This window comes from Pituophis catenifer, unplaced genomic scaffold (assembly GCF_029215685.1).
Source record: "Pituophis catenifer annectens isolate HBS135680 unplaced genomic scaffold, rPitCat1.0.hap2 SCAF_1, whole genome shotgun sequence".
Lineage (NCBI taxonomy): Eukaryota > Metazoa > Chordata > Lepidosauria > Squamata > Colubridae > Pituophis > Pituophis catenifer.
The window spans coordinates 353,502,403-353,613,641 of NW_027256881.1; the positions used below are offsets into that span (position 1 = coordinate 353,502,403).

At 49.2% G+C, this 111,239-nt stretch overlaps 5 protein-coding genes across 8 annotated transcripts; 4 read left to right on the forward strand and 1 right to left on the reverse strand.

The window, feature by feature from the left end:
• Positions 1–8,375: 8,375 nt before the first annotated feature.
• Positions 8,376–8,918, reverse strand: LOC139313553 (uncharacterized). The gene has a single exon (XM_070939089.1). It carries the CDS (start codon positions 8,916–8,918, stop codon positions 8,376–8,378), a length of 543 nt encoding a protein of 180 aa, XP_070795190.1.
• On the forward strand, positions 8,464–27,353 carry MARCHF2 (membrane associated ring-CH-type finger 2). Of its 2 annotated transcripts, none has more exons than XM_070931931.1 (5): positions 8,464–8,553; positions 18,091–18,318; positions 21,001–21,196; positions 23,058–23,267; positions 26,847–27,353. In XM_070931931.1, the coding sequence occupies exons 2-5, from the start codon at positions 18,143–18,145 to the stop codon at positions 27,003–27,005; spliced, it is 741 nt and encodes a 246-aa protein (XP_070788032.1). In that variant the 5' UTR covers positions 8,464–8,553; positions 18,091–18,142; the 3' UTR covers positions 27,006–27,353. The 2 variants fall into 2 exon arrangements, with proteins under 2 accessions (XP_070788032.1, XP_070788031.1); XM_070931930.1 differs by lacking the exon at positions 8,464–8,553 and adding an exon at positions 8,642–8,761.
• A 4,515-nt stretch (positions 27,354–31,868) lies between these two features.
• On the forward strand, positions 31,869–37,872 carry LOC139317670 (heterogeneous nuclear ribonucleoprotein M-like). Its single transcript, XM_070944751.1, has 3 exons — positions 31,869–32,045; positions 33,750–33,925; positions 37,737–37,872. The coding sequence occupies exons 1-3, from the start codon at positions 31,894–31,896 to the stop codon at positions 37,832–37,834; spliced, it is 426 nt and encodes a 141-aa protein (XP_070800852.1). The 5' UTR covers positions 31,869–31,893; the 3' UTR covers positions 37,835–37,872.
• An 806-nt stretch (positions 37,873–38,678) lies between these two features.
• Positions 38,679–57,701, forward strand: LOC139317667 (heterogeneous nuclear ribonucleoprotein M-like). Its single transcript, XM_070944747.1, has 13 exons — positions 38,679–38,746; positions 38,865–38,958; positions 40,390–40,590; positions 42,510–42,663; positions 46,442–46,491; positions 46,583–46,643; positions 47,982–48,083; positions 49,691–49,735; positions 50,430–50,504; positions 51,900–51,997; positions 53,219–53,962; positions 54,985–55,036; positions 56,846–57,701. The coding sequence occupies exons 2-13, from the start codon at positions 38,881–38,883 to the stop codon at positions 57,007–57,009; spliced, it is 1,824 nt and encodes a 607-aa protein (XP_070800848.1). The 5' UTR covers positions 38,679–38,746; positions 38,865–38,880; the 3' UTR covers positions 57,010–57,701.
• A 2,183-nt stretch (positions 57,702–59,884) lies between these two features.
• TIMM44 (translocase of inner mitochondrial membrane 44) lies at positions 59,885–86,859 on the forward strand. 3 transcript variants are annotated; one of them, XM_070931932.1, is made up of 13 exons: positions 59,885–59,935; positions 61,866–61,970; positions 65,893–66,063; positions 69,128–69,208; positions 69,933–70,082; positions 71,515–71,654; positions 73,013–73,098; positions 75,538–75,630; positions 76,482–76,606; positions 79,150–79,200; positions 80,570–80,659; positions 81,850–81,960; positions 86,342–86,859. In XM_070931932.1, the coding sequence occupies exons 1-13, from the start codon at positions 59,906–59,908 to the stop codon at positions 86,459–86,461; spliced, it is 1,353 nt and encodes a 450-aa protein (XP_070788033.1). In that variant the 5' UTR covers positions 59,885–59,905; the 3' UTR covers positions 86,462–86,859. The 3 variants fall into 3 exon arrangements, with proteins under 3 accessions (XP_070788033.1, XP_070788034.1, XP_070788035.1); XM_070931933.1 differs by lacking the exon at positions 59,885–59,935 and having other exon boundaries at positions 61,881–61,970; positions 65,898–66,063; XM_070931934.1 differs by lacking the exons at positions 59,885–59,935; positions 61,866–61,970 and adding an exon at positions 62,943–62,962 and having other exon boundaries at positions 65,898–66,063.
• The last annotated feature ends 24,380 nt before the right edge of the window (positions 86,860–111,239 follow it).

Sequence of the window (111,239 nt, forward strand, 5' to 3'; positions counted from 1 at the left end):
TGTACTCTATTCTATTGTATTCGGACTTCAACTCCCAGAATGAATCATCTTAAAGTCACCAAGGCTGAGAAACACCGGTCTAAAAACAATACGAGGCATTTCTTCAGTGGCAGGACGCTCGGGAGTTTCACTCGCTCAGTAAGACAATTAACCCAATTCAGTGAAGAAGAAGAAGAAGAATAGGGAAAGTGGTCTGGACCACTTTATACATGATGGATAAATGATGGGATGACGTATCTGGGGAAGAGGAACTGCTAGTTTTGGAAGGGAAGACTCCCCCCAGGTCTTTTGAGTAGGACTTTGGCTTTGAGGGTTCCAGCTGACTTGAGTTTTGCTGCTTGACAAGCTTAGCTCCGTGAAAATGTGTAACCATCGTTCCTCACCTTTCTTGTAAATGAATAAACCTCCTTCATTCTATTTTGTCTCTCTGCCGTTGGATATACACTCCGTGTGTCCAAAGTCTGAGCAGTGCGGTGGTTGTGGTTAGTGTGATAGTATTGTGGGAGGCTGCCCCAGGCAAGTGAAACAAGGCTTCCCTTCCCACCCCCACCCACCAACCAACATTCCCCTCCTACACAGAGCAAATCTCCAATTGGGGGTGGGGGGGGGGGAAGAGACACACACCCCAGAAGGATGTGTTGAGAAGATGCCCAGTAAACTTGCAGAAAGCTGGACAGGATCATTAGCAATCCATAGGGCAGATTCACAAGGATCTTGTTAAATGAGATTCTGGATTGTTCTGAAATGAAGGCGAAATTCTACGCTGATACATATATATCTGTGATGGCGATGCCTATGGTGGCACGCGTGCCACAGGTGCCACGCGGAGTCATATTTGTGGGCACACGAGCATTGCCCTAGCTGAATTCCAGCATGCATGCGCGCGCTGGCCAGCTGATTTTCGGGCCTTCTGAGACCACCGGAAGTTGGCAAATGGACTGTTTCCGGCCTCCGGAGGGCCTCTGGGGAGGGGAAGACTGCTTTTGCCCTCCCTAGGCTCCTAGAAAGCCTCTGGAGCCTGGGGAGGGTGAAAAACAGGCCTACCGGGCCCACCATGCCATCACATGACAAAAGCGGGGGGAGCACAGGGGGAGGGGCGCATGCACATGCACCAGGGGGGGGCAGGGTTTGTAGAATTATGGGTGTGGACATGCATGTGCACAACCACCCCGCACTCCCCCCGTTTTGGCACGCGATGGCAAAAAGGTTAGCCATCCACTGGTATATATGCTCAGTTGCCCAAAACAGCACAGTGCAGGAAATGCTTTAAAAATTCCCTTTTTCTCATTGGGCAACTCTTAATCGTGTTACAGGTAGTCCTTGACTCACAGCCGTTCTCTTAATGGCCGTTCGAAGATACAACGGCGCTGAAAAAAGGGACTGATGACCATTTATCACACTTACGACCGTTTTGCAGCTTCCCCATGGTCACACGATTTACACTCGGGTGCTTGACAGCCGATTCCTATTGAATCGGTGGTCCCTTTTTTGAGACCTGACTGGCAAAGTCCATTGGGCAAGCCAGTTTCCCTGAACAACCCCAGCGACTCGCTTAACAAATGTGGCAAGAAAAGTCATAAAATGGGGCAAAACGTCACTTAACAAATGAGCATCTCCCACCAATTTTAAACCGAGTTTTCTGCCCGGTACGACGTTTGTACAGACGAGAACTTTGAATAGGGGGAAATCTTAAAATAGGCTGAAATATGCCAGAACTGAGCTAATACGTTATGGCATTTTCGAAGCCCTGGGTTCCGTGTCCCCCGGCCCAAATTCCTTCTTATTTTTAGGCATTGCTGATGTAGTGAAAGATATTTGATGGTTTTCCCCCATTTTGCCACGACAAACTTGGCAGCTCGCAAGAAGAACTGAGGGAATTTCTTACATGGCTTCAATGTTTATGCCTCAGGTAACGCAGTCTATAACAAACACAGTACGAGTCAGTATAAATGCTTTTGGGGTGATTTTTTTTTTTTTAAAAAAAAGCAAGTAACAGATTTATTGGGATTTGCCATCCAAAGAGGATGAGATGTACCCACTTGGGTGCAATTCTGCCAACACAGTCTGCAAAAAAGTAATAATCTAGGTATAATACTCTACAGCTTACAACTGAGTGACCGTTCAAAATTTCACTGTGTTAGCCATAAGTTTTGGCAAGGTTCTTAGCCCGATGTGTCTCTGCCAAAATAGGATCTGAGCTGGAAAGGTAGAGTAATATCTTTTTATTTATGCATGAGTGATAAGGTTGGTCTCCCAGAAGTATAAGGTGAGAAGACCCTTAAAAAGGTGAAAAAACTTTTGGAAGATGTTCTCTCAATGGCTGGCATGATTTGAAGCATCATCTAGTGAACGTGCCCAGACAGATGATAGATATAGACGAATAGATAGATAAGATAGATAGATAGATAATATAAATAGAAGATAGAGGTAGGTAGATAGATGATAGATGAATGATAGGTAGATTAATAGATGATGGATAGAAGATAGGTAGATAGATAGTAGATAGATGGAAAGATAGATTAGATAGAAAGAGAGAAAAGAGGTAGATGATGGATGGATGGACGGACGGACAGACATTGAAATAACTAATATGGAGATGGATGGAAATGGACAGAAGCTATAGACCAGGAGTGTCAAAACTTGTGGCCCCTGGGCCGAATGTGTCACATGCTGGCCAAACCCACCCCCATTTTAGCAAAGGGGGGAAAGTTGCGATACGTCACGTGACATGTCATCACGAGTTTCACACCTGATATAGACAGATAGATGGATGGATAGATGGTAGGGAGGTAGATAGAAAGGTAGATAGATAACCTTCATTGTCATTTTTTTACTGTGGGCACAGTGGCGCACATTATACATGAAATTCTGTTGCCTGTTGTCAAAAGTGTATACATACATAACTAACAAACATACAGATACTATATACATATACACACACATCACCCCATAATCCCTTGCGGGGTGGAGTCTGGGCAACTGAATGAAGCTGGGTGATTACCGGCCGGATGCCCTTCCTGACGCCAATGCAATGTTACGTTCAGCAAATATATTCTCATTATGCCCAGAGAGAGAAATATCTGCCTCTACCTGGGATCGAACTCACAGCCTCCCGATTGTGAGGTGAGAGTTTCACCTCTAAGCCACCAACAACCCCCCCCCCCCACACACACACAGACCCATACCAATAATACATAATATATATTAATCACTGTCCATCTCGACATCACAGGTACTCCTTGTTACTGAGAACAGTGATTCAAAGAGGCCTCTGGTTTTGATCCTATCAGATGGACCAACGCAGGGGGCTATTTCAACCCAGATTTGACAGTCAGTCGGTCGGGACCCCCCCTGCCCTCCCCGGTCACTTTGGCAAGATGGTACCTAGGCCGCCTTTATGTGCCCTTTGCAACATCCCGTGGTCGTATGTTTCTATTTTATGATTGTTCTGTTGAAAACGGGACAAAACCAGAACACCCAACTATCGTCTTGCTGAACAATGGTGGGGGCTCACTTCACGACCGCAGCAAGAGGTAAAATCGGGTCAGTCGTGTGACCAGCCCACTTTGCCACCGTCACAACAAAGGGGCAGGCTCCATTGTGGTCATAACTCGAGGACTAACTAGACCGCTGCCCGGCGCGAGTGACATTCGCAGTGAGCTGCAGGAATAAGAGATTTACAGGTAAGCAATGGTGTGTAGGAGGGACTCCTGCTTGGGCGGTGGGTTGGACTAGATCAGGGCTCCTCAACCTTTTGGACCTCAGGGACCACCAAGTTCATAATTTTAAATCCCGCAGACAACTAATACAATTTTTTAAAAAAAGTAAAATAATGATCAGAGAACTTCCATTTTATTAATATGAAATGCACCTATTTAATATAACAAAATCGTAAATGCTTATTTAATCATAACAAAATCTTTAAAAGGTTGTTTAATTGTAACAAAATTATTAGTGTAATTATTACAAAATGATTGAAGCTTATTGAAGTATTACACATTTTTAGTGTGATATTTGTTCCTGCTTGTTTGAAATAAGTTTATGGGTTTTTGGCTCCAATGATGTTACTGCAAGACGGAGTCTCGTTTTTATTTCAAGCCGAGACCGGTACCAGTTTTAATTGCTGTGACAGATGAAAATGTCTTTTCGCACAAATATGTTGTTGAAAATTGAATCTAAATTTTCATTGCTTTTTCATTCAGCAATGGGTATTCACTTCTTACGGAGAGCCAGAAATGAGTTCTTGATATGGATAAGTGGAATTTAGCTTTCAGACTGTGGTCGGATGATAGATTGATGAGGCTTTCTTTTTCACGCATACTTAAATTGCCATCTTCAGTGCTTGCTGCAAATGGATCTATTATCCACATATTGCCATGTGTGGGATCTTCCTCCTTTGGGTAATAACGACCAAAAGATTCTGTGAGTGAGTGTAAGTGCTGTTGAAGAATGGTTACCACCTGCCGGTTGACATCCTTCTCTCTCAAATGTTCATCAACATTTGAAAACATCTACAGATCTTCTCCAGCCAATCGCGTTTGCCACAGTAATATTTTCTTTTGAAAAGCATCCGTTTTACCTCGTAGTGTGAATACGTCCTTAAGTTGTCCTTGCAAAGATATGTTTAGTTCATTTAACAGCGAAAAAATATCTGCCAGGTATGCAAGCTTGGCTACCTACTCATCGTTGGACAAGAGTTCTTGAAATTTTGGATTATTTTGCTGGTAGAAAAATAATCTGACTTCTTTGCGCAGGGCGAACAGTCGGATTAGTATTGTGCCCCTTGACAAGCCATCTCACCTCAGCGTGCAGAAGGTGAGTATACTCGGAGCCCATTTCTTCCCAAAGTGCCTCAAACATTCGAGAACTGAGCGCTTTGTGTCGAATTTCATTTACAATTTTAACAACATCTGATAATACTTCGTGTAGTTCTGGGGACATTTTTTTCATCACAAGTTGCTCACGATGTATGACGCAGTGTGTAGACAAAATGTCTGGGTGGCCATCATTTTTCACCTTTGCAACAATTCCTGAAAGATGTCCAGTCGTGTTTGCAGCAACGTCTGTACATATCCCAATGCATTTTTTTCCCATTCAATTCCATGTTCCAGGAAATAAACTATTCAGTGCTTCAAAAATCTCAGAGCTAGTTGTTCTACACGGCAAGTCTTGTTTTGTATGTCTTGTTTTTTACTTTGGCTGTTCACCGCCCTGAGTCCTATTTGGAGAAGGGCGGTATAGAAATTGAAACAAACAAACAAATAAATAAATAAATAAGTCGAGCGAACAAAGTAGCTCTTCCTGCAACTCTCCTTCACACTCAATCCTCACAAAAAAAAGGGGAAGGGCCTTGTTACTTAGGTCTGTTGCTTCATCCAGTTGGGATTGCATAAAATGTTTTTTTTTTTCATCATTTTTATAACTTGATTTTCAGTATCTTCAGCCTTGTGTTCAACTCTGCGCTTGACAGCAGTAGCGGACATAGGAATGGCTTCCAGTTTCTGGACAGTCTGCTTTCCCAAAACCTCTTCGCAGGCTTGTAACAGGCAAGGCTTAATTAATTCTTCTCCAATCGTATATGGCTTTTCGTTTTTTTGCAATCTGAAGCGCTACCAGAGAAGAAGCCTTTAATAAGGACTTCTCTTCCAGTGTCATTTTTGTTAAAGCGCTTCCTTGCTTTTGCATATTTTCACGCATTCTTTGAAAATATTCCAGTGACTTGTTAGCCAAATCCGGGTGTTTTTGAGTGCAAGCGTCTTTTGAGTTTTGAAGGTTTCAGAGCATCATTGGATAAACTCTCGGAATATACAACGACAAACGTGGATCCAGCTCACTACCAGGTTCTTGAATAAATCCAAATCTCAAGTAGTTCAAATCGTATCTTCTTGATACTTTTGAGTTTTTTCTTCTTTCCACCTCCAGTTTGTATGTTCCTCCTAATGGTGCCCGGTGAGGACTGTGGAGGCTCAGATCCATTGATCAGCTCACAATCGAGTGAAGTACACACATGGTTACTGCTACTATTATCGTTAGTAACATTATCTTTTATATTGTTAAAGAAATGCAAAATATTCCTTTTCTTTCTTCACTCATCATGGAAACCATCCAAATCTGAAACCAAACAAGAAAATCAAGGTAGCTTGACACTGGGGCGCTGTGTGTCCGGACCAGGCGCTTTCTCTCGGCCCAAGAGGAAGCGCCTGGTCCAGGCACACAGCCTGGAAACTTCTTTTGTGTTCCTTCTCTCAAGAAGCTTGGTCAAGCTGAGTTTGATGGGCAGACTGACGGTGGCTTATTTATTTATTTATTGGTTCGATTTATATGCCGCCCTTCTCCGGAGACTCAGAGCGGCTTACAATGCGTTAAGCAATAGCCTTCATCCTTTTGTATATACCTGCTTAGTAGGGCTTTCGCCCCCCCCCCCCAAAGCGGTGTTCTTTTTTATACAAAGTCAGCTTATTGCCCCCACAATCCGGGTCCTCATTTTACCTACCTCGGAAGGATGGAAGGCTGAGTCAACCTTGAGCCTGGGGAGATTGGAACTCACAGTAATTGCAGGCAGCTGGTGTTACTTAACAGTGCTTTAGTCTGCTGCGCCACCAAGGCTCTTCTGATGTTGGTGGAAAAGTCAGTCCCATATTCCAGAGCTGTAGTAGTCACACTCACAGGAGTGGCCCGTTGGTCATCCCGGAGCGGCTCCTCCACCAGGGTGCAACAACCGACCTGCAGGGGAGCTCCTCCCGGGTGGAGGAGCCGCTCCGGGGTGACCAACGGGCCACTCCTGTGAGTGTGACTACTACAGCTCTGGAATACGAGACTGGCCGTGGTGGGGCTGGAAATCTCTGGCGGCAAGCGCAACGGGCCACTTTGCAGGTGGTGCAATGTGCAAAAAGGAGCGCAGCCCTCGCAAGTGGGCCAAAGCTGCGGTGGCGATGGTTGGAAGGCGCGGCGAATTTGCGCCAGCCGTTGGCAGCTAGGCAGCCCTCCTCATATCCTGCTGCTTGGGCTTCGGAGCAGTAAACGGCGTCTGGGAAGCATTACAGCAGAGAAGCAGCCGGAGTTTGCCATCCATTGCAGGCACTACCTTGGCCCCCTGCAAACTCTCGTCTCGAGCTCCTCGAGGAGCTCGAGAGACGAGAGTTTGCAGGGGGCCGAGGTAGTGTCCGCAATGGACAGCCAACTCTGGCTGCTCCCTGGACCGGGCACCTTTGACCCCTCCGAGTCCCAAGCGGGCAGGAGACGAAGGCTGCCTTGGTGCCACCAGCTGGCGCAAATATACCGAGGAGGAATGCTGATTCCGCGCAAATGCAAGTAGCTCCTTTTGGCACATTGCACCACTTGCAAAGTTGCCCATTGCACGTGCCACCCCAGGTGCATAAGCGCAGCAGCCTGCCTACCGTCCCTGTCCCCATTGATCTGTAACGACTTCCTTTTTTTTTTCCACGCTTACGTTCCTACTCCTAGTTGCTACCTTGTGCACGCTTGACAAAACACAATACAATAAAATAGATGGACCAAGCTACTGGAGAGAAGGAGCACACAAGAGGATTCCGGGCTGTGTGCCTGGAGCAGCCTAATTCCCCCTCCTCCAGCCACCCACCGACCCCCGGCAGACTCCTGGCTCGACCTGAAGAGGGTGGGGGGAGGAGGAGGGGCTGGCGGGGCAATGTGGGCGGTGCAGCCCCATTCATTGCTCTCGGCCATTTCCGGAGTTTGAGGCTGAGCGCAATCTAAAAAAGTGCAAAGATTTCTCCGCAGACCACCAACATTTCCTGGCGGGCGACTAGATGACCTCCAAGGTCCCTTCCAACTCTTAATCTAGAGGTTTGAGGTCCAGGGCTGCATTTAGGAATAATGGAAATAGAAATAGAAGAGCAGAGTCGGAAGGGACCTTGGAGGTCATCTAGTCCAACCCCCTGCCTAGGCGGGAAACCCTGCACCACTTCTCCAGCTCTGCAGCTTTAAGAGGTCTGGACTTCAACTCCCAGAGTTCCCCCAGCAAGTCCCTGGAGGAACCAACGTCAAAGAAAGGGGGCGTGGCTTCCCCCTCCCTCCCTCCCTCTCCCGCCAGTCGCGGAAAAGCAGAGGGGGGGGGGAAAGGGAAAAAAAAAACCGGCCGTTTACAGCTCGCGCAGCCGAGGACGGGGAGAAGCGCGCATGCGCGAGCTTCCTCTCCTTTTTTTTTTTTTCTCCCCCCTCCATCCCTCTCGTCTCCAGGGGCGGGCGCTTCTTCGCCCCTTGACGCCGCGGATTGGCTCTTCTCTACGCCTCCCTCCGCTCGAGGAGGCGATTGGCTGCGCGGGGGGAGGAGGAGGAGGAGGCGTGGAGAAAAGGGGCGGGACCCGTTTGTTTCCCCCCCCCTCCCCCTCCCCGTCTCAGGTGCGCAAAGGAGACGCGGCTGACAGAAACGGCGGCGGCGGCGGTGGCCGGCGAGAGGCCTCCCACCCGCCTCCGCCGCGCCCTTCTCCAGCGCCGGCCGGAGAAAAGATGGGCCGGGCAAGGCCGCGGCGCTGAGGAGAAGGCCTGGGCGGCGGCGGAAGGGGCGGGGCGCAGGTGAGAAGGGGCGGGGCGAGAGGCGCTTGAGTGACAGGAGCAGCAGGAAGCGACGAGGAGGCTTCGGAGGGGCTGGAGGAAGGGGGAGCCCATGGAGGCCTGGCGGGGTTGCGGGGCGGCCCGCCCGGGGACGAGACGGCGGCTCCGCGGAAGGCCCGGCTCCTGCCACGGAGGAGCCCGGAGGGAAGGTCTCTGCCGCCGGCCTGGGGTGAGCAGGCTGCCCGGCCCCTGTGGGGGGAGGGGGGGGGTCTGAGATGGGGAGGGGGCGCCTCGGTCCTTCCGCCTCCGATGGGCTCGCGCAGGTAGAGGGGAGGAGCCCAGCAGCCCAGGAGTTTCCTGGTGGTCTCCTTTCCCTGGGCTCCCATTTCCCTGGGCGACCTTCCTGGGACCCTCCCCCCCTTTTTTTGGGGGGGGGCTGATTCCAGGCATAGGAAGGCCAGTTTGTGGGGGGGGAGGGGAAACCCCCGTGCCTTGGTCCTCCCCCCCAATTGTCCCTCCTCGATTTACGACCGCAAGGGAGCCTGGAATGTAGGTTGCTTAAAAGAGACTTTGGTTAAGGGGGTTTTGCTCCGTTCTACGACCTGTCTTGCCTACGGTCGTTAAGTGAATCGCTGCAGTTAAGGGGCTCGGCGGTGAAAGGGCCGTGAAAGGCCTGGCTCCTGAGGGCAGAGGAGCCCCGGAAACAAGGTCTCTGCCTCCGCTTTGGGGTGAGCTGGCAGCCCGGCGCTCGGGGTGGGTGGGTGGGTCTCGGTCTTTCTGCCTCCGATCGGCTTTCGGAGGGGAGGGGCTGGGGGGTAGGGGGGGAACCCTCTTCCCGATCTATTTGCAGTCTAGGAGTTGCCTGGTGGTCTTCTTTCCCTGGACTCAATTTCCCCGAGGGAGGTTCCTGGGACCCTCCTCCTCCTCCTGGGCTGATTTCAGGCATGGGAAGGCCAATTTTGGGGTGGAGGCGGGGGCCTACACTTTGTAGGTTGTGGGGGTGGGGTGGGGAAACCTCCGTGCCTCGGTCCCGTGGCAATTGCCCCTACAGGCAGACTTCAATTTACGACCGCAACGGAGCCGGAAATGGAGCTTGCTGAAAGAGATGTTAGTTGACGGAGTTTGGGTCCATTTTATGACCTTTTTGCCTATGGTTGTTAAGTGAATCGCTGCCGTTAAGTTAGTTGACTCAGTGGTTAAGTGACTGCAGAAGGCCTGCTGCCTCTGCCTCTGGGCCTGGGGTGAGCTGGCAGCCCGGCGTTCGGGGTGTGTGTGTGTGTGTGTGTCTCGGTCTTTCCGCCTCTGATGGGCTTTGAGGAAGCCTTCTCAGCATTAGAGTGGAGGGGCTGGGGAAGGGAGGAGCCCTCTCCCCGATCTACTTCCAACCCAGGAATTTCCTGGTGGTCTCCTTTCCCTGGACTCCATTTCCGCAGGCAAGCTTGCTGGGACCCTCCCCTTTTCTGGGCTGATTTCAGGCATGGGAAGGCCAATATGGGGGAGGGGGAGGGGGCTACACTTCCTGCACCCTTTCTAGGTTGTGGTGGGGGGAAGCCTCCGTGCCTCAGTCCCCTCTCAATTGCCCCTACAGGTAGTCCTCAGCTTAAGTCTGCAACGGAGCCAGCAATTTATCTTGCTAAAGGATTGGTTAAGGGAGTTTTGCCCCCATCTTGAGACCTTTCTTGCCACCGTCGTTAAGTGAATCACTCCAGTTCTTAGACGAGTGACAGGGTGGTTAAGTGAATCTGGCTTCCCCCGTTGAATTGGCTCGCAAAAGGAGAATCATGTGATACACACACACCCCGCCTCGGGACACTGCAACCGTCATAAATATGGACCAATTGCCGAGCATCTGAATTTTCATCATGTGGACCGTGAAGGATGCTGCAATGGTCATAAGCGTGAAAAATGGTTGTAAGTCTCTTTTTTTTTAGGGACGTTGTAATTTTGGGCGGTCACTAAATGAAGTGTTGTAAATCGAGAACTACCTGTATTGGCAGTGCGCTCTCTTGGGGTGGCCTTGAGTTTGTCCTGGTGCTGCCTCCTCTCCCCGCTGGTTTCTGCCCACCTGCTTTGTCTGGTCAGGTGGGGGGGGGGGTCATGGCTGGGGAGGCAGACCTGACTGGGTCCCCGAGGATGGACACCCCTGGCAAAGGTGCTTTCTCTGCTGTGGCTTATGGAACAGGCATCCTTTGAGAGGTGGTGGCTTAGCCTTGCTGGCTTTCAGGAAGGCAGTGAAGATCTGGTCCTGGGTTCAGGTGATTGATGGAATGGCTTGGGGTGCTTGGCAGATGGTGGTAGCAATGTACATGGCTGTAAAATTCCCAGAATTCCCTGGCTGGCATTTGTGGACTTCAACTCCCAGAATTCCCCGGCCGGCATTGATGTCCACAAATGCCGGTTGGGGAATTCTGGGAGTTGAAGTCCACAAATTCCCAGAATTCCCCAGCCGACATTTGTGGACTTCAACTCCCAGAATTGCCGAGCCAGCCATGCTTGAAATCCACAAATCTTAACAGTTGGCAAGGTTGGAAAGCCTTTTAAATTGTCTTTTAAAAGACTTTAATCCCGTTCATCTGTTCCTTCTGGTAGATGGGTAACTATATGCATTTGTTGAATTAAAAAAAGAGAAATAGAAGACGGGATCGGCTCCAAGGCCTGGCAGCCCAAGTTGTCAACAGTTACGACAACTGCTCTGTTTGCTCTTCAGGAAGTTACGCAGGACTCCTTTCCTGCCACACACACATGCACGCACACACCCTGCAACCCCCCCCCCACATCTGTTGTGCGCAGGAGAACAACTTTGGAGGCGCATAAGGAAAGTTTTGCCAGGCCAGCCTGATGATTCATTTGGCCGGGTGTTTCTCAGCAGCGGCAACCCTTAAAACGGCATGGACTTCGGCTCCCAGAATTCCTTCTGGGAATTACTCCACTCACTTGCAAAACATGGATGTGGCCCGTGCTCCGAGAGCGGGGAGGGCTCAGGGGCTTCCAGAAAACCCACAAAAACCAGCTACAGGTAGTCCTCAGATAGCAACCGTTCATTTGAAGTTACGCCGGATTTGCTTAACCACCGTGTTGCTCACTTAACGACTGCTGTGATCCACTTAACGGTGGCAAGAAAAGTTGTGAAACGGGGGCAAAACTCACTTAACAGCCTTCTTGTTAGCAGCAGAAAGGGTAGAAGGACGGGGAGGAGATTCAAAGGGAGGGGGCAATTAAAGATTCAAAAGGGGGGGGCGCCAGTTTTGGTCACCACACTACAAAAAAGATGTTGAGACTCTAAGGTCTCTAGCTTGTGGGGGGGTTGGACTATATGACCTACGAGGTCCCTTCCGACTCTGTTATTCTGTTAAACGACAGCTTGCTTCGCGTGGTGGCTAATTCTTCTTTTGTTGGTATTTGCGCTGGTTTCTTTGATCCTTAAACAGGGAGACGATGTTTCCTTCCGGCATACCTGGATCCCACAGGCCGGATGTCCCTGAGGATGCCCTGTTTTGCTAACCGCGTTTGCCTTCTGAACACAATCAAAGGCGATCTGACTTCATCGCTTTGCTCTCTTTTGACTGTCAGCCAGGAGCAAATGCGTGCCATCTGGTGCTGGGAAGCATATCGCACGGCGGCTGGTTTATTTTGTCACTCTTGATCGTTCTGCCTTGGGGCTGTGGTGGAAGTCACTGCGGGTTGCTCTTACCAGTCCCATGCCAGGAGCTGATGCCCATCTGTTAAACCAGGAGGTCAATCATTCAGCTCCCCAAACACAAATTAAATCAATGATTCCTTCATTAGGAGCCCCAGCAGCCCCAGTAAAAAGTCTCGGCAGGGAGATGAATAATTGTCTGCCACACCTATTCATCTCTTCCCCCTGCCTTTTCTCCCCAGAGCTAAGGTGGGGCTTCACTAGCAGTGGCTCTTCTGTCCCGAGGACCGGCCCATAGATTTCCACTGCTCTTCTCTCCTCCTCCTCCTGTGCATCCGCGCGTCAGGCACGGGACCCAGCTGTTCCTCCTCTTCCTCATCCGCCACCTCCAACTTCTGGGGGCAACTCAATTGTTCACCGTCCACAAATTCTCCATATTTCCAGGCTGGCTCTCCCTCTGACTTCAACACCCAGAATTCCCGAGCCAGTATCCTTTAAGATCATAGACTTGGAAGGGACCTCGGAGGTCTTATAGACCAACCCTCTGCCCAAGCAGGAGACCCTATACCAGTTCAGACAAATGGCTGCCCAATCTCTTCTTAAAAATCTCCAGTGTTGGATCACCCATAATTTCTGGGGGCAGGCCATTCTACGGATTGTCCGTTCTCACTGTTAGGACGTTTCTCCTTAGTTCCAAGTCGCTTCTCTCCTTGGTTAGTTTCCATCCATTGTTTCTTGTCTTTTCTTCCGGTGCTTTGGAGAATAGCTTGACTCCCTCTTTATTGCAACCCCACAGATATTGGAAGATTGCATGTCTCCCCTGGTCCTTCTTTTCATCAAACTAGACATACCCAGTTCCTGCAACCGTTCTTCCTATGTTTTAGCCTCCAGTCCCCTCATCCTCTTTGTTGCTCTTCTCTGCACTTTTTCTAGGGTCTCCACATCTTTTTTTTTTTTCATCATGGCGACCAAAACTGGATGCTGTATTCCAGGTGTGAAAAACAGAGTTGGAGGGGACCTTGGAGGTCTTCTAGTCCAACCCCCTGCTGAGGCAGGAAACCCTATACCATTTCAGACAAAGGGTTGTCCAGTCTCTTCTTAAAATCCTCCAGTGTTGGAGCATTCACAACTTCTGGAGGCAAGCTGTTCCACTGATTAATTGTTCTAACTGTCAGGAAATTTCTCCTTAGTTCTAGGTTGCTTCTCTCCTTTGTTAGTTTCCACCCATCGCTTCTTGTCCTGCCCTCTGGTGCTTTGCAGAATAGCTTGACTCCCTCTTCTTTGGGGCAGCCCCTGAGATATCGGAAGACTGCTATCATGTCTCCCCTAGTGCTTCTCTTCATTAAACTAGACATGCCCAGTTCCTGCAACGGTTCCCCAGACGTGTCACGTGGAAACTGGGTTCACAAGATACCAAAAATCAGAATCAGAATCAGAATAGAGTTAGAAGGGACCTCGGAGGTCATCTAATCCAGCCCTCCCTGCTCGAGCAGAAGTCCCTAAACCATTTCAGACAAAGTTTCTTTAAAACTTCCAGTGTTGGAGCATTCACCACTTCTTGGGGGCAAGTTGTTCCACTGATTAATTGTTCTGACTGTCAGGAAATTTCTCCTTAGTTCTAAGTTGCTTCTCCCCTTGACCGGTTTCCATCCGTTGCTTCTTGTCCTTCCCTCAGGTGCTTTGGAGAATAGCTTCGCTCCCTCTTCTTTGGGGCAGCCCCTGAGATATCGGAAGACTGCTATCAGGTCTCCCCTGGTCCTTCTCTTCATTAAACTAGACATGCCCAGTTCCTGCAACGGTTCCCCAGACGTGTCACGTGGAAACTGGGTTCACAAGATACCAAAAATCAGAATCAGAATCAGAATAGAGTTAGAAGGGACCTCGGAGGTCATCTAATCCAGCCCTCCCTGCTCGAGCAGAAGTCCCTAAACCATTTCAGACAAAGTTTCTTTAAAACTTCCAGTGTTGGAGCATTCACCACTTCTTGGGGGCAAGTTGTTCCACTGATTAATTGTTCTGACTGTCAGGAAATTTCTCCTTAGTTCTAAGTTGCTTCTCCCCTTGACCGGTTTCCATCCGTTGCTTCTTGTCCTTCCCTCAGGTGCTTTGGAGAATAGCTTCGCTCCCTCTTCTTTGGGGCAGCCCCTGAGATATCGGAAGACTGCTATCAGGTCTCCCCTGGTCCTTCTCTTCATTAAACTAGACATGCCCAGTTCCTGCAACGGTTCCCCAGACGTGTCACGTGGAAACTGGGTTCACAAGATACCAAAAATCAGAATCAGAATCAGAATAGAGTTAGAAGGGACCTCGGAGGTCATCTAATCCAGCCCTCCCTGCTCGAGCAGAAGTCCCTAAACCATTTCAGACAAAGTTTCTTTAAAACTTCCAGTGTTGGAGCATTCACCACTTCTTGGGGGCAAGTTGTTCCACTGATTAATTGTTCTGACTGTCAGGAAATTTCTCCTTAGTTCTAAGTTGCTTCTCCCCTTGACCGGTTTCCATCCGTTGCTTCTTGTCCTGCCTTCAGGTGCTTTGGAGAATAGCTTGACTCCCTCTTCTTTGTGGCAGCCCCTGAGATATTGGAAGACTGCTATCATGTCTCCCCAAGTCCTTCTTTTCATCAAACTAGACATGCCCAGTTCCTGCAACCGTTCCCCAGACGTGTCACGTGGAAACTGGGTTCACAAGACACCGAAAATCAGAATCAGAATCAGAATCGAGTTAGAAGGGACCTCGGAGGTCATCTAATCCAGCCCTCCCTCCTCGAGCAGAAGTCCCTAAACCATTTCAGACAAAGTTTCTTTAAAACTTCCAGTGTTGGAGCATTCACCACTTCTTGGGGGCAAGTTGTTCCACTGATTAATTGTTCTGACTGTCAGGAAATTTCTCCTTAGTTCTAAGTTGCTTCTCTCCTTGATTGGTTTCCATCCGTTGCTTCTTGTCCTGCTTTCGGGTGCTTTGGAGAATAGCTTGTCCCCCTCTTCTTTGGGGCAGCCCCTGAGATATTGGAAGGCTGCTATCATGTCTCCCCTAGTCCTTCTCTTCATTAACCTAGACATACCCAGTTCCTGCAACCGTTCTTCATACGCTCTATGAAGCCATGTCCCTCGTAGGGGGAAAGGCCTTCCTGACAGTCGCAGGCTGCGACAGGACCTTTGGTCTCCATCCTTTGCTGCAGCCAGCAGGGCCAAAGGTTAGCGGCGATGGGGGTCTCCTCATCAGGGCAGAAAGAGAGACAGGTCCAGAGACCCCTTTTCCCGCTGCACTGCAAGGTGTGGTTCAGAAAGTCCCTCCCCTCCACCCCCACCCCCCCGGGTCCAGAGCAGGCGAACCAATAGTTCCGACCAGCAACTGGGCCCACCCGCCCTGGCGCTACCACTTCCTATATAATTGCCAGTTTTTCAATGGTACGCGCACACATTTTCGGTTCTGGCCAAACCAGTATATGACGCCCACCTCTGTCCCCGTGGCAAAGAAAATCTCCCTTCTTTCAAGCGGTCAGGTTGTATATTCATTTTGAAAAATATAAGCCCTTCACTCGCTATTACTTTGACTCAGGGGTGAAATCCAGCAGGTTCTGACGGGTTCTGGAGAACCGGTAGCGGAAATGTTGAGCAGTTCGGAGAACCGGCAAATGCCACCTCTTGGCTGGCCCCAGGAGTGGGGAGGGAATGGGGATTTTGCAATATCCTTCCCGCAAGAGTGGGGAGGGAATGGGGATTTTGCAGTGTCCTTCCCCCAAGAGTGGGGAGGGAATGGGGATTTTGCAGTGTCCTTCCCCCAAGAGTGGGGAGGGGATTTTGCAGTATCCTTCCCCCAAGAGTGGGGAGGGAATGGGGATTTTGCAGTGTCCTTCCCCCAAGAGTGGGGAGGGAATGGGAATTTTGCAGTGTCCTTCCCCCAAGAGTGGGGAGGGAATGGGGATTTTGCAGTATCCTTCCCCCAAGAGTGGGGAGGGAATGGGAATTTTGCAGTATCCTTCCCGCAAGAGTGGGGAGGGAATGGGGATTTTGCAGTATCCTTCCCCCAAGAGTGGGGAGGGAATGGGGATTTTGCAGTGTCCTTCCCCCAAGAGTGGGGAGGGAATGGGGATTTTGCAGTGTCCTTCCCCCAAGAGTGGGGTGGGAATGGGAATTTTGCAATATCCTTCTCCCAAGAGTGGGGAGGGAATGGGGATTTTGCAGTATCCTTCCCCTGCCATGCCCACCGAGCCACGCCCACAGAACCAGTAGTAAAAAAATGTGGATTTCACCACTGCTTTGACTGGAGCGTCTTCTTTTGGAAAACCAGAGGGAAATTTCCCCCACCTTCCTCTCCGAGAGACTCCCTTCTAAAGTTACGAAACTTTTTGTTCGTTTCCAGGAAGACCAAAGATTGACACCTGCCTTACTGAGTCGTCGTTGCAGGCAGGTAGCCTCTCTTTTCCAGAAGGCTTGGAAGCTCCAGGGGATTTCTCCCGGGGGGCTTTATTAAACCCACCACTTTTAACGTGTCGTGTCGAAGGCGATTTTCCACCCCAGCTTGTCTCGTTTGTATTTTACGAGTCTCCTCGGCAGGAGTCTCTGCTGGCTGCCAGAATTGCAGGATAGATGTTGGGTGTCTTTGCAAAACACACACACACACACACACACACACACCCTTGGCCAATTCAGGGGAAGCGTCCAGTCAGAACAAAATGAATTCGCCAACTTTGGATTGCCTGCTAAAGAAAAGACTCCGGAGTCGCCTTGGAGTGGAGACGGGTGGCATCAAAATGACAGCCAGTTCTCGACTTACAACGCTTCATTTAGTGACCGTTCAAAGTTACAATGGCGCTGAAAAAAAAATGTGACTGACCACCCCTTTTTCAGCCTTAGGACCCCCTCAGGCTCACGTGATTGACATTCGGGTGCTTGGCAGGCAACCGACTCACATTTATGACGGTGGCGGCGTCCCGGGTTGCTCACGCGATCTCTCCCTTTTGCGGCCTTTCCGACAAGCCCCGACAATGGGGAAAGCCAAGGTTCACTTAACGACCGTGTTACTCATTTAAGAGCTGCAGCGATTCACTTAACAAATGTGGCGAGGAAGGTCGTGGGGCAAAACTCGCTGAACCGATTTCTCACTTTGTTGCATAAATTTTGGGCTCATCTGCAGTCGTAAATCGAGGACTACCTGTGATTAATTAATTAAAATTTAATAAATAAAGGAATGGTGTGCACAGGCCTTGTTTCATATCCTCCCTCCCCCCCTCTCTCTTTATTTTTTTCTCTTTCTCTCTCTTTCTCTTTATTTTTTTTCTCTTTCTCTCTCTTTCTCTCCTTTTCTTTATTCTTTCTCTTTCTCTTTATTTTTTTCTCTTTCTTTTTCTCTATTTTTTCTCTCTTTCTCTTTTTATTTTACTTTTTTCTCTCTCATTTTCTCTCTCATTTTCTCTCTCTCTTTGTCTTTGTCTTTCTCCTTCTCTTTATTTTTTTTCTCTATATCTCTTTCTCTTTCTCTCTCTCTCTCTCTCTTTTTTTTTTTAATTTGATTTATATGCCACCCTTCTCCGGAGACTCAGGGCGGCTTACAATGCGTTAAGCAATAGCCTTCATCCTTTTGTATATTTATACAAAGTCAGCTTATTGCCCCCACAAACTGGGTCCTCATGTCACCTACCTTAGAAAGGATGGAAGGCTGAGTCAACCTTGAGCCTTGGCGAGATTCGAACCAGCAGAAATTGCAGGCAGCTGTTCTTAATAACAGGGTGCTTTAGACCATTGTACTACCAAGGCTCTATCTTTTTATTTCTATCTTTCTCTTTCTCATTCTCTCTCTCTTTATTTCTATCTGTTTCTCATTCTTTCTCTTACTCTCTTTCTTTCTCTCATTCACTTTCATTCTTTCTCATTTTCTCTCTTTCTACTCACTTTCTCTCTCTCTCTCTCCCTCGTTTCCAGCTTATCATGAACCTGCTGTCTGGCTGCTGAACCCAGCGTTCCCCCCGTTGCCATGACAACAGGTGATTGCTGCCACCTCCCCGGCTCGCTGTGTGACTGCCCGGGCAGTGCCACATTGTCCAAGTCCGTAGAAGATTCGGATCTCGGGCGCCCCCAGTACGTTACCCAAGTCACGGCCAAGGACGGCCGACTGCTCTCGACGGTCATCAAAGCCCTGGGCACCCAGAGGTGAGGCCGGTTCAATCCTCGGTTAGAGCTGGGGCAGCCGAGGGGGCGGCTGGGGGGGAGCCAAGCAATGAGCAGGAGTTGGATGGGCACCTCCAATGGTACAACAGTTGGAAGGAAAATCCCTCTGGTTCAGTTCCAAGCCGAGAGAAAAAAACTGGAGATAACATGGAGGCTAATTGGAAAGAAGGACCAGGGGAGACACGATAGCAGTCTTCCAACATTTGAGGGGCTGCCCCAAAGAAGAGGGAGTCAAGCTATTCTCCAAAGCACCAGAGGGCAAGATAAGAAGCAACAGGTGGAAACTAATCAAGGAGAGAAGCAACTTAGAACTAAGGAGAAATTTCCTGGCAGGGAGAACAATTAATCAGTGGAACCACTTCCCTCCAGAAGTTGTGAATGCTCCATCACTGGAGGCTTTTAAGAAGATGTTGGGCAACCATTTGTCTGAAGTGGTGTGGGGTTTCCTGCCTAAGCAGGGGGTTGGACTAGAAGACCTCCAAGGTCCCTTCCAACTCTTGTATGTGGCCTCCGAGTCAAAGAGAACAACTTTCCATCAGCCCTATGGGGTTCGGTCACGTGGCTGACTGACTGGCCACATCGGGACGATCAAGGCTTACCGTAACCCCGAAAGAAAAAGGCGTAGGGTGCCAATTACTTGAGTGCCTTGACTTTACCCCTTTGCGTGCAACAAGGACGGTTAAATACCCTGAGCAGATCAGTCCATTGTTAGTTTAACACTAAACAACCTATGACTTGTTGGGTCCTTGTTCCACAGGCATTTCCTTACTTGGACAAAGAAACGGAGTGAGCCTAGATGGGCAAAAAAAAGGGGCAGGGAGAGCAGGATTGACTTCCTGCAGGCTTCCCCATTGACTCTCCCTGTGGGAAAGCCTTCAGGCAGCCGCCTGAAACAGACACAAGCTTGCCGAATTTCAGTCGCACAAGGAGGGATGGGTCCCAAATTTTGGATGCTCTCTTTAAGTTAGCCCAAGTTTGAAGTACAGGTAGTCCTCGACTTGATGACAGTTCGTTTAGTGACCGTTCGAAATTACAATGTCACTGAAAAAAAGTGACCACTTACGACCCTTTTTCACACTGTAGCATCTCCATGGTGATGTGTTCAGAATTAGGATGCTTGACCACTAGTTCATATTTATGACGATCGCAACATCCTGTGTGTGTGTGTGTGTGTGTGTGTCACATGATCCTCTTTTGTGACCTTCTGACGAGCAAAGTCCATGGGGAAGAAGCCAGATTGACCGAACAACGTAACACACCCATATGAATCAAAACTCCGAGGCAGTTGGATTCCTCAAGGAATAGATTTATTGGATATGTCATATTGGCACAAGCTGGTGAAAACCAACTGTAAATGATCCCGTGGTTTTCGCCTACCGTATTTTTCGGAGTACAAGACGCACCTTAGTTTTTGGAGAGGAAAATAAGAAACAAGCTGATTGGTGGTTGGATCGGCCTCCCGGAATATCCCCAATCAGCTGTTTCCAGAGGTGAATTTTAGCAACAGGTTCCTTGGTAGTGAGCTCTGTGCCTTGCTTTTTTTTTCTGCCTCTGAAAGCCTCCGAAACAGAGCTTCAGAAAAAAAAGGATTTTTTTTCTGAAGCTCTGTTTGGAGGCTTTTTTTCTGAAGCTTCTTTCAGAGGCTTTTTTTCTGAAGGACTATCTGTACGCTGTTCAATCTCCTTTCTTTTGTATTGGTATGTAGATTAACCTCTTCCGATTTGTTGGTTATTCTCCAGATTTGTTAGCATAGTTTGGTTAGGACCTTTACTGATTCTTCTTTTGTTGCTTGCCATATTATTTTAGATAAAAGCCTTTCAGAGGCTTTTTTTTTCTGAAGCTTCGTTTCTGAGGCTTTTTTTCTGAAATTTATTTCAGAGGCTTCTTTCAGCCTCTGAAATCTCCATTTGCAAGGCTGGGTGGGGCTACATTCGGGGTATAAGATGCACTCAGATTTTCACCCTCTTTCTGGGGGGGAAACAGGTGTGTCTTATACTATGAAAAACACGGTAATTAAAAGTAAAAGTTCTTTCACTTCCTCCCAACAATCAGTCCCATGGACCAATCAGGATACAGTCCAGTTGCTAGGAGACGCCAGCCCCCTCTTTTGGGGCGCCTGGTGGGAATGTCCTTGGTTCCCAAGAGAAAGTATTTTGTTTTGGCTGTCTCTACTCCCCCCTCCCTTTCCCACAGCTCCAGTTGTGGCAGCACTGAAGGGTCACAATGGCCACCGCCAAGCCAGCTTCAAGGTCAACACCAGGTTACCAATTTAACTGCAGGGAAGAAAAGCCGTAAAACGGCACAAAACTCACTTAAGAAATTTCTCCCTTAGCAACGTCAATTCTGGGCTCCGTCGTGGGTCGTAATCCAAGGACGGCCTGCACATTGATTCCAAAAATAACTGGCTTAGGATGGGCTCTTTCAGCCAGTGAAAGGTTTACAAAACAGAAGAATTTGAGCAGCTGAACAAATCAATGCACCCAACTGGAATTTGGTGCTGGCTTCCGTCAGTGTCGGCCAGACTAGGGTGGGCTTTCTCAGCCCAGGGGTGAAAGGTTTTTTTCAAGCAAGGTTGCCACACTCTTCCCACGAGGGACGGGAAAACTCGCCTCCGTTTCTCCTGGAGAATCCGGTTGTGATTTTCTTACTTTGATCCCTTTCCAGCGATGGTCCGATCTGTCGAATCTGCCACGAAGGTGGGAACGGGGAAGGCCTGCTTTCACCCTGCGACTGCACGGGCACCTTGGGCACCGTCCACAAGAGCTGCCTGGAGAAGTGGCTGTCTTCCTCCAACACCAGTTACTGCGAGCTTTGCCACACGGAGTTTGTGGTGGAAAGGCGGCCCCAGCCTCTGACGGAGGTGGGTATGTCTCTCCTTGGCTGCTACCGAGAGGGGAAAATCTTGGGGGGGGGGGGGGATGGTGTGTGTGTGTGTATTTGTCACGTGCGAGGAGAGAGTTCTCTTGACCCATCTGGGATCGACTTCGATGGGTCGGAGGAATCGGAAGAGCCTCTTGATGCCACCCATCGCAGTATTCTTCCGGGTGGCCTGCGATTCTTGTGGTCTGCCAGTAGCCTGCAGAGCTGGCAGCGGAGTCGGACAGTGAGGAGGCTGGGTAGGAACATGGGCCAGTCCTGGAGTCTGGGGAAGGCCCGGATGAGGGCTCTGCGTCAGAGGCAGAGATGGGGCCAGGGCCATATGACAGGTATCAGCTGCCTTCGGAGTCAGACATCAGTGAGGCAGACAAACAGCTGGAGTCTGTTCCCAGTGTGCGCATGCGCAGTGTTGCCAGACAAAGAGAACAGCTAAAGAACAAGGGTCGACTTGGGAGTAAGGCCTGGAGATGATTGGCCCCTCCCATAAGGCTTAAAAGAGGAGCAAAGGCACTTGGGCCTTTTTGGCAGGAAAGCAAAGTTGCTAACTCTGTTTCCAGTCGGCGTCTCTTGTTTGTTTCTGAACTTTGTGGGGCTTTGCCAGGTAAGGCCTTTGGCAGGGTTTCAAAGAAGATAAAGGTTGGTGATTATCCCAAAGGACTTCTTCCGAAGGACTTGCTTTGCAACTAATTGGGACTCAGCTGGGAATGAACGTAATTCTCAGCTGTTACAAAAAAATAGGTTTATTTGGGACTAACAACAACAGCGATGACCTCTCAGGTGCCACCTCTCAGACCGATGTCGGGCAATCCTGGGCAGGACACATTGGCAGGAGGAGGCATCTGTGTGAAGATTTGGCCGCTTGAATCCTTCCTCCTGCCCCCCCTCCATTTCAACTCCCCCCCCCCCCACCACCTGATATTCTCCTTCCTCTCAACGTCTGAAGAAGATACTGAGACTTTAGAAAGAGTGGAGAGAAAAGCAAGAAAGAGGACTGGGGGGGGCTGGAGGCTAAAACACGTGAAGAACAGTTGCAGGAATTGGGAATCTAGTGAGAAGAAGGACCAGGGGGGACATGATAGCAGTCTTCCAATATTTGAGGGGCTGCCACAAAGGAAGTGGGGGGGGGGTTTCCACCTCTTCTCCAAAGCCCCTGAAGGCAGGACAAGAAGCAACGGATGGAAACTAATCCAGGAGAGAAGCAAATCCTCAAAATAATGAGGATTTTTCTGAGCAGAACAATTCTTCAGACTTGCTTCCAGAATTTGTGGGTGCTCCATCACTGGAGGCTTTTAAGAAGAGACTGGACGGCCATTTTGTCTGAAATGGTCTAGGGCAGGGGTCCTCAAACTTGGCAGCTTTAAGACTTGTGGGCTTCAAGTCCACAAGTCTTAAAGCTGCCAGGTGTCAACTTGCAAAGCTTTCAAGTTGCCATGAGCAGGAGGGAGGGAGAACTCAAGTGCATTCCATACATTCTTCCTGACCGCAATCAGAAGGAGGGTGTTAGGTTTCACAGCCAGCCAAAGTGGTTAATTGGAGAATGTGATTTATGACGTGGCCAGAGAGGAGGGGAGAGACAGTGTCATAGGGGAACGTAAATCTACATAGGATCAGTCCTAACTGCATCCCAGTATTGCTGGAATGTTGCTCCTAATAAATGACTATATTTCCTTTGAAGTTTGGATCATGGCTCATAAATTAATTAGGGCATCTTTCGGAAACTTGACACCAGGTTTGAAAGCCTCTGGTCTCGGGTCTCCTGCTTGTGCAGGGAAGGCTGGACTAGAAGACCTCCAAGGTCCCTTTGAAATGTGTTATTCGATGTTCTCTTTGTCCTCCCACTGCAGTGGCTCAGGCACCCCGGACCCCGCAACGAGAAGCGGACGCTGTTCTGTGACATGGCCTGCTTCCTCTTCATCACCCCGCTGGCGGCCATCTCGGGCTGGCTCTGCCTACGGGGCGCCCAGGACCACATGCAGTTCAACAGCCACCTGGAGGCCATCGGCCTCATCGCCCTGACCATCGCCCTTTTCACCATCTACGTCCTCTGGACCCTGGTCAGTGCTCACAGGATCGGCCGGCCTGCCTCACGCTTCCGATACTGTCAGTTGCGCCCCTCCGGGAAGGGCCTCGGCTTTCCGTCTGCAGTTCCTAAGAGTTCCCGGGAAGGAAGCCTTAAAGAGCCGGTCTTGCCTACACTGGGGGGGGGGACCCCTCTTTGCCCTGGCTGGGTGTTCTTTCTTTGCTTGCCGTGGTGGAGCTGCAAGGGACAGAGCTGCGGATGTTCCCGTGGGGCAGGAGAGCGATTTCTACATTCACGGGGAGCTTAAGAGGTCCAATTTCCTTGGTTTTTGTCCACTGGAAGGACGGTCAGCAATTAAGACGCTGGCTGCCAGGGTTCCAAGGAATACACCCGTAGCAAACAGAACTCCGAGGCAGTCTAGTTCAGATGTATGCGTGTACATGGCGAGAAAAATCAATCTGGCGAGTTGGCCAGATGGATGGCATAGGGCAGGGATGGCTAACCTTTTTGCCGTCGCGTGCCAAAAGCGTGGGGAGCGTGGAGGGGGGGGGGTTGCGTGTACACGTGCCCACACCCATAATTCAGTGCTCCCCCACGCCACGCCCCCCCCCACGCATGCACATGGGACCCCCCAGTTCTCCCCCCTCCCGCTTTTGGCACGCAACAGCAAAGTGGGCCCGGAAGGCCCGTTTTATACCCTCCCCAGGCTCTAGAGGCTTTCTTGGAGCCTGGGGAGGGCGAAAACTGCCTTCCCCCCGAGGTCCTCCAGAGGCCAGAAACCGTTTCCTGACTTCCGGTGGGCCCGGAAGGCCCCAAAATCAGCTGGCCGACGCGTGCATGTGTGCTGGAGCTGAGCTAGGACAACGCTTACATGCCCACAGATATGGCACGCGTTCCATAGGTTCGCCATCACGGGCCTAGGGGAACAAAGCTCTTACAGAACCTGGTAGTCCTGCTAGAAATAGTCCAAAACCCCCTCCCAGAGGGGAGCGACCGAAACAGACCCTAGAGTGGGTGTGTGGGGGGGGTCTCTGTTGCAGGACACCTGCTGATTTCTCCACTGCCCAGAGCATCCAAAGGCCAGCCTCCACAGCCTGCGGCCGTAACATCGTCCACTTCATGGCCTTCTTCCTTCTCCTCACTCCCCTTCCTTAGCAGGGGTTAGCACCTGGCGGGCCTCTGCTTTCTCAGGTGGTTGACTCCATTCCTGATCTCCAGGGCTTGCGACAGGATACCCCTTGCTGTGTCCCCAGGAGAAAAGGCAGGGCTTCGGGCGTTTGGCTCAGGGCTCAGAAGGTTTGAACCTGCAATGCCGGGCGTACCCTCTGTGGCTTCCGATCCAGGCTCACTTCAGCTCTGGGATTCTCGGTGCTCTCTGGGCTTGGTGCTTTCCTTACAGACCAGGGGTGAAATGCTCCCGGTTCAGACCGGATCACCTGATCCGGTAGCGATGGAGGCGGGTGGTTTGGAGAACCGGTAGCAAAAATCCCTGCCCCCCCCCCATGCCCAGTTGAGCCGCACAATCATCACAGGCTTTTTTTAAAAAAAAATTAAAAGCATTTTTCCTACAACCACTTCGGCCGAAAAAATGCTTTTAAAAGTAAAAAAAAAAAAAGCCTCTGATGATCGCGCGGCTCAGCTGGGATCGTCAGAGCCTTTTGAAAGCGTTTTTTTTTTCTACAACCTCTTCAGAGGTTTTTTTTTTCTTTTCTTTTAAAAGCCTCTGAGGATCCCAGCTGAGTTGCCTGATCGTCAGAGGCATTTAAAAGAAAAAAAAAACCTCTGCCGATCAGGCAACTCAGCTGGGATCATCCGAGCCTTTTGAAAGCATTTTTTCTACAACCTCTTCACCAAAGAGGTTGTAGAAAAAAATGGTTTTAAAAGTAAAAAAAAAAAAAAAAATTGGCCACGCCCGCCCAGTCACATTAACCCCCCCCAAGCCACGCCCACAGAACCGGTAGTAACAAATTTTAGATTTCACCACCGTTTACAGACGTTTCATGACCCAACAAGGTAACAACATCCGTGCTTCAGCTCCCTTCCTTTCTGCCTCCGCACCCGTTTTCCAAAAGCAGCATACGTCACTATACGAGGTTTTTCAGTGGACCGGAGAAGGGGTGGTTTTGTGCGTGCTGCCTGCATCCTGTGGATGGGGCTTCGTGCGGCCCGGTTTCTGGCAGGCTGCGGCCCAGTGCCTATTCACAGACGGGGGGGGGGGGGGGGGGTCAAGGACCCCCTGTGTACATGACTTAGGTGTATCCTCTCCTTTGGGTCATTTTTCAGACCGTGTCACCTTCGGTGGGGCTGCGGGGAAGTCCAGTCCTGTTCCTTGACCTCGACTGGACCTCCCTGCTTTCGAAGGTCAGGACAAGCTGAGCTGACGCTTGCTTTCTCCCGCTGTTGAATTCCCCCCCCCCAAAAGACCCCACACATCTGACTGGCTTTACGGCTGTGCTTTACGGGAACGCCTCCTACTCTGAGATGCTTAAGGGGGTCCCTGAATCGCTCTAAACCTGGGATAGAAAAGGCTCCACAGCGGCGTCAAAGCTGGGAGCTCTCGGGCAGCAGCATCCTTACCCCGGAGAGGCCTTTGCAAGCGTGGGGCTGCAGCAGGGGTTTTCTCCAGCTTGGGGAAAGCAAATATCTCCCAATATTTATTTTTGTTTTTAATTCAATATCTGACCCCACCCTCCCAATCCTTTCTGCTTTAGGGAAGGGAAGTCCAGTTCTTTCTATTCATTCCAGCCTTTGAGAGATACTATATTGTATTTAAACCTTTTTTTGGGGGGAGGCGGAGAGACGCTGCAGTTAACACCATGGCATGGTAAATACTAATTATCTACGTTGGAAAACGGGTAAGGTAGTCGTTGACATACAGCCGTTCGTTGAGTTGCCATTCAGAATTACAACGGCGTTGGGGGAAAAAATGGGACTGATCGTTTTACGATCAAAATTTGGATTATTATTATTATTATTATTTATTAAATTTATATCCCGCCCTTCTCCCCGAAGGGACTCAGGGCGGTGAACAGCCGAGAATTAAAATAACATGCAATATAAAAGTTAAAATAATTAAGAATAAATTAAATTAAACGGCCGCCCCAATTTAAAACCCCTAGCAATACAATTAAAACCCCCTAAAACCTATTCAGGCCAGGCAAGTGCCACATGCTTGGCAAGTGGTTCGTGTTTATGACGGTCGCAGCGTCCCCCGTGTGTGTGTGTGTGTGTGTGTGTGTGAGTGTCTGTGTGTGATGCGATCTCCTTTTGCAGCCTTCTGACAAGCCAAGTCAATTGGGGGAGGTGGGGAAACTCAGATTCCCTTCACGGCCAGGTTACCCGTTTAACCACTTGCAGAGATTCGCTGAATGACGGTGGGCCGGAAAAGTTGCAACAGGGGGCCAAAACTCACTTCGCAAGGGTCTCGCTCAGCAGCCGTAAATTTCGGGGCTGAGTTTGCGGGTTGTAAGATGAGGACCACCTGGGGCTGAAATCGGAGCTCGGGGATGGGGCGGGTGGGGGTGCCAAAGCAGCTGCAAGCCCCTGCCCTCCCTCACCTTGTGCTTCCTTTCCTGTGTCTTCCCCACCCCCCCCATCGCCCCTTTTCATCCAGGTCTCTTTCCGCTACCACTGCCAGCTCTATTCCGAATGGCGAAGGACCAACCAGAAAGTCCGGCTGATGCTTCCCGACGCCAGAAACCCGTCTCCCGTCCCGCACTCCCTGCTCTCCGCCAAGCTGCTGAAGAAGAAGGCTGACGAGACCACCGTATGAGCCAGGCTGGCGCTGGTTCCCCCTTCCCCCCCCCCCAAAGCAGCGGAAGGGAGGAAGAGGAAGAGAAGGAGCACTTGTCAGAATGTTTCGCCAGCCCAACTGGAAGGGAGCTTGCCATCCGTCCGTTCATCGGTCAAGCCGCCCCTTCCCCCCTCCCCGAAAGACAACCAATTCCCGGGTGTGTGCAATGGGGCAGGGGACGCGGCGTGCCATGGGCGCCCGTCGGCCCCGCTCCGTCCTCAAGGACCAGTATGGGGAGAGGAGACGACCTCTCCCTCGATCTGTGTAACTATCTTATATTATAGTACCTTAATTATTGTTGTAATTATAATTTTATGACTGTTCTCAGTTTCGGCTGTTGTGTTCAGGGCCCTTTTCCTGGACATCACTGTGAAAAGGTGCGGGGTTTCCTTCCCCGGAGGGGCAGGGGTCCCGTCCCTCCCCCATCCCGAGGGTCCAGCCCTTGTTCAGAGGCACAGACGGGCGTGTAAAAAGCAAAGCCGCTCGTCCTACTCCGAGAGGGAATTGAGGCTCTTTGGACCAAGAGCGAGGCAGGGTCCCCTGTCAGCTCTCCTCCTCCTGGGCTGACTCTCTCTCTCTCTCTCTCAGCTCTTTTCATATTTTTGCACTATATAGATGGGGGTGGGGGCAGCGTTGTCTTTTCCCCTCCTTAGTTTCCCAGTGACATTGCTTTCCCTCCCTCCCTAGAGGACGGATTCGAATCTAAACATCCCAGGAGGAGTTTAAAAAAACAAAACAAAAAATAACAACCCCAACAGAAAACGAACTGCCGGCGAACCGGAGGGTATCTTATTACTATTATTATTTTTTAAAATAAACGCCGTAACCATCCGGCTTACAGAAATAAGAGCCACAGAGGGTCTTAATATTGCGTGAATGTACGATGTGCTGACCTGTCAACCGGAGTTTCTGTTGTCATTGGCTTTTCACTCGATCGGGCTAGCCCGGTACACCGAACCCGTAGCTGAACCACTTAGGCGGCCGGGCTTAAAAGACAGGGTTCGTTTCTGCTGGGATTTTCGTGGATCGGAATTTCCATCCGATTTGGGTTGGATCCAGCCTTGTTGTTGAGCTTCATGGAAAAGAGGCAGTTTTGGTTCGGAGGCTGCCCCACAAGACCGGGCCCCCAACACACAGAACATAGAATCCGAGGGCTGGAAAAGGGCCTCGGAGGTCCTTTTCCTCTTCTCAAGTCCTTGTACCATTTCAGTCAAATGGTTCTCCAGTCTATTTTTGAAAACCTCCAGTGATGGTGTAGCCACCGCTCCAAAATAATAATCCATTGGTTAATTGTTCTCACTGTCAGAAATCTATCCCCTAGATTGGATCTCTCTTTAGTAATAGCACTTACGTACCGCTTCACCGTGCTTTTACAGCCCCCTCTAAGCGGTTTACAGGGTCAGCCTCTTGCCCCCAACAATCTTTGGGTCCTCATTTTACCCACCTCGGAAGGACGGAAGGCTGAGTCAACCGTGAGCCGGTCAGGATCAAACTGCTGGCAGTTGCCAGAGTTAGCCTGCAATGCTTCATTCTAACTACGGCGCCACGAGGGCTCCTACAAGAGAAAGGAAAGAAGGAACAGAAAGAAAGAAAGAAAAGGAGAAAGAAAAAGGGAGGAAGGAAGGAGAGGAAAGAAGAGGGAGAGAAAAAGAAGGGAATGAGAGGGAGCAGGGGAGAAAGGAAAAAATGGAGAAAAAGGAGAGGAGAGAAAACAAGGGTGTGAAGGAAGGAGAGAAGGAGGGCAATTATAGCACTAGCACTTAGACTTATATACTGCTTCACAGCGCTCTCTAAGCAGTTTACAGAGTCAGCCTATTGCCCCTTCCTTCCTTCCTTCCTTCCTTCCTTCCTTCCTTCCTTCCTTCCTTCCTTCCTTCCTTCCTTCCTAGCTCTTAGACTTAAATACCACTTTCCAATGCTTTACAGCCCTCTCTACGTGGTTTAGAAAGTCAGCCTATTGGCCCCAACAATCTGGATCCTCGTTTTACCGACCTCAGAAGGATGGAAGGCCGAGTCAACCTTGAGCCGTTTTTATTTATTTATTTATTTATTTATTTATTATATTTCTATACCGCCTTTCTCCCGTAGGACTCAAGGCGGTGTACAGTCAAGAAAAATATAGACACACAAACATCATAAAATTGCTAATTAAAATTGTTATTTAGTTTGGTCAATTAAATAAAACCCAGAATTAGAAATTAGAAATTAGGAAGTTTTTAACAAGCTTCCGCCCATGACTTCTTGTCTTTTCCCTCTGGTGCTTTGGGGAATAAGTCCATCTCTTCTCTATGATGGCCCCTCCAATGCCAGCAGACAATTACCGTATTCTCCCCAATCCTTCTCTCCATAGGCTAGACATACCCAGCTCCCTCAACTGTTCATGGTACCATTTAGCTTGGATCTGAATCTGGATCTCTTAGCCTTGTAAGCCCAGTTAGTATGGGGGCAGTAGGGCCAAGGACTAGGTCTAGGAGATAGTCTCCCAACAGAGTGATTGGAAATTAAAGACAGCCGAAATGGAATTGCTCTTCTTGGAAAGATGGAAGTGGAAGAGTCTGAAGATCAGGAAAAACAGGCATGTAAATAAATAAATAAATAAATAATTTTATTGTCGTACGTGTATACACAGTATACCCATACAACGAAATTCACTTAACACCCAAAGACCAGGTCCAACACACATAACAATCCCCAAACACCCCCCCACCCACCACTATTCCCCACCCCTAAACCACCCAAACATCCACACAACAGACCAAGTAATACTGTCCAACAGCTCCCTTGATGGTGGCCCTTTAGTTCCTTGTTGAGTGGAATTATAACTCTGGGATAAAAACTATTCAGAAGACGTGCGGTCCAAGTTTGAATTGTTCTGTATCTTCTGCCAGAAGGCAACAGTCCAAAAAGATTGTGAGCAGGATGGGAAGAGCCTCTGAGAATGTTATGCAACTTCCTCAAACAGCGAGATTCGAAAATGTCGTCCAGGGCTGGTAGCTGAATATCAATGATATTCTGGGCAGTTTTAATGATTCTCTGTAGAGCTTTTTTGTCCGCTACAGAGCTGCTCCCATACCATGCAAGAATGCCATATGTCAGGACACACTCAATGGTGCTGCGATAGTAGGACAGAAGTAGATGCTGAGATAGATTTATCTTCCTGAGCATTCCTGCTACAAAATATTGAGGTTTCATAGGATGGGGGTCCCTAACCCCCAGTTCGTGGACTGGCACCGGGCAACGGCATGCTAGAAACTGGGCCATGCAAACAAGCAAAGCCTCATCCATGGGATTGCAGGTGACACGCAGTTTTGTAGTGAAGGCACCAGGCTAGAAGTCAAGAGATGGGGAGGGAGTTCTGATTACGTATGAAAGCCATTTCCGTGTCCTTGGGCCAGTCCCACTCTCTCTTGTTCCCAGCTCAAGCCCACCTCTGAGGGCTGCTGTTAGGGAGAAAATAGGCAGAAAGTGTGTTGGATATGCTTGCCCCTTTGAGTTACTGAAAATAATGAAGGTGGAATGAATGAATGAATGAATGAATGAATGGCGAGGTAGGAAAAACGAAAGGTACCAAGTACAGATTAAGCGAAACCTGGCTCAAAAAGGGTAACTCTGAGAGGGCCCTTGGAGTCCTAATGGATGATCCCTTAAACATGAGCCAGTACTGTGCAGCAGCAGCCAAAAAAGCTAATACAATCCTCGGTTGTATAAACAGAGCCATAGAATCAAAATCACATGAAGCCTTAGTACCACTTTATAAAGCCTAAGTAAGACTACACTTTGAGGGGGCGGGGGTGGGGATATCCAGTTTTGGTCACCACATTATAAAAAAGATGTTGAGACTTTGGAAAAAGGGCAGAGAAGAGCAACTAAGATGATTAAATGCCTGGAGAATAAAATATATGAAGAATGGCTGCAGGAATTGGAAGATTTGGGTTTGGCTACTCTAGAGAAAAGAAGGACGAGGGAGGACATGATAGCAGGATTCCAGTATTTGAGGGGCTGCCCCAAAGAAGAGGGAGGTCAACCTATTCTCCGAAGCACCTGAAGGCAGGACCAGAAACAACGGATGGAAACTGATCAAGGAGAGAAGCAACCTGGAATGAAGGAGAAATTTCCTGACAGGGAGAAAAATTAACCAGTGGAACAGCTTGCCACCAGAAGTTGTGGATACTCCATCACTGGAGGCTTTTAAGAAGACACTGGATAACCATTTGTTTGAAATGGGATAAGGTGTTCTTATCCCATTTCAAAGGGTTGGACTAGAAGACCTCCAAGGTCCCATATTGTTCTGTTAAGAAGTTTCTCCTTAATTCCAGGTTGCTTTTCTCTTTCCGTCCATTGCTTCTCGTCCTGCCTTCAGGTGCTTTGGAGAATAGGTGGACCCCCTCTTCTTTGGGGGCAGCCCCTCAAATACTGCAATCTTGCTATCATGTCATCCCTGTTCTTCATATGTTTTAGCCTCCAGTCCCCTCATCCTCTTCTCTGCACTCTTTCCTGAGTCTCAACCTCTTTTTTTATATATATATAAAATGAGGTGAGACCATGTTGGCTGCGGAATTCTGGGAGTTGAAGTCCACCCCCTTCCCCGCCTAGAGCGACGGTCGTCAGGACTGCTTGCTGTCGCTCAGGCGACACTAGAGGCGGCAACTTCCGGTGGCGTTTCTTACTATTCGGCAGCTACGGCAACGCTGACGTCATGGGTGGGAAGAAAGGGCGGGGCTCGAAGGCGTGGCTCCGGTTTTTTTTTTTTTTCGTCTTCCCCTAACTCCCTCTCTCATTGGTCCGCCTGTGAGGCGATCAAAAGCGGGAGGGCTGGGCGTCGCCGACGCAGGCGCAGTTAGCTGCCGCGAGCTCGCTGGAGAAGGAAATGGCGGCGGTCGTCTCGGGCTCAGTCTCGGCGGCGGGTTTGGAAGGCGGCCCCAAAATGGCGGAGAGCGGAGTCGTTCCCGGAGGCGGCTTGGGCTCAGGAGGGCCGGCGAACGGGGCGGGCAACGGCATCGCCGACGGAGGCTCCAAGAGGTGCGGGGGGGGGGTGCGGTGGTGGTGGTGGAGCAGACGACAGGCAGGCAGGCAGGCAGGCCTCATTCGTGGTCTCAGTGCGCATGCGCGACGGGAGGGCGCGGGACTGCCCCTGAGGCGCCTATCTCGGTCGGCCGCTTCTCTCTCCCTACTCTAGCGGTGGAGGATGATGGGGGATGTAGTCCCGGCGGGATGGGTGGCTTCTTGCCCGAGGGGACGGGTGGGGAAAGAAAAGGAAAGGCCGGTTCATCCCGGTGACAGGATTTGGGGGGGGGGGGGGGACCGCTGCTTCCCTCAGGCGGGCCAGTCAGGTAGTCCTCGACTTACGACGGCTCATGTCGTGAAACCGAAGCCAAAGCGGCGCTGCCTAAAATAAAATAAAATTAAAAGGCCCCGTTTCACTCTTACGACGGGTACAGCGCCGGTCACGTGATCCAAAACCCGGAGGCTTGGCCACTGGCATGTACTTAATGACGGTCGCCGAGGCTTGTGGGTGGGTGTGTCACGTGACCCCCCCCTTTTTTTGCGACCTTTTGACAAGCCAAGTCAACGGAGGAAGCCGGATTTGCTTATCGACCGCGGCAATTCGCTTAATGGCGGCAGGTGAAAATCGGTCAAACGGGGCCCCTGACTCGCTGAGCAAATGCCTCTCGCTTAACAACGCAAATTCTGGGCTCGATTGTGGCCGTAAGTCGAGGACTGCCTGTATTCCTTCACAGAAAGCGGAGTGGAAGCTGGGAATCCAAATTCAAGCCAAGGTCTCTCACTCAACAGTAACCGAGTTTAAGCACGCTTGGGGTGAACACACGTCCGTCAATCCAGCCAAAAAAATAAAAATAACTGCTGTTATTGGAAGAAGAAGATCATAAGTTTACACATTGTTCCCCTTTTTAATCTAGGTGGATTTTAATGTTTTAATTCTTAATGTGGCAGGGTTTCAGTGTTACTGTTTTATATTGTGCTTTTATATTATATTGTAAGCTGTCCAGAGTCACTTGACAGTAAGACGGGTGGCATATAAGTTTAATAAACTAATAACAAATAGAAGTGCCATGAGATCCTCTGCGCTCTCTAAGGTTGGTGATTTTCTTGGAGACGTTTCATTACCCGACTAAGTAACATCTTCAGGGCTACGATGCTAAGCTAGACAAGCACTTATGATGTTAGCTAGTTTGGCAATGAAACAACTGCAAGAAAACTGAAGAAGCTTCTTGGATGGGAAGCGAAACCTCTTCAAAGAAAAAAACCAGAAAGTCCAGATGCCTGTTGGAAAAAAAAAAAAGAAAAGCACCTTTGGGACACCCTGAATAACCGAGAAAATCCATAGACAATTGCAAAAAAAAACCCCAACCTCGGAGAGCACCAAGGAGTCTGCAATAAATAAAGTTGGAAATTCGATTGAATTGTGCATGTGGATATTGGAATACAGTTGTTTCTTAAATTGGACAAAATCTTGTACCTGAGCTGTAAAATGGAACTCTACTGAGTTAATGACTGCACTGTATTGTGATTTGTCGGTTTACACACTGCACACAATTGCTGTGGTTTTGAGTACAATGAACCAAGCTATCATGTCTTGTTATTAGAAGCCTACGCTTAGTGCTAGTTCCTAGTGCAGCTATTCCTAGCTAGGCTTCCAGAGTTCACGTTGGACCTGGTTTTGGGGAGGGGTCTGATTCGGTCCTCTTCCTTTCCTTGTTGCAGTGAAAGCGATTGGCCCAGCCAGGCGGAGAAAAGGAAAGAAAGAAATGCCAAGCGGGGAGGAGGGAGTCGCTTTGAGCCGTACCCCAGCCCTTCTTCGAAAAGATACCGGGCCTTCATCACCAACATCCCCTTTGACGTCAAGTGGCAGTACCTGAAAGACCTGGTCAAAGAGAAAGGTATACGGCTCGGGCACGATTGCCGGACCTCTGCCCTTCTTCCTCGTGACCTCTTTTTCTCTTTTATCCAGCAGACGCGGAATGGGTCGGAAGTGGTTTGGGTAGCCGTAGCCATGTTGAGCACCGAAGGTTTTCTGAGGGCAGGCGCTTCTGGCGTTGCATGCTGGCTAGCGGCTGTGCCCTGGCAGGATCCATCTTTGGTGTGCAGGTGTTTGGCACGAAAGCGCCTTTAGGCTCTTGGGAGGAGAGCGGAGGCTCATCGTCAAGAGGCTTGTTGAGGGGTTTTGCTTTTTTCAAAAAAAACCAAGAAGCCCTCTGAAAGCCTTTCTGGATCGACGATCCAGTTTCCATGGAGGGGGAGAGCAGCAGTCTTCCTCGTTGACGAAATCTTGCTTGGTGGTTGAATATCTAAGCTTGTTTTAAGAGTGAGCTCAAGAAAAGATGGGTTCAATGCAGCCAGGCCTCGTGAATTGGCAAAGGGAACAACGCCTGCAGTTCCTTAGTTTTGTTCGGTCAAAGCCCCCCTGCTGAGCCTGCTTCAGAAATCCAAGGCAGGCAGGCAGGCAGGCATTAGAAAAATGGATGAGGTTTGATCAGCCCGTAATGTTTTAAACAGGTAATTTACCTCAAGGTAATCGGGGGGGGGGGGGGGGGGAGAATTCTAAATCAAAATTGGCACGACCTGAGCCTCTGCTGACCCGATTCATTTTGTGGGGAAGGAAGGCCAGTTGCAATCTTGGTGAGCCTCTCTTAAAACACTTAAAACTGGACAACAAGGCCTTTGGATTATTGTGCTTAGGGGCCAAGGTGTACCTGTGGCTTAAAGTGGAGAAAAGATGGCTGACAGGAATTGTGAGCCGAAGGCAAGCAAATGGAACGCACAGGCCCCTCCTAGAGGTGTTGCGGGCCATTCATAATTAAGTGTATAAGCCCTCCCCCCCCCCGGAGGGGGGAAAGTTGATAGCACCAGAAGCGCAGCATCATCACTCCTCAGAAATTGGACTTCCAGTTCTCCTAGCTATGGCTTGATTCACATGAAACGATGAATGGAAGGTTGCTTTGGGGCATGCCAGTTCTTGACCTAACGCTGTGTGAGAAATCTTGGTGAAAAGGAGGGGGCCTTCTTCGCGCATAGAGGTGTCACCACTTCCAGTATGATGTCAAACTTGGCCAGGTGTTTTCTGGTCTTTTTTTTTTCCCCCTCCAGTTCCACAACCCCATCCCACTGGATGCCACCTTTCCAACGGGAGGGTTGTTTCCTCTGTTCTCCTACTCCAGAGGTTTTCCCCTGCGGATAGTCCCCAGGAGGAAAATGGGAGACACGGTTTCCTTCTCTCTGCCGAGAGCTTAGCGGTTCTGATGTTCTCGGAGTTTGTGACTACAGCTCAGGTTGGCGTAACCGGCACCTCTACGGAGCTGCTTTCTTCCAGCCTTCTTTGGAAACAATCTGAAATCTTAACGTCCTTTGACGGCACTCCCCGTAGTTCCAAGAATCCCACATTGCGGTTCTAAACATGGCTAGAAATTCTGGGTGTTGTCTCCAAGCAACCCAGGGCCTCGGATTTCAGGTATGGCACAGCAGATCAATGCTGAAGGGTTACCAACTGCTCTTCCACCCTTCAAGAATTGTGGGAAGCTTTAAAAGCCCGCAGTAATAATCCTACTGCAGAGAGGTGCCTGTAAGTATATGGTTGAGGAGAGTTCAGTGTTGTGGTCTGTTTAGATCTCGCACAGGTGTGTGTGGATGCCTGCCTTGAAATTTTTTAATCGTGGCCTCTCCCCTCGGTGAAAGTCATTCTAGTCTGATCATTGGTTGGTGAAACTTCCAAGTTACAGGTGTGCAGCATCTTCGTTTTCTTTCTTTCTTTTTCCTTTTTGTTAATCCCCTTTCAAACTTTACACCGGAGTTCCTTGATGTTTTCCCAGCCCATCAAATTAAGATGATATTCATTGCTGAAATGTTTGGACACAGTGGGTGCTGGTCGTTCGTGCAAAAAAAAACCACAACAAAAAACATTTTACCGGATGGCAGACTAGAATATCTGTTTGAAGAACCCACACTGTTCAGATTACTTCTTTCAAAAATTGAAAATTCAGCATTTCTTAAATCAGGGCACAGTTTGCTGCTTTTAAGTTTTCATTATGCTCCAGGCATAAGAGTCTTGTATTTATTTATTGATTGCGTTTGGGCATCCATCTTCTAACCGACTGCGGGCAGCTCCCAATCGGAATGGTAGCCAGTGTCGCAGAGCTGTCTAGTCAAGCCCCCCCCCCCAAAAAAACTTCTAGATAGTGTATTTCTGATATCTTCTCACTTTTCCTACTTTAAAGTCATTTGTAGTTTGTAGTCATTGTGTCTAAAGGTGAAAGAGAAATATTTGCCAAGATGGGAAACAAAGTCCTTGGAAGCAATAGCTGGAGCAGAATTCCAGATATAAATTCATTCCTTGGCCCCACTGTCTCTGATGTGGCGGCATAATGCTGCAATTCTCTCTTTTCCCCTTCCCCTCCTGCTCAAAAGGTAGGAAGCTGGGGAACGGCGAGGCTTAACCACTGGGCCTAGCCATTGCAAAATCCCCGTGGTTAGGGGGATTGCGATTTGGGTGTTTGCAGTTGCAGCATCCCATGGTCACCGGATTGCAACTTGCAGCTTTCCCTGCTGGCTTCTCAGAAAAGCAAGGTCAACGGGGAAAAGCCGGCAGGTGGTCACAAATGGCGACCCCATGATGTCACACCAAATGGCTGGATGAAGACTGGCTTAAGTGATGGAACTTCTGCAACGGTTACAACACGTTGCTTTCGGAACACAGTTGTGGGTGCCAGTTACCATCATTATACAAGAGCTACCTGTAAATGTGTTTGCAAATACAGGTGGTCCTCAACTTCTGGCCAACATTCCTGTTGCTAAGCGAGACACTTAATTAAGTTTGGCCCCGTTTTACAATCTGTCTTGCCAAAATTGTTCAGTGAATCCCCGCACTTGTTAAGTTAGTAACGAGTGCTTTTTTCAAGAGGCAACTGGACTTCCTTATTTTTTCTTTGAAGAAGTTTTGCTTCTCATCCAAGAAGCTTCTTCAGCTCTGTGAATCTGGCTTCCCCCTTGACTTTGCTTGTCGGAAGGTGGCAAAGACCCTGGGACACTGCAACTGTCACAGCAATAGCACTTATATATCGCTTCAAAGTGCTTCACAGGCCTGTCTAAGTGGTTCACACAGTCATAAATCTGAAGTCAGTTGCCAAGCACCTGGATTTTGATCACGTGACCACGGGGATGCTGCGAGGGTAGTAAGCCTGAAAAAGGGCCTTTTTTCAGTGCCCTTGTAACTTTGAAGGGTCACTAAATGAAGTGTTGTAAGGCGAAGACTCATGGAATTTTGATGTCCTGTCGATTAGAAAGGAAAATCGGGCACAAAACAAGTTTTAAATGTTTTCATGATGGAGCCACAGTGTCATTAGGGAATCTCCCTTGATGCAGGAGAGACGGTCCGCCTGTTAAATCAGGCTGGCAGTATTAACTAGTAGGAAAAAAAGGACGTTTCTCCCTGCGGGTTCTTCCCGCTGTGTTCCAACCTCGAGGTGGCAACGGCTGGCAGATTAAATGGAGGAGGGAAACGTCAAGAGCTCCGGTGCCACCATGTGCTGCTCACCCGTAATGCCGAGTTGTGGCTGCTTAGCCAACGGAGGAGTGTTCCCGGGCTTTTTTCTAATAAGGCAGAGGCTCCACAGATGGTTGCTGACGATTGTTCTAAATCCCCCTTGTTTTCTTGGCTTTTTCCCCTGGTCTATGTACCGTCTGGAATCTCATTTGTAGTTGGTGAGGTAACATACGTGGAGCTCTTAATGGACGCTGAAGGAAAGTCAAGGGTAAGTCTCCGAGAGCTTTTCTTCTGTGGATTTTTAACTACATGACAAAATGTGTGTGATGGCGGCGTGGAAACCCCCCCCCCCCCCCCACGAGGTTGGGCCAGAGGCAGCGTGTCTGTGGTAGAGTGGTTCTCTCGTTGGCAGGGGCCCAGAGCTGCTTTGGGCTTGGGGGGAGGGAGGGAGGGAGGGGGAAAGGGAGGGGGTCTGCTTAGACCCAGCAGCACCCTTGCTGTCGCTGCTGTTGCCGCCGTGCTCCTTGGTGTTTGGGCTGTCTGACTTGAGCATGGATCCTTACTGGCATTATCAATGTCCCACCTTTAGCTTAAATGTCTCGTGTGGTTCTTGTGGCCGGCCTTTCGTAAGCTCGGTGTGGAAGCGAAGTTGTAATGAATGTCAGAACTCTCTCTGGCCGTCCGTGTCTTAAATGTTCAGAACGAACGTAGCTGTTGGTGGGGCCTTGTCAGCGCAGAGGGAGGCTCTTGAAGCACCTTCCCCGAAGGCCGCTGGTGGAGGAGAGAGAGAAAGGGGTGGGGTGGGGTGGGGTGGTGGGGAAGGTGTTGGCTGGCCTAGGGGCACGTCGGACTTCGCAGAGTCAAGAGGTTCCGAGAGAAACTGGCATCTGTCCTGCCGATCATGGCTTCTGCGTCCCCCCCCCACACCTGGCCATGTAGGCTTAGCGTCCGGCGCTCAGGCAAACAGCAGTTATACTGTTGCTCAAACGGCAGCCTGGACCCCGCAGACATGATCCCAAAAGCAGCACCCTTGGAAGTGCTCTGAATATCTTAAGATCCAGTGGAAGAGAAAATATCTGCAATAAACGTTCTGCACTGAACTCTCGACTGACTTTTGTTTTTCTGTTCCCTTTGCCTCCCCAACCCTGTTTGGTTTCTGTTTTTTTTTGTTTTTGGTTCGCATTTACCCGCCTGATTCTCCACTTCGGCCTCGTCAGGGCTGCGCGTAAGTAGAAGTACCCCCTCTCCCCTCCCCTCCCCTCCTCCCCCGAACTGGGGCTGGAACCGGGCCGGTTAGGCTGGGGAGACTCACCCCTCCTGGCCTCCTGTCTTTTTGCCTGCAGGGTGGTTGAGTTCAAGATGGAAGAGAGCATGAAAAGAGCCGTGGAAGTGCTGAACAAGCACAGCCTCAGTGGGAGACCCCTGAAGGTGAAGGAGGTAAGCTTGGAGCCTGGCCGGCCCAATTTTGCCCTTTCTCTTGGCCCCCTCCCCTCCCCTCCCCCAAGAAGACAGCAGCATCTGACAGCCTGAAATGCAGCTCCTCCTCAGGCCTTAGCAGCCATAATTCACTCCAAAATTTCCATCGCTAAAAGTGAGTTTGACCCTCCCTGCTTTGCCACCTTCCTTGCCACCGTTGTTAAGTGAACCTGGCTCCCCCAATCGACGTTGCTTGTTAGAAGGTCGCAAAAGGGGATCGCGTGACCCCTCCCTCCCGGGTTACTGCAACCGTCATAAATGCGAGTCAGCTGCCAAGCGTCCGAATTTAAATCACGTGACCAGGGGATACTACGACGGCCCTGTAAGGGTGAGAAATAGCCGTTTTTTTTTTGTTTTTTTTTTTGCAGTACCCTCGTACGTTCAAACAGTCACTAACGATTGTAACTCGAGGAATACCTGTATTCTTTTTCTTGCAGGGGATATAATTTCCTATTTCTCTGTTCAGAAATGTGAAGGTTCTTCTGTTATTTTTATCGTACTTTGTGATGTAAAGAAGAAAACTGGGTTTGCATAGAATTTCTTGTTGGGGGGGGGGGGGAAAGCAGTTTTCCTTGCCTTTGCTCCCACCGGAAGCCAACGAGAAAAGCATCTTGACTTTTGGGGTGAAAAGGGGGGGGGAGTGAAAGGAGACTCTCCTTACTCAGTGTCCTGTCCTTGTAGTCGGAAGCCACACCCCACTGGGAACGATTTAATGGAAAGCCACTGTAGTCCTTGATGTACGGCCTTGCCAAACGAAAGTTTGAAGTTACGGTGGCTTCAGAAAAAGTGACTTATGATCTGTCTTTGCAGTTACGACCGTCGGTCTGCCCTCGCAGTAAAGCGATTTCAGTTTAGGTCCTCGGTTGGCACTTAGAATGGCAGGTCACAATTTGGGACCTTCCCAGCCAGCTTCTTACAGGCGTCAGCTGGAAAGCTGGCTTCATTTTACGACCATGTGAGTCGCCTAATAACCACATGATTTGCTTAAACAACCCTGGTGAAAAATATTTGTAAGGCCAGGGTCCGAACACGTCATTACTTGCTTAGCGACTGAAATTCTGGTCCTCGTGGTGGACATATGCAAGGATGTCCAGCACAGGAGACCAGGCTGCCCAAGAAGCGTCCCCAGTTGGACTCCTAGTCACCTTCAGCGAGGGCAGAAAGCTTGCTCAAGATAGCCAGCTCTGAAACATTACTTGACAAAATGATTTAAGATTACAAAATGTCAGTAAACCTTTCTCAGCTGCTACTGGCTTGTGTTGATGGGGAGGGGGGAGTTTGTGTGACCTCTGAAGCAAACCTTGCAGGCTAAAGAATTGGGGTGCCCCCCCCACCCCCGAGAGCTCTCCTTTGTCCTGCAAGAGGCTTAAAGTGTCTTCCTCCCTGTTTTAGGATCCTGATGGCGAGCATGTCCGAAGAGCTGTGCAGAAGGCCATGGCAGCCTCTGGGAGCGGGATGGGCATCAGCCCTGGCGCTGGTGGGCCTGGCATGATTAACATCCCGCCCAGCATTCTCAATAACCCCAATATCCCTAACGAGATCATCCATGCCCTGCAGGCCGGACGGCTGGGCAGTACTGTTTTCGTGGCCAATGTAAGTTGCCTCTCTATCAATTTAACTCCATTAAATCATAATTTTTAAAGAGCAGCTGTCTCTCTTGGGCAGTGGCTCCTCCTCTGACCCGCTGTTGACTCACCGACTGTACCATTCACTTTAATGGGATGGCTGGTGATGTGGCAGGGACCCAACAAAGTGAGGGACGTGGCAGGCAGCAGGTGAGTGGATGCCCACTAACAGGTGCTACCAGGATGGCTCTGAAATGACAGGTGCGCTTTAATATTATGTTTATAAGCTGCTTAGAATGGCGGTCACCAAGTTGTGATCCGTGAGAAAATTTTGGTGGTCCGTGAAGAAAAGAGCCTTGGTAGTACAGTGGTCTAAGGCACCCTGTTATTAAGCTGGTTATTAAGACCAGCTGCTTGCAATGACTGCAAGTTCGAATCTCGCCAGGCTCAAGGTTGACCCAGCCTTCCATCCTTTCTAAGGTAGGTAAATTGAGGACCCAGTTGTGGGGGCAATAAGCTGACTTTGTATAAATATACAAAAGGATGAAGGCTATTGCTTAGCGCATTGTAAGCCGCCCTGAGTCTCCGGAGAAGGGCGGCATATAAATCAAATTAAAAAAAAAAAAAGTCTTCATATTTTTGCCAGTGCATCCTGGTGAAGGAGCTGCTCCGGGATGACCAATGGGCCAGTCCTGTGAGTGTGACTACTACAGCTTTGGAATAGGACCCGGTTTGTGGGGGCAATAAGCTGACTTTGTATAAAAAAGAACACCTCTTGTGGGGGCCAAAAGCCCTACTAAGCAGGTATATACAAAAGGATGAAGGCTATTGCTTAATGCATTGTAATCCGCCCTGAGTCTCCGGAGAAGGGCGGCGTTTGTTTATTTATTTATTTATTTATTTATTTATTTATTTATTTATTTAGCCGTGGCGTGGCTGGAAATCTCTGCCCTGGGGTGGCACGTGCAATGTGCAATTTTTCAGGTGGTGCAATACGTGAAAAGGAGCGCAGCCCTCTCCGTCCGGAATGAAATAATGGTGCTGTTGCCGTGGTGGGGGAGGGGGCGGCGCAAGTGGGCCAAAGCAGTGATTGCAATGGCTGGAAGCTGCGGGAGCGAAGCACTACTTCCACTTGCATTCCACCTCGGTATATTTATGCCAGCCGGTGGCGCAAAGCAGCCCCATGTCTTCTGCCGCTTGGGACTCGGAGTGGTAAACGGCGACTGGTCTGGGGAGTAGTCGGATTTTGCTCTCCATCACAGACGCCAGATCGGTCCCCTGCAAGGCCCAAAAATCAGCTGGCTGGCACGCACATGCACGCTGGAGCTGAGCTAAGGCAACACTCGCATGCCCACAGATATAGCTCCACGTACCACTTGTGGCACGCGTGCCATAGGTTCGCCATCACGGCCCTAAGCTATTGTTTAGATCACTCATGGTTTAAGATATAAGCCATGGTTTTACAAGCCATTATCTGGGAGAGTTGGATAACTCCTCCTCTTATCTTTTATGTGGATCCCTGGCAATCTGGGTTCAGGCCCGGCTTGGGTCAGGCTGAGCCCAAGAACGACATACAGCCAAAGAGCCTGTCTCCATTCCCTTCCATGCAATAGACAGAATCTTGCCAGATTTAACACACAGTTTGATCTGATCCAGGGTTTCCCACCCTTGGCAACTTCAAGATGGATGGACTTGAATTAACTCCCAGAATTCCCCAGCCTGTTAGTCCACCCATCTTAAAGTCACCCTGATTGGCGGGGGCCCCAATCCCATCCTTGGCATTGGGTCCTGCTTAAATAAACCTCTTGTCCCAGAAAAGCAGCTAACCTCTCTGGTTCACACGCGAACCTGGCAGCGGTCCTGAGGGTTGGCCGCCATGTTTGAAAAGATCCGATGTTAACGTTCAGTTGTTGATCCCCGCTCGTCCCCTCCTGTCTCTTCCTTCAGCTGGATTACAAGGTTGGCTGGAAGAAGCTGAAGGAAGTTTTCGGCATGGCCGGCGTGGTCGTCCGAGCGGACATCCTGGAAGACAAAGACGGGAAGAGCCGGGGGATCGGCACGGTCACCTTCGAGCAAGCCATCGAGGCCGTCCAGGCCATCTGTATCCTTTGTGCGGACTGGACTAAGGACCTGGGACTGGGTTCGGGTGTCTCTGGGATAGAACTGATCGGGTGGCTCACCTGCTGAAGGGAGTTGGGTTCAGCCTTCCTCGGGAGGCTGATTAGGAATTGCTTTAAACTGCCCGTAACCGTCGGTTGATGGGTATGTGGAGATTGCAGAGGGCTGCGGACAGGCCGATGCAAACACCTCCCAGATCCCAATTGCCAGTTGTATGGAGATGTGCACATAGGTTCCAGTTTCCTGTTGGAATAGCAATAGGCCTTAGATTTATATGCTGCTTTCCAGTGCTTTACAGCCCTGTCTAAGCAGTTTACAGAGTCCGGCTATTGCCCCTTCCTTCCTCCCTCCTGCCCTCCTTCCCCTCTTCGCTTCCATCTAATCCTCCCTCCCTCTCTCTTCCCTTCCCCTATATTCCTTCCCTTTCCTCCCTCCCTCCCTTTTAGCTCTTAGACTTATATACTGCTTCATAGTGCTTTTACAGCCCTCTCTAAGCGGTTTATAGAGTCAGCCTATAGATCCAGCCATCTGGATCCTCATCTTACCGCCCTTGGAAGGACGGAAGGCTGAGTCAACCTTAAGCTGGTCAGAATCGAATTGCCAAACTGCAGTCAGCAGAAGTAGCTTGCAATACTGTATTCTAACTGCTGCACCTCCCGTGGCTTCTAAGGGGTGGGGGTGGGGAAACAAGGCACACCGAAGAGGAAAATATTTAAAATTCGCTGAAATATAAAAGGCACCACCCATGCAACCGTCCCCAAACGACAGTTGCATCTATGCCTTTGAATGCAGGGCTAGGGAAGCCTGCTCGAGCCTTAAAGCAGCCCCCCTTGCTCTTACTTCAAACCCCCACCCAGCTTTGAACCTTCATTTTTGAGGGCCCCCCTGGCTGCAGATTCTGAGCATGTGAAGTTCCTCACACTGGGGAGTTCAAACGCTTTCCCTCCGTCCGTTTTTTTTTTTTCTCAACTCCCTTCTGAAGCTGGGTAGCGGCTTGTTCCAAACCCTCCAGCATGTTCCCGCCCGGTGTGTGTGTGTGGGTGGGAGGGGGCAGGGTATCTACAGCTAGTCCTCAACAACAGTTTGTTTAGTGATGGCTCGGAGTTACGACGACACCGAAAAAAGTGTCACTGTAAAAGTGACACTGAAATGGTACTGAAAAAAGTGACTTTGTAACTGGTTTTCTTTTCTTTTTTTTATTTAAAAAGTTTTATTTTATAAACAAGCAAACAACACATAGTCAATATTCCATATATCTTCTAAATACATCTTTTGTGTCTTCTTTTTACTCTTCCAATATATCATATCTTAATATTATCATTTCCTTTATTATAACATTTCCCCCACATTTCTTACTTCTCTATTAATACATTTATCTATCGTTTAATTTTATTAAAAATTAGACAACAGTTTTGTCCCCACACAACCTTCAACCCCTCCCTCCCCACCCACCCCCGACTTTCCAGAGCAAAAACAGGGTATAACATTAAACAAGCATAAGCTAAAATATACTAACTTACTACAAGATTCAAAACTCCCTCACACTCTTTAACTCCTCTTTTAAAAATTATTCATCAGCCTCCCCTTTTAAAATTCTAAATTAAACATTTTAAAACTTTCTTTAAAGCATATCTTTTTTTTTTAAAAAAAAATATTTTAGGTTAAATCTTTTAAAATCTCTTAATACCTCAATAAGACATTCTTCAAAATATAAGTTTCAAAACCTTTTTTTCTTTTTTTCAAGAGACTATCCATTCAATTTTAAATTAAACATTTTAATACTTCAGTAAGTTTTTAAAAAACACCTCAATAAAACATTCTTCAGAATATAACTTTAAAGATAACCATTGGGTTAAATTATTTCTAACTCTTGAGTTCATTCTTCAAAATATCAATTTCAAAACTTTCAGGAAGCTATCCATTAACTTTAAAGTTAACCATTTTAATACCTCGATAACTTTTAAAAAGCTATCCATTTTTAGTTAAACATTTTTACTGTAACTGCTTTTCTTGAAGCATCCCTGGGGGATTGCAGGATCAAAATTTGGATGCTTGGCACCTGACTCGTATTTATGACGGATGCAGCATCCCCGGGATCACGCAATCCCCTTTTTTGCAACCTTCTGGCAAGCAAAGTCCACAGGGAAGTCCGGATTCACTGAACAACCGCGTTCCCAACTTAACGACTGCAGTGGTCCTGAACACTGAACACCTGTCATAAAATGGGCAAAATTCAAACTGTCCCGCTCAGCAGCAGAAATTTTGGGCACAATTGTGGTAAATGCAGGAGCACCTGTAATTCCCCACATTCCGCCTAAGAAGTTTGCCGCCTCTTGGGCACCTCCGGCAGGAGCTGCCTTCCAGATTTGGCCCCATTTTACGGCCTTCCTTGCCATAGTTGTTAAGTGAATCACTGCAATTGTTAATTGAGTAACACGGTGAAGGGAATCCGTCTCCCCCCATTGATTTTGCTTGTCAGAAGGTCGCCAAAGGGGGGCTCCCGTGACCCAGGGACACCACAACCGTCATAAGTATGAGCCAATTGCCAAGCATCTGAATTTTGAACATGTAACTATGGGGGATGCTGCAAACGGTCCTAAGGGTGAAAAACAGTCCCAAAATCACTTTTTCCAGTGCTCTTGTAACTTTGAATGGTCACTAAATGAACTGTTGTAAATTGGGGACTGCCCGTACCGAAGAGACAGGGCTTACGTTACACCAGGGGTTCATGGAGGGTTGCATCAGGGCTGTGGTTGACCTTGGGGGGGGCTGGGGAGGGCGTGGCCAGCTTGACACCACTCCCCAAACTGCTGGCATGTTTCCTCTTCGCGTTGGGTAGACCGGGCCAAAGCAATGCGGGCCGGCCCCTTAGATTTCCCAGGACGCCCCACGGGCTACATCTGACCATATCACAGGCCGCTCCAGCCCGCAGACCTTGACTGACACCCCTTTGTTACACGGTCATTAATAGTAGCATGTCATCCTGTTGACCTGTCATTCAAATGAAGAGACCTGGCTTATGGCACCGCTCATAAGGATGGCAATTTTGACTCGTCAACCGTTCTCCGATCTATGATTCTCGGATTAAACCAGACTTTCCTACTTTCAGCTTTCTGAATTGTGCTGAAGCTTAGGACAACTCGCTTGTTCAAATGTCCCCCCCCCTTGATTGCCTTAATGCAATATGACACACACATCTGCAGGCTGAGTGGTGCGGTGGCCTAGAGGTGGAGCTCTCGCCTCACAATCGGGAGGGTGTGAGTTCGATCCTAGGTAGAGGCAGATATTTCTCTCTCTTTGGGCACAATAAGAATATATCTGCTGGACAAAACTCCGCATTGGCGACAGGAAGGGCATCTGGCCATGAAAACACTCTGCTAGCTCCCTTCAGTTGCCCAGACTCCACCCCGCAAGGGATTATGGGGTCGTTAAAAGAGGATGATGACACATCTGCAGGCTGTCGCAGGCTGCACCTTGTGCCAAAGCAAGACTTTTTCCTCCTCTTGAACTGAAGCCCCCATGAGAACAGCTGTGATGATAAAAATGTTTTCCTCTCACTCCCCGGTGCCTCTCTCTTGAGGGAATGGGGCAGTGGAGTCGATGAAAACATGACATGCGGGAGAGAGCTTCTGCAAGCCTTTCCCAGAAAGGGAAGAGGAGCTGAGCAGAGAGAAAAGGGACAGACAAAAGATTTTGTGCTGCTGCTTTTGCGGTCTCTGTTAGGCCAACGTATGACTGGAAGGCCTTGACTCAACTCCTAGCTATGTTCAACGGGCAGCTGCTCTTCGACAGGCCGATGCATGTCAAGATGGTAAGCAAGGCAGGGTTGCCTGCACCCATTCCCCTCCTGGTCTCTCCTCCCCTCCCTCCCCCCAACATCAAACTTCTCTTTAATGTTTCAGGACGAACGGGCATTGCCGAAAGGGGATTTCTTCCCTCCGGAGCGGCCCCAGCAGCTTCCTCGTAAGTCCCCAGAGCTCACTAGGGAAGTCTGGTTCCTGGATGGGCTGGAGAGATTGGGTGGTTGGATGGAAGTTTTTTTTTTTGCAAAAATCTATTCAATTTGTTTCCTGCCTTTAATTCAGGCACCTGCTAGACAGGATATATTTTGAAGCTGCTTTGCAATTCGGAGAAGGGCTGTGGGGTGTTTTTGTGGCACCCCGTGGACAGTAGAACGTTGGTGTTGCTTGAGAGCTTTGGGATTGTTTGAAAGCGTCTTATTAAATTGAAACGAAACCTGACGAAGCTGGATTGGTGCCTAGAGTGTCTCCGGGGACACGGGAAGGGATTGACACCTTGCAGAAAGCAGCTGGCCCTGCCTGAGGATATACACAACACAGCTTTTTTAATTGATAGGGAAGAATATTTTGTAGCTCAGGGTTGAACTTGTGCGCTCCTGGGCGTTCTCTGAGCTGGCTTGTTTCCTTGCAGAAGTTGCATTAGCCAAACTAGGTAATGTGAGCAGTCCAAGGAAAGAAAGAAGCCACCTCAGAGAATGCCCAGGACCCCACATAACTTTCAATATTGAGAATACGGCTTCTTGTTTGTTTGTTGTTTACATTTTGTATTCCTTAACCGCCCACCTCCCTCAGAAGATGATTCGTGCTGTCATTCAAGAGTGAATAGAACACACTCTCAGCCTCTTCACAAGAGGATACTTGTGGCATTCAGTGCCTACTTTCTTTAAAATGTAGCAGGGCTACGTTCACTCCATGGGTGCCTGCAGGAAGGTGCTTAAAAAAAGTACACAGCTTAAAAAAGTGCACACACACACACACACACACACACACACACACACACACACACACACACACACACCTGTTCTGTTACGTAGCTGTTTGTTATCCCAAAGGTGCTTTTTCAAGAGGCAACTGGACTTTCTGGTTTTTCTTGGAAGACGTTTTGCTTCCCATCCAAGAAGCGTCTTCAGCTCTGATGGGATAGTGGGGAATGGAAGGATTTATATTCCTTGCGGACAGCTGGTCCTTTGCATCCTTCTGAGGCCACTTGGAGTTTCTCTGTGTCCTCAGGGTCACCTGAGTGGTGCTCCTGATTCCTGTAGTCTTGCAGTTTTTTCCCCTGGAAATCCATTCCTATTCCCACCCCATTCCAAGGGGGTCCATCCCAAATTGTATAATGAAAAGTCTGTAGAGATTCTCAGTCCTCCAGGTCAGTTGCCTCCTGAAAAAGCACCTTTTGGACATCCATGCCCTGGATGGCTGAGAATCTACAGACCTTTAGCTGTTCGTCACCTAAATGAGAAACAAGGCATTGACTCTCCGTTGTCCATCGTTGTTGCAGATGGCCTTGGGGGGATCGGCATGGGACTGGGGCCGGGAGGAATACCAATCGATGCCAATCACCTGAACAAAGGCCTGGCCATGGGCAACCTCGGCCCTGGAGGTGAGTCGTTCATCTGCTGCTTTTGGGGTTGGAATCAGAATAGGGATGGAAGGGACTTTGGAGGTCTTCTAGTCCAGCCCCCTATTCAAGCAGAAGATCCTATACCATTTCAGACACTCAAGTGATTGTCCAGTCCCACTGAATTTCATTTTGTTAGATAGCGCCCAATGTTCAAGTCTGTCAAGATCCTTCTGGAGCTTAAGCCTATCTTCTGGAGTGTGGGCTAGTCCTGCTATCTTGGTGTCGTCTGCAAATTTGATGAGTTCCCCATCTATCCCCGTTATTGATGAAGATGTTGACCTCGGATGTTGACCTCATCTAATCCAACCCTCCCTGCTCGAGCAGAAGTCCCTAAACCACTTCAGACAAATGGTTATCCAACATCTTCTTAAAAACTTCCAGTGTTGGAGCAGCCACAACTTCTGAAGGCAAAGCTGTTCCATCGATAGATAGATAGATAGCTGTTCCACTGGTTAATTGTCCTCACTCTTAGGAAATTTCTCCTTAACTCCAGGTTGCTTCTCTCCTTGATTATTTCCGTCCATTGTCTCTGCCCTCTGGTGCTTTGGAAAATAAATTGCCCCCCCCCCCTTTTTTTTTTGTGGCAGCCCCTCAAATACTGGAATATTGCTACCATATATTTGTTTTTCTCCTTCCTCAGTTGTTAGCCACAACACAGATTTTCTTCCTTCTCCTCTCTCTCCACTTTTACCTTCCTGACCGGTTTGGGAGTCTCCCAGGTGCCCCTTGGGGTTGGAAAGCTTTTCTTCTGGGGCAGCCCCGGCCTCTGGGCTATTGTATGACGAAGGAAGCCAGGGCGAGGCTGCTTGCTCCCCATAGACAGGCCCCAAATCAGAAAGAGGAATAGCACTTCCGACTTTATGGGTGGTCCTGAACGGCCACGATTGAGCTCCAAATTTATATTGCTAAGTGAAAAATTTGTTAAGTGAGTTTTGTCCCATTTTACGACTTTCCTTGCCACATTTGTTAAGTGAATCACTGCAGTTGTTAAAATTAGTAACCTGTTTGTGAAGTGAATCTGGTTTCCCTGTGGACTTTGCTTGTCGGAAGGTTGCAAAAGGGGAACATGTGACCCCGGGACTCTGCAACGGTCATAAATGTGAATCGGTTCGAATGTAAATTTACATCCAAATGTAAATCATGTGACCGTGGGGATGCTGCAACGGTCATAAGTCTGAAAGATGGTCGTAAGTCACTATTTTCAGTGGCTTTGTAACTTCGAACAGTCACTAAGTGAACTGTTTTAAGTCGAGGACCACCTTCATAGTGTTTTTACAGCCCTCTCTAAGCGGTTTACAGAGTCAGCATATTTGCCCCCAGCAATCTGGGTCCTCATTTTACTGACTCTGGAAGGATGGAAAGCCTGAGCCAGTCAGGATCGAACTGCTGGCAGTGAGCAGTGAGTTAGTCTGCAATACTTTAAATGCTTATTTAAAGATGTCCAAGGTAGTCTAGAAGAAAAGGGGGGGAAATACCTGGAAAAAACAACAGAGAGCAGTCGGCAGAATTCGCCTGAGCCAGGGTCACTTTTGATGTCTTCTGCTCTTGTGCATATTCACACAAACACTTTTTTTCTTAATTTTTAGGGATGGGCATCGAAGGCTTGGGCTTTGGAATGAATAAAATGGGAGGTAAGTCCCGCAGCTGGAGGAAGTTGGCAGCAGAGACTCTGACAATGATCTAAAACATCATCCAGAATCTTCTGTAATAACTGACAACCAAATTGGAAAGCCAGGCTCTTGCATTCTTCTTCTTTTAACAACCCCATAATCCCTTGCGGGGGGTGGAGTCTGGGCAACTGAATGGAGCTAGGAGAGAGTTTTAATGGCCGGATGCCCTTCCTGTCACCAATGTGGAGTTTTGTTCAGCAGATATATTCTCAAGTGTGCCCAGAGAGAGAAATATCTGCCCCTACCTAGTATTGAACTCACAGCCTCCTGATTGTGAGGTGAGAGCTCCACCTCTAGGCCACTGCACCACGCGCTAAAGCCAGGCTCTTGCATTGCACCCCATAAATCAGCCGTGAGCATTCACTGCTTGGGCACGGGCCTTGGTTTACCATTCACAGCCCTCGGAGGAGGGTCAGCACCCCGTGATCTCGGCACCTTCAGCCAGTCTGGCCAGGCCAGGCCAGGCAACCATTCGGCCTCAGTTCCTCTCCGGCCTGCTTCAGAGGCCTGAGAAGGCCAGATGAGCCAATACAGTCCACTCGGCGTTTATTAATAAGTGCAAGAAATAAGAGGGTGTAAAATCTCCCCATTTCACCACGTGTGCCAATTTACGGTCTCCTAAAATGGGAGCTGAACGGCGATGTTTCTGTTTCAGGGATGGAGGGTCCTTTCAGTGGAATGGAGAGCCTGGGCCGTTTTCCTTCCGGAATGAACATCGGCCGGATGAGTGGTAAGAACCTTGCAGCCTTAACGCCTCACTTCCTTTTGCACCTGTGCGCGCACATCCCTAGTGAGACACGCTTGTGGTAGTAGTAGTAGCCCTGAGGCTGTGTAATTCCTGACTAGTGACTACTGAAGGCAAATGGAAGAGGGACCTTTGTTTGAATGTCTGTTGGTCATTCTGTCTGCGATTGGGATCAACCTGATCGACCAGATAATTCCATCTGAACGCTTCTCATCCTGCTAGGCTCCTTTTGGTAAAGCTTGCTTGCTTTTTGCTTTTTTTAATTTATATGCCGCCCTTCTCCAGAGACTCAGGGCGGCTTACAATGCGTTAAGCAATAGCCTTCATACTTTTTGTATTTTTATGCAAAGTCAGCTTATTGCCCCCACAATCTGGGTCCTTTATCGACCCAAAGGTGCTTTTTCAAGAGGCAACTGGACTTTCTAGGTTTTTTTTTTTTTGAAGACTTTTCGCTTCTCCTCCAAGAAGCTTCCTCAGCTCTGACTGGATGGTGGGGAATGGAAGGATTCATACTCCTGGCAGACAGCTGGTCATCTGCATCCTTTTAGAGGGTCATTGAAGCCACTTGGAGATTTGTCTGTTGTCCTCAGGGTCACCTGAGTTATGCAAATGGGGATGGAGCCTTTTTGGAACGGCTGAATGGACTGTTATAGAATGGAGATGGGCGATGTCCTCAGCAGCTCCAAGAAGGCTCCACCCCCATTTGCATAACTCAGGTGACCTTGAGATAAACCTCCTAGTGGCCTCAACGGCTCTCTCAAAGGATGCAAATGACCAGCTGTCTGCAAGGAGTATAAACCCTTTTCATTCCCCACCATCCAGTCAGAGCTGAAGAAGCTTCTTGGATGAGAAGCGAAACGTCTTCCAAAGAAAGAACCAGAATGTCCAGTTGCCTCTTGGGGGAAAAAAGCACCTTTGGGAGAACCGTGGCCTGGATGGCTGAGAATCTCCCTAGACATTAAGGAATTACTGATTTCTCCTAAGCGAGTATGGAGCTTCCAGGTGCATTTCAGCAATCACGCCAGTTCTGTGGGAACAGCAATGAGTGTAGACTTAGAGTCGCTTAGCGACTGAAGCTTCGATGATCTACCTTGGAGGTACGTGCAGCCACCCCCTTCCCCACAGTCATGCAACTGCGGAAGCTCTGCAGCCAGGCCACATTTACGGCTGTTTTTTCAGCATCCTGCATTCGCAGGATTCTGTTTTACAACGGTTTCTCCGAAACAAAACACTGGCGTTTGTGGGGAAAAATGGGCCCAAAGCAAACCATTGGTTTAACGACCACATTGTTCATTTAACAACCGCTGCAAAAAATGCCACTGACAACTGTCCTGAGTTCATAACTGTGATGGAGGCTTCGATTTCCTGTCTGTCTTCCAGAAATGGACCGTGCCATCGGAGGGGGATTCGAAAGAGACTTCCCGAGAAACGAAATGGGGATGCCCCGTAGTTTTGGAGACACTCTGGAGAGGGGCCTAGGTACGTTGTGCGGACTCTGCACCCGGCGTGGATCGTGCGCGCAGGAAGGGTCAGATCTGAGCATCAAATGCTAGCTAGACTGTCTCTGGAGCTTCCCAAGGGAGGAGGAATGGCAGGTTTCTAAGAAGGAGCGGAGGGAGGGAGAGAAGGTAGAAGAAAGGACAGAGATGGGAGGGAGGGAGGGAGGAAAGAGAGATGAGAGGGTGGAAGGGAGGGAGGGATGGAGAGAGATAGGAGGGAGGTATGGAGGAAGGGAAGGAAGGAGAGAGAGATAGGGAAGGTGGAAGAAAGGAGACAGATGGGAGGGAGGGACTCCGAAATTTCTGTCGCTTACCAAGACATTTGTTAAATGAGCTTTGTCCCATTTTACGACTTTCTTGCCACAGTTGTTAAGTGAATCAGTGCAGGTGTTAAGTTAGTAACAGGGTGATTAAGTGAATCTGGCTTCCCCCATTGACAGTGCTTGTCAGGACGTCACAAAAAGGGGATTGCGTGACACACACACACACACCCCACCACCACGGAACATTACAATTGTCATAAATGTGAGTTAGTGGCTGGCTAAGCAGCAGGATTTTGATGACGTGACCACGGGGAAGCGGCCACTGTCGTAAGTCTGAAAAAAGAGTATGTATCTCGCTTTGTAACTTCGAACAGTCACTCAATGAACTGTGCAGATAGTTCTGGACTTACATTGAGTGACCAAACTTACCGCAGCACTGAACAAAGCGACATGGCTATTTTTCACATTTAACGACCGTTGCAGCATCTCCTGCAGTCACATGATCAAAATTCAGACACTTGGCCACTAACTCACATTTATAATGGTTGCACCGTCCCCCCGGGGTCACGCGAACCCCTTTTTACCGTTTTCTGACAAAGTCAGATTCACTTAACGACTGCGGCAATTTGGCAAGGGAGAAAGCTTGTAAAATGGGACAAAACTCACTTAACCAATGTCTCTCTTAGCAATGATTTTTGGGTTCCATTTTGGTCGTAAGTTGAGGAGTACCTGTGAAATGGGGCAGGAGGGCTCAGCTCACTCAGTGGTGGAGAGGCATTGCTTTGCCAGTCGAGGCTTTCCCAGCTGGGTTTCTGTCAGGGCTGGGAGACACCCCCCCCCTCAGACAAAAGGGGGCCGAAGAGAGCTAGCCCATGAGGAGGGAGGGGGCCTTTTTCCTGCCAGGACTGAGGACCGCCTGCTTCTCTTTTCCCTCCAGGGGGGTGGCGGTGGTGGCGCCACGATTCCAGCCATTGACCGGATGGCTCCAGGATTGGACCGCATGGCCAGCAGCATTGACAGGCTCCCCACCGGCATAGGCCATGGGATCGAACGCGTGGGCTCCGAGATGGACCGCATGGGGCTGGTGCTGGACCGCATGGGCTCCGGAGTAGATAGGATGGGCTCGGGCATCGACCGCATGGCCCCCCTGGGGTTAGACCACCTGGCTTCCAGCATCGACCGGATGGGCCCCGGGATGGATCGGATGGGGGCTGGCCTGGGCTTTGGCCTGGACCGCATGGGCTCCACCCTCGACCGCGTGGGCAGCGCCATGGACAGGATGGGCAGCGGGGTAGACCGGATGGGGTTGGGCCTGGACCGCATGGTCCCGGCGGGGATGGGCCCCGTGATGGATAGGATGCCGGCGGGTCTGGACCGCCTTGGAGCGGCCCCCATGGACCGGATGGGGCTGGACCGCTTGGCGGCCCCCATGGACCGGATGGGGCTGGAGCGCATGGGTGCGGGCGCGACCAGCATGGACCGGATGGGGCCGGCCTTGAGCCAGGGCATGGGGGCAGGCTTAGACAGGCTAGGGCTGCCCATGGGGAGCACCTTCGAGAGAACCATGGACATGGAGCGTGGGAACTTCGCTGCCGGAAATTTCACCAGCGCCCTGGGAACCGGAGGGCCCGTGGCTGCCGCCGGTGTAGCCAGGAAGGCTTGCCAGATTTTTGTGAGAAATGTGAGTTGGGCCAGTGTGTATGGGGGGTGGGGGGATCCTATTAGTATTGGCTGGTCTCTCTTTCCCTCTGGTGTCCCCATTTTCTTCCATCCTGAGCTCAAGACATGTTATGTGGTCAAACGGACTTGGAGATAGTAGCAGATCACTGACCCAAGTTGGGGGCTCCCAATGGAATTTGCGGCCCAGCTGAGGCTTGCTTCCTACCTGGGGAAGCGGGGGGGGAGGGAATCACCGGTGGATGACTATGGAGATTCTCAGTCCTCCAGGTCATGGTTGTCCCAAATGTGCTTTTTTTCAAGAGGCAAGGGGACTTTCTGGTTTTTCTTTCAAGACGTTTCGCTTCTCATCTAAGAAGCTTCTTCAGCTCTGACTGGATGGTGGGGAATGGAAGGATTGATACTCCTTACAGACAGCTGGTCATTTGCATCTTTTTTAGAGAGTTATTGAGGCCGCTTGGAGGTTTGTCTGTGTCCTCAGGGTCACCTGAGTAGTACAAATGGGTGTGGAGCCATTCTTGGAACTGCTGAAAAGACTGTTTTGTAGACTGGAGATAGATGGTGTCTATCCCAAGGATAAAACACCCAGACACAAACTGAACAACATGGTACATGCAGCACAATGCAGTGAGCCATCTTCAGATGTATATATTGGGGAAACAAAACAGTCACTTCACAAACACATGGCACAACCTAGGAGAACAAACACATCAGGACTTCATTCAGCAGTCCACCTGCATTTGAAAGACAGGCTGCTCTTTTGAAGAGAGCAAAGTCCACATTTTGGACAGACAGGATCGCTGGCTTGAAAGAGGGGTCAAAGAGGCCATCTATGTCCAAATTGAACAGCCCTCTCTCTACAGAGGGGGAAGGATATGACATTCCCCACCTCCAATTAGAGCTTCTTGGAGGAGAAGCGAAATGTCTTCAAAAGAAAAAACCAGAAAGTCCAGTTGCCTCTTGAAAAGGCACCTTTGAGACACAGGTGGGTGACTTTGTGGTGCCTCTTCTCTTTGTTCTCCTCAGCTTCCTTTTGACTTTACATGGAAAATGCTGAAGGACAAGTTCAACGAATGCGGTAAGTCCGTCGCGTAGACTTAACCAAAGAGTTTTAGGGCCTTTTGTAAGCTACTAAGAGGGAAATGGCCGGGCTTGTTAGGAAAGAAGGAAGAGCAAGCTGTTCCTTGCACAGAACAAATGGCCTGGGGCAGCCTACCTGTGTGCAGGTGCTGCAAGTGGTTTGATCCCCAGGTGGAAGGAAAGCTGTTTTTCATCCTTCTGGGAAAAGGAATATTTGGGGAAAAGACAAGGCTGGAGGGTTTTTTCATTGGAAGCAGGTGTTGATATTTCTTTGCCACCCCCAAGAGTCGCTTCAAAACAAAACAGGCGGCAAATAAATTGAATAAACAAATAAATATTAATAGAGGAGAATATTTGTAGCTCAGGGTTGACATTTATTTATTATTTATTTATTTGGTTCAATTTATATGCCACCTTTTTCCGGAGACTCAGGGTGGCTTACAATGCGTTAAGCAATAGCCTTCATACTCTTAGTAGGACTTTCGGCCCCCTAAGAGGTGTTCTTTTTTATTACAAAGTCAGCTTATTGCACCCACAATCCGGGTCCTCATTTTACCTACCTCGGAAGGATGGAAGGCTGAGTCAACCTTGAGCCTGGTGAGATTTGAACTCGCAGTAATTGCAGGCAGCTGGTATTACTTAACAGTGCTTTAGTCTGCTGCGCCACCAAGGCTCCTTGTTGCTCTCTGAGCTTGCTTGCTTTCTTGCAGACATTTCATGACCCAACTAGGTAACGTCATCAGTGTTCGTGTTTGGCCTTTGTCTGTTGATAAGATGTTGATGGTCTGGTCCTTTTTTATACAGGGGTGAAATCCAGGAGAACCAGTAGCAGAAATTTTGAGTAGTTCGGAGAACAGGCAAATGCCACCTCTAGCTGGCCCCAGGGTGGGGAGGGAATGGGGATTTTGCAGTATCCTTCCCCTGCCATGCCCATGAAGCCACACCACGCCCACAAAACCGGTAGTAAAAAAATTAGGATTTCACCACTGCTTTTATAACAGAGTTCCCCAATCTTTCTGGCTTTGTAGACCGGACAGGGAGATGGTTCCATGCAAGCACACGTGCTTGCCTGCTGCTCGTGCAAGTCGGAGTGTGCGCACGCTCACCCTGCATTTCCATGGCCCGGGTCCAGAGGGCTCAAATCCCAGAGGTTGGAGACCCCCGTTTTATCCGTCTCGGAGGGTTGCTTTGTCCTCTGAGTTTATTTCTGGTCTGTGGAATGACGAGCACAGATGACGTTAGCTACTTTGGTAATGAAATATCTGCAAGAAAACCGCCAAGCTCAGAGAGCACCAAGGACCCCCGCAGTCCTCCTCCTCCTCCTCCTATTTTCTCTTCCCCTTTCTCCTCCTCCTCCTCCTCCTCCTCTCCTCCACAAACCACACTCCCTTCCAGCACTGATATTACATAATTGGGTAATTATGGACCCCCCCCCAGTCCTCCTCCTCCTCCTCCTGTTTTCTCTTCCCCTCCTCCTCCTGTCTCCAAACCCAGCTCACTCCTAGCATGTTCCTTAGTTGGTTAATAAAACGTCTGCAAGAAAAACACCCAAGCTCAGAGAGCGCCAAGGACCCCACAGCCCACCTCCTTTTCCTTTTCCCTCTTCCGCTTCCTTCTCCTTTTTCTGTCCCTCTCCGCAAACCGCACTCCCTTCTAGCACTGATGAGGCTACATAATTGGGTCACGAAACGTGCGCCAGAAAAAACCGCCAAGCTCAGGGCGAGCACCAATGTTTTTAAATGAAAGGGAGAGAGGGGCGAACAAGCGCAGCCGAGAGATCCACGACGGCCAATTCCTTCTCTTGCAGGGCACGTGCTGTACGCGGACATCAAAATGGAGAACGGGAAGTCCAAAGGCTGCGGAGTGGTCCGGTTCGAGTCTCCCGAGGTGGCCGAGAGAGCCTGCCGGATAATGAATGGCATTCAGCTCCGGGGCCGGGAAATCGATGTCCGGATTGACCGAAATGCTTAAAAGTCCCGCCTTCTTCTTTTTTTAAAAAAACAAAACAAAAAACAAAAATGCTATGGGGAAGTGGGGGGAGGGGAAGGGAGGGGAGTCTAGATTTGTAATTCTTCCTTGTTTATGGTGTATTTTTTTCTTCTTTTTAAAAAAAATCCGCCCGGATGTACGACTGGCGAAGACGACCGCTCTGCTGCTTTCTGGAGTCATTTTAATAATTCCCTTTTTAAAATCTGGGATGGCTTTTTTTTTTCCCCCCCTCCCCTCTTACTCATTTTGTCTGTCTTTATCTCTCTTTTTATTTTTGTGAGGCAGTTTTTTAAACCGTTGAACATGCCGAGTTCTGGTTCTTTTTGTAACGACGCCACCTTGTTGAATTGGGAAAAAAAACAAAAACACAGCCTTGTGTCCGGAAGTAATTCCTTTTTTTTTTCCCCAGGAACTGGTGGCTTTCACTTCTTTGCCCAGTTCCTGACTGGTGAAAGAGCCTTGGGGAAATTCTCTTTTTTTTTTTTTTGGGTGGGTGGGTGGGGTGAAAGCTAGTCCTGATCATTGTGTTATCTATTCTCCTTTGGAAAGTAGCTCGTTTGCAACCTCTTGCAGACGGAAGTGTTTGGAAATGTGTGTGAATAGAACAACAGTCCGACCAAAACTGTATCCTGTACGAGATCTGTCAACATTAAAGATGTTTTCTTGTGACTTAACGTTGCCTCAATTCTCCAGTTCTTTGGTGGGATTGGACGGCAGCTTATACTTCTCCTTTTATTAAATTTATACGCCTCCCGTCACACCAGTGAGGCCGCTCTGGGCGGCTTACAAGTCATAAACGGATAAACGTAGAAATAATACCAAATTCTTAAAAAGTGTCCTTCTGAACTCCCTTGACACGGGACTCTGGCATCACGCGGCCCTGCTGAAAGCTCCCTGAGCTTGTAGCTTTCAAAACTCTCACTAGCACAGAGGATCCTCGACGAAGACCTGAGGTGGCGCAGTGGTTAAGAGTTCGAATCAACATTTGGCAGTTCGAATCTCACCAGGCTCAAGGTTGACTCAGCCTTTCGTCCTTTCAAGGTTGGTAAAATAAGGACCCAGATTGTTGGGGGCAAAGAGGCTGACTAAACCGCTTAGAGGGGGCTGGAAAGCATTGTGACGCGGTATATCAGTCTAAGGCAGTGTTTCTCAACCTTGGTAGCTTGAAGATGGGTGGACTTCAACTCCCAGAATCCCCCAGCCAGCAGCGCTGGCTGGGGGATTCTGGGAGTTAAAGTCCAGCCATCTTCAAGCTTCCAAGGTTGAGAAACACTGGTCTAAGGGCTATGGCTATTATGACCACAATGGAGCCCCAGAATGACTGCTGCTAAGTGAGACCGTCTCTAAGCAGGTTTTGGCCTGTTTTACGACCTTTCTTGCAGTTGTTAAGCGAATCACTGCCAATGTTCAGTTAGTGACACGGTTGTGAGGTGAGCCTGGCTTTTCCCATGGACTTTGCTTGTCAGAAGGTCGCAAAAGGGAATCGTGTGACCCCGAGGGGACACTTGCTTGTCATACCCGTCGTAAATACGAGTCAGTTGCCAAGCGTCTGAATTTTGATCACATGACGGCGGGGATGCTGCAACGGAAGGTGTCAAAAACAGCCATAAGTCGCTTTTTTTTTCCTTTGAAAAAAGTTACTTTTTTTAGTAACTTTAGTCCCTTTGAATGGTCGCTAAATGAACTGTTGTAAGTGGAGGCCTACCTGCATTTGGGGATGTTGGACACAACCAGAAAGGCTGAGAATTAGGAAGGCAAGGAGTAATCTTCCATCCATCCATCCATTCCTTCCTTCTATCTATCCATCCATCCTTTCCCTCTTGCATCCTTCCTTTCTTCCCTCCTTCCCTTCGTCTTAACTTCCTCTCTCCTTCCTTCCTCCCTCCCTCCGTCCCATCCATTCTTCCTTTCTCTTTCCTTTCTTCCCTCATTCCCTTCATCTTTCCTTCCTTTCCATCTCCTCCTTCCTTTCTCCCTCCCTCCCTCCCATCCATCCATCCTTCCTTTCCCTTTCTTCCCTCCCCTTCATCTTCCCTTTCCCTCTCCTCCCTTTCTCCCTCCCTCCCTCCCATTCATCCATTCTTCCTTTCCCTCTTTTCTCCTTCCCTTCCTCCTTCCCTTTATGTTCCCTTCCTTTCCCTCTCCTCCCTCCCTCCCTCCCCTCCATCCTTCCTTTCCCTCTCTTTCCTCCTTCCTTCCTTCCCTCCTTCCCTTTATCTTTCCTTCCTTTCCCTCTCCTTCCTTTCTCCCTCCCATCCATCCTTCCTTTCCCTCTTTTCTCCCTTCTTTCTTCCCTCCTTCCCTTTATCTTTCCTTCCTTTCCCTCCCTCCCTCCCTCCCATCCATCCTTCCTTTCCCTCTCTTTCCTCCTCTCTCTCTCTGGGCATCACGGAGAACTACCTGTCTCTTTCTTCCCTCCCTCCTTTTTTCTTCCTTTCCTTCTCTCTTCTCCCTTCCAAGACAAATCCCTTGTGTGTCCAATCACACTTGGCCAATGAAAAATTCTATTCTTTCCTATCTTTTTCTTTCTTTCTTTCTTTCTTTCTTTCTTTCTTTCTTTCTTTCTTTCTTTCTTTCTTTCTTTCTTTCTTTCTTTCTTTCTTTCTTTTCTTCCTCCTCCCTCCCCATCTTCCCTAGAAGGGGGCTCTGGGGGAAGCCCCCGGGGGTCCTTCTCGGGGAGCCCCAAAAGCAGAGGGGCGGGAGGCTCCACACCTCCAGACGGTCGCAGGTCAGCGAGCCCTGGAAAAAACCACGTGGCCGCCGCCACCCATTTCCCCGTTCCCTTCTGCGCCTGCGCGGCGCGCGTGACGCAACGGTATGCCGACGCGCTCTGACGTCATCTCCGGGCGCCGCATGGCACCAGGCTTCCTTGGCCAAGATGGCGGCGGTCGCGTCCTGGGGCTGCCGGGTAAGCCGGACGGAGAGCCTTGGGGAGGGTCCTCTCAGCCGGGACGCAGCGCCTCCGGGGTTGCCTGAGGCTGAAGCCAGCGGGGACCCCCCCAGCACAGGCCGGGGGTCCTTGGGGGTTGGGGGTGGCCGAGCGGCCTGCAGCGGTTGAGCCCCGAGCAAGCCCGGTTTATCAGGTCCGCACACGCGTCCCTTGGCAGGGGTGGGCCTCGGCAGCTTCTCCTGGCTGAAGGCCTCGCCTCCCATGATGCCAGAGAGGCTCCCGAGGGTTGCAAAAATGCATCGTGTTGGGTGTGTTTGTGTGTGTGTGTGCGCACTGAGGCAGCTCAACCAGTCTCATTGTACAGGGGTTGTGCCCTGAGAATAAAGATTTGAATTGAATTGAAGAGCCCCCCCCCCCTCCGGTGCAGCTCAGTTGTTGGGATTCGAACTGGGATCTTGCAGAAGCTACAGTCCCTCCCCCCCCCACCCCTCCACCCCAGCAGTGGAAATTCCTCTAGAGCAGGGCTCTCCAAACTTCGCAACAGGAAGACTTGTGGACTTCAACTCCCAGAATTCCCCAACCGGCATGTCCAAATTTGGCAGCAAGAAGACTTGTGGACTTCAACTCCCAGAATTCCCCAACCAGCCTGTCCAAATTTGGCCACCGGAAGACTTGTGGACTTCAACTCCCAGAATTCCCCAACTGGAATGCCCAAACTTGGCGACTGGAAGACTTGTGGACTTCAACTCCCAGAATTCCCCAACCGGCATGTCCAAATTTGGCAGCAAGAAGACTTGTGGACTTCAACTCCCAGAATTCCCCAACTGGAATGCCCAAACTTGGCGACTGGAAGATTTGTGGACTTCCAACTCCCAGAATTCCCCAACCGGCATGTCCAAATTTGGCAGCAAGAAGACTTGTGGACTTCAACTCCCAGAATTCCCCAACCGGCATGTCCAAATTTGGCAGCAAGAAGACTTGTGGACTTCAACTCCCAGAATTCCCCAACCAGCCTGTCCAAATTTGGCCACCGGAAGACTTGTGGACTTCAACTCCCAGAATTCCCCAACTGGAATGCCCAAACTTGGCGACTGGAAGACTTGTGGACTTCAACTCCCAGAATTCCCCAACCGGCATGTCCAAATTTGGCAGCAAGAAGACTTGTGGACTTCAACTCCCAGAATTCCCCAACCAGCCTGTCCAAATTTGGCCACCGGAAGACTTGTGGACTTCAACTCCCAGAATTCCCCAACTGGAATGTCCAAACTTGGCAACTGGAAGACTTGTGGACTTCAACTCCCAGAATTCCCCAACCGGCATGTCCAAATTTGGCAGCAAGAAGACTTGTGGACTTCAACTCCCAGAATTCCCCAACCGGCATGTCCAAATTTGGCAGCAAGAAGACTTGTGGACTTCAACTCCCAGAATTCCCCAACCGGCATGTCCAAACTTGAATTCTGGCCAGAATTCTGGGAATTGAAGTCCACAAGTCTTCCAGTCACCATGTTTGGAGACCCCTGCTGTACAAGTCAAAATTTCCTGCCGGAACTCAGCATCTGATAAATCTCAAACTTGGATTGACATAATCACAATTCCTGCGTTTGCTTCTTTGCTGTGTTCAAAGCACATGTGTGACGGCTTTAATTAATCCCATCTATTCCTTACATTTGCTGCCCATCTCGGCACCAAGGCGACTCCGGGCGGCTCGCAACATTAAATGCAATGCTTAATGCAATGGGGGTTGCACCACACTTTGCAACCTGCATTCCCACAACCCTGAACTGCAAGACATGCCGCTCTTTGTCATCCTCACCTAGTTTGTAGCGTCAAACTGCTTTCTACAACTCCTCACCCTATTTAATGGCCGAGATCTTTCCTTGGCCGTTCTCAGCATAGCTTTCACACGGGACAAATGTTAATGACACACTTTTCTCTTTTCTAATCCTAGAAATATCTCTTAAATGCGTGGCTTGTATCCCGACAATGCTCTGGCCCTGTGCAGCACCCCTCCTGCGTGTGCCGAACGAGCAGATTGACGTTAGAACTTTACCAGGTGCGTTGATGACCAACAGGTAGTCCATGACTTAACAACTATGACAGAGCCCAAAATTTCTGTATGTTAAGCAAAAGAGTTGATAAGCGAGCTTTGCCCTTTTTTACGCCTTTTCTTTGCGCAGTTCTTAAGTGAATCACTGCAGTTGTTAAGTTAGTAACCTGGTTGTTAAATGAATCTGGCTTCCCCGTGGATTTTGCTTGTTGGAAAGTCACAGATTGTGATCTCATGACCCCCCAGGACGCTGCAACCATCATAAATAGGCATCAGCTGCCGAGCGTTCGATTTTTGGTCACATGGGGAATGCTGCAAACGATCATGAATGTTAAAAATGGTCGTAAGTCACTTTAGTGCTGTTTTTTTTTTTTTAATTTGATTTATATGCCCCCCTTCTCCGGAGACTCAAGGCAGCTTACAATGCGCTAAGCAATAGCCTTCATCCTTTTGTATATTTATACAAAGTCAGCTTATTGCCCCCACAATCTGGGTCCTCAATTTACCCACCTTAGAAAGGATGGAAGGCTGAGTCAACCTTGAGCCTTGGTGAGATTCGAACCTGCAGTAATTGCAGGCAGCTGTGTTAATAACAGGGTGCATTAGACCACTGTACTATCAAGGCTCTGTTGTAGCTTTGAATAGCAATAGGAATAGCACTTAGTCTTATACCGCTTCACAGTGCCTTACAGCCCTCTGTGAGAGGTTTACAGAGTCAGCATATTACCCTCAACAATCTGCGTCCTCATTTTACCCTACCTCGGAAGGACGGAAGACTGAGTCAACCATGAGCCGGTCAGGATCGAACTCCTAGTAGTGAATTAGCCTGCAATGCTGCATTCTCACCACTGCGCCACCACTGCTCTTTTGGTCACTAAACGAATGGCTGTAAGTCAAGGACTACCTGCATTATGATAAAGTCCAGGTGGCGGTAGCTGACTCTGAGGGCAAAAATGAAAGGAGGAATAGAAAACACGAAACAGGAATAGGAAATGAAGGTAGGAATGGAAATTTACTCCAGGGTACGGAGCTGGAGAGAAGAGGCCAGAGTGATTTTGTTGAGAATTAATATGTTTTATGAATGACATGACCTATTTGTTAGCTCTAAGGTAAATTTGGATTTCTCACCTTATTTTGTTTTTCCTTTGTGTATAGCCAATCTGAAATGTCTGATGACCGGGACTCTTTTTTAATCTTCTAATTTTGGGGTCAGTGCAGAGAGGCCCTCGGGTGGTTTGTAAATGAAATAACGTCTTGCTTCTCTGTTGATTTTGCCCTTCGGATGAAAGAAACTGTCCTGAGATGGCTTTCAAAGGAGGGTGACCAGATAAAACGATGGCAAGAGCTTTAGTTAATCTGTCTTCCTTCCTGAGATTTGTCAGGGCAAAAGTTCCCTGGGGATCCTTGTACATTGAGGTCACCGGTTTTTGGAAACAAAAGAGAGGATTTGGGTGAATGTTCCCTTAGCAAGAAAGACACACTTGCTTCTGTTTTAAAAGAAACAGACTTAGAATAACGTTATGGTCCCTTTGAACGCACACTAATCGGCAGGCATTAAAATGATATTTCGTGGCATGCATTTCTCAATTTATTTTTTAAGACAAACATTTAATACATCAGTCATCCCTCCCCTGTGACATCTTATTTATTATTTATTTATTTATTAGATTTTTATACCGCCCCCTCTCCCGAAGGACTCGGGGCAGTGAACAGCCAAAGTTAAAAACATACAATATAAACAATTAAAATACGTTTAAAACAGAATTAAATCTAAAATGGCTCCCCAATTTAAAATGCCTTACCCATACCCCTATAAAAAGACGAATTTAAAATTTAAAAACTTAAAATTTCCACATTTAAAAAGGGGGAAGATTTAGGCCAGGCCAGCTTGATAAAATAGAAAAGTCTTAAGCGCGCGGCGGAAGGAGCGCAGATCCGGGATCCTACGTATCTCCGGGGGGAGCTCGTTCCAAATCGTAGGTGCCCCCACAGAGAAGGCTCTCCCCCTAGGGGCCGACAGCCGACATTGTTTGGCCGACGGCACCCGGAGGAGCCCCTCTCTATGGGAGCGTACTGGCCGGTGGGAGGCTATTGGTGGTAGCAGGCGGTCCCGTAAATAACCAGGTCCTAAGCCATGGAGCGCTTTAAAGGTGATAACCAGAACCTTGAAGCGCACTCGGAAGACCACCGGGAGCCAGTGCAGCTCGCGCAGGAGAGGCGTTACATGGGAATGCCATGTTGCTCCCATCACCACCCGCGCGGCCGCACTCTGCGCCAGTTGGAGCCTCCGAGTGCACCTCAAGGGGAGCCCCATGTAGAGAGCGTTGCAGTAATCCAGACGAGAAGTAACGAGGGCATGAGTGACTGTGTGTAGGGAGTCCCGATCTAGATAGGGACGCAACTGGCGGATCAGGCGAACCTGATGAAAAATCCTCCCGGACACGGCCGTCACATGCTCTTCTAACGACAGCCGTGAATCCAGGAGGACACCCAAGTTGCGAGCCCTATCCGTGGGGGCCAATGATTCGCCCCCATTAGTCAGCGATGGCATTAGCTGACTATATCGGGACGTCGGAAACCACAGCCACTCGGTCTTGGATGGGTAACATCTTGATGTTATCTTCTTCAATTCTTTTTGCCCTTCTTCTTCCAAAAGTTTCTTCTATCTTGATCTTCATCCAAACCACTATAACCATTCATTACTATAACCATATTCTAATTATCAAGTTTTTATACATAATTTTGAAATTAATCATATATCTCTTTTCCAACCAACAATAAAAATAATTCCATATCTTAAAATATTCTAACTCTTCCCTATCCTTAATCATCAAAGTTAATCTATTCATTTCTGCACAATCTAAAAAAAAAAATATTTCTTCTTCCAAAGGTATTTTCTCTGCTTTCCAATTTTGAGCATAAACAATTCTTGCAGCTGTTATTACATGTATAATCAAGTAGGTATTTTCCTTACTAATTTTTTCAGGCAGGATACCCAATAGGAATTTGTTTTAAGTAATTAATGGAGACAATTGAAAGAGAGAAAAAACCCAGCTTCTGTCCAGCCCATCTCTTTTTAATGTCCTCCTCCTTCAGTCTGCAAGTTCCAAATCGGCCAGGACAAGACAAGAATTTCAGAGAGCAGGCAGGATTCCAGCTCTTGGTGATCCAATCAAATTTAAAATGGAAGTGGGAACATCTGTCGGTTAAGACAGATCAAAATTACTTGGCAGCGATGTAGTTCGGAGGAAGGGAGTTGGATTGGAGCAACTTTTCTTCAAGCACTTTTATTTATTCATTTGTATCTCATCCCAAGGGTGAAGCAACTGAACTTTCTGGTTTTTCTTTGAAGCCGTTTCGCTTCTCCTCCAAGAAGCTTCTTCAGCTCTGACTGGAGGATGGAGGATGGAAGGATTGATACTCCTTGCAGACAGCTGGTCATTTGCATCCTTTTAGACAGTCGTTGAGGCCCCTTGGAGGTTTGTCTCTGTCCTCAGAGTGATGCAAGTGGGGGTGGAGCCTTCTTGGAACTATTGAGAGGACTGTGTTGTAGCCTGGAGATAGGAGACGTCAGCAGTTCCAAGAAGGCTCCACATCCATTTGCACCACTCAGGTGACCCCGAGGACCAGACAAACCTCCAAGGGGCCTCAAGGACAGTTTTAAATCCTTCCATTCCCCACTATTCAGTCAGAGCTGAAGAAGCTTCTTGAATGAGAAGCGAAACCTCTTCAAAAGAAAAAACCAGGAAGCCTGGTTGCCTCTTGGGGGGAAAAAAGCCCTTTTGGGACAACCCTGACCGAAGGAGCTGAGATGTTTCTCCGTGGAAAACCTGTCTTGAGTCCTAGGCTTTGGGCAGTGGGTACCAACCAAGCGCCTGAGGCAGGACTATCTTCGTGCTTCAAGGTGTAATTGTGACCTTTTCTTTAGTCTAGATGTTCTTCCTCGGGCCATCGGAAAGGTTTTATCTCTGGCTTCGTAGAGAACATCAAGCAGGAGCTGGCCAAAAACAAGGAGATGAAGGAGAGCATCAAGAAATTCCGAGACGAAGCGAAGAAATTGGAAGAATCGGAAGCCCTTCAGGAAGCGAGACGGAAATACGTACGTTGGCTTCGCCGGCGCCAGAGTGAATTTTGTTGCTTTTGGCGGCCAGAAGAACTTTTATGGGACAGGTAGTCCTCGGCTTACGACCACGACGGGGTCCAGAATGTCCATCCCTGAGCGAGGAGGTTGCTGAGTGAGTCACGCCTGATTTTATGAAACCTTTCTCGCCACGGTTGTTGAGCGAATCGCGGAGTCGTTAAGCGAATGCGCCTCCTGCCGTTGAGTTTGCTGGTTGGAAGCTGGCTGGGAAGGGCGCAGAGGGCGGCCATAGGACACCGGCCTACCGCAACCGTCGTAAGTCCATGCCAGTTGCCCAGCATCTGAATTTTGATCAAGGGAAACCGCGCGGATGCTGCGACAGCCATAAGCGTTAGGACCGGTTGTAAGGGGGGTTATTTTCCATGTCGTAATTTTGAGCGGTTGCTGAAACAAAATGGCTCTAAGCCGAGGGCTACATGTACAGGCAGTCCTTGACTTAACAACAATTCGTTTAGCGACCGTTCAAAGTTACAAGATGAGTGGAAAAAGGGATCGATGACTGTTTTTAACACTTAACATCTGTGGCGGCATCATCATGGTCATGTGATCAAAATGCAGACGCTTGGCAACTGACTCACGCTTATGACGGTGGCAGTGTCCCAGGGTCATGTGACACCCCCTCCCCCCTTTGCGACCACCTGACAAAAGTCGATGGTGAAGCTGGATTCGCTTAACGACCATTTGACTTGACATCCGCAGTGATTCACTTAACAGCCGTGGCCAGAAAAGTTCGCAAATTTGTGGCAAAACTCACTTAACAAATGCCCCGCTTAGCAACAGATATTTTGGGCTCGATGGCGGTCGTAACTCGAGGACTATCGGTCTTCTGAGGGAAGGTGAAAAGCAGTCGATGTATAACTAGGTTATGCATTCGTGCTCCTTCCAAAAGAAGGCATGCCCTCAGTGGTGAGCTAATTAATATGTGTGAACTGTTAGATCAGTGTTTCTCAACCTTGGTAGCTTGAAGATGGGTGGACTTCAACTCCCAGAATCCACCAGCCAGCAGCGCTGGCTGGGGGATTCTGGGAGTTGAAGTCCACTCATCTTCAAGCTTCCAAGGTTGAGAAACACTGTGTTAGATAATAATAATAATAATAATCAGGATGATGTGTAACAAAAACAACAAGCTTGGCAACTTTAAGACTTGTGGACTTCAACTCCCAGAGTTCCTCAGCCAGGCTCACTGGCTGAGGAACTCTGGGAGTTGAAGTCCACAAGTCTTAAAGTTGCCAAGGTTGGAGACCCCTGGTCAGGATGATACATCTGTGTTCAAACCCAGAAGGTAAAGAATCATTCTCAAGATGGATATTTGAGGGGTCCTTGGTGCTCTCTGAGCTTGCTTGTTTGCAGACATTTCACGACCCGAGTAGATAACATCATCAGTGCTAGCGAGGAGTGCGGTTTGCTGTCAGTTTATATTTGGGTGGCTTGCTCTGTCAGTGTTGGTGGGCGTGGGAGGTCTTAGAGATTCTTCCCTTGGGCTGTTTGCAGTTGGCTTCTTTTGGCAATTGGTCTGATGCTAACCTTGGAGTTAATCTACGCTGATCTGGGTGCTGACGGCTGGTGGAGAAGTGCTTTTTTGTTCCTTTTTTTGGGCTGAGTGATTGTCTCTTTTGCATGGTCTACAGATGTTGTTAATGTCTATGTGTCTATTGATGAACATTATGGTAGCATATCACATCAGCTTCATACACAATGGCAGCATATCATAGCAGCAACTGAACACGTTACAATACCTTGCTTAAGAGCCTTGATAGTACAAGGGTTTAGTGCACCCTGTTATTAACACAGCTGCCTGCAATTTCTGCTGGTTCGAATCTCTCCAAGGCTCAAGGTTGACTCAGCCTTCCATCCTTTCTAAGGTAGGTGAAATGAGGACCCAGTTTGTGGGGGCAATAAGCTGACTTTATATAAAATATACAAAAGAATGAAGGCTATTGCTTAAAGCATTGTAAGCCGCCCTGAGTCTCCGGAGAAGGGCGGCATATAAATCAAATTAAAAAAAAAAAAAAATACTCTCACAACCAGTGATTACCTAATTACAGCATGACTCAGCATTAAAATCACATAATACATTTACAGATTAAAGTTACAGTACACTTATATTGCCTGGACAACTTGTTAGGCTCAAACCATATCCTAACAAGACTGATGATGTTTTTTATTTTATTTTATTTTTTATTAATCATATTTCTATGCCGCCCACTCTCCGAGGACTCTGGGCGGCTTACACCGAAGACTAAAGTATACTAAATAGCATATTGCCCCCCAACAATCTGGGTCCTCATTGTACCCACCTCGGAAGGATGGAAGGCTGAGTCAACCTTGAGCCGGTGAGATTTGATCCGCTGATCTGCTGAACTAGCTGTCAGCTGAAGTAGCTACAGTACTGCACTCTAACCACTGCGCCACCTCGGCTACCTAGCTGGGTAATGAAACATTTGCAAGAAGACCACCAAGCTCAGAGAGCACCAAGGACCCCAGAATCATCATCATCGTTGTCTCCTCCTCCTCCTCCTCCTCCTCCTCCTCCTCCTCCTCCCTTTCTCCTCTTCCACAAACCCCACTCCCTTCTAGCACTGATGATGTTCCCTAGTTGGGCCATGAAACGTTTGCCAAAAAACCCACCAGGGGTTTCAGGGAGCACCAAGGACTCCCTCATGTCAGCCCTGAGCTGCAAATATTCTCCTTTTATTAGATGGATATTTGCTAAAGAGTTTTCCCCCTGGAGTTTCTTTTTAAAGCTCTCTTGTGTTGTGGGAGGCTGAAGGTCCCCTCCCCTTAAGTGACAAACCAACCCACCAGCCGCACTGCTTAGAGCCGCCTGAGAGATCAGAGGCCGATCCTACTGGGGGGAATAAAAGGGTTCCAATTTACTCACAAAATCCTGAGACTGTAGCTGTGTTGGATCATCAAGAGATGGTGGTCCATTCAGAAGAACTTAAATCACAGAGCTGTCGTTGGTTGAGAAGAGAATTAACTTCTCCCTCTGCCACCCCAACTTCTGCTTCCTTTCTTGCAGAAAACCATCGAGTCTGAAACCGTCAAGACCTCGGAAGTGCTTAAAAAGAAATTGGGAGAAATCAGTGGCACCGTCAAGGACGTAAGAACCACAGAGAGGTGTCCTCCCGGCCCTGGGGTCATCTTAGGAGCCCTCACTGCGCTGGTGTATTCCACTTGGTGGGAGGCCGAGAGTAAAGGAGTCCATGCTGATTCCTCCAAGAGTCAGCCTCCTTCCTTTTATTAGTTTATCAGAATAGAAAATAAAATAAAAATAATAGGAAATGAGAGGAGGAAAAGTGGAATTCTGCATCCAGGTTTGGTCACCACAATGTAAAAAAGATGTGGAGACCCTAGAAAGAGTGCAGAGAAGAGTCACAAAGAGGATGAGGGGACTGGAGGCTAAAACATACGAAGAACGGTTGCAGGAACTGGGTATGTCTAGTTTAATGAAGAGAAGGACCAGGGGAGACAAGATAGCAGTCTTCCAATATCTCAGGGGCTGCCCCAAAGAAGAGGGAGTCAAGCTATTCTCCAAGGCCCCTGAGGGTAGAACAAGAAGCAATGGGAGGAAACTAATCAAGGAGAGAAGCAACCTAGAACTAAGAAATTTCCTGACAGTGAGAACAATTAATCAGTGGAACAACTTGCCTCCAGAAGTTGGTAATACTCCAACACTGGAAGTTTTTAAGAGGAGATTAGATAACCGTTTGTCTGAAGTGGTGTAGGGTTTCCTGCCTAAGCAGGGGGTTGGACTTCAAGACCTCCGAGGTCCCTTCTGACCCTGTTCTTCTGTTCTTCTTCCTTTTCCCTCCCTCTGGTCGCAGAGCATAGATGAAGTCAGCAAGAGCGAGATTGGCCGGAAGATCATGGAAGGAATGGAGGAAGCTGCCAAAACAGCGAAGCAGTCTGCAGAAACAGTCTCCAAGGGAGGAGAAAAACTGGGCCGGACTGCAGCATTCAAGGCCATTTCACAGGCAAGTCCCCTTCTTTGGTCAGGTGTCACCCCGGCCGGGACAGGTTCAGCTCCTCTGTGGAGGGCAGGAGAGTTGGCTCAGGCTGGGTTTCTCTGTGGTCACTTTTCCGGATTTCCTGGTCTGCTTTCCTCTTCCTTTTGGCTGTAAAGGTATATATATATGTCTTTTTTTTCCCCTTTTTCGTAGGCTTTTATGTGCATATTCTTTCTAGCCAGGTTTTACCTACGTAAACTAAGTTGTTCTGCAGCCCTGGTTCTGTGAAATCTCATTCACAAGTTTCTGGGCCTTTTTTTTTGCTGACAAACTGCAACTCTGTGTTGCTCTCTGGGAGACTCAGATAGCTATTTCTGCCTTATAAGGCTTTGTCAGTGAGCCACCTTGTACCTTTACAGGGAGGATATCTGAGAAGTGGGTGTGGCTCACTGACGAAGCCTTATAAGGCAGAAATAGCTATCTGAGTCTCCCAGAGAGCAACACAGAGTTGCAGTTTGTCAGCAAAAAAAAGGCCCAGAAACTTGTGAATGAGATTTCACAGAACCAGGGCTGCAGAACAACTTAGTTTACGTAGGTAAAACCTGGCTAGAAAGAATATGCATATATATATTTACAGTATCCTCCTTTTGACCTCAGCTGCGATGGGTCTTTGCCCCTTCTGTAAATCGCTCCCGGGACTTCCTCTCCCCCTTTCCTCCGTGCTGCAAGGTTGGGAAAGTGGCAGCTAAGCAGGGAGGAGGAGTCAAGAAGGGAACTAGCCTCGAGTCCTTATGTAGCTGCAAGAGGCATAACCCTGACCTTCTGTCCCTTCCATGCAACCTTATCTGGCTGGTTCCCAAGGGAAGAAGGCGAGCAGTCTTTGGGGGAAAAAATCAACAACTTTATTGTTGTTCACACTTTGGAAAAAAGTCCAGAGAACAGCAACTAAGGGCCTGAAGACTAAAACGTATGAAGAACGGTTGCAGGAGCTGGGTAAGTCTAATTTGATGAAGAGAAGGACTAGGGGAGACAAGAGAGCAGTCTTCCAATATTTGAGGGGCTGCCACAAAGAAGAGGGAGTCCACCTATTCTCCAAAGCACCAGAGGGCAGGACAAGAAGCAATGGGTGGAAACTAATCAAGGAGAGAAGCAACCTGGAATTAAGGAGAAACTTCCTAACAGTGAGGACAATTAACCCGTGGAACAGCTTGCCACCAGAAGTTTTGAGGGCTCCATCACTGGAAGTTTTTAAAAAGAAATTGGGCAGCTACTTGTCTCAAACTGTGCAAGGTTTCCTGCTTGAGCAGGAAGCTGGACTAGAAGACCTCCAAGGTCTCTTCCAGCTCTATTCTGATTGATTGATTGATTGATTGATTGATTGATTGATTGATTGATTTGGACTTTTCATGAGCAGATCGAGTTCCTCGCAGCTGACGTGTAACAGCGCTTCCCTTCCCAGGGCATGGAGACCGTCCGGAAGGAGATTGACGAGAGCGTGCTGGGTCAGACGGGCCCTTACAGGCGTCCAGAGAGACTCCGGAAAAGGACAGAATCTGCCGGCGAAAGGCTGAAAGACGAGCGGATATTCGAAGCCAACGAGTGGGTGTCAGAACTGGGAACGGCCTTCCCAGGGGCTCCGGGAGCGGGCAGCTTGCTGTGGGGTGATGGGGTGGTGGTGGCAGGAAAGGAACCTTGTCCTGTTTTACCCAGGGCTGCAGCTGAAATATCAGGAGAGGCAAAATTGTTCCGACCCAGTGTCAGACTTCGATGCTATCTCAAAATAAATGAATTTCCAAACTGCCAATCTTTAAGGAAATATTTTCTTTATTTGAGCACAGCAACCGGATCATGACTCGATGCGGACAAGACTGACCTTTTGCCCCCCAATCCCTCCCTTTCCGATCCCCAAATATCTGCTTCTCATTGGCTATCTTCCAAGCCATTCTCCAGACTTCTTGTCTCGACATTTCCCAGGAATGTCTCCCCCCTCCTCATTTCCATGACAACCCGGCTTCAAAGGGATTTAGCAGGCAAAAGTTCAGAGCTTATCTCTCTCTGCTCTCTATGCCAGCGAAACGCTGACACCCAGCTCCCCAAACACTACAAACCCTCTGAAGTTCACTCAGATTCCTTTATTAGGAGCGCCAGCAGCCCTGGCAAAAAAATCTCTCTCTCACCGCAGGCTAACAAATCTGTCCGGCCAGAAGTTGAATAGTTGTCCTCCGCATCTATTCATCTCCGCCCCCTGCCTTTTCTCCCCAGTGCTAGGGTGGGGCTTTGCTAGCAGCGGTAGCTCTTCCGTCCTAAGGACCAGCCCATAGATTTCCACTGCTCTCCTCTCCTCTGCCTTCTGTGGATCTGCACGTCAGGCACTGGACCCAGCTGTTCCTCCTCTTCCTCAACCGCCACCTCCAGACCTCTGGGGGCTGTTGACTCTCCATCGGAGGGCTGACAGATGGCATAGGCTCCGCCTCCGTCTCTCTCTATCTCCCTCTCTCTCTCTCTCTCTCTCTCTCTCTCTCTCTCTCTCTCTCTCTCTCTCTCTCTCTCAGCTCCATTCCCTCTTCCCCCTCGGAGCTCTCAGGTTGCCTTGATGCTGGCCCTGACTCCCACGCCTCTTCCTCCTCTGATTCGGCTACTAGAGGCCACAACAGAATGTCTGACCTGCCCCTGGGAGAAACAATCCTAAAGACTCATAGAGGGGCAGAGGGCTTTTTCCCCTTTGAAAGTCCTCCCCCCCTTCAGTTTAGTTCCTGGGCGTCTTCAAATGAAACTGGGAAAGCCCTGGCACATCTGTGTTGCTCTCCCTGGGGCCCTGCGGACGGTTGGCTGCGAGGGTTTCCTCCAAGGGAGCTGGAAAAAAGCTCCCCTTCTGAACGTCTGGAGAATCAGCGACGGGGATAAGTAGGGGGACACGCTGGCCTCCTTCCCTAACTTCCCTCTCTTTCCCCTTCCAGGCAAGCGATGGGCATGGTCCTACACAAAGACTCCAAGTGGTACCAGCAGTGGAAGGAGTTCAAGGACAACAACGTGGTTTTCAACCGTACGTATATGGGATTGCAGTGGGTCATGTGGTTAGGGTACCAGGCTGACAAATGGTCGGCTCGAGACCCAGTTGCTGCTACAGGATGGGGTGAGCGCCCGTCACTCGCTCCAGCTCCTGCCGACTCAGCAGTTTGAAAGCGGGCAACCACACGAGTCGATAGATGGGTACCAGCTTAATAAGGACAGGAAAGGAAACCCCCATCTGGTGTTCCCTGGGCAATGGTGATGTCACCGGATAATCCTTCAACCCGGAAGTGCTTCTGACACGGAAGTATGGTACAGTAAGTACTGTAGGATCCCTCCCTCTCCATCACCCGGAGTCACTTTGAAACAAGAACAGCAGAGAATGAATTTAAGAAGTAGAATAAATAAATACTCAGGGAGCCTGGAACGGCTCTTTTCAGCTGTCAGATAATTTTACAGTTTGGAAACTGAACAATAAACAGGACTCCCGAACATTTGGCCGCTTGGAAAAGATTGTTAAAAATGTTTAACTTTTAACGCCCCAAATCCTAATGTTTTATTAGGTCCATTTACTGTTTGATACATTGTAAGACTGCCCAGAGTCGCTTGATAGTGAGACGGGCGGTATATAAATTTAATTAAAAATAAAGGATTCAAGAGATCGTTAAAAAAAAAAAAAAAGTATTAACCATCATTGCTGCACATTAGACAGAGGTTTGTCTTTCCAGTTTTGAGGGGGCCCCCCGCATGAAAAAAAAATTCGTAGTTTTCAAACGCCGCATCATAGGCATAAAAAAGACACATTTCCATCTATGGCGGTCCATCCTGAATCTTAATAAGCCCGTGGCTTTCAGCTGCAAATAAAATAGGACAAGACCAAAGTATATGAGTCAGTCTTCCGTTTTCTCCAGCATCAAAACCAATCCTCCCAAAACGTGATCTGAAGCAGCTGCCCCCCCCCCCCAGCCTTTCTGGCTTGACAGCCTGGCCATGGGGTGGAGGAGAGAAGAGGGGATGGTCTTGTGTGAATGGCAGGGCCGTGCGCACAAACACACATGGCTCCATTGGTGCAAGCGAGCGTGAGGAGCTGCGAGCTGCATGTGTGAGCGAAGCTGGGAATGAGAAACCCCGCCAGTTCCAAATGGGCTGATGCCCAGTAGTGGGCTACGGCCCAGGAGGTTGGGGACCCCTGATCTGAAGGGTCCGGTCAACTCTAAAGAATCTTTTCTGCTATTTCAGGGGTGTCAAACTCAATTTCATTGAGGGCTGCATCAGGGCTGTGGTTGACCTCAGGGTGGGATGGGTGGGAACGTGGCCGCCTGGGTGGGTGTGGCCAGCTTGGTGCCACTCCCCAAACTGCTGGCATGTTTCCTCTTTGCATTGGGTAGACCAGGCCGAAGTGACAAGGGCCGGCCCCTTACATTTTCCAGCATGGCCCCACGGGCCGGATCTGACACCCCTGTGCTATTTGAACCCATTTTTAAGACTCTAGGACAGTGTTGGTGAAACTGAGTGCTGAAATGGGAGCACATGTGCGGGAAACTGGAAGAGCAGCAGCCCGGAACGCATGGGTGTACCAGGTGGCTGCTCTTCCAGTTTCTGACACGTGCATGCACAACCGACCACCTGGCATTCCTGTTTCTGGCACGCATGTGCGTTTGAAGACCAGGTGGCCAGTGCGCATGCATGCCCTGGAACCCGGAAGAGCAACAGGCAGCAGCTGGCGTGCCCGGAGAGATGGCTCTGTGTGCCACTTCCAGCACCTGTGCTATAGGTTCCCCATCACGGCTCTAGGAAACACGTTTCCTATTTTCAAAGCCACCCTCTCCTGGTTTCCCAGGGTGTTGTGGCCCGTCAGCGGCCTGCGCAAATTGTAGCTGATTCTGACAGCGAGGAGGCTGGTGTGGTGCTGCACCAGCAGCCTGTGCAGCTGGCACTCGAGTCGGACAATGAGGAGGCTGGAGAAGATGTGGTGCCAGAGGCGGGGATTCAGCCAGGGCCTTCAGAACCTCCAGAAGCTCCCACAAGTGAAGAGGAAGAATAGGAGGAGCCTCTTCTCGATGCACGGGTGCGCAGAGCTGCCAAAAGGCAGGAGTAGCTCCTCAGGAGGAGGTCTCCTCAAGAGTAAGGCTTGGGGCTAATTGGCCACTCCCCTAGCCTATTTAAGGAGGAACGCCGACTGAAGCAATTTGTAGGGAACAACTTTAGTTCACTCTCCTTCGCGTCTGGATTCCCTGCAAATTGCTTCTGGGCTTTCTGCCAACCTTAGTAAGATTGTGATTACTTGATCTTTGGTTTCTTGTAGGCTGTTAAGAAAGTTTATTAACAGCCTTTGTTTGAAAAAGACTTGAGTTATTTTAGTAAATTAAGTTTTGTGCAGACTTTGTGTGTGCTGCGTTCTTTGGAGTCCGTAGCTGGGGCAGAACACAGGGTCCATATTCGTTCTTCCAGAGGTCCCTTTCCGTTTTCTTAGGGTTTTTTGAAATGAAGATGAAATACGACGAGAGTGACAACGCCCTCATCCGTGCCTCGCGCGTCATGACGGACAAAGTGACTGACTTCATAGGTCTGTCTCCCTCCTCTCCCTCCCCCCCTCTCTCTCTGGCTGGCCTTTGGCAGGACCTGGCAAAAAACATGTTTCCCTGTAACAAATGCAAGGCTTCCAAAATGGCTTGACGACGGTTCATTTAGTGACCGAAATTACAACAGCATTGAAACCATTGACTTCCGTCAATCATTTTTCGCACTGAACGACCGTTGCAGGATCCCTGCGGTCATTGTGATCCAAATTCGGACACTTGGCAACTGGCTCAGCCTTATGACGATTGCAACGCCCGGGGTCAACGTTACGGTCACCCTACCGGATTCGGCAGGGGGCTTTTAATTTCACGAGGGTCTCAACACGGGGACAGTCCCAAGACCAAAGTCTGGATTGGGACTTATAGATTGGTTGATTCAGCCCAGGGTGAAGACCACTAGTTCTCAACTGTGCCCCCTTTAAGATCTGCGGACTTCAACTCCCCGAATTCTCCAGCTGGCATAGCTGACTGGAGAATTCTGGGAGTTGAAGTCTGCAGATCTTAAAAGGGCCCACAGTTGAGAAACACTGGTGAAAACAGATCTGGGGGCATAGCTGGCTGGAGGATTCTGGGAGTCGAAGTCTGTAGATCTTAAAGGGCCCACAGTTGAGAAATACTAAAGACAGACCTAGGGGCGTTAACGGTCCCTGCTGCCCCACGAGCCTCCGTTGAGCCAAGCTGCCCTCGAGCCATCCCTGCAGGGCTGGGAGGGACGAAGAAAGAGAAGGAAGTGCTGGTTTGGGGAAAGACACCGACTCCCTGGGGTCCCCCTCCCCTCCTTCTGAAGGGCAGGGAATGGATCCTTCCTGCTCAGCCATCCCCTCTCTCCCTCCGGCAGGCGGGCTCTTCTCCAAGACAGAGATGTCCGAGGTCCTTACGGAGATCCTGCGCGTTGACCCCAACTTCGACAAGGACCAGTTCCTCAAGCAGTGCCAAGCTGACATCATCCCCAACGTTCTTGAGGTAGGTGGTGGTGATGTGGGGAGAGAGAGGCAGTGTGGGTTCCCCAGCCCAGCCTCCCCATAAGAAGCCCAGACTTCACGGGGCTAGCAGAGGAGAAAGGGGTCTGGCAGGACCCCTGGCCAGCTCTTCGGGGCTTGAACAGTTGTGGCCATAAGTCAAGGACTACCAACAGTTGTGGCCGTAAGCCGAGGACTACCTTGTAAAATCGCAGCAAAGAATGCCGATTCTTGCAGCCGACAGATGTTGGACCGGCAGTCTCATCTGTCGAAACCACTGACCTCCATCGGTTCTGACCGCAGCTTTCGTAAGCGGGAGGACCAGTGGCAAGTCCCGCTTTTCAGTGCCATTGTAACTGAACTGGTCGTTAGAACGAATAGTAAAATTCCTGTAGGATGGAAGGATGGAAGGAGGGAGCTTGAGCCGAGCAGCCATTGGTACCTCTGTGGCTCCTTGGGGGGAGATTGGGGTGGGGGGAGGTCTTCCCCAGAGGCCTCTTAGAGCAGGGAGATCAGCTGTCTTCCTCCTGTCAAACCTGCCCCAGTCTGATCCCTAGAGTCGCTTGATAATGAGTTGGGCGTCATATAAATTTAATTAAAAATATTAAAGAGTTTCAAGAGTTTGTTAAAAAAAAATATATTAACCATCATTGCTGCACATTAGACAGAGGTTTGTCCTTCCAGACTTAACTCCCATCCCCGCTCCCAAAAAAATGATACATATCATTTTATGCCACCCTGAGTCTCCGGAGAGGGGCGGCATATAAATTTAATAAATAAAGAATAAAGAATTTTTCATAGTTTCCAAATGCTGCATTGTAAGCATGAAAAAAAGCGCATTTCCACCTATGGCAGTCCATCCTGAATGTTAATAAGCCTGAAAATGTCTTCAGCTGAAAATAATTTAGGACAAGACCAAAGTATATGAGTCAATCTTCCGTCTTCTACAGCATCAAAACCAGCTGTCCTAAAACATGACCTGAAGCATTTCTCAGCTCCATTTGATTGAAGTGAAAAGACACTTGTGCTAAGAGAAGTTTCGTTGGCCAGAAATAAAGGATTTTGGGGGGGGATGGGGACGGGACTTATTTATGACAGTGTCAGACCTGCCCTGGTCTGATCCCTTAGGCAAGTGAAACCCTCGACTCCATTAGATTGAAGTCAAAAGGCACTTTTGCTGAGAGATTCTGATTGCAGGAGAGTGAAGCAAAATCTAAAATTACCGTGCCAATACAGAGCTAGAACCCCTGATTTCCCCAAGCCCTCCCTCCCCTTCCCTTCCCTTCCCTCCCCTCCGTGGTCCCTCCCCTCCTGGTACCGCCAACATGTTTTGGGAAACGCTGAAGTGTTTAGGCTGCTGAAATTCCACTCTCGGGGCAAACGGAATTGAAGATGCCAGCATGCCAGCACAAATTGGATTCTCTTCTTTTTCAACTGTCAATCCCCTCCCTCCCCAACCTCCTAATTTCCCACCATACACAGATAGTCCTCAACTTACAACAGTTCATTCAGTGACTGCTCCAAGTTACAACGGGCAGGGAAAAAGTGACTTGGGTCCGTGTTTCACAGGGACAACCTACCTTTGCAGCATCCCCCGTTGATCAGGGGAATCAAAATTCAGATGCTTGGCAACGGGTTCATACTTACGTCCCAAGGTCATGTGATCCCCTTTTGTGACTTCGCGAGCGAAAGTCCACAGGGAAAGCCAGATTGACCTAACAACCGAGTGGCCTACTCATCCACTGCAATGTTTCCCTCAACAATGGAGGCAAGGGTGTTCGTAAAAACGGGGCAAAACACACTTAACAAATGTCTCACTTTACAACAGAAATTTGGGGCTCAATTGTGGTCGTAAGTTGAGGACTACCTGTACAGCAAATTGCCCCTTGGTTTCTCCCCCCCCCCCCCTTTTAATGTCAGAACACCCCAGCTGGAGGTTCTGACACCTCCTTTCTTCCCTACCAGGATATCCTGCAGCCTCTCCGTCCGATTCCCATTTTAAATGCAGTGGGAGCAGCCAGCTGTCAACGCCTCAGGGCTGGCATAGAGAGGAGAGAGATAAGCTCTGAACTTTTGCCTGCTAAATCCCTTTGAAGCCGGGTTGTCGTGGAAATGAGGAGGGGGGAGACATTCCTGGGAAATGTCGAGACAAGAAGTCTGGAGAATGACTTGGAAGATAGCCAATGAGAAGCAGAGATTTGGGGATCAGAAAGGGAGGGATTGGGGGGCAAAAGGTCAGTTTTGTCCGCATCGAGTCATGATCCGGTTGCTGTGCTCAATTAAAGAAAAGATTTCCTTAAAGATTGGCAGTTTGGAAATTCATTTATTTTGAGATAGCATCGAAGTTTGACACCAGCGTTAAATCCCGGCAGGACTAACCAGCTATCCAGGGTCTTCAGAGGAAACAAGCTTAGTTTAAACCCTCTCCCATGCCGGCTTTGTCCTTCCCTCTTGCCCAGGGCACTCCTGGCGCCCCTCCCCATCCATCCACTGCCCGTAACACACAACCCACACACCTGACAAGCATCTCCTGTCCCCTTTCCATAGGCTATGATCTCCGGAGATCTGGATATCTTGAAGGACTGGTGCTACGAAGCGGTGAGTCTCCGCGGGAGGACGGCTGCTGGGGAAGGGAGCATTGGAAAGGCTTTTGGCGGCCCCGGAGAAAAACCCAGCGGGACTTCTTTCAGCCCTGACCTTTGGAGGATTCTCTCTGTGGTCCCCGTTCAGCCTCTCCCTCTTTGGCCAGAGAAAAGCCGGGGTGGGGTGGGGAGTTGGGGGTGGAGAAGCAAGGCTGGCTCATGGCTCACCCCCCCCCCCACCCCCATCTGCCTTTGTCCCCAGCTCCTCTGAGCGGCAGCCTCTTCAGTCTGCTCTCTGAGTGCAGCTTCTGCCTCTTGGTCTCTTTAAAATGGTGACTTGTGTGATTTGCGAGGCGGTCGTTAAGCAAACTGCAGTCGTAAAGCGAATCTGCTGCTCATTACGGGCTTTTCTTGGGGCCCCTCGTAACTTAAAAATGACCTCTAAGCCACCAGTCATAAGTCGGGGACTTCCTGCCTGTATAAAGAAGTTTTTTTTTTTTTTTAATTTGATTTATATGCCGCCCTTCTCCGGAGACTCAGGGCGGCTTACAATGCGTTAAGCAATAGCCTTCATACTTTTGTATATTTATACAAAGTCAGCTTATTGCCCCCCACAAACCGGGTCCTCATTTTACCTACCTTAGAAAGGATGGAAGGTTGAGTCAACCTTGAGCCTGGTGAGATTCGAACTTATAACTGGTGTGTCAGCGTTTCAACGCTGGCATAGAGAGCAGAGGAGAGCCAGAGATAAACTCTGAAACTTTTGCCTGCTAAATCCCTTTGAAGCCGGGTTGTCGTGGACATGAGGGGAGGGGGCACATTCCTGGGAAATGACGAGAAAAGGAGTCTGAAGAATGACTTGGAAGATAGCCAATGAGAAGCAGAGATTTGGGGATCGGAAAGGGAGGGATTGGGGGGCAAAAGGTCAGTCTTGTCCACGTGGAGTCATGATCCGGTGGCTGTGCTCAATTAAAGAAAGATTTCCTTAAAGATTGGCAGTTTGGAAATTCATTTAATTTTGAGATAGCATCGCAGTCTGACATGGTGTTAATCACAATGCTATCAGTCTGCTGAGCCACCAGGCCCTGTGAGTGAGTAAAAGTTACCTCTTTTACTATCTCACAGGATTTCTGATGCTTTGGTTAATTTAACCAAAGCATAAGATGAGGGCCCGTGATAAATATAGATATTTTTAAGGCAGATTTGGGGGTGCCTGATTCTTAAAATGGCCCTACGCAGCCTTGAGGACTGGGAACTTGATTCCCCTTGGAGGAAAAAAATGTCCCTTCTGCGGAGGTTTCCGTACAGGTGCCAGCGACCCCGCGCATCCTGTGGGGCCGAGAGACCGGACTCTGTTAAACGGGCGCTGCCTTCTTCTCTTTCAGACCTACAGCCAGCTGGCCCATCCCATCCAGCAGGCCAGAGCGATGGGGCTCCAGTTCCACTCCAAAATCCTGGACGTGGACAACGTGGACGTGAGTAGCCCCTTCCCACTCGGGAACTCTTGCGAACCCCCAAACGCTAGTTTGGACTCTCTTGCACCCAAAAGAGCTCCAGCGGAAGAGACCTTTCCCCCAACGCCCAGGTATCCTCCCCGGAGCTTCTCTTCCCACCTTCTCTGGTCTTAACCTCCCCCCCCCCCGCCCCCTTTGGAGCAGGTGCACCAAATTAGGCTTTTTTGTGGACATTCCTACCTTTTTCATCACTTAAGACATGCACGGGCATCGTTCCCAAAAAAGCCCAGTGGGGGGCTCCAGGGGGAATCCATATGTAATTTGGGGTGACTTTCTCTCTCTCTCTCTCTCTCTCTCTCTCTCTCTCTCTCTGTCTGTCTCTCCATCCATCCATCCATCCATCCATCCATCCATTCACTATGTCCGTCTGTCTGTCTGCCTCCCTCCCTGCCCAACTACCTACCCATCCGTCCATGCATGCATCCATATCTGTCTGTCTGTCTGTCTGTCTGTCTGTCTGTCTGTCTCTATCATTTCTCTGTCTATCTGTCTCTATTGTTTAATCTATCTTCTATATCTATTTAATCTATCGTTTCTCTATCATTTAATCTATCTTCTATATCTCTATCTAATCTCTATTTGTCTCTATCATTTAATCTCCTATCTATCTATCTATCTATCTATCTATCTATCTATCTATCTATCTATCTATCTATCTATCTAATCTCTTATCGTTTCTGTCTATCTGTCTCTAATCTATCTTCTATATCTATCTCTGTCTATCTAATCTCTATTGTTTGTATCATTTAATCTATCTTCTATATCTATCTATCTATCTATCTATCTATCTATCTATCTATCTATCTAATCTCTATTGTTTGTCTATCATTTAATCTATCTTCTATATCTACCTACCTACCTACCTGTCTGTCTGTCTATCTAATCTCTATCGTTTCTCTGTCTATCTGTCTGTATCATTTAATCTATCTATCTATCTATCTTTGTCTCTCTCCCCCTCCCCCTTCCCCCCCTCTCTTTTGTAGGTTTTCTTTTGAAAACCAAAAAAAACCTCACCTGTGGGATGACCATAACCTGGATGACTGAGAATCTCCGTAGACGTTGAGCAACTTAAAAAGTGTTTCGTAGCTTGTGCTGGACCGGTCACAGCGACATCTTATGGACTAGCACCTTGAAACATCCTCTCTTTTCAGCTGGCGATGGGGAAGATGATGGAACAGGGCCCAGTGCTGATCATCACCTTCCAGGCTCAGCTCGTGATGGTGATTAAGAACCAGAAGGGAGAGGTGGTGGAAGGAGATCCGGTAAGGGGCTTATCCGCTGGAGGGGGGATGGCTTCCCTGCCCACCATTCGAATGGTGCCAAATTCAACAACCTCGGTTGAGAAGGAAGATAAAGATTAGCCCCTAGGCCAGGGGGTGTCAAATTCGATTTCATTGAGGGTCACATCAGGGTTGTGTTTGACTTTGGGCGTCAACGCCAATTGTGTCGGAGGGGGGGCTGTGGTGGCCCGAGCGCTCTGCTGGCAAAAACGGGCTCCCAAGCTCCATTTTTGGCTGCCACGGCCTCCTGCAACCCTTTGCCAGGAAAAACGGAGCTCGGGAGAGCCACCGGCGGCCCTCCCGAGCTCCGTTTTCACTGACGGAGACACCCCCCCCCTCCCCCAGTCTCCTGTTCCCTGTCTCCCCAGCATCAGGCTCCTGACTTGTGGGCCAGGAGTTGGGAGGGGTCTTTTAGAGGAGGGGCCAAACTCATTTTCTCCTTTTTGCTTCGTTGCAGGGAGGAAGGGAAGGAAAAGGAGGTGCTTAATCAGCCCCCTTTCAGATTATCGTTGACCTCTTCCCCTCCGCAGGGTCGGTGCGAACCCCCGGAGACCATGCTGGGGAAGGGTTGATTTTCTTTTTTTTTTTATTGAAAAAGTTTTATTAGTGAAAAACAACCCTCCCACCCAACCCCCCCTCCCCCTCCCCGACTTCCCAGAGCAGAACACAAGGTATTTCTATTAACTTTTAACAATAAACTAAATTGCTTAACCAACCATTAAACTAACACCCCCTAAAAAATAATTCTTAACCCCCCATAGATAAAATCCTGCTTCTTAGACATAATACTTCTAATATCACTTATATAGTGCTTATACAGTTAAAAAAAAAAACATTCATTAGCTATTTGATATTTTTTAGTCTGATACTTATTTTGAATATAATCAATCCATCTTCTCCAGTCCTGTATATACCTTTCTTGTGTGTGATCCTTCAAATATGCTGAAATTTTAGCCATTTCAGCTAAATTAGTTACTTTCAATATCCAGGCATCAATAGTAGGCAAAAAGTCCTTCTTCCAATGTTGTGCTATCAACAATCTTGCTGCTGTTATCAAGTTCAAAATCAGTTTAGTCTCTACAACTGTACAGTCCGTAGTTATACCCAGTAGAAACAAATGCGGAGTAAATTTCAATCTTTTTTTTAAAAAATATTCTGCATCACCCACCAAATCTTTATCCAAAATGCTTTGATTTTTTTACAAGTCCACCATATATGATAATAACTTGCATCATCACAGTCACATCTCCAACATTTAGCTTGCACATTAGGATACATGCATGATAATTTTTTTGGATCTAAGTGCCATCTATAAAACATTTTATAAAAGTTTTCTCTTAAAGAAGGGTCGATTTTCAAGAGAAACCCACACCCCCAATTCGGACTTGTGCAGAAAACGGGGCCTCTGTTACCCCTGAGCGTGTATAGAGGATTTTGCAGTGCTTTGGGGGAGACCCCTCGCCTTGGCCAGGCGAAGGGACCCTCTGGACTGCCTCAGAGCCTTGGGAGGGAGGGAGGGTCATCGGCCGGCAGGCTGAAAAGCCCAGCAGCTGCCCAGATGGGAAGACCTGGAGTATAAAGATTTATTGCAAGCTTAACCTCTCTACAGATACTTTCCCCCCCCCCCGACTTACGACCACAAATCTAGCCCAAAATTTATGTTCGCTAAGGGAGAAATTCGTTAAGCGAGTTTCGCCCCGTTTTACGACATTTCTTGCCCCCGTTCTTAAGTGAACGGCTGCTGCAGTGGTTAAATTGGTCACACGGTTGTTAAGTGAAACTGGCTTCTCCATTGTTGGCCCAGAAGGTCGCAAAAGGGGATCATGTCACACACACACACACACACACACACACACACACACACGGGACACTGTGACCGCCGTAAATTCGAACCAGTGGTCAAGCATCCAAATGCAAATTGGATGACCGTGGGGATGATGTAACGGTCAGGAGTGCGAAAAATGGTCGCGAGTCACTTTTTTTAACCCCCAGTGCCGTTGTAATGTGGAACGGTCACTAAACGGAACTGTCGTAAGTCAAGGACTTAACCTGTAGAACAGGGTTTCTCAACCTTGGAAGCTTGAAGATGGGTGGACTTCAACTCCCAGAATCCCCCAGCCAGCGCTGCTGGCTGGGGGATTCTGGGAGTTGAAGTCCACCCATCTTCAAGCTACGAAGGTTGAGAAACACTGTTGTAGAAGATTCTGACACTACTAACAGTCGAGGGAAATTCACAGGGTTCAGAGTAGAAAGGAATTCAAGGTGGGCTAGATTTGGGCGGGGGGCGGGGTGCAGAGACACATGACTGATGACACGTGTGACACACCCACCCCTCACTCGGGCTCAACCTAGTCATCTCCTACAACTTGCAGCTTTTGTCTGAAAGGTGCTTTTTCTTCCCCAAGAGGCCACTGGACTTTCTGATTTTTCTTTGAAGATGTTTTTGCTCAGGGGTGTGAAATGCTCCCGGTTCGGACCGAATCGCCCGATCCGGTAGCGATGGCGGCGGGTGGTTCGGAGAACCGATAGCAAAAATCCCTGCCCCCCCCATGCCCAGCTGAGCCGCGCAATCATCAGAGGCTTTTTTTCTTTTAATTTTTAGAAGCATTTTTTCTACAACCTCTTCGGCTGAAAAAAATGCTTTTAAAAGTTAAAAAAAAAGCCTCTGATGATCACGCGGCTCAGCTGGGATCATCAGAGGCTTTTAAAAGCATTTTTTCTACAACCTCTTCCGCCGAAGAGGTTATAGAAAAAATGTTTTTAAAAGGAAAAAAAGCCACTGCAGATCAGGCAAGTCAGATGGAATCGTCAGAGGCTTAAAAAAAAAAAAAAGAAAGCCTCTGCCAATCAGGCAACTCAGCTGGGATCGTCAGAGGCTTTTAAAAGCATTCTTTCTACAACCTCTTCGGCCAAAAAAAAAGCTTTTAAAAGTAAAAAAAAAAAGGCTCTGATGATCACGCGGCTCAGCTGGGATCCTCAGAGGCTTTTAAAAGCATTTTTTCTACAACCTCTTCGGCCAAAAAAAAAGCTTTTAAAAGTAAAAAAAAAAAGGCTCTGATGATCACGCGGCTAAACTGAGATTGTCAGAGGCTTTTAAAAGCATTTTTTCTACAACCTCTTCGCCGAAGAGGTTATAGAAAAAATGTTTTTAAAGGGGGAAAAAAGCCTCTGCCGATCAGGCAAATCAGCTGGGATCGTCAGAGGCTTTAAAAGCATTTTTTCTACAACCTCTTCGCCGAAGAGGTTGTAGAAAAAATGCTTTTAAAAGTAAAAAAAAAAAAATTGACCACGCCCACCCAGGCACATTCCCCCCCCCCCACCAAGCCACGCCCACAGAACCGGTAGTCATAAATTTTAGATTTCACCCCTGGTTTTGCTTCTCATCCAAGAAGCTTCTTCAACTCCGAATGGATGGAGGGGACTCTTTGCAGACAGCTGGTCATTTGCATTGTTTTTAAAAAGAGCTGTTGAGGCCACTTGGAGCCTTCTTGGAAGTGTTGAAAGGACTGGAGGTAGATGATGTTGGATCCCTCCCCCTTTGTTCAATTGAAGCCTCCCCCCCCCCCATTTGCACCACTCAGGTGACCCTGAGGACACGGACAAACCTCCGAGTGGCCTCAAGGACTCTCTGAAAGGATGCAAATGACCAGCTTTGTCTGCAAGGGGTATCAATCCTTCCGTTCCCCACCACCATCCCGTCAGAGCCGAGGAAGCTTCTTGGGTGAGAAGAGAAACGTCTTCAAAGAAAAACCACAAAGTCCAGTTGCCTCTTGAACAAGCACCTGCGGGACAGCCGTCACCTGGACGACGGAGAATCTCCATAGACAACTTGCAGCTTTGTGTCTCGATCAGGGGGTCTGCAACCTGCGGCTCTGGAGCCGCATGTGGCTCTTTCACCCCTCTGCTGCGGCTCCCTGTCGCTCAAAATATGCGTCACAACCGCCAATGTGCGACACCCGCCTGGCACGCGATTTATTGAGCTTTTCAACCCCCGGTAGGCCAACCATGGATAAATCCAAGAAAAGAAAAGTTTCAGAAGAAAACAGAACGTTTAATTCCAACTACATGTGCTAGTTTTGCAGCCGCTCAAGAAATAGTCAGGCCCGGGAAGGTTTTTGTGGCTCCCGGTGTTTTCTTTTCTGTGGGAAGCGTCTCCAAATGGCTCTTTGTGTGTTTAAGATTGCAGACCCCTGGTCTAGATAATCAAGGGGGCTGCCGGGTCAGGAGTGCCATTTAATCAGCGGTTTGCTTGGGGAGGTTGTGTGTGTGTGTGTGGGGGGGGGGGGGGGTCTTTTCCAGCCAGAGTTGTCTTCTGCAACCACTCTTAATCCCCCCTGCCCTTCCATTCTCTTTCTCCCTCCAGGGGAAAGTCCTGCGGATGTTGTACGTCTGGGCCCTCTGCAGGGATCCCGAAGAGCTGAACCCCTACGCTGCCTGGCGGCTTCTGGACATTTCTACCTCCAGCACCGAGCAGATCCTATGAGTCGGCCCCGGGGGGGGGCTCGGCAGAGCTCCTGCAGAGCGTGTGTCCCCCGTCCCCCCACCTGTCCTGCGCAGAGTCCAGCACGAGGGACCCCTTGGTGCAGCGGGGCTGGGCCGGGGTGCTGGCTCGGATGTAGATGCTGGGAGACCCTCCCCCGGACTCTCTTTTTCTGGTCTTCAGACTTGGAACTTGCCGACATCCGAGCACGGTGCGAGGCAACGCTGAGCCCACGGACTTCTGGGTCTGCCGGGACTCCGGCTTGCGCTTTGCCAAAGTTGTGCCTGTTCCGAAACTTGCTGCCGTCCGTCTCGCGCCGAAGAGGCTTCCGGAATGGTCCTTTCCCTTGCAGCTGAGTCAAGAGGCTGAGCCGGAGGGGCTGCCTTGGGGCGTGGGGGAGCGGGGACGACGACCTACACACACGCGGGAGAGGAAAGAGAGGGGGTCTCACGGCGTGGAAGGCCAGCAGGAGATGGTCTTCCTTTCAGGAGCTATTTTCTCATAAGGTCGGCAGGTTCAGAGTGGAACCTGGGCTCTTCGGTACCCCCCTTCCCCCTTTCCGCAGCCATGGCAGGTCTTGGAATTGGCTCAGCGCCCTTGATGGGGTGCCAGGGGGTGGTGGCCTCCTGTCCATAAGAGTCTTCTACCCCCCCCCCCCACTGTAAATTAAAAAAAAATGCAGCCCACCCACCCAATGTGTGCCCTTATCTGTTCTGACCCAGCTCCCCAAACACGGCAAACCCTCTGAAGTTCACTCAAAGATTCCTTTATTAGGAGCGGCAGCCGCCCCGGCAAAAAGTTTCTCTCGCATGGCAGGCTAACAAGTCTGTCCGGCAGGGAGATGATTAGTTGTCTGCCACATCTATTCATCTCCGCCCTCTGCCTTTTCTCCCCAGAGCTCGTGTGGGGCTTTGCTAGCATGGTAGCTCTTCCGTCCCGAGAACCGGCCCATAGATTTCCACTGCTCTCCTCTCCTCTGCCTTCTTTGCATCTGTGCGTCAGGCACTGGACCCAGCTGTTCCTCCTCTTCCTCATCCGCCACCTCCAGACCTGGGGGCTGTTGACTCTCCATCGGAGGGTTGACAGATGAATAATTGTCTGCCACATCTATTCATCTCTGCCCCCTGCCTTTTCTCCCCAGAGCTAGGGTGGGGCTTCGCGAGAGTGGTGGCTCTTCCGTCCCAAGGACCGGCCCATAGATTTCCACTGCTCTCCTCTCCTCTGCTTTCTGCGCATCCGTGCGTCAGGCACTGGACCCAGCTGTTCCTCCTCTTCCTCATCAGCCACCTCCAGACCTGGGGGCTGTTGACTCTCCATCGGAGGGTTGACAGATGAATAATTGTCTGCCACATCTATTCATCTCTGCCCCCTGCCTTTTCTCCCCAGAGCTAGGGTGGGGCTTCGCGAGAGTGGTGGTTCTTCCGTCCCAAGGACTGGCCCATAGATTTTCACTGCTCTCCTCTCCTCTGCCTTCTTTGCATCTGTGCGTCAGGCACTGGACCCAGCTGTTCCTCCTCTTCCTCATCCGCCACCTCCAGACCTGGGGGCTGTTGACTCTCCATCGGAGGGCTGATGGATGGCCCAGGCCCGCCTCCCTCTCCCCCTCCCTCTCCCTCTCTCTCTCTCTCTCTCTCTGCCTTTTGCTCATCTGCACGTCAGGCACAGGACCCATCTGTTCCTCCTCTTCCTCATCCGCCACCTCCAGACCTCTGGGGGCTGTTGACTCTCCACTTGAGGGCTGATGGACGGCCCAGGCTCCGCCTCTCTTTCTCTCTCTGCCAGCTCCATTCCCTCTTCCCCCTGAGAGCTCCCAGAGCTCCCTTGATGCTGGCCCTGACTCCTACGTCTCCTCCTCCTCTGATTCGGCTGCTGGAGGGGCCGGCGGCCAACAGGCCACGACAGTATCTGTCAAAGTTGAAACGTAGCCGGGCTAGCGGCCAACTTCAGATTCCCAAGACGGATCCTGCCCCGAGCAGCAAAATACAGGCAGTCCTCGGCTTACTGACCACAACAGAGCCCCCCAAATCTATGTTGCTAAGTGAGACATTTGTTAAGTGAGCTTTTGACTCACTCTACAACTTTCCTTGCCACATTCGTTAAGCGAAGCACCGCAGGTGTTAAATTAGTCACACGGTTCTTAAGTGAATCCGGCTTCCCCCCCCCCCCTTGACTTCTGCTTGTCAGAAAATGGTCCTAAGTCACTTCCCCCCCCATGCTCTTGTAACTTCGAACGGTCACTAAGCGAGCTGTTGTAAATCGAGGACTGACTATACCAGGGGGAAAAAAACCTTTTTTTCAGCAACCGGACAGGTGTGCCATGTCTCGGGGGCCACAGTTTAACCAGGGAAAGAACGAGGTCGGTGGGGGTGGGGGGGGTGCAAGGCACGGGGGGGTGGGGTGCCATCCGCACAGCTGAAGCCCTGCCCCTCCCTTGTGGCTCTGTTGCACATGTGATGCGTCAAAATGGGGACACGTGGTTGGAAGCCTGTTAAACTTGTGGCGGCGGGATGGGTGAACCTAGCCAATTGGGATGGATGGCATGGAACCACAATTAAACCATCATGGCTTAGCAAGGTTGGAGCCCAGCCAGGAAACTGCAGATGGGCGCAGGAGAAAGTGGGTTGGGTTGCCCTTTGTTAGTGATGGTTGGTTCACCTGATGCACTAAAGGCCAGAATGAATCGGTCAGCCTGTCTATTTACCTGTTTTATCTACAGTATCTACTCGCCTCCCTGTCCATCCGTCTACTTATCTGCCTGTCTATCTTATGTTTGTCTCTCTCGCTATCTCTGGGTGCCTGCTCATGCATCTGTCTGTCAATCTCTCTCTCTCTCCTGTGTGTGTGTGTGTGCCCACGCCTGCCTGCCTGTCAGTCTATCTATCTATCCTCTGTCTGTCTGTCTGTCTGTCCGTCTGTCCTCTGGCTTCTATGTCTGTCTGTCTGTCTGTCTGTCTATCTATCTATCTATCTATCTATCTATCTATCTATCTATCTATATCTATCTATCCTCTGGCTGGTTGTCTATCTATCCTCTGTCTGTTTATCGATCGTCTGTCTATACTCTGTCTATCCTCTGTCTGTCTATCCTCTGTCTTTCTGTCTGTCTATACTCTGTCTGTCTGTCTATCCTATCTATCATCTATCTATCTATCTATCTATCTATCTATCCTCTGTCTGTCTGTCTGTCTATCCGCTTCTGTCCGTCTATCCTCTGTCTGTCTATCTATCCTCTGTGTGTCTATTTATCTTCTGTCTGTCTGTCTGTCTGTCTGTCTATCCTTTCTATCATCTATCTATCCTCTGTCTATCCTATCTATCTATCTATCTATCTATCTATCTATCTATCTATTCTCTGTCTGTCTGTCTATCCTATCTATCATCTATCTATCTATCTATCTATCTATCTATCTATCTATCTATCTATTCTCTGTCTGTCTGTCTATCCGCTTCTGTCCGTCTATCCTCTGTCTGTCTATCTATCCTCTGTGTGTCTATTTATCTTCTGTCTGTCTGTCTGTCTGTCTGTCTATCCTTTCTATCATCTATCTATCCTCTGTCTATCCTATCTATCTATCTATCTATCTATCTATCTATCTATCTATCTATCTATCTATCTATCTATCTATTCTCTGTCTGTCTGTCTGTCTATCCGCTTCTGTCCGTCTATCCTCTGTCTGTCTGTCTGTCTGTCTGTCTGTCTGTCTGTCTGTCTATCCTCTGTCTGTCTGTCTATTTATCTTCTGTCTGTCTGTCTGTCTGTCTGTCTATCCTCTGTCTGTCTGTCTATTTATCTTCTGTCTGTCTGTCTGTCTGTCTGTCTATTTATCTTCTGTCTGTCTGTCTGTCCGTCTATCCTCTGTCTGTCTGTCTGTCTGTCTGTCTGTCTGTCTGTCTGTCTGTCTGTCTGTCTATCCTCTGTCTGTCTGTCTATTTATCTTCTGTCTGTCTGTCTGTCTGTCTGTCTATCCTCTGTCTGTCTGTCTATTTATCTTCTGTCTGTCTGTCTGTCTGTCTGTCTATTTATCTTCTGTCTGTCTGTCTGTCTGTCTATCCTCTGTCTGTCTGTCTATTTATCTTCTGTCTGTCTGTCTGTCTGTCTGTCTGTCTGTCTATTTATCTTCTGTCTGTCTGTCTGTCTGTCTATCCTCTGTCTGTCTGTCTATTTATCTTCTGTCTGTCTGTCTGTCTGTCTGTCTATTTATCTTCTGTCTGTCTGTCTGTCTGTCTGTCTATTTATCTTCTGTCTGTCTGTCTGTCTGTCTATCCTCTGTCTGTCTGTCTATTTATCTTCTGTCTGTCTGTCTGTCTGTCTGTCTGTCTATTTATCTTCTGTCTGTCTGTCTGTCTGTCTGTCTGTCTATTTATCTTCTGTCTGTCTGTCTGTCTGTCTGTCTGTCTATTTATCTTCTGTCTGTCTGTCTGTCTGTCTATCCTCTGTCTGTCTGTCTATTTATCTTCTGTCTGTCTGTCTGTCTGTCTGTCTATTTATCTTCTGTCTGTCTGTCTGTCTGTCTGTCTATTTATCTTCTGTCTGTCTGTCTGTCTGTCTATCCTCTGTCTGTCTGTCTATTTATCTTCTGTCTGTCTGTCTGTCTGTCTGTCTATTTATCTTCTGTCTGTCTGTCTGTCTGTCTATCCGCTTCTGTCCGTCTATCCTCTGTCTGTCTATCTATCCTCTGGCTGGCTGCCTGCCTGCCCTTCTGTTACTCTCTATCATCTATCCATCTATCTCTATCATCCATCTATCCATCATCTATCTCCTGTCCGGCCAACTAACCTCTCCCCACCCCCTCCAATCTTAACCTAATCCTCTCTCTCTGCCATTCTGGTTTGGCTCTTGGGTGCTGCAGGATCCAGAGGGGCCACCAGAGGCAGTGCTGAGCTCAGGATTTGCCCAGGGTTGGGGAAGGAAGGAAGGCCTTAAAGCAGCCAGGTGGGCTGGGGAATTCTGGGAGTTGAAGTCCACTCCCCTTAAAGGCACCACGGTTGAGAAATCAAAGTCTTTCCTTGGGGCATTGAGGTCTCCTCTGGGGCAGGACTCTAGAGGCAGCCTCTGGCTGAACTGAGCTGGGCCAGGCAGCCCACCATCCGATTTCTGCTTGGATGGGAGACCACAAAGAAATCTCAAGTCTTGGCAGTCGGACAGAAATGATAAAAACTGCTTGGAAGAAGGGAACAAGCAACCCATTTCTTCCAGGGCATTGCCTTTAAAAAAAAGCCTTCACTGTCCCTTTGTTCGTTAACTTTTTTTTTGCCACTTGAGCGTAAACAAGAGCAAAACACCGGCCATCCTCGACTTCTGACCACAAATGAGCCCAGCATTTCTGTTGTTAAGCGAAATGGTTCAGCGAATTTTGCTCCATCTTACGGCTTTTCTTCCTGCTGTCGTTAAATGAATCACTGTAGTTAAGTCACTTGGTCATTAAGTGAACCTCCCCCCCTCCCTCCGTTGACTTTGCTTGTCAGAAGATTGCCAAAGGAGACCCTGGGACAGCGCAACCGTCATAAAAGTGAATCAGTCGCCAAGCATCTGAACGTAAATCGCGTGACTGCGGAGGCTGTGACGGTCGTAAATGTGAAAAACGGTCGTAAGTCACTTTCCTCAGTGCTGTTGTAACGGAACGGTTACTAATTGAACGTTGCAAAGTCAGAAAATAAACGGTGAAAGAGAAGACAGAAGACGGAGGGAAGATCAATCAAAAAGATGCTTTTCCAAAACTCCCTTTGCCAGCCACTCTGGCACGCTCCCCTCTCTGCCCGTAATGGCTCATTTGAGTATTGCCTGGCACCAGATCCAGACGGAGAATTGACGTTGGGGATACAGCCACTGCCAAGGCAACTGTGTGCCGGGGGGAAGGGCGGGCTGGCAAGGGAGGACCGGGCCTGCCAGGTAGGTTGGATGTGCCAGGCACCGGGAGCGAATCCTACCCCAGAAAGACAGAGGCTGGGAAGAAGGTTGCAGCCTCAGCAGCTGCCTTCCCACAGGTCTCCTGGTCTTGTGTAACGCCGACTCTCATCATCCTCTACCTGGGGAAGAAAAAGAAACGGCGAGAAAGGGTCCAGAGAAGGGACGATGGAGATTTATCTTCAGAATCGAAATAAAGCTGGAAGGGACCTTGGAGGTCTTCTAGTCCAGCCCCCTGCTCCAGCAGAAGACCCTATACCATTTCAGACAAGTGACTGTCCAGTCTCTTCTAAAAAACCTCCAGTGATGGAGAACCCACAACTTCTGGTGGCAAGCTGTTCCACTGGTTAATTATCCTCACTGCTAGGAAGTTTCTCCTTAATTCCAGGTTGCTTCTCTCCTTGATTAATTTCCGTCCACTGCTTCTTGTCCTGCCTTCAGGTGCTTTGGAGAATAGCTTGAGCCCCCCCCTCTTTTCTGGCAGCCCCTCAAATACTGGAATATTGCTATCATGTCCCCTCTAATCCTCCTTTTCTCTGGACTGGCCAAACCCAATTCTTGCAACCGTTCATATTTTAATCTCCAGGCGTTTAATCATCTTAGTTGCTCTTCTTTTTTTCCCCAAAGTCTCAACATCTTTTTTGTTGTGTGGTGACCAAAACTGGATGCCAATTTCCAGGTGTGGCCTTAGTAAGGCTTTATATAGCGGTACCAAAACTTCACGTAATTTTGATTATGTGCCTCTGTATATACAACCAAGGATCGTATTAGCTTTTTTGGCTGCTGCCGCACACGGCTGGCTCAGGTTTCAGCTGCAGAAAGACCACCGAGGCTGGGAAGAAGGTGGCAGCCTCAGCACCTGCCTTCCCACAGGTCTCCGGGTCTGTGCATCCTCCCAAATTGTGTCACTCCAACTCCCATCGTCCTCTAGCTGGGGAAGAAAAAGAAAGGAAGGAAGGGAAAAAGAATGAGAAAAAGGAAAAAAAGAAAAACAAGGAGGGAGGGAGAGAAAGAAAGGAAAAGGAAAAAAAAGAAAGGGAGGGAGAGAAAGAAAGGGAAAGGAAAGAGGGAAAGAAAAAGGAAGGAGGGAGGGAGAGAAAGAAAGGAAAGAGAAAAAGGAAGGAAGAGAAAGAAAGGAAAAGGAAAGAGAAAAAGAAGGGAGGGAGGGAGAGCCTGGTGGCAAAGCAGACTAATAGCCTGTTATTAACATTCAGCTGCCTGCAATTACTGCAAGTTCGAATCTCGCCAGGCTCAAGGTCGACTCAGCCTTCCATCCTTTCTAAGGTGGGTAAAATGAGGACCCGGTTTGTGGGGGCAATAAGCTGACTTTGTATGAAATATACAAAAGTATGAAGGCTATTGCTTAACACACTGTAAGCCGCCCTGAGTCTCTGGAGAAGGGCAGCATATAAATCAAATTTAAAAAAAAAAAGAGAAAGAAAAAGAAAGAGAGAAAAAGAAAGAGAGAGAGAGAGAAAAAGAAAGAAAGGCTCCAGAGAAGGGATGATGGGAGATTTAACTTAATCCTTTGATTTCCTGATAAATGCATGGATTTATCATATTTTTGGAAGATTGTGGTGGCACCCACATCTGATTTATTTAGCATAACCTGCCAACCTGGGCACTGACTTAGAGAAGATCTCGGCCATGCCAGCATCCCCCTTCCTAGAGGAGTCTACTCTTCCTCCACCCCCCCCCCAACAGCTTCCCTGGGCACAACGCCCCCCCCCCCCGGTTCAGGCTTGGCAGGAACCTCGCGCAACCTGGACACCCTGGCACGTCTCCCTGGGTGCCACCTCGGGCTGCACCAGACTTCTTTGCGGCATCACGTTCCTGGCAGAGGCTCAGCTCGCCACGGGCTCATGAGCCCAGCAGGTGCTCAACCAATGGCCGGCCGTGTCTCCCTCCTCTGCCAGTGTTGCCACAGACTGGCATTCCACAACGCCCCCCCCCCCGGAAAAGCCACCCACCTGCGATCAAGGTGGCATCCCCCTCTCTCCCCTCCACGCGGGTGCCAAGTCTTCTTTCATCGCTGGCCTGGCTGCATCTGGTGGCAGTGAATTCCACCGGGTACCAGGGCTCTGTTCTTTTATGTGGCTGTGTGTGATGGGAGGCAGCTTCTTTTTGGTCAGCCTGGTGAGAAAGAAGACCTCCCCCCCCCACACCCATCCTGAGTAGCCCCCCTCCCCATTTCAGAGAAGTGCCCTCCTTGTCTCTGGGTCCCTGCTAGGGAGTGGGGGGGGGAATCCCTCTTTCCTGCAGTTTCTGGATCCCGAATGGCTGGCTGGCAGGTTCAGGAGTTGGTCCCCAGACACGCCTGATTGGCTGCTTCCCACTCACCCACCCCTTGGCCGGGGAGGCGGTTGCCATGGCGACCGGTCGGGTAGCCGTGCCTTGGGTGGGATGCAGCGACCCTCGCTTAGAGAGGCAGCCTCCATCCCACCTCTTTTCCACAGCCCACCACCCACTGGAACCGAGCGGCTGGGAAAGGAGGGTCTGGGAGGATGGGGGTCCCGGTTGGCTTCTCAAGGGGTGGGGGATGCAGCAGGGACCCTTCCCACCGAGCCCTGATCCTTCTGCCTTTGAAGAAGGGGGAGAGTCCCCTCTTCGACACGCACCCCAGGTTCTCGCCTCCACACACGCACGCACACCCCCTCCCACCCCCGAAAATTGGCTCTGGGCCTTGATCTCGGCAAGCCCTTGATCCCAAGATCCTCAGCCTGGCTGGGAAGGAGGGGAGTTGTAGTCCAGCATCTTCCCCCAGGACGTGCAAGAGCTGGGGAGGCCAGGGACTGAAGGGGGCAGCCTGAGATCATCAGGAAGCTACACTTCGTCCGAAGGCAGCAGACCCGATGGTCGCAGGTGCTTCTCTTTCTGCTGGGCGGTCTTGATACCGGATCCCTATCAAATTTTTTTGGGGGGGGGGGCATTTGAGGTGCTCATTGTCACCCTGAAAGCCCTTTTGGTCCACTAACCAAAATCCATTTAGTGGATCCATCTCAGTGGGGTCTGCCTGCCTGCTGAGGGCTGGAAGGAAGGGGTCCCTCTGGGTCTCCACCCCCAGGGAATGGAACGGAACGGAACAGAACAGAACAGAACAGAACATAGAACATAGAACATAGAACATAGAACATAGAACATAGAACATAGAACATAGAACAGAACAGAATAGAATAGAATATTGGAAAAGAATGGAACGGAATAGGAATCGGAATAGAGTTGGAAGGGACCTTGGAGGTCTTCTAGTCCAGCCCCTTACTCAAGCAGGAGACCCTCTACCAGACAAGGGGCTGTCCGGTCTTTTCTTAAAGCCCTCCAGTGAGGGAGGAGCCCCTCCTTCGCTCCCTGCCCTCCTGGGGCCCTGGGGGCGGGCCTTGGGGGAAGTGGGGGGTCCACCTGTTTCTCAGACAGCTGCTGGGGCTGCTGGAGGCTCCGTCTGAGCGGGTGGGGTGGGTTGCTTTTCTGCCGTTGGCTGGAGGGGAGCTTTGCGGAGGGGAGGGGGCTGGGCTATCAGCCTCCCTCCCCTCCCCGCCCCCCTCCACCACCCTGGACAGCGGCGGCTCCTAGCAGCGGCATTTGGAGCCACGGCGGAGGCTGGAGGTCGCCTCTTGGACGGCCGGTGTCTCGCTCATGAGGACTAGAAACTTGCCTTAGCTCTCGGGCCAGCCCAGAGGGCTTGTCAAGGCTGCGCCCCCAAAAGGCTTCCAGGAGCAGCTCGCCTCCGACTCCCGGAGGGCGGCCGAGGGGGTCCCGCCACCCCAGACCCTCCGGCAGAGCCCGAGCCAGGCGGAGCGCAGCTCTCCCGGGCTGCGGGGACCCGGCGGGGCCAGAAGAGGCCAGGACGGGCTGGGCGGAGCAATTCGGAGGAATCGCCGGGCAGCCACCGCATCTCGCCCCGGGGACGACCGCCGAGCCAAGAAGGGCAGCCGAGGCAAAGGCATCCCGGTAAGATGAGGAGGAGGAAAATAGAGGGAGGAAGAAGGGAAAGAGAAGGGGGAGGAACAGGAGGAGGAAGAGGAAAAGAGGAAGAGGAGGAAAGAGGAGAAGAAAGGAGGTAGAGAAAAAGAGGAGGAGGAGGAAGAGGAGGAAGAAGAGAAAGAGGAGGAGGAGAGGAAGAAGAGGAGAAGAGGAGGAGAAGGAGGAGAAAGGAGGAGGATGAGTAGGAGAAATGGAGGAAGAAGAGAAAAAGGAGGAGGAAGAGGAGAAGAGGAGGAGGAAGAAGAGAAAAAGGAGGAGGAAGAGGAGAAGAGGAGGAGAAGAAGAGGAAGAGGAGGGAGGGGCCCTGGCGGGTGGGTGGGGGGCGGCATCCCCAAGCAGGCGCCCGCGGGGCCGCCGGAGGGCGAGGCGTTGCCGGCTGCCGGGACCGCGCGGAACTCCCGGCCCGCCCCCTGCCCAGGCTCCCCCCGGCCCCCAGCAGCCTCGGCAGCGCCGGCTCTCCTCTGCGGGCGGCGGAGCGAAGCGCAACAGCTGCCCGGCCGCGCCCTGCCTGCCTGCCAGGTGACGGAGGGGAAGGAAGGGAGCGGGGCTCTCTCGCCTCTGCCCGGGACCACACAGCCCATGAGCCACCGCCGGCCCCGTCTTGGGGTGGGGGGCGTCTCCGGAGAAATGTTGGCCTTTCTTGGACAGCCGGAAAAAGGGGATCTGGGACAGTTGGGGGGGGGCTTCCTCCTCCTTCCCTTCCTCTTCTTCCTCCTCCTCCTCTTCCTCCTCTTCTTCTTCTTCCTCCTCTTCTTCTTCTTCTTCTTCCTCCTCCTCCTATCTCCCTGCTCTCTAGAAGTGCCCCCCACCTCAGCCCCAGCCCCCCTTCCCCAATCTACCCCCTTTCTTAAGGGCTAGAAACTTGCCTTTCAAAAGGGGTGGGGTAGAGGGTTTGTCCTTGCAGATGCACGGATTTCCCTCCCCCGCCCCCCCCCCCCCCTCGCCTTTGGGTGGATCCTCCCAGACGAAAAGCCTGGCTGGGACTCCTGACTTCTAAGCTGGGGTCTTTGGGAGGCGGCTGGGGAGCTCAGGGTAAAGTTGCTGGGTACATAACAACAATGCAGGTTTTGGGTACCGACAGCATCGCTGGCATTTTTGCAAAGCAGAGGGAGAGGAGAGCTGGGGCAACCTTTGCCTAGTAACGCCTCCAGCCCCTCAATTCTGCCCAAAATTTGCCCCCTTCTGGCTTTCATCTCCCCCCCCTCCACCCAAAACCTCTTTGGCTCGAAAGGGTGACTTTAAAATCCACATTTTGAAATCCTTTCCGTGCCCAACAGTTCCTTGCCAGGTTGCAAAGGGTCAGTTTAAAAGATCGCAAATTCCCCCTTTGGAATTCAAATGTGCAAATCCGAGCTGTGTGTGGGGGGGGAAGGGAGGGGGGCTGAAAAGTGCTTGGATGAGATGAGAATTGAAGATTTGGCTCAAATGCAGGGCCTGCCTGAACCGGATTGCCTGTCCTCGGTGGCGGAGGAGATTTGGCAAATCCGAACACGGATGGCACGGAGTTGGGTGGGGTTGGTTTTTCTTTTTTTTCCCCCTGGGTGACCCGTGAATCTTTGAATTCGTCCAGGGCTCTGAGCAGATCAACTGTTGGGTGAAATGAGGGCTGCTTGGAGCAAGGGGTGGGGGTGGGGGTTACAGACAGGTCCCACCCCGCTGGGCAGGCAGGGACGGAGGTGAGCTTGCTGCAAAAATCGCATTGTGCGTAGCAACGGTGGTTCGTATGGGGTGGAGGTGGAGGAGATGCTTCCCAGGCTGCCCCCAGAGCATCCTTCTCCTGTGCCTACGAGAGGCCCCTGGATTTAAAAAGAGAAGCGTTTATTTATTTATTTATTATTTATTTATTTATTTATTTATTTACTTGTTCAACTCTATGCCGCCTTTCTCCGAAGACTCAAGGCGGCTTACAATGCATTTAAAAACCATATATAAAAACATTAAACATTAAAACATTAAAAACAATTAAAACCCATTCACACCATTTATGGCCGGATCTCATCAGATCGCAAGAGCGAGATCAACGGCCCCAGGCCTGCCGGAAAAGCCAGGTCTTCACCGCTTTTCGGAAGGCCAATAGGGTGGGGGAGGTCCAGACCTCAGGAGGTAACTGGTTCCAGAGAGCCGGGGCAGCCACAGAGAAGACCCTCCCCCGCGAGCCCACCAGCCGGCATTGTTTAGCTGACGGGACCCGGAGGAGACCAACTCTGTGGGATCTTACCGGTTGCTGGGAGCTATGCGGCAGAAGGCGGTCTCGAAGATAACCTGGCCCTGAGCCATGTAGGGCTTTAAAGGGAATAACCAACACCTTGAATTGTGACCAGAGACCGATAGGGAGCCAATGCAGCTCGCGGAGAATTGGTGTAATGTGGGTGTATCTAGGTGCACCCACTATAACTCGCGCAGCTGCATTCTGGACCAACTCTAGTCTCCGAACACTTTTCAAGGGTAGCCCCAGGTAGAGCGCGTTGCAATAATCTAACCGTGAGGTGCGTGCCCCCTTCTCTTCTTTTCTTGACACCTTTCAAATCGATTTCGGATAGATAAAGACCTTCCGTAATGCCGGATAGCGGCCGAGAATCCCCCCCCCAAAAAAACCCCATTTGAACATTCTGTATTTAAGGTTTTTTTCCTCCCATGGGGGAAGGCTGCGAAGAAGCTAAGTTACCTTTCCATCCGGAAGATTACAGATTAACAGAGTTGGAAGGGACCTTATAGATCAGGGCCCAGGGTGTCAGACTCAAGGAACCCCGGAAACAGCCAAGGACTGGCCCATGGCACTTCTGCCAGCCAAACTGGGCTCCCGAGCTCCGTTTTCAGCTGCCACGGCTTCCTGCAACCCTTTGCCACTGAAAACGGAGCTCGGGAGCCCAGTTTGGCTGGCAGAGTGCTCGGGCCCCAACAGGTGCACTTTCCCCCCCCGACAGGAGTGATGTCAAGCTGGCCACACCCACCCTGCCTCCCCCTCCCCAAGATCAAACACAACCCTGATGCGGCCCTCAATGAAATCGAGTTTGACACCCCTATTGTAGGTCATCTAGTCCAACCCCCTTCCCCCCAAGCAGGAGACCCTACCCCATTTCTGACAGATGGGAGTCCGGTCTCTTCTCGAAAGCCTCCAGGGATGAAGCTCCCACAACTTCTGAAGGCAACTTCTAATCCACGGGTAGATTGTTCTCACGGTCGGAAAAATTTCTCCTTATTTCTAGGTTGAATTTCTCCTTGTTCAGTTTCCATCCATTGTTCCTTGTCTGGCCTTCAGGTCAGATGTGGGTTTCAGCAGGTTCTGACCAGTTCTGGAGAACCGGTAGCAGAAATTTTGAGTAGTTTGGAGAACCGGTAAATACAACCTCTGACTGGCCACATCTCCGTCTATTCTCTCCCTCCCGAGTCCCAACTGATCGGGAGGAAATGGGGATTTTGCAGTAACCTTCCCCTGGAGTGGGGAGGGAATGGAGATTTTACAGTATCCTTCCCCTGCCACGCCCACCAAACCACACCCACAGAACCGGTAATAAAATTTTTAAAACCCACCACTGCTTCAGGTGCCTTGGAAAATATCTTGACCCCCTTCCTCCTCTCTGAGGCAGCCCCTCAAATACTGGAAGATGCTATCCTGTCTTCCCTGGTCCTTCTCTTCACTAGACCAGGCCCAGTTCCTGCAACCGTTCTTTGTGTCAGGTTTCAATGTCATCTCAAATAAATTGCACTCCCAAACAATTAATCTTTGCTGAAATATTCCATTTATTGAGTACGACAGATCTGGCCCCGAATTCGTCGTAGCCGATACTAACCCTCTGACCCCCAAACCCTTCCCTTTCCGTTCCCCAATTCTCATCTTCTCATTGGCCGTCTTCCAAGTCAGTCTCCCCAGCTTCTGACCTCACCCCACAGGAATGTTCCCCCCTCCCATCCCATCTCCTAGGGGATATTATCTACAGAGAAAATAAGTAGGTGAAAAGTCAAGCCTCGTCTTTTTATGGCAGCATCAGAATGCTGACATCTTGTATGTTTTAGCTTCCAGTTCCCTCATCATCCTCTTTCTGGACTCCCAACGTATTTTTTATAGTGTGGGGACCAAAACTGGAAACTGCCTTCTAGATGTGGTCTTACTAAGGCTTTGTAGAGTGGTCTTAGTACCTCCCTTGATCTTGATTGTATCCCTCTGTTAATGCAGTTTAGGATTGCCTTGGCTTTTTTGGCTGCCGCTGCACACGGCTGGCTCCTATTTAGCTGGTTGTCCACTAAGACTCCCAGATCCCTCTCACAGTCACTGCTATTAAGCCCGGTTTCCCCCACTCTATATTTGTACTTTTGTTTTTTCTTGCCTAAGTGTAAGACTTGACTTTTCTCTACGTTGAGTTTCATTTGTTAGCGAGGGCCCAGGATTCAACTCTGCCAAGATTCATCCGAATCTTCAGTTTATCTTCTAGGGTGAAAAAGAGAGAAGGAGGCTTTGTGGCTGATTCTGCCAAATGCAGAATGGGGATAGGATCCAAATCCGGTTAAAACCCACTTCCCTCCCAATCTGGATCCAGAACAGGGCCTCTCATCCCTGCCCTGGGGGTACATTTTTTTTGGGGGGGGGCGGGGGAGGCGAAAACAATTTATGCAATTGCTCGACGCGCAAAAGGCGTTCGACAATTTGAATTGGAAATTCCTTATAGCACAACTGCAGATTATGAATTTCGGCGACAAATTCCTGAAAATGATTAAGAAAATATATTCTTCCCAGACAGCAAGAATTATAATTAATGGAGATATGACCGAAAAAATAAGCATCCAAAAGGGGGTAAGACAAGGATGCCCAATATCGCCTCTACTGTTTATAATCTCACTGGAAGTCCTTCTAAAGGAAGTAAGAAAGGAAGAAGAAATAAAAGGACTGAAGATAAGGAATGAGGAGTATAAATTACAGGCTTTCGCGGATGATGTGGTCTTCATAGTGGAACAGCTGGAAGTAGCGGGGGTCAAATTATTAGAGAAGATAGAGGAGTATGGCAAAGTGGCGGGGCTTAAGATCAATAAACAAAAAACCAAAGTCTTGACCAAAAATATGACAACGACACAAGAGGAAAAACTAGAAGAAGAATTAGGAATGCAAATTGCGAAGAAAGTAAAATATTTGGGAATCTGGCTTACTACAAAAGCGACAACTATTAGAGAGGACAATTACACTAAATTGATGAAGCAAATTAGAAAAGACTTGGAAAGATGGAATAAGGTACAACTATCATTTCTTGGCAGAATAGCGTCTGTAAAGATGAACATATTACCAAGACTCCTATATCTCTTCCAAGTGATACCAATTGGTCCGGGAAAAGATTTCTTTAAGGATCTCAACAAGACAATAATGAAATACATCTGGCAAGGAAAGAAAGCTAGAATTAAAATAAGATGCTTACAGGACACAAAGGAGAAGGGAGGCCTAGGTCTACCAGACTGGGAGCTATATTACAAGGCAGCGGCGTTGAATTGGATCAGAGAATGGATAGATCTATCAAATAGGAGAACGCTATACTTAGAGGGATTTGATCTGAGTCAAGGTTGGCATGCCTTTCTGTGGGAAGGCACAGACAAGCAACATCCGTACTTCCAGAGACATGTAATAAGAGGTGCACTATATAAAACCTGGCAAGGTATCAGAAGGCAACACTATAATAAAATCCCACGATGGTTGTCGCCTATGGAGGCACTAATTTATCCAAATACTATAGAAATAGGAAAGATGCAGAAATATCAAGAATTGTTGAGTAGTGGGGAAGACCTACTTACGAGACAAGAACTGGAAAGACGAGGCATTATGGTTGATTGGTGGCCATACCTTAAAATTGAGTCAAAATATACATCAGACTGGAGACATTATGATTTTCAAAGCCAACCAAGTGAACTAGATAAAATTTTAAAAGGCACAGATGAGAAAATAATATCTAAAATTTATGGATATTTAATAAGGTATAAATTAGAGGAGGAAACAGTGAAAGAAAACATGGTAAGCTGGGCAAGAAATATAGGTCACAATATAGAGTTGGACGGATGGGACAAGCTATGGGCAGAAAATTATAAGATGACACTGTCGATTCCATACAAAGAAAATTTACACAAGATATTTTATAGATGGCACCTTCCTCCGGCACGTTTGGCTAAAATGTTTCCAAACATATCACCAATGTGTTGGAAGTGCAAGACACAAATGGGGACATATTACCATCTCTGGTGGTCTTGCAGGAAGGCACAACACTACTGGCAAGAGATTAAGAGAATAATTGAAGAAACAACGAGGCAAAGAGTAGAAATGAAACCAGAATTCTTTCTATTTGGAATGACTACACCACAGTGTACCAAGAAGATAAAATACCTTACCATCCACATATTGACAGCGGCACATATAGTGTACGCTCAGAATTGGAAATCCGAGATAATACCAACAGAAGAAAAAATAATAACAAAAATAAATGAATGCACAGAGATGGATAGGCTCACAAAAGAGCTCCAAGATAAAGAGAACACTGACTTTTATTTAGTTTGGCAAAAATGGTACACATGGTTAGAAGGAAGGATAGGGCCAACAACATAGGACACTAGGAGAACATAACTCAAGAATCGCAGAAATAGATACATGAGATGAGCCGTAGGATTGTATAAATAAATGGTTAATATGATTGTAGAAAGATACTGCTGAACTTCTATGAATGTATTAAGGTATAAGCAAGTAAATTTGTAAATAGTATGATTAAGGAAAATTGGTTAAATGGACATTAATCACCGATGCGAAGGTTTTCTAGAAGTTAGTCGATTGACTTTTTGTTAATGTATAAGTGTTTACATGTATTTGTGTTTTACGTTTGTTTATGTTAATAAAATTTAATTAAAAAAAAACAATTTATGCAATTGCTTAATTTCACCAGCCAATTGTGTCTAATTTGGCTGCAGGTGTAAGACTGCTCCTTGGAGTAAATCCTGCTTAGGACAGCGTGGCACAGGACTTTGCATGCTCAGGTGTGGTTCAGTCATATTAATACGAGGTTTGGGGAGGCCCCCTCTTCTTTGGGGCAACCCCTGAGATATTGGAAGACTGCTATCATGTCTCCCCTGGTCCTCCTTTTCATTAGACTAGACATACCCAGTTCCTGCAACCGTTCTTCCTGTGTTTTAGCCTCCAGTCCCCTAATCCTCTTTGTTGCTCTTCTCTGCACTCTTTCTAGAGTCTCCACATCTTTTTTTACATTGTGGCAACCAAAAGTGGATGCAGAAAGATGTTGAGAAAAAAGATGTTGAGACTCTGGAAAGAGTGCAGAGAAGAGCAACAAAGAGGATTATAGGGGACTAGAGGCTAAAACATAGGAAGAACAGTTGCTGGAACTGGGCATGTCTAGTCTGATGAAAAGAAGGACTAGGGGAGAGATGATAGCAGTCTTCCAATATCTCAGGGGCTGCCCCAAAGAAGAGGGAGTCAAGCTATTCTCCAAAGCACCAGAAGGCAGGACAAGAAGCAACGGGTGGAAACTAATCAAGGAGAGAAGCAACTTAAAACTAAGGAGAAATTTCCTGGCAGGGAGAACAATTAACCAGTGGAACAACTGGCCTCCAGAAGTTGTGAATGCTCCAACACTGGAGGTTTTTAAGAAGAGATTGGAGAACCATTTGTCTGAAGTGATGTAGGGTTTCCTGCCTAAGCAGGGGATTGGATAGAAGATCTCCAAGATCCCTTCCAACTCTGTTATTCTGTTCTGTTCTGTTCTGTTCTATTCGGTATTCTAAGTAAGTAATTAATAATAAATAAATAAGCAACCAATTTTAACAAATTGAATCTTTCAGTCGTTCTCGAACAGGATTCTCCAGACTTGGCAACTTTTAAGATATGTGGACTTCAACTCCCAGCGTTGCCCAAGTCTTCAAGTTGTCAAGTTTGGAGACCGCTGTTCTAGATCCAGGGCTCGTGGTCCATGGAAGGTGGAATGGCAGTTTGGCTCAGCGAAGGCTGAGCCATTACTGAAAAGAGGTTTGCACCCTGGGGAAGAAGAAAGGAGAAAAAGGCCTCCAAACAACCTTGCTTGGATTTTATCAGTTATAAGCAGAGAAGAGAAGTCGCAAAGATGCTTTTTTTCCAGAGACAAGTGGACTTTCTGGTTTTTCTTTCAAGACGTTTCCCTTCTCATCCAAGAAGGTTCTTCAGCTCTGACTGGACATGGAAGGATTGATACTCCTTGCAGACAGCTGGTCATTAGCATCCTTTTAGAGCAGTGTTTCTCAACCTTGGTAGCTTGAAGATGGGTGGACTTCAAGTCCCAGAATCCCCCAGCCAGCAGTGCTGGCTGGGGGATTCTGGGAGTTGAAGTCCACCCATCTTCAAGCTTCCAAGGTTGAGAAACACTGTTTTAGAGGGTTGTTGAAGTACCTGTAGGTTTGTCTTTGTCCTCGGGGTCACCTGAGTGGTGCAAATGGGGGTGGAGCCTTTTTGGAATTGTTGAAAGGATTGTGTTTTAGACTCGAGATAGATGATGTTGTATCCCTCCTCCTCTGTTGAGAGAGGGCTGTTTAATTTGGACACAGATGCCCTCTTTGACCCCTCTTTCAAATCAGTGCTCCTCTCTGTCCAAAATGTGGACTTTGTTGTCTTCAAAAGAGCGGCCTTTGTCTTTTAAATGCAGACGGACCACTGAATCTTGTCCTGATGGATTTGTTCTCCTAGGTTGTGGCATGCGTTTGTGAAGTGGCTGTTTTGTTTCCCCAATGTATAGCTCTGCACAGGGCTCACTGCATTGTACTGCATATACCATGTTGTTCAGTTTGTGCATGGGTGTTTTATCTTTGGGATAGACACCATCTATCTCCAGTCGACAACATAGTCCTTTCAGCAGTTCCAAGAAGGCTCCACCCCCATTTGTACTACTCAGGAGACCCTGAGGACACAGGCAAACCTCCAAGGGGCCTCAACAACTCTCTAAAAAGGTGCAAATGACCAGCTTCATTTGCACCCTTTTGCAAATGAAGCTGGTCCTCTGCAAGGAGTGTAAATCCTTCCCTGCCCCGCCATCTAGTCAGAGATCTCAGCTTTCGCTGCGAACCTGGGTATGTATGAAAGGATAACGCTACAGCCAGATCTTTGTTTGTTGCATGTAGGTTTAATTGATCTCCAGATCCGCCGTCGACAAAGCTGATGCTGATGATAAAACACATTAAGTCGGCGTTGGGAGCAGCCGCCTCCCAACGCTGTTTAAATAATCGCGCCGGCAAGCCCGGCACTTAATCCGCCCTTCCGGGTTCCGCTGCTTCTGTGTCTGCGCGTAACGAGGTGTCAGTCCGGAACATCACTAGCATCCATTCAGCATGGCGGTAGGAGGTCAGGGATACCGTGCCTCACCCGGCTGCAACGTGACTGACCGCCTACCATGGCGCAAACACCCCCACCACCAGTGTGCACTTCATCCACCCAGCCACCCGCTTATCCCCTCCGCTGAAGCTCGTGCACTCCGCCAAGGCATCTGGAATCCACGTAAGCCGTCCCTATCTTCTGATGTGTCAAGTGGATCTCGACAGGCGGCTCCCCCTACCAGGGATCCTCTTGGAAAACATAAGTGCACATGTTAAGATCACATTATGGTTTCATGTAAGTCCCTAGGGCCCGGGTTTGTGTGGATATCGCCTATGGAAGAGCTTAAGCAGTCTTTTGGCTTTTATGTCTGTGGCAGAAACCTAGGATGCCTCCTCAAATGGGTAACCTTTCCACCTCACTAGATATTTCAGTTTACCCCTACTGATTTTTCAGTCTAGAATTTCATCGATTTCATATTGATCCCCCTCTACCGGCCCAGGTTTGTCTGCGTGCTCCCAGATACTGTCCACCAGTTTTAACAGACTACAATGGAACACGGGATGGACTTTACCCAATAACGGTGGTAATTTTAGCTCCACTGTAACCGGGTTAATCACCTTAACAATCGGGAAAGGGCCGAGGTATTTGGGTCCCAGCTTATGACTAGAAGCCCTCAATTTTAAGTATTTAGTTGACAAATAAACCCTCTCCCCAACCATAAGTGGTTTGTGGTCTGCTCTCTTCTTGTCTGCTTGACGTTTATATGCTTCAGCTGCCTTGTCCAATGCTTCTTTTACTTGTGGCCATAATTTCCTGATACGGCCACCCCAACTGTCGGGGGATACCTGCTCCTGGTTTTGTATGTTGAGCTCAGGGATTGCAGGGAAGTCCCTACCAGATACAATCTGGAACGGTGTGACCCCTGTGCTATGATGTACAGCATTGTTGTACGCTATTTCAGCAAAAGGGAGCAGGTCCGACCAGTCAGATTGTTGGTACGACACATAACAACGCGAATATCGTTCCACCGTAGCGTTTGCTCTCTCTGCCGACCCGTTGGTGCTAGGGTGGAAGGCCGAATTCAAGCCTTGTGATGACCCTATCATGGTAATAAAATTACGCCAGAATTTCGCTGTAAACTGAATGCCCCTATCCGAAATGATGCGTCGAGGGGCTCCATGCAGTCTATATATATGCTGTATGAACATTTTTGATAGTTTTCGGGCAGAAGGTAGGCCATTGCAAGGGATAAAATGGGCTTGCTTGGAGAAAAGATCTATTACAGTCCATATTATGGTAGTACCGCTACTTTCCGGCAGGTCCACTACAAAATCCATAGCGATCTCTTCCCATGGCCTATTCGGTTCCGCCACAGATTGCAATAGCCCAAGAGGCTTACCTGGTCGGGGCTTGGTGATTGCACATACTTTACAACTCTTTACATACTGTTCAATGTCCTTACGCATGCGTGGCCACCAAAATCTTGCGAGATGTAAAGTCTTAATAAAGCCGAAATGACCTGCTGCTTTTGCATCATGGCATCTATACAACACTGAATGTTGCAATGGCTCTGGTATGAAGATCTTGGGTCCCATCCAGGCAAGACCCTCTCGATGAGTTAATAAAGTTTTGTGTTCAGACAGCCACGTATCCATGGTCAGTGCTCGACGTAAATCTTCGTACCACGAGGAGTTGGGGTCCGTGTGAGAGGTCCGGGCCACCTGTTGCCCCCCCCCCCCCCCGGGATCATGGCCTGTACGACTTTTTCTCTTTTACTGTTATATTGGGGCATTCACGAGAGTGCATCGGCCAAAAAATCTTTTCCCCCAGGGACATATTTTAACTCGAAGTTAAACCTCTGGAAGTATTGCGGCCAATGCGCCTGCTTAGTGTTCTGTCCCCATTCCACTCACGCACCCCCACAGACGGCCCGGAGTTAATAAGCCACACGACAAAATTCTTTGAAAATAAAGCTGGCAGCAACCCAGTGGCTAGCTGCCAATTCAGACTTTACTCACACAAAACAAAGATTAGACTGCCAGCATTCCGATAAAACAGGCTGAGTTTTCAACAATACAAGGATTAATCCAAATGCAGTCCGATAAAGCAGGCAAAGTCCAGTAATGCAGAGATCATGGATTATTTCTAGTTTTTGCTCGTCACAAACTGAACCGGCCACCACACCCACATTTATACCCTGTGGGGTGTGGTCCAGTGACTCAGCTAATCTCTGGCATGCCTTCCCCTCTGCTGCACACGCTTCTCCCTGCGCCTCTGCCGAGGGTCCAGCCAGCACTTATCTTCTTCGTTGCTGTCCACCTGTGGCTGCGGGGATGTGCTTGGCTCTGAGCCTATTGTTTGGCCTTCGATGTCTTCCGTAGGCATTGCCAGAGAGGAGGGTCCTGAAGAGGGAGGCCTTGCCAACTCCTCTCCCTCACTCTCAGAGTCTGCATCTGTCGATAGCCCAGGCTCAGGCAACAGAGCCACAACACTTAGGAGATAATCTCCTGGGGGTTTGGAATGCTTCTAATTTTTATGGTCTGTCCATACTTCAAATTTATCCCCAATACCTTCCAACAAGTGTCTCCACATGAGTAGTGCCCACCTCACCACGAATGCTTCCTTTTCCCAAATGGCCCCTCCACTCTCTGTGGGTGTTAGTTTGCGAGAAGTGTAAGCACAGGGGTACAGCTTTCCCTCTTTAGTTTTTTGTAGTAATACAGCCCCCACAGCGACATCGCTAGTGTCTGCTTGAACAACGAACTGTAAGCCAGGCTCTGGATGTCTAAGAACCCCAATTCGGTTCGAGCAAATGGATGGTTCCATTTTGGGTGGGAAACCAGCGACGTGGGTGACTGAGCTCGTTCGTTTGGAAATAGGGGAGCACAGGGAGAACATACGTTTTGTGGTTGCTGATAGTATGGTTGAGGCTGTTATCCTGGGTTTTGTTGTGGCTCCGTTACTTGAGCCTGTGTCATCGGCAGGAGAGGACTCCAAGAGTGAAGGAGAGGAGTTGGCAAGGCCTCCCTCTCCAGGACCCTCCTCTCTGGCAATGCCTTCGGTGTCCGCCGAAGGGTAAAAGATAGGGCCAGGGCCAAGCACGTCCATGCAGCCACAGATGGACAGTGATGAGGGTAATGAGTCTTGGCTGGATCCACGCCAGCATCGCAGAGATAAGCGCGTGCAACAGAAGAAAAGGCGTGCCCGAGATTAGGCTGAGTCACTGGACCACACCCCACAGGATATAAAAGGGAGCGTGGTGGCCAGTCAATCCTTGTGACGAACAAAGCTGAAAGCTTCCACGCCATTCTGCATTGCCGGACTTTTTGCTATAGACTTTGCTGGATTATCTCTGGACTTGATTAACTCTGTAATTATTGAGCTGTTTCTTTTGATGTATCAGAAGTGGGGAGAAGTTATCTCTCCTCTTCATAAATAATAAACTCTTGGCAGGCAGCCACTAGGTTGTTGCCAAGTTCCGTTATCATAAGGAAAAGGATTTTGCCGGCTGGTTGTCTTTAACTCTTGAACGTCTGTTGGTGTGTGTGCATGTGGTTGGGGACAGAACAGGTTTAGTGTGGCTAGATAAATGGAGGCCCACCATTTGGTGGGAGGGAGGGTTCCGGAAACTCCGTTTGAGTGGGGGACCAGAGCCAGAGTCTGAGGGCCAACAGCCAGACGGGCGGCTGGAGAGTCGCATTAGTTGTTCAAAGGAGTTGCAACAGCTAGGGTATCCCGAGATCTATAGGGATCTAGCAGCTGTTTTCAACGAAGAGGAGTGCGAGGTACTACCCCCTCATAGGGCAACCGACTGTGCTATAGAGCTAAAGCCAGGCGCTCAGTTGCCGAAGCCACGTATGTAGGCCATGACAAAACCGGAATTGGACGTACTCAGAAGATCAATCGATAAGAACTTAGCTAGAGGTTTTATTCAACCAAGCAGATCAGATATGGCCACTCCTGTGTTGTTCCGGGGGAAGCGAAACCTCTTCAAAGAAAAAAACCCAGAAAGTCCAGTTGCCTCTTGAAAAAAAAAACAACAACCCCTTTAGGACAACCCATGAACTGGATGACTGAGAACTTCTACAGACATTTCTTTTTAACCATTTGTTTGTGTCCGACTCTTGGCGAATTTATCGGCAACCGCTCTCCATGCTATCCTGTCAATCACGGCTTCTTTCAGTTGCTAGATCCATGATGGCGAACCTATGGCACGCGTGCCACAGGTGTCACACGTAGCCATATCAGTGGGCACTCCAGCTCAGCTCTGGCACGCATGTGCGTGCCAGCCAGCTGATTTTCGGGCCTTCTGGGCCCACCGGAAGTAGGAAAACAGGCTGTTTCCTACCTCCGGAGGGCCTCGGTGTGTGTGTAAGGCCCGTTTTTCTTTCTCACCTGGCTCCAGATCCTCTCTATGCATCTGGGGAGGGCTAAAACAGCCTTCCCCACCCCCTCGGAGGCCCTCCGGGGGCCTGAAACGGCCCATTTCCCAACTCCTGCTTGGACAGGAAGTGACTTTTTTGCTGTCCTCAGCCTCCAGAGCCTACCGAAAACGGCCTACTGGCCTACTACATGCCAGAAGCGGGGGGGGGGGGGGGAGGTTAGGGTTGCGTGTGCATGCGCAGGGCGGGGCACATAGAATTATGGGTGTGGGCATGCGCGCAAACCTCCCCCGCCTCCCCCTTCCTGGCACGCGATGGCAAAAAGGTTAGCCATCACTGTGCTAGATATTCAACTACTTTGCATGGGATTTGATGTTGGCAAGCCAGCCTGTTCTTTGCTTGCCCCTTCTTCTTGTTCCACTAACCATTCCTAGCATCAGAGAGACGGATGTGCACGCATGACCTGGCCAAAGTAAACCAGATGTAATCTTGTGATTTTTTTTTTTAAAGCTTCTAGTGATGTGTCTGGTTTTATAGGATTTAGCAGCTCTCTGTGAGGCCTGGCTGCCCACAGTAGAGGCAGCAATTTAGGCTCAAAGAGCATCCATTCGTCTTCGATCAGCGTTCTTAATGTCCAGCTCTCACACCCAGGTAGAGGGAAGAGACGATGGCTTTTTATAGCTAGGCTGCTTTTTATATCTCTATCGATAGCTTCCGCTTTTCCGGGTCTTATTCACGTTAACCGTTGCTGCGCGGCCTAAGGTTACCCTGCGTTTGATTTCAGATGTAGAATTGAGAGACATTTTAATACAGAAACTGTAACAGGATTTTCCAGCCCTCGTTTATTAGCAAGGGACAGAAGAACAGAGATGGAAGGGACCTTGGAGGTCATCTAGTCCAACCCCCCTGCCTGAGCAGCAGATCCTATACCGTTTCAGGCAAATGGCTGCCCAGTCTCTTCTTAAAAACCTCCAGCGACGGAGCACCCACAACTTCTGGTGGCAAGCTGTTCCACTGGTTAATTGTTCTCACTGACAGGAAGTTTCCCCTTCCCCTTTTCTCCTTTCCTTTCCTTTCCTTTCCTTTCCTTTCTTCCTTTCCTTTCCTTTCCTTTCCTTTCCTTTCCTTTCCTTTCCTTTCCTTTCCTTTCCTTTCCTTTCCTTTCCTTTCCTTTCCTTTCTTTCCTTTCCTTTCCTTTCCTTT

Bases quoted from the DNA above. Each gene is read 5' to 3' on its own strand.
- LOC139317670 (XM_070944751.1), top strand. From the start codon at position 31,894: ATGGCGGCGGTCGTCTCGGGCTCAGTCTCGGCGGCGGGTTTGGAAGGC. The intron at 32,046-33,749 runs GTGCGGGGGGGG...TCCTTGTTGCAG, and splicing joins GCCGACGGAGGCTCCAAGAG to TGAAAGCGATTGGCCCAGCC. The intron at 33,926-37,736 runs GTATACGGCTCG...TCTCATTTGTAG, and splicing joins AGACCTGGTCAAAGAGAAAG to TTGGTGAGGTAACATACGTG.
- LOC139317667 (XM_070944747.1), top strand. From the start codon at position 38,881: ATGGAAGAGAGCATGAAAAGAGCCGTGGAAGTGCTGAACAAGCACAGC. The intron at 50,505-51,899 runs GTAAGAACCTTG...TCTGTCTTCCAG, and splicing joins GAACATCGGCCGGATGAGTG to AAATGGACCGTGCCATCGGA. The intron at 51,998-53,218 runs GGTACGTTGTGC...TTTTCCCTCCAG, and splicing joins ACACTCTGGAGAGGGGCCTA to GGGGGTGGCGGTGGTGGCGC.
- LOC139313553 (XM_070939089.1), bottom strand. From the start codon at position 8,918: ATGGGAGCCCAGGGAAAGGAGACCACCAGGAAACTCCTGGGCTGCTGG.
- TIMM44 (XM_070931932.1), top strand. From the start codon at position 59,906: ATGGCGGCGGTCGCGTCCTGGGGCTGCCGG. The intron at 61,971-65,892 runs GTGCGTTGATGA...CCTTTTCTTTAG, and splicing joins TGACGTTAGAACTTTACCAG to TCTAGATGTTCTTCCTCGGG. The intron at 75,631-76,481 runs GTCTGTCTCCCT...TCCCTCCGGCAG, and splicing joins CAAAGTGACTGACTTCATAG to GCGGGCTCTTCTCCAAGACA.
- MARCHF2 (XM_070931931.1), top strand. From the start codon at position 18,143: ATGACAACAGGTGATTGCTGCCACCTCCCCGGCTCGCTGTGTGACTGC. The intron at 18,319-21,000 runs GTGAGGCCGGTT...ATCCCTTTCCAG, and splicing joins AAAGCCCTGGGCACCCAGAG to CGATGGTCCGATCTGTCGAA. The intron at 21,197-23,057 runs GTGGGTATGTCT...CTCCCACTGCAG, and splicing joins GGCCCCAGCCTCTGACGGAG to TGGCTCAGGCACCCCGGACC.